At 32.3% G+C, this 107108-nt stretch overlaps 8 protein-coding genes and 1 long non-coding RNA gene across 14 annotated transcripts; 4 read left to right on the top strand and 5 right to left on the bottom strand.

The window, feature by feature from the left end:
• Positions 1 to 2505: 2505 nt before the first annotated feature.
• On the top strand, positions 2506 to 3605 carry LOC120213025 (transcription factor MYB108-like). 2 transcript variants are annotated; one of them, XM_039211174.1, is made up of 3 exons: positions 2507 to 2881; positions 2975 to 3175; positions 3221 to 3601. In XM_039211174.1, the coding sequence occupies exons 1-3, from the start codon at positions 2595 to 2597 to the stop codon at positions 3450 to 3452; spliced, it is 720 nt and encodes a 239-aa protein (XP_039067105.1). In that variant the 5' UTR covers positions 2507 to 2594; the 3' UTR covers positions 3453 to 3601. The 2 variants fall into 2 exon arrangements, with proteins under 2 accessions (XP_039067103.1, XP_039067105.1); XM_039211172.1 differs by having other exon boundaries at positions 2506 to 2881; positions 2975 to 3605.
• A 28137-nt stretch (positions 3606 to 31742) lies between these two features.
• Positions 31743 to 34260, top strand: LOC120213096 (acidic leucine-rich nuclear phosphoprotein 32 family member A-like). The gene is made up of 5 exons (XM_039211240.1): positions 31743 to 32029; positions 32254 to 32308; positions 32526 to 32582; positions 33331 to 33408; positions 33601 to 34260. Exons 1-5 carry the CDS (start codon positions 31769 to 31771, stop codon positions 34110 to 34112), a joined length of 963 nt encoding a protein of 320 aa, XP_039067171.1. The 5' UTR covers positions 31743 to 31768; the 3' UTR covers positions 34113 to 34260.
• A 1553-nt stretch (positions 34261 to 35813) lies between these two features.
• On the bottom strand, positions 35814 to 39802 carry LOC120213093 (protein REDUCED WALL ACETYLATION 2-like). 3 transcript variants are annotated; one of them, XM_039211237.1, is made up of 16 exons: positions 39623 to 39801; positions 39425 to 39516; positions 39183 to 39326; positions 39033 to 39089; positions 38873 to 38945; positions 38541 to 38699; positions 38195 to 38344; positions 37843 to 38098; positions 37642 to 37757; positions 37441 to 37527; positions 37269 to 37357; positions 37117 to 37179; positions 36983 to 37039; positions 36766 to 36862; positions 36530 to 36688; positions 35814 to 36087 (listed from the first exon to the last, which is right to left on the bottom strand). In XM_039211237.1, exons 1-16 carry the CDS (start codon positions 39653 to 39655, stop codon positions 36082 to 36084), a joined length of 1638 nt encoding a protein of 545 aa, XP_039067168.1. In that variant the 5' UTR covers positions 39656 to 39801; the 3' UTR covers positions 35814 to 36081. The 3 variants fall into 3 exon arrangements, with proteins under 3 accessions (XP_039067168.1, XP_039067169.1, XP_039067167.1); XM_039211238.1 differs by having other exon boundaries at positions 39183 to 39323; XM_039211236.1 differs by having other exon boundaries at positions 37843 to 38344; positions 39183 to 39323; positions 39623 to 39802.
• Positions 39803 to 42129: 2327 nt separating this feature from the next.
• On the bottom strand, positions 42130 to 44294 carry LOC120213098 (acidic leucine-rich nuclear phosphoprotein 32 family member B-like). Its single transcript, XM_039211245.1, has 3 exons — positions 43711 to 44294; positions 42421 to 42649; positions 42130 to 42353 (listed from the first exon to the last, which is right to left on the bottom strand). Exons 1-2 carry the CDS (start codon positions 44014 to 44016, stop codon positions 42425 to 42427), a joined length of 531 nt encoding a protein of 176 aa, XP_039067176.1. The 5' UTR covers positions 44017 to 44294; the 3' UTR covers positions 42130 to 42353; positions 42421 to 42424.
• Positions 44295 to 48390: 4096 nt separating this feature from the next.
• On the bottom strand, positions 48391 to 48966 carry LOC120213099 (cell wall / vacuolar inhibitor of fructosidase 1-like). The gene has a single exon (XM_039211246.1). It carries the CDS (start codon positions 48963 to 48965, stop codon positions 48441 to 48443), a length of 525 nt encoding a protein of 174 aa, XP_039067177.1. The 5' UTR covers position 48966; the 3' UTR covers positions 48391 to 48440.
• A 3773-nt stretch (positions 48967 to 52739) lies between these two features.
• Positions 52740 to 59474, top strand: LOC120213097 (flowering time control protein FCA-like). Of its 3 annotated transcripts, XM_039211244.1 has the most exons (8): positions 52981 to 53112; positions 53144 to 53337; positions 53721 to 53806; positions 53926 to 54004; positions 57739 to 57821; positions 57930 to 57981; positions 58719 to 58786; positions 59032 to 59474. In XM_039211244.1, the coding sequence occupies exons 2-8, from the start codon at positions 53220 to 53222 to the stop codon at positions 59203 to 59205; spliced, it is 660 nt and encodes a 219-aa protein (XP_039067175.1). In that variant the 5' UTR covers positions 52981 to 53112; positions 53144 to 53219; the 3' UTR covers positions 59206 to 59474. The 3 variants fall into 3 exon arrangements, with proteins under 3 accessions (XP_039067174.1, XP_039067173.1, XP_039067175.1); XM_039211243.1 differs by having other exon boundaries at positions 52740 to 53340; positions 53724 to 53806; XM_039211242.1 differs by having other exon boundaries at positions 52741 to 53337; positions 59032 to 59473.
• Positions 59475 to 59866: 392 nt separating this feature from the next.
• On the top strand, positions 59867 to 60444 carry LOC120213100. Its single transcript, XR_005524764.1, has 2 exons — positions 59867 to 60090; positions 60166 to 60444. It is a non-coding gene; the product is annotated as an uncharacterized LOC120213100 (long non-coding RNA).
• Positions 60445 to 64056: 3612 nt separating this feature from the next.
• On the bottom strand, positions 64057 to 65537 carry LOC120213095 (probable WRKY transcription factor 48). Its single transcript, XM_039211239.1, has 3 exons — positions 64987 to 65537; positions 64730 to 64870; positions 64057 to 64538 (listed from the first exon to the last, which is right to left on the bottom strand). Exons 1-3 carry the CDS (start codon positions 65445 to 65447, stop codon positions 64085 to 64087), a joined length of 1056 nt encoding a protein of 351 aa, XP_039067170.1. The 5' UTR covers positions 65448 to 65537; the 3' UTR covers positions 64057 to 64084.
• A 21911-nt stretch (positions 65538 to 87448) lies between these two features.
• Positions 87449 to 88468, bottom strand: LOC120213092 (transcription factor bHLH147-like). The gene is made up of 2 exons (XM_039211235.1): positions 88399 to 88468; positions 87449 to 88314 (listed from the first exon to the last, which is right to left on the bottom strand). Exon 2 carries the CDS (start codon positions 88231 to 88233, stop codon positions 87610 to 87612), a length of 624 nt encoding a protein of 207 aa, XP_039067166.1. The 5' UTR covers positions 88234 to 88314; positions 88399 to 88468; the 3' UTR covers positions 87449 to 87609.
• Between the last annotated feature and the right edge of the window lie 18640 nt (positions 88469 to 107108).

The following is a 107108-nucleotide window of genomic DNA, read 5'->3' as shown; positions in this document are numbered from 1 at the left end:
AGAGAGAGAAACGTACGCAAGTAGTTGGAATTATTGATTTTGTTTCCAATTCAAAATTTTGGTTCAATTATCGATATGAATAAAATTTTGTATAATCTGAACTGGAAGGATTTCAACTCGAAAAATTGACTGTTAAACATGATTTCCTTTGAATCAGAGTAATTCAAACTCAAAATGACTTAATCTCGAGGTAATTCAAACACAAAATAATTCAAAATGAATGGAAAGTTTTAAATTCCATATCAATTAGTTTAAGTAGACTCGACTCAAAACCAATCTAATGATCCGATTAACACATCTAGAGGTATAAGATAGAAAGAGTGAACCTAAGTATTAATCCTAATTATGGATGATCATGGATCGGATTAGTTCAGGACAAGCTTTTAGTCCATTTGAATCTGATCCGAGTATAACATCCCTCCACCAATCACTCGATTTGAGTTTAAGAAAATTTCACCCTACTCCAAATCTGACTCAATTTTTAAGATAAAAAATTGCACATGCACATATATCCTCACCTGCATCCAACTCGACATACACAAGTTATATTATTATTCTTGGGTTAAGTCGGATATTTTCACCTTAAACTTAAACACTATCCAAACATATATTATATATATATATATATATATATATATATATATATATATATATATATATATATATATATATAACCATATAAAATTAAATCGAGCCGAAATCCGTCGACTTCGATTCAAATGCAAATCCTAATCCTAATCTATAAAGATAAGGGTGATTAAGTTTTTGATTAATTTTGTACTAAAATATAAATATACATTAAATATTGCAGCTAATTTATTAATTGTGTATTAAATTAACAGTTGTGAGTTCCTCCCTAATTAGGACCCTCTCCCCTCACGCCGTACTCGGTTCAAGTTCAAATACCACAACCCCATCACATAAAATAGTTAATTTATTTTTTTAAAAAGCATTTTTTTTATAATAATAATAAAATAAAAGAAGAAAACTTATGGGTGGCATTCACATCTTCTGTTAATTGTCCATCATGGGTGTCATTGCTTAATTCCATTAAATTTAATCTTTTTAATTGAATATTCATTTTTATTTTGAAAATAATAATTTTAATCGATATTTTTTTGTTAGTTTAATTTGTGGTGAAGCTACATAATTTCCTCAATCTCACATTAATTAACTATGCATTAATCCATAAAATTAAATGATATTTCAAGCTCGTGCTCGTTTCACCGATTCAAGTGCCTTTGAATATAGGGCAAATTAATCAATAAATTAACAATTAAGTGGGAAAACAATATCTTGAAATTTAAATATTGCTAAAGCCGACCTAATCCTACTGTTTTAATATTTTTTAATATTTTAGATATATTTTTATGAATAATTTATTTTTATACTTTAAAGTTTCATAAATTTATCCTTTTTAAAATATTATAAATTAGTCTTATAGTATAAAATTATGTATCTGTCCCTGAACGAGACCCACAACTAAATAAAATTAAATGAAATTTATGTATCTATATAATTTTTTTACGATTAATATTTCAGTAATTTAAGCATTGAATTTATCAGTATTATTAAATTTATTTTACATACAAAATTTTAAGTTAATATGATATCTCTATTATGTTGATATAAATAAATATATTTATTAATATATATTTAACAGTTGAGAAAATTTTACATGAAATAATTATTTAATTATTTTGATTTTATTTAAAATTTGATGTGCATAATATATGTAAATATAATATAAAATTTAACGATTAAGTTGTTAAGAATTTAAATTATTAATAGATAAAATTTTTATACATATTATATTATACTTCCGATGAAAAAAAATCTAGTTTCAAATTTTAGAAACACTTTCGAAAGAGATGGTCATAAACAAGGATGAATCAAGGGAGTGAGATTATATTCTTAGGAAATTTAAATTTTTCCTTATATTTTGTATTAATGATCTAATTTTATATTATAAAATTTTGTAATTTCATATTTCTTAAATTTCTAATATAATCAAGAGCAGGCACAATATTTTATGTTAGAATGAACAAATTTTATAAAATTTTAAGAATGACAAACCTATAAAATTTTATAAAACGAAAAATAAATTTGTAATAAAAAATATAATTGAAAATATAAAAAAATTCAAAGAGAGTAACTGCTCCCTACAACTCTCCTTTTAGTCCATCATTAAATATAGTTTTTAAATTTACATTTCTTAATATAAAATTTATATATGCCCTTGATCATAAACCCGAACACGAACCGATCAGGAAACAAACATAGAAAATAAGAAAACTAAAAAAAGTTCGAAGAGTCAAAGTTTAAAACGGTGATGGGTGTTGCTAAGTATAATTAGAGTGTAAGAGGAGGCTTAGGTGTTATAATTAATTAATAAAATAATAAAAACCAAAGTGCCTATAGCGGCTTTGCTCCCCCTCCATTTTCAACCCAATCTCCTTCTATAAATTCTCCACTTCTCTATCTTTCCACATCGAAAACAAATCACCTTCTCTCTCTCTTTATTCATCTTCCTCCTCTATACCTGCAAAAGATATCCACCTCCTAATCAAAAGCTTTTCAATCCAGAAAAATAAATGGATGTTAAGCCAAGGGATTGTGTTCATCAAAGTAATGAAGATGATCATATGGAATTGAGAAGAGGTCCTTGGACGGTGGAAGAAGACTTTAAGCTCATAGAATACATTGCCACTCATGGTGAAGGTCGATGGAACTCTCTTGCTCGTTGTGCTGGTCTCAAAAGGACCGGAAAAAGTTGCCGATTGAGATGGTTGAATTATCTCCGGCCCGACGTTCGACGAGGGAACATCACTCTTGAAGAGCAGCTCTTGATTCTTGAGCTTCACTCTCGTTGGGGAAACAGGTTTTTTGACCTAAAATTTGTCCATTGATTTATGATTTTTTGGTTTACCGAGATTGATTTTCATGGTGTACCCTTTTTGTTTGTTTGTTGCAGATGGTCCAAAATCGCCCAGCATTTACCTGGAAGAACCGACAATGAGATCAAGAACTACTGGAGAACTCGTGTCCAGAAACATGCTAAGCAACTCAAGTGTGACGTGAACAGCAAGCAATTCAAAGACGCCATGCGTTACCTTTGGATGCCTAGGTTAGTCGAAAGAATTCAAGCTGCTGCAGCCACCGCTTCCTACACCACCGCCGAGGTTACCGCCACATCCACCACCACCTCGACTTCCTTATTCAGCGATGACCAGCTTGGGGGAGCTCAAGTGACCTCCTCAAGTTACGCCCTAGAGAATTCGAGCACCACCGTAGCCTCATCGGACTCTTTCGGGACTCGAGAGTTGTCTGGTAATTACTACAACCATAACATGGATTTTCAATCCTTGGAGCAAAACAACCCTTGGCTAGACAATCTCTTCAACGCCGAGGATTTTTACTTCTTACAACAGCAATTCAATTTCAACATGTGAGAAAAGATCTTCAAATACACTAATAAACATGGAGAGAAAAAAACCAAAATAATAATAATAATATTTTAGAACACATAGAATTAGAGTCTAACTGTGGATGAACACTTGATTAGTTTGTATTTTCTTGCTTTGGTTTTTTTATTTGGGAGGGGGTGAGGACTTAATTGTAATGCTTTTTTTTTTAAATCATATTCATTGATATTGACATAATTGATTTTCTCTTTCTTATTTTTGAATTTATGGAATAACATTTTAGAAAATTGGTTAAATAATGGGTTGCTGTGAATAATTGGTTCCACCATATGTTTTCTTTATATTATGTGTTATAATTATCAAAAGACTTTGCTTTATGTTTATAATAGCTTTTTGAGAGCTTCTAGTTGTCCATGGGGCATGAACCTTAAACTACTTTTAGAATTAGATTATTCCAAAAGGTCTAATTTAGTTTTGATCCCTATATTATACTCAAGTTTAAAACTTAACCCATATACTTTAATTTGATTTTTTTTATAATTTCATTAGTTATTTTGAATAATTAACATGTAAAAACATTGACTTCAACTTTTTTCTAAATAATACCTTTTCAACACTATAAGAGAACATATGTATGTAAAATAAGTTGAGTCATTTTTTTATAAAATATCTGAACACTTAAATCAGAATAATTGAATTCATTAAGTACTGATCTCATTAGTAAAAAAGAATAGTATTCTCCTTAAATGTCCTAAGTTCGAGCAATTACGTTTGCAAAGTGTGTGGATGTTACCAATGATTAAGAAAGATTTTAAACAAATATTACCTTGTGATCACCCGAGTCTATTAAAAAATCAAAATAGTTAACATTTTAACTATTTGAGTTATCTAATGATATTATAAAATATATGGGTTAAAGTAGGCTGAATTTAAGTATAATGATTGAAAAATATAAATTTAAGTATAATAGAGGGACCAAAATTGAAATTTGACCTTAAAAACAAAGCTTAAGGCTACATTACTTGTTAATAAATAAAATGTAGGAGAGGCGTGGTGGAATGTGATTCAAGTGAAAAGAAAGTAAAGTACAATGGCGAAGTCCATTAACTCAGGTTTTTAATAGTTTGCCGTCGCACGGAAACGGTGTTTTGTTCCCTTCATCCCATTAAGCGCTTGAAAGTAAATATTCCATTCACACATTAAATATTTTCACGAATATAAGAAAAAGAAAGGGTTAAATGTTCAAATAAGGACATAAATTTTTAGAGTCTATTCATATGATGATCTAATTTTAAAATAATTGAATAAATGTTTAACGTTTTTGAATTTACTCAAATAAGATGTTAGACAACATATGATCCGAGAAATAATATATATATATATATATATATATTGAATAGAACAAAACAGAAGAAAAAAAAAGGTAATCGTTCAATCATTGACTGTGAAATGACCATCCAGCTCAGTTGGTAGAGCACAAGGTTCTTAACCTTGAGGTTGTGAGATCGAGTCCCACGGAGGACGAATTTTTATAATTCGGAGGTCTCTTACGGAAGCTGCTCTCAACCTGGTGTTGGGGGTAACCTACTATCTTACCTTCCCCTTACCCCATATATATATATGGGAAAAAGGGCCAGCCAGCCATTTGTTCAATCATCGACTGTGCATCCCCTCAAAAACGACTAAGAAAACCCATGTCTCGAGCAAACTCACGACATTGGGTTTTAACAAAGGAACCAGTTCATCCTTTGTTGTACGCTGACCCTCATGATATAGCTTATTTCTAGAGAACCAAAGTACCCAAATATTGACCATAATTTCTCCATGTTTAAAGGCAGGACAAGAATCAAAGAGCCTCTCTAACCATACTTAAAAACCCCACTGATTTCCTTGCGGTAGCCATGTAACATCTAATGAAACCCATACATCTTCAGCAATTCCACAGTTCTAGCCACTTGCACTACTGTTTCCTGTAAATCGCAACACCACAGACAAAGAGGCGAAGAGGAAATCCATCTGCAATAGAGGCTATGCATCGTTGGGACATAGTTTTGGATGAATTTCCATGAATTTTAATCTTACGTTCACATGCACCTGCCCAAACTTTCCGAAGCAAAGCAGACGATTGGAAAGGCCCTGCATCACCCCCAAATAAAAGCTTATATCCACTTCTAACACTGTAGAGCCCCAATCTTTCTCCACACCACACGTGACAGTCATCTAACACAAAGCGTGAAAGGGGAATAAATAGAATAAGCTAAGCCTCCTCCACCGAGAAACTATAACTCACAAGATCCACATTCCACATCATAGTTTCAGTAAAGATAAAATCTGATACTCATTGAATGGACGCAATTTTTGGAGATTGGATCCGAGAAGGAACATCCGTTGGCAACCAAAAATCATTCCAGATTGAGAGTGAAGTTCAATCTCCTATCTTCCATCTAAGACCTTTTCCAGTAATCCCTGGCACTCCAGATACTACTCCAAATATACGAAGGGTGCGATCCAAGGCGGGAATTAAAAAAAAATCAATAGATGGGAAGTACTTCCGCCTGAGTAGACGACTCACCAAGGTTCCACAATTGGCGAACAACCGCAAACCCTGTTTTGCAAGAAGAGCAACATTAAATTTTCCAAGCTCTCGAAAGCCCAAGCCTCCTTCATCCTAAGTTTACAAAGAGCCGCCCAAGTACACCAGTGAATCATCTTTTTATGAGCTGATTTCTGACACCAAAACCTTGCCATGATCGCCTCAAGCTCAGCACATAAAACACGTGGTAAAAGAAAGTCGTTCATTGCAAAAAGAGGTATTGCTTGTAGAACGACTTCACAAAAACCTCCTTTCCCCCTTGTGATAACAACTGAGTGCTCCAAGAATGAACACAAGACAAAAGACTTTGAAATTAAAAAAAGCTTGCTTCTTATTCGACCAACTAAAGCAAGAAGACCTAAATACTTCTTCTCGGGGTTAGAAGTATTTGCAACTTCAAGAATTCTACACACATCTCACCGGTTACCTTCATCAACATTGGTACTAAGAAAATCCTAGATTTTTCAAAATTGATTCCCTGTCCCGAGCTACGTCCACAAAATATTTATTAAATCAGCAGCCACTCTGTAATCAGCAAACAACAAATGGGTGATGGAAGGGGCATACCTATTAATTCGAACTCCTCAGATTGTACCTATAGCTTCCGCCTGACGAAATGGTGAAGAATGACCCTCACTGCAAATTAAAAACAAATAAGGGCTAAGTGGATGCCCTTGACCTAAACCCATTGCGCCAAAAAGACACACCCACAAAACCATTAAGAATGACGGACTATGAAATCGAGCAGACGCACCTTTGCCAAAAAAAAAAATCCATTCGTGCGCAAAACCCATTTTCTCCATAATTGTCCACAAAAACGACCACTCAACTCTATAATACGCTTTACTCATGTTGAGTTTAAGCATAAATTGACCCAATCGTTCCGTTCTCTTATTAACAAAAGAATGGAGCAACTCATATACCGTAATAATATTATTAATGAGTCTACCCGACCCAAAAGCACTATGAACCTCATCAATACACAAGTGTAGCAACCCTTGCATTCAGATCACTAACATCTTCGAAACAATCTTATAAATGACACTACATAAATTAATAGGCTGAAACTGCAGTAAACGGGTAGGTGAACACACCTTAAGAATCAAAACAACATGGTTACGATTTATGGTCTTCATTTCAATTCATCCATAAAGTAAATCAAAGCACAATTCTGCTACATCCTTACCCACGATATGCCAAAACCTTTGATAGAATAAAGCACCTAGACCATCCTCACCCGATGCTATTAATGGGCTCACTGACTTCACTGCAGCATGCACCTCTTCTATTGTGAACTCCTTCAAAAGGTTATTATTCATTTCCTCAAAAATGGAAGTGTTAATCCCAGCAAGAATACCCTCATCAACAGGCGCCAAATTTGACTTGAATAAAGTATGGAAATAGACTCTCACCATCTCTTCCAAACGCATTACACTCTCAACATGGTCACCATTGTCCGCCTCCAAACTGAGAATTTTATTTCATCGTTTCCTTTGCGAAGCAAAACGATGAAAAAAAATAGTGGTATTATCATCAAACTGTTGGGAAATAAACAGAGTAACAAGTAATTTTCCTATAACCAGATTAGTGAGAATGTGAAATAAAAACGGAAAAATAATATCCGAAAAATTGATAACGGAGTTCAGCCAATTGTGCCTACGTCTCCGGAATGTTGCAGATCTTTTACTAAGAGAGAAAATTTACAGGTGTTTACAAAACATTCACTACTCACAAGAAAACTCTATAGTATTGGGAGTAAGAAATGATTTTTGGGATGATTTTAAAGCTTAATGAGCTAGGGTATTTATAGTTGAATCTTAGGGACTAATCTTGTAATTATCTTAAAATATAATGGCTAAATGTATGATTTAACCATTACCATTTTCAACACAAAATTTCCAACCTTTGAAATAAGCACCATTCGGTGCCTACCCTTTGTTTGAAAACGTGCATCTAGACGGTGCCCTAATTCCCACCCTTTTTTACTTTTCCTCCAACAATCTCCCACTTGAAGACTGATTTTAATCTGTCTTCATACCTCGATCAATGCAACAACATTTCTGGTCTTGTTACTCTAGCATGCCAACTGAAGCTGAACACAACTTCAATTTGTCCGTTGTCACCGTATTTGTTAACATGTCTGCCGGATTTTGAGCTCCACTGATCTTTTCAAGTTTCAAAATCCCATCTTCCAGAAGAGACCGGATAAAATGATATCGCAGTTGTATGTGCTTCGTTCTGGAATGAACATACGGATTCTTTGCTAGATTGATATCACTTTGACTGTCGCAATACAAGACATTATTTTCTTGTTTCTTGCCTAACTCTTCCAAGAAACTTTGGAGCCAAACCATCTCCTTGCTGGCTTCCATAACAGCGACATATTCTACTTCAGTTGTGGAGAGAGCAACTATATTTTGTAGTTGAGAAACCTAACTCACTGCGGTTCCTCCTAGAGTATAGACATACCCTGTAGTACTCCTTCTGATGTCAACATTTCTGGCTAAGTCAGTATCGTATCTCCACCTTTGAAACAAAGTGCTTTGTTTGTGGTACCCCGTAGATATCTGAGGATCCATTTGACTACTTCCCAGTGTACCTTGTCTGGATTATTCATGTACCTGCTAACAGCTCCCACTGCTTGAGCAATATCTGGTCTGGTACAAACCATGACATACATTAGACTTCCAATTGCTGAGGCATACAACACCTTCACCATGTGTGCACGTTCTTCCTCAGTCTTTGGTTACTGTTCTTTGGAGAGTCTAAAATGAACACCTAAAGGTGTACTTACTGGTTTAACATTTTGCATGTTGAACCTGGAGAGTACTTTGTTGATGTACCTCAACCCGTGATAACATCAAAGTCCCCGACTTTGTGTCTCCCTTGATCCTCATCCCAAGAATCTGCTTTGCAGCGCCCAGATATTTCATAGCAAACTACTTCGACAATTTTTGCTTCAAGTGTATAATCTCTTGCATGTTTGAGCCTGCAACGAGCATGTCATCAACGTACAACAATAAAATAACGAAGTTGTTGTCGAACCTCTTGATATAGCAACAATGATCTGCTTGGCATCTGGTAAAACCACTACTACTCATGAAACTATTGAACTTCTTGTACCATTGTCTAGGAGCTTGTTTTAAACCATATAAGTTCTTCTTCAACCTGCATACCAGGTTTTTCTTACCTGCCTCTATGAAGCCTTCTGGCTGTCTCATATAGATTTCTTCCTCCAAATCACCATGAAGGAAAGCTGTCTTTACATCTAACTGCTCAAGATGTAAATTCTCTGCAGCTACAATTTTCAACACCAGTCTGATTGTAGACAGTTTTACGACTGGAGAGAAAATTTCATTGTAGTCAATACTTTCTTTTTGCTGAAAACCTTTGACAACCAATCTTGCTTTATAGCGTTTGCTCCCGTCGTGCTATTCTTTGATCCTGTAAATCCACTTGTTATGGAGCGCTTTCTTGACTGGTGGTAATTCAGCTAATTCTCACGTCTGATTTGACATAAGCGAGTCCATATCATCTTTCATGGAAGACTCCCACTTGACTAAATCATCTACCTGTATTGTTTCATCATAGCACTCTGGTTCACCATTGTCAGTGAGCAACAAGTAGTGCGAAGAAAGCGAATAACGCTGGGTTGGTTTAGGAATTATGGAGGAGCGTCTTAGTTTCGGTGTGCCTGGTTCTTCTTGAACTGCTTCAGGATTGATCTGAACATCATTTCCAGAAATCTCCTTGAACTCAACAAATTCCTTTGTTTCAGCTTCGGTATTGGAGCTACTTGATTCTACAGTTGACCTGTCTTTGTACATCACATTCTCATTGAAAATGACATATCTGCTTCTGATGATCTTTCGATTTTCCTAATCCCAAAACCGGTAACCGAACTCATCACCACCATAACCAACAAAGACACATTTATTGGACTTGGCATCAAGTTTACTTCTTTCAGCAGAATTTATGTGTACATAAGAAATACAACCAAACACTCTTAAGTGTGAAAGGTTTATTTCTTTCTTGCTCCAAACTTCCTCTGGTATTCCGCCATCCAAAGGAACTGATGACCCACGGTTGATCAGGTAAACTGCAGTGTTGATAGCTTCAGCCCATAGAAATTTGGGCAAGCCGGCATGTATCCTCATGCTTCTGGCACGTTCATTCAGAGTTCTGTTCATGCGCTCTGCTATGCCATTCTGCTGCGGTGTCACGGGAACTGTTATCTCCATCTTGATCCCATTGTTTACGCAGAAATCTTTGAATCTCCTATTTCCGTACTCTCCTCCATTGTCAGACCTCGGCCGCTTGACTTTTAGACCAGTCTCATTTTCCACCATGGCCTTCCATTTTCTGAAGGTATCAAAGACTTCTTATTTCTTCTTCAGAAAATAAACCCACACCTTCCTTGTAGAATCATCGATGAAGGTGACATAATATAATGAGCCTGCAAGAGATAGAACTGGAGATGGTCCCCATACATCAGTATGAACCAACTCTAACTTTTCAGCCTTGGGTGTCTTTCCAATCTTTGTAAAACTGACTTTCTTTTGTTTGCCAAAGATGCAATCCTCGCATAGTCCGACATCTACATTCTTTAGATCCGACAGCTTCCCTTTTGACAAAAGTGTCTTCATCCCTTTCTCGCTCATATGACCAAGCCTTTGGTGCCACATGTTTGATTTTCCATCAGCATCTCTTGCAATAATGATATTCTCTAAGTTTGAGGTTACATAGAGAGTATTAGTCTTCTTACCATGGGCAATGAGGAGTGCTCCTTTGGTAATCTTCCATTCACAGCCTGAAAAAGTTGTGCTATATCCTTCTCCATCAGGCTGTCTTATAGAAATCAAATTTCTTTTAAGGCCAGGAATATGTCTCACTCCCTTCAATGTCCAGGTGGTCTGGTTTGGCAACTTTAATCGGATGTCTCATTTTCCGACGATCTTCAAGGTTTCATCATCAGCTAGATGAACCCTCCCAAAATCACCACTGACATAGTTCTCCATGATTTTTTGGCATGGGGTGGAGTGGAAAGATGCCCCTGAATCCAAGATTCATGATTCAATCGGACTATTGACGCTTAAAATCATGGCATCACCTGTCTCCTCTGTCATGTTGGCAGATTCATGTGCGCCGGTATTTTTCTTCGGTGCTCGGCAATCTCTTTTAAGGTGACCCTTATTGCTGCAGTTATAAAAAATAAAATCTTTCTTTCCAGTTCTTGATTTTTCCCTTCTAGATTTGGATCTGCTACGATTTGAATTCCTTTTTGAAGTTCTCCCTCTAGACTCCGTGTGCAAAGCTGAGGAGTTTGATGCTTCACCCGATTCTCTTCGTCGAATTTCTTCGCTCAATACCAGATCCCGAACATCGTCAAATTTTAATTTGTTGATTTCCGACAAGCTGCTGAGTGCCGTAACAGTAGCATTCCAACTATCTGGTAGAGATGATAAGAGAATTAAAGCTCGAACTTCATCATCGAATTCAATTTCCACTGAACTCAACTGAGTTGTGATTGTGTTGAGTTCATTTAGGTGTTGAGTCAGTGATGTCCCTTCCGCCATCCGCAAATTGAATAATCGCCTCATCAAGTGCACTTTGTTTGAGTCCGATGGCTTCTTATACATACTGGAGAGAGCCGCCATAAAACCCGTCGTGGTCTTTTTTTTGCTATGTTGAAAGCAACATTGCGGGATAACGTCAGTCGAATAACTCCGAGGGCTTGTCTGTCGAGAAGAGCTCAGTCTTCATTCTTCATGCCCTCTGGTTGCTTTCCTGAGAGAGGTTAATATAGATTTTTCTGGTACAAAAAATCTTCAATCTGTATCTTCCAAAAGCCAAAGTCCGCACCATCGAACTTTTCAATTTTCACTTTCCCTTCGTCTGCAGCCATCGCTCCCACTTGAATCTGACTTCTTTGGATCGTTCTGACAATTTTCGCGAACCGTCGTGTATTAGAACACCTCCGTCGATAAATTCGTATCGCCGACAAAATTTCACTATTCATGAAATTCACGTGAATAGTAATAAATAGTAACCTCGCAAAAAATTGACAAAATTCACAACCAAAAACTCTGATTACCAGTTGTTGAGAAATAAACAGAATAACGACTAATTTTCCTATAACCAGATTAGTGAGAATGCGAAATAAAAGTAGAAAAATAATACCCGAAAAATTGATAACGGAGTTCAGATAATTGTGCCTACATCTCCGGACTGCTACATATTTTTTACTAAAAGAAAAAATTTACAGGTTTTTACAAAAATTCACTACTCACAAGAAAACTCTCTAGTATTAGAAAGAATAAATGATTTTTGAGATATTTTGAAGCTTAATGAGCTAGAATATTTATAGTTGAATCTTAAGGATTAATCTTATAATTATCCTAAAATATAATAACTAAATGTATAATTTAATCATTATCATTTTTAACCCAAAATTTTTAACCTTTGAAATAAACTTTTGAAATAAGTATCATAAGGATGATTATCCTTATTTAAAAACGTGCATCTAGGCGGTGCCCCAATTCCCACCCTTTTTAACTTTTTCCCCAAAATCAGTTTGCCCGAACACTTTTCCCAATATAATTTAGATTTGTCCGCTTCCATATTCAAATGGAATCGCGTCTCCAACAATTCAGCTAGACGCTTTTTAAGATCAAATTCTTGAAATCGATGCTTTTGACATACCTGGCGAAACCACAAATCTAATCCTGTCCAAACATGATCCAACTTTCCAAGAATAGAATCTGCAGGACTATTCCAGAGTCGGTGAACCTCAGACTCACAAGAGTCCTCAAGAAGCCATGAAGCTTCAAACTTGAAGTGTCTTTGCTCGAAGACCTCGCTCCCAAGGCCCACTGTATCCTATGTCCGTGAGGTGATAATCATCAAGAACCCTCCGAAACTCACTCATTTGTCTCTCAGGTCTGATCAATCCACCTTGCTTCTCATATAAAGAAAGAATTCATTGAAATTTCCTATAATTAACCAGGGGACATTCGGGGAATCATCCAAAAGGCGAAGTAAATCCCACGAATCACATCGACGATGTTCCACTGGGACACCATAGAAATCAGTACACCGCCAACTAAACCCATCCAAATCTCTAGTAACCATTACATCAATATGAGATAAAGAAAAAGAGGGCAAAGAAACAATAACACCAGCTTTCCAAGCTAGACATAGGCCCCCACTACTACCTCTAGCGTCAACTTCAATACAATAATCACACTACCGACGAACTATTATTTAAATAATTTAAGAGAAAATAACCTATCATAAAAAATTTCAGATAATATATAATTTTGATATTTTTTTTTATTTACGAAATTGATCAATAAAATCGCAACGCGAATTTACGATAGTGAAAATCGCAATGCGAATTAGAGATCGCATTACGATTTTGTTGATCATTTTCGCAAATCCAAAAAAAATTAATCAAAATCGTATATTATCTAAGATTTTTGATATTTTATTTTCTCATAATTAAATATCTAACTTATTTATAAATATCCTGGAGAAAAATGTTGATTTTTTTCCTTTTTAAAAACGTTTATAATGCATGAAAGATTCTTCTCTTATCCTAAAAATTTCCCCATTTTTTTTCACGTTAATGAATTAAACAAAAAAGAAAATTCAAACATCACGAATTGAAAATAATACTCATAAAATATTAACATATCTCATCCTTTCAAGGGTTCTCTAGTAAACTCACACTACCAATAACTCGAATTTCTTTCACGTGCAGGGACGAAACAGTAATTTCATCTACCACCCATTTTTCTTCTATAAATACCATGGAATGCCTTCGATTTCAAAATCTCCAAATCTATGAATCTTTAAAGCATTCAACTGTAGTATTCATTTCCAGATTCAATTTTTAAAGCATTTTTTAGTCTATTATTGTATTTTATTTATATTTATTTATAGCCATCTTTGTTTCTCTGTTTAATTTTTAAGATTAACAGAGCTATGTGTGTGTATATATATATATATAGAAATTTATTATTGAATTTAGAGAAAAAAGATTAATTATGAAGTCTATCACTTGTATTAGACTATCCAGCATGAAACCTTGTTGTAGGTTACAGGGTTTTAAATAATATTTTCGATCGTGTCGCGATTATCACGGTTGCGAATATAACGAATGCTATTGAGTTCTTTGTAGATATCACGATCGTAAATTTTTTTCGAATAAGCTGATTTTATTTTAATAAAAAACCTGTTTTTTTATTAAAAAAAATTAAAATAACGGAATAATAGCATAGCGGAATAGCGGTCCGCTATTTCCACGATTGACCGCGATCCGTTAAATTGCGGCCTCTATCAGCCACTATTGATGTGATTCCGTTTCACAACGTTATTTTCCGCAATAACAGTTTTAGACATCGTCGCGACCGCAATATAATTGCCGCTATTTGAAACCCTGGTAGGTTCGTAATAAGTTACAAAAGTTATTCGGTTTTTGGTTTTTCTTCCACGAAAATGAACCGTGTAGGTATCCGTAATTTGTCTAAATCACTTTCTATGGTGGCTGATCGCCGTAGGTTCCATTCTTGTAAGCGTAGCAAGTCTCAGATTGTAGGTTATAAGTGCATTGCTGATCCGAATCGGAGGCTTTTAGTGTGTCCGATACGAGCTGGGGTCGGTGTAGGGTATTTAGCGGTAGTTTGCTTGTCAATAAAGGTAGATCGAGGGGTGTTTTATTAATTCCCAAAGTAGCGTCGGATTTTAGGAACCATTCAACATCTGTTGAACCTCACGTTAATGACAAGAATTTCGAGAGGATTTACATTCAAGGTGGGTTGAATGTGAAGCCTTTGGTGATTGAGAAGACTGAGAAGGGTAATGGATTAGTTAAAGAGGATGATACTGGAATAAATGTTGATGAGTCGGATGTAAATACAAATAATATAGATGGCTCGAATTTGACCGAGCCTAAGATTGAGAGAGATTGAGGAAGAGGCATGGAACATACTACGTGGTGCAGTGGTGAGCTATTGCGGAAATCCGGTGGGGACCATTGCTGCTAATGATCCAGCGGACAAGCAGCCATTGAACTATGATCAGATATTTATCCGCGACTTTGTACCTTCAGCGCTTGCCTTTCTGCTAAACGGAGAAGGGGAGATTGTGAAGAATTTTCTTCTTCATACATTGTAGTTACAGGTACTTATGCTCTTTATACCTAATCGTCTCTTTTGCATTGTAATTAGAGAATTAGTGCTCTTTTTAATCGTCGCTGGAAAACTTAAATGCCTTACGTAAATGATTGGTATTTGGATGTCGCAATAATGCCATAGAAGCGTAAATTAAGAAGTGACAATCATAACTTAATTGAACTCATCTTGCATATCTTAGAGCACCAGGGAATTCCATCTTCAGATAACATCGAAGGAGCCTCGTTACTTTAACTGGTCTATTAAGTTCTGGCTATTAGGGTGATATATGAATGGGCTTTTGTGTGTGTTTTGGGCATTGGCTGTTCGGTGATGACTTTTTTATTTTGGTTTTAGAGTTGGGAGAAGACTGACTGCCATAGTCCCGGGCAAGGATTGATGCCAGCAAGTTTTAAAGTTAGAACTGTCCCTGTTGATGGTATATTCTAATTTATTATTATCACCATCAATCAAGATTCGATTGCTGGTTGGTTTAAATGGATCGATTTAAATAGTAAGTTTACATATTTCTATATAAATTAAGTTATATAATACTATTATAAATTAAAATCTCATCAATTACAAAAACATTTTAAATAATAAAAAAATTAAATTTTTTAACAATATTATTATTTTACGTTTTAAAGTTTTTACAAAGGGATATACTAGAGCTCATCTGAGATTAAAATCAAAATCTATTATCAATTAAAACGAAAATACTATTTTTTTTCTTAGTACAACATAAACTTAATCGATTACGATTTAAGTTTTAATAATTTGTTTTTAATTTTTTAATTAAATATAATCTTTTTTTATTTTTTTATTAGAAGCAATTATTCGTATTAAAAAGTGGAAATATTCAAAATTACAATAAGAGTTTGCAACTCTCATAGTAAACTAAATACATAATTTGAAAATTTTCCAATAACCGTAACACAAGAAACTAGTCACTTAAGATCATACAATGATCATAGATGAAAATGATTTAAAACTCAATCAAAATACTCGAACGAAAAATAGATACAAACAAATCTACCTTCATCGGAAAACGTATCACAAAAGGGATTAAGCTATTGAAAAACCATTGAGAACTACAAATCAGAATCGAGCATAGTGAGAGACTATCCACGAACGCAAAATCATGTATTCAAATTCAATCTGATGGTTCAGACCAGAGAAGATCAACATGATTACAAATAAATGTCATCTTGTTAAATCTTAATGTCATCTTGCTAAATCTTGATGTCATCAAATTCAACCTTGAGAAAACATAAAATAAAAAGACGATCAAACAATCAAAAAAGAAGACGAAAAACGCGTCACAAAATAGAGAAAATGCACCACAAAAATAAAGTTGTTTTTATTAAAAAAACTAAAAAAAAACATAAAGAAAAATGAGAACCAACTGTCGACGACCAACATCAAAGTCGATATTATGGACTAAACAAATTTAAAGGAGAAAAAAAAAGTTGATCTAAGTCTATTTTTTAACTGGTGAAACTGATTATAGTTTGAATTTATTTATAATTTCTAGTTAGTTTGTTGTCAAAAATCAAAACCCCGTGTGGTGTTGTAGGTAAAATGAAAAAAAATAAGTATAGAAACGATGATAAAAAATGATGTCTCCTATGAGATAATGATTGGGACAGAGAAACATACCCTATTTCCATTTACTTGTCAAAATCAAAGCATTGGGGTATATAATTTGGGTTTCTCTCTTGTTTTTCTCTTTTCAATTTGGGCAATTATGGAGAGGTCTTGTATCAACTATGAATCCTATCCTTTTCAAGTATCATGGTTTGAAAAAAAATGAATTATTATTTTTAAAATAATCACCAGAAATGACTGAAAATTTATATTAATAGTATATGATAAAGAAAATTAATGGTGACTAAACCTAAAAGTGGTTAAATAGAACAGAAAATGTGATTTTTTTAAAAAAATTGAATTTTATTTTAAAGTTTAGATTTTTTTATATATATGTTATGAAGAATTTGTTCATACATCCTATTTAGAGTTTAGAGATTTAAAGTTCAGGATTTATTTTAAAGTTTAGGACTCTATGACGGAGAAGACCATGTGGAGAACTCCATGCGGAGGAGACCATACGGAGGCATTCATGTGGAAGAGTTCATGACGAAAGTGTCACTGTGGAGGAGTTCACGACAGATGATGCCACAATGGAGGATACCTTAGTGGAGGAGTACAACGATGGAGGACACTATCAGAGTGTCGGGGACCTCATGTGGGCGAACATGATAGAGATTTAGGAGTATTACTCGATGATTGTTGATTTGGCCACATTGGTCTTGTTTGATACTCGACCATGCGTGGTGAGGTAAGAGATGAGATATTCAAACTTAATGCTACTCGATGTTATGTGATCTGAGTTAACATTGTATGGGGGAGTCGTGTGAGAGTTATCTAATGTTGTGTCGTCCAAACATTCATATGTGCTAATGTTTGATGTTGTCGTCCAAGATTGAATTTGATCATTGATATGATGTTGTGTACTTGTGTAGTGCATACTCTATGATCTGATTACTTTTTATTGGTGTGTGTGATGTTGTATGCTAGTAGTTATGCATGATAGGTTGTTATCGTGAGATATATGCTAAGATGATTCATGCTTCCTGTTGTCTATACATTAATGTTTATCCTTGTACTGCATGAATTACCATTGCGTAGTTGTGTGTCACTAAGTTTGTCAAACTCAGCGTTAATGTGACTAGATTTGATAGCATTCGAGGAGCTTCATCAAATAGGGGTCCCAACAGCGAGTCATGTTCATAGTACAATAACTTAGTTCTTATTTGGGCTATGTATTCATATGATCTTATGTGATGTATCAATGGTTTGTAACTCTACTATTTTGATGTACATTATTTAAACTATGGAGATTCGTATTTTGTATAACTTACCAAGTATTTATTATGTTTATATTATGAGAAGATTTTGTTTAGAATATTTGAAGTAAAGAAGTTTTAAGAATTTGACTGGGTCTAGACTTGGGTGTTACATTTCACACCCTCTAAATTTCTAATATGATTTTTTAAAAGTAAGTTTCCACCACCAAACGTAACATCTTGCACTCGTCCATGATTCTGATTTCTGTGGAAGTTAAGTTTCTCAACTTTATTGTATCTAACGTAAGTTGTTTTTTTATATACTTTGACAGTTTGACTTGTTTGTATAATTAACAATATTTAGTTTATTAGTTGATTAATTTATACTAATAATATTTAATTTATTAATCGATTAATTTAATTAATTCATTAATGAACGTTTGATTTATGGCATCAAGTTCGGTCAGAAAGTTTTAAGTTCACGTGTATATATATGTGAATGAGATTAAAGTTATATACAAATAATAAAACGTTAGAACAAGAAAGTCCCCAAAATTTGAAATACCCAACATAAAAGAAATGAAATAGGATATGAGTGAACCCATTAAGTGACTTCCGTGATTAAAATAAGTGTTATTTTTTTTAGGTTCTAGATTTGAGTAGCTACATCTGCAGGATGTGTATACATTATCAATGGTTAAAAAAAAGATTATAAACACATACTACCTAATAATCCCCAAACTATTCAAAATAATTCTACCTTTAGCTTTGATGTTGTCACATTCTTCCCCCTATTTCACTGCCTGAACACACACACACACAATGTAAATAAGTGGCCGAGTCTTACTTAGCCTGAGACAAAGTTAAAGCACCCACTTGTGGACACAATGATTTTGAGCCTCAAGACCCACCCCTTTTCGCTAATATTCTACAAATTAAGTCTAACAACATAATAATTACTATGTACTATCCATTTTGACAATTCTTTCAAAAAAAAGTTACAGTTAAAATCTATGGACTTAATGTTACATAATTATTAGATGTTGTTTAATTTGAATTTTAATATTTACCATTGTTTTTATTCTTTTTGAGATTTAGGGAAAGAATCTCATTGTTCCCCCCTAAAGCTAACAATATGTACGGACTATTGGTGTGATAAAGAATATAATTTACAGGATGGGGCTGTTTTTCAATGGTGCAACCCTTTTACTTCAATCCATTTCATCATGCAAACCTTATGTCCTTTTGTTTTCTACACTATTGTAGGAGCGCAATCACATAGAGCAATTATGGTCTTAAAGTTACCATTAACCATGATTGACCCAACCCTCATACTTCATTTTTAATTTTTTTTGGTAAAATAAATATATTGAGTGATCTTGGCGGTTTAATTTACATATTTTTTTTATTTTATTTACATAACTTGATGTTTTCACATACAAAACGTCTCTTAAATTAACATCATAGTTGGGGACATATAACAATATATTGATGTTGCATCAATATATTCCCATGGGGTAGGCCTCACATTTATTTATTTATTTATATATTTGCAAATACTTGAAATGATAGGTTTGGTAAACCAAGTCATTATTTGAGCCTAACTGCCTCTATAAAGTTATTCCATGATGCTGACATATTTCCGATGCTCGAGAGCTAATTATGTAATGTTGAACTGTGAAACAAAGTTAACATAGACATGAATATATTGTGATAAAATACATTATATTTTTATAAAATAAATTTATATGTAAAACTTTAAAAATGACATCATTAAAAGGTATCGGAAGAATACCTGTAAACTGTAAATCATAATTAAGCAATGTAAGAAACCTATCCAAGAACGTAAATCGGACATCCAAATCCAATCCAATAGTACAAAGCATGGAAGATCAACGTGATAACAAATGAGTGTTATCTTGATCAGTCGTGGTGACGTCAAATTTAATCATGAGAAAAAGGATAAACGCAAATAACAGTCAAACGACCGGAAATGTGCTAAAAGGCAGAAAAAACTTACCATGAATGCATAGAAAAACGTGTAATAAAAGTAGAGTAATTAAAAATTAAAAAAAAACAACTAAGATATGACATAATAAAATAAAATAAAAATAATAATGAATATCAACGGTCGACGACCAACAATAAGACTGATGTTGTCGTCATTTACAAAGATGAAGAATAAAAAAAACTAACAGTAGTACAAGAAAAATATTGATATAATATTTCATATTATTTTAAATAATATACATACTTAGGATACACATTTGTAACAAGAGTTAAAAAGAATTTTATTCTACACATAATAATATTTAGGATACATATTTATAATAAGAGTTAGAAGAGGGAGGGAATGAAAGGCACGTTATCCGAACATAAATGTACGTATATTTGTGAAGTTTACAATCACATGGATGAGTGTCCAATCCAAATCACTTTGGATTCCCTTTTATTTGTCTGTGATAACCCTTATTATATAATTACTCGTATTTAAGATTTAGAGTTTAAGATTATATTATAATTTTTTTAATTATCTAAGTGATTATAAGATAGTATTTGTTTATAATATGTCTTAGTTATTGACGACGTATACATATCCTATAGATGCAACTGCTCGTACTCGAATCTTCTAAGAATAATAACATATAAATAAAGTATGTATATTATTACAAATTTACGTAATTACCCTTATCTTAAGTTTCTTATTCTAGGATTTTCCAATGAAGAAGAGCTTAGTCAAGGGCCAAAATGGGGCTTTTATCGAAACATATGTACTAAACATTTCATTAACTCTATTAGTTATCAGTAATGTAATTTTTTTTATTAGTCTAAAGTAATTATAAGGTAATATATATTAAAAAAAATTCAATTATTTGATAATGAAGCTTAAACACCTATAAACGATGTGCTCAAACACAATACCTCAAGAAATAACAATCATCCCTTTACCACTTTAATCGCTTGATTAGTGCGGTCATCGGCAGTGTTATAAAATGAATTTTGGGATTATATTTGCCAAATTGAGTACTTCAATCCCACTTTTCTTGGATTAAAGAAGAAACTGAATAGAAAGGATATGGAAGTTAACTCTGCTTTCTTTTTCCGTTTTTTGCTTCAAATTTTTTGTTTTATTTTATTTCAATTATTTTATTTTTATAATATTATTAATAGGTCTAAATCTTCGAATAATAGAACACATAAATGTTAGGAATGGGATGTGGTGGTACAAATAAAAAACACAAAAAGAGCAGTCACGAGGAAAAGTGTTGCACAGCAACAGATCTGAGGGAATATTTTGAATGTTATTCTCTCTCACATCTTAGTCTTTGGACCAACAACATATAAAACAACGAAACTGGTTCCTGCTAAAGCATATTTTTCTGCACCCTTCATTACAACATTTGACCTTTTAACACTATAAAAATACAACTAAAAACACCATTCGATTCGACTTCTAATTTGGCAGGCAACGAATGTGATTTTCGGGATGTTGACGAATCTTGCACCGGCCGGAAAAAAAGTTTGAAACAGCTCAGGAGGGATAGACAAGGAAGGAGAAGAAGAGTTAGAAACGTTGGACTGGGTCTTACAAGGTCAAGAAAAGGTCTTACAAGGTCAAGAAGATCAAAATTATAAAAAAATAAATGAACTTAAAAAGACTGAAATAAAAAAGAAAAGAAAAGCTCAGGTAGGATAGCACCCAATTAAGATGAATAAGTGTCGTTTATGAACCTGCCGACACCATATCGCGATTTATCAATGGCATCATTCTTCGATAGTAACCGCTCGACCTTCATTGTAATAATTCCATCTGCATGCACATATATATATAGTAAGAAGATGGAAGGAGACAAAAAAAAAGGAAAAGAAAAGGGTTATGAGAAGTTTCATACCATGTGGGAGCTTGTGTTTTACTTTCTTCTGTGAGAGCTTTTCATTTTCCTCCATGCTTTTTTTTCTAGAGAAAATTACAAGCACATGGAAAGTTGAAAATCCTTTTTGTAGGGGAAAGATTGAAAAGTGTGAGATGTGGAATTAGGCTTATAAAGCCGGCCAGAAGGGTGACGATGGGATTTCATGGGCTGCCCCATGGACCTGAAAGCAACATATTCAGACACCAAAATGAAAATTATTATACTTGAAGAATCATATTATTATCATTAGTAGTAGTATTGATTATCATATGTGCTTATAAGGTAGTATTTTTTCATAATAAATAAATAGTCTACAGATGCAACTGCTCGAATCTGAAACTTCTAGGGAGAACAACATTTTATTCTAACAGTGAAATCACTTAATGAATTTATAAGTTGAGATAAAAGAATTTAAACATTGACCTCTGAAGAACCACATTAGATAATATAAATTCAGGTATTTATCTATATTCAATTTACTTAATATTTTTTAAATTTGGGATCCAAATAACTAAAAGTTTTTGGTCACAGTCTCCTAAGAATGAAATGGTCAAAATAATGCGAAATTGAATGGATCACCTTGGCCTGCGTTGTTCATTAATTAAAGTTATTTTAAAAGTGCATTTCTTCACATTCTGGCGTATACTTCCACAGTCAAACACTAAATCACACAAATGATGTCGTTGGTACAACAAAACAATGCTTATTTGTTGAATTCCAAACCCTTGAAGTTTCCATCACGACCTGCCCTTTGTCACTTGTATAATATAATAATAGTTGATCGTTTTCCTTTTGGGGTTTTGTTTTCACCACCGGCACCGGCAAGAATCTTTCTTTCACATTCACTTCATCACTTATGATGTGTTTAAATGCAAACTTTTTATATCTTCTTCAAATTTTTTAGGAGTGGAATCTCCGACTCTATTCTTCTAATAATTAAAATTTTTGAATAAATTTTTCTGATTGAATTTTTTGAAGACTATCGATAACAATTTTTTGATAAAATTCTTGATAAATTTACGTAATCCGTCGTAATCGAATCTACTATTAAGTGGTCATCTTCATTTCTACTCTTCTCACAAACAAATTTAAAAAAAAAAATAACCTTCCAAAAACTCATATCAACAATAATCTTTGATAAGACCTCTAACAAGTCTATACAGAGATTAAGCTATGTTTCATCTCGATATCACTACTTCCTATTCTTTTATAATTAAAAAGTATATAGATAAATATTAAACTAAACATCTTAATTTTTAGTTTATTTTGATTTTATTATGATTAATTATATTTTATCCTTTATTTTCTATAATTAATTATATTTTATTCCTTTGGAGCTGGTATCCTGACACTGTACCTTTATTTTTCGGTCCATGCGATTGGTCAGTATCTATTACCGTGATTTTTATTAAACGACCAACCTACTACTAATTACTATGGTCCTAGACCTGAATAAAGGACTTCTCTCTTCATACTCTCTGTACCGTCATTGATAAGACATCATTAATCGTTCGTAATTTTACCGAAAATTACTGATTATAACTCTCTATTCAGATTAAAAGAAATAAATTTTCTATAATTGTTATAATTTAAATATTACTTAATAAAAATTGAATCTAAATCCCTGCACGAGTGAGTCCAAAGATGGAGCTGTGGCGTTCTGGTCCTCCCGGAGAAGAAAGGGAACAAAAACACTGCAAAGATTCTTGCAGACAAAAGACTGAATAATTTTTTCAAAATTCTTTACTTTCTGGACCACTTACATTTTTTCCAGATTAAATGGCCGCATCCCCATTTTTCTAAATTCAACCCGAACAATCAAGAGGTGTTGGAGAAACCGTAAATCTGAATGCCGCAAGGCCCACAAAAAACCACTCATTTCATATTTGCAGGGCTGAGAGTGACCATTCGTTGTAATTTAATTGACTGTTTATCTCGTCTTTGAGATGATGACAAAAATGCTTGGTGTGGAAGAAAAAAACGTCACCTTTATGGGGTTGACTCTATGAAAAGAATATGAATTTTTTGTTGATTGATTGTGGACCATTCACCAACTTTGCTGCCTTCGTGACCCTTTGTCCATTGCCTTTGCTTCGAACTTTGAAAAGTTTGTGCAGATCCAATTTCAGAAGAATTGCAGTGTTTTCTGCTGCAAGAGCAGATAAAGTTTTCAACTTTAACACTGAGAATTGGTCCATTTGGAGCCCCTATGGTCTCGTCATGTAAGTGTAATTTCACCACTACATTTTGAGCCCAAACCCATTTAACCTCTAGAGTTGTGGGAAGCGAGTGGATTAACATGCAATTGGGTTGTAGATGTTGATGAATTTGAAAGGGTGATGGTTAAAGCGTAATGTAGAAATGTGAAGAAAAAGATGAAGATTTTGATGGATAAGAGAGAAGTTTTAATATACAATTTGTGAGTGGATTTGCGAGATTGTAAAAATAAAAAATAAAAGTTTTTTACTTTGCTTTACATTTTTTATAAAGATTTTAGTTAATCGTTTCATTTTTTTTTTAGTAGTTTTGGCTTTTATATATATATATATATAAAAGTCATTGACAACGCATACATATCATGTAGACGCAACTGCTCGAACACTCCCCTTAACCATTGAGATCACAGATAGGTTTAATGTTTCATTTTTTAAATGATCATTTTCTTGTATGTAAATTGTTAGTCAATTACCGGTCAATGCTAATGGTTAGTGTGACATTTTCACAAGCACATATACTTAATTATTGACATGGTATATGTCACATTATCATTTTTAATGGCATATAACATTAATAATTAAACATTTATCATGCCAAAATAAGTATTGATTATTAGTCAATTAATAATTAAAAAAATATTTTGATCCAAACTAAAATTTTGAGTGTTAAAACACTCTTAGGGTGCGTTTGGTTCACGGAATGTAAGATTACCAGTGGGAATAAAAGATTAACAGGGAATAGGATTATTGGGAATGTTGTATTTTGTGTTTGGTTGGTTTAGTAGGAATGTAAGATTACCATGTTTGATTAAAGAAATAAAAGATTATTGAAATGTATATTTGACTAAATTGTCCTTATTATATATTTGTTTTTAACAAGTTAGAAAATATTTATATATTTTCTTTAAAAATTTAAATTTATAAAATTTATATAATTTTTTTACAAAATTGAAAACATAAAAAAGTTTAATGAAAGGGTAAAATTTTATTTTAACCCCTGAACTTCATATAAATTTTTAATTATAGATTTTTTTTTTGTAAATCTAAAATAGTTTAAGGATAAATTTGTAATTTAACCTTCGTAGAATTTTTATTATTCAATGACAGAATAAGGATATTTTTTAAAGAAATTTTTTTAAGGACATTTTAGTCTAAAACGCTGGTAATCCAACAATACCTAAGGAAATTGTGGTAATGGCATTTCCGGTAATATATCCCAAAAAATCCACTATTGATAATATAAGATTACCGGGAATAACATTCTCGACCAACCAAACGGGGGAATGTGGATTCCATTCCCATGGGAATCTCACATTCCCCAACCAAACACACCCTTAGTAACATAAAATTGTTCAAGTTGGAGTAGCAGGAAACCACGACACAATTGAACAAATAAGTAATATACGGTCACGGCCTACTAACGGATGGTTAAAAGCTATTTCAGATGGTGTCACAAGGCGACGATCAAGATGCATCAGCAGGAGGAATCATTAGAGATGAACAAGGACGATGGATTTTTGGTTTTACCAAGAGCTTAGGAAGTTGTTCGATTCTATCGACGGAGCTATGGACAATGTATGAAACACTTAAACATGCACGACGATTGGGTATCCGAAAGTTTGAAATAGAGATTGACAATAATGAGGTATCAAAAGTGATTTGTAATATGTCCAATCCTCCTCAAGGACACACGTTGATTAATATGATAACAAAACTTCTCAAAGGAAATTGGGAGATACGAATCCAGTTAATCAAAAGGGAGCAAAATGTTATTGCGGGTGCCTTGGCCAAGATGAGTCGTGGTAAGCCTATTGGCGAAGATGGTTTTTGAGACCCATACCAAACGTTGAAGTATTGATTATTAAAGAGGAGAGCATTAGTGCTTAACTTGTATTCTTGTTCATTGTTAAACAAAACAAAAAATGACTATTCATGGAATTAAAGGATGAATTTTAATATTATGCCTTTTATTTTATTTGATAAACTATCATATAAGTCGTTTTTGTTTAAGCTTTGTTTGATTTTGTTCACCAAATGGTTTTTCCTACATACTTGCACTCGATCTTGATCGAGATGTTTTGAGGAAGATTTCATTGCCTGATGAAGTGAGTTATGGGACTGGGAACTGAGTTTATTTGTTGGATTCGAGTGGATGCTTATCGTTGATTCAGATTTGGGTAATGGAAGACTACGACAAGGAACTTTGGCATATGGTGAATAGGGTGAGTCTTCGATGCATTACCCGGTATTTTCCCTGTTACTCAAAATGGTGAATCTATTTTAATGGCGACTCACAAGCAGGTCCTAGTATACCATCAGAGAGGTAGAGTATGGAAGAAGATGTACTCTGTTAAGAACAGTGCTACCCTACCATTGTGGTTCTCGGCACTCGCATTTCGGAGCACGATTTTCCCTTCTGATTAAGGTGTGGTCGAGTTATAATGAACTTTTGTTGTACATAAATAACTCATTTCAGAGTCAAACATTTCAGATTTGAAGCTCTTTTATCATTTAGAATTTAGTATATTCAATTGTTCATGTGACCTGCTTTTAAGCTGAGTTCTACCCTCCCATTGTGGTTCTCAAATCATGCATTTTGGAGCACAATCTTCGGTTCAATGAGGGTCTGGTCGACTTGTAATGAACTTTTGTTGTACATAAATAACTCATTTCAGACATTGTGGTGTTCATACATTTCTGGTTTTATACTCTTTTCTTTTCTCATTTCAAAATGTCATGTGCAATTATTGGTATGAACCTTGTGGTTTCATCATTGCATTGAAAACCTGCTCCAGAATTGTTTTTTATTAAATGGTAGAAATTTATGCATGATCTTCATCAAGATCTCTTCTTGAGGTGAAGCTACTGATTTGCCTTCCTCCATTTGGGTCGAAAGAAACTTAGGGTGTTCCTCAGATTACGCTGCATCATCTTCCAGTAGATGTTATTGACGGTAAGAGATCTATATCTCTTGCTCATCATCAAAATCCCAATTAACTTTGTAAGTCGACTTAATCAATTTTACTTGAAAGATCAATGGATAAATTGAGGTGTTGGTGCCTAGCTTTTATGACACCATAAAGGTATGGAAGTTCATCGATATTTGATTCCTCCATTAGCTTGTTTTGTCTTATCTCCCTTTTTCTTCAAGCTTTAACAATGGTTTTGGATTGTTTAGCAAAAGTGACAACACCCACTTCATAGTTCCAAATGATGTATCAATGTCAGTTGATAACAATCTGGAACAAGATGTCTATAGTATTGAAATTTGCCGAATGTTTGCTAGGCGATGCTGGTCCACCCTGATAAAAATATGGGCTATGAAAAAGCAGCAGAAGCTTTTAAAAATTTTCAAAATGCATACGAGGTAATCTCTTGGTTTATTATCCCTACACCTACACCCCTCTCGCGTGGATTGACATCTCCTTTCTAAAAACAATATAATTTCTTTTATAGATCTTACTTGATTCGTTGAGACGAAATGAATATGATGCTGAAATTAGGCGAGAGGAGCTGCTAAACTATTTCCGTAGGTTTCAGAATGATTCTCAAAAAGTTTGAGCATATATCTTACAAGTCTTCACTTCAAGTTGCTTGTAAAGTTTAGTTTGTGATATCTTTGATTTTTCCCAGCACCATCATTTCTGCTTCTTCTAGTGATATGCATTCCAAGCCTATGTTGCTCGGACTCTTCATTTTTCATGAAATACCGGTGTCCGAAACTTGTGTCCAACACTTGGATATGGGGATATGATCTCTAAGGGTCCTTCAAATATATGGAAAACCTTAGAAAAATCTAATTATACCCATGTCCGACACTTGCACCCAAATCCGAGTAACATAGTTCCAAGCAGAGAAACCATAAAAAAATATCTGTAGATACTTTAATCTTTGCATCTTGCATGACATTTTATTGCGATTTATTTCCCAGAATGGTAGACATGGTTTCTTTTCCTCAAGATTTGCACGGCCAGAGGCCGTTGGGAAGGAACCATTTGGAGAATCTAGGAGAATCACCTGCAAAAAAATGTGGTAACTTTCATGTCTGGGTACACACTAAGAAATCGAAATCTCAAGCAAGATGGTGCCAGGTATTTCCTTCCCCCCTAAAACACGTATCATTATAACATACCCTTCTGTTTTTTACTTCAACAATTAGCATACAGTCATCAAGCATGAGAGCCCCTAATTTCTATAACATTGTGTTAACTCTAACAAGAAACTAATGTTGTTTTTATTGCGGAAGACGGCTATCGGATAGAGCAAAATCGCAACTGATAATTTGAGAAAATAAAAATGAAGATAAAAGAGACACAAAATTTACGTGGAAAACCCCTAAATAATATAGGGTAAAAACTACGGGCAACGGTAGAAGAATTTCACTATGAGAAAATATGAATTACAACTTCTCTCGATCGACCAAGGAGAAAACAATGATAATTCTCTCTTGATAAAAAGGAGAAAACAACTCTCAAGAAACTCTCTAAATTATCTCTAGTATTGGAAGAAAGCTAGAATGCTTTGGGATGATTTTGAAGCTAAATGAGCTAGGGTATTTATAGTTGAAACCTAAGGACTAATTTGTAAATACCCTAAAGTTTAATGACTAAATTATGATTTAGCCATTGTCCAAAAATCAACAAAAACAACTCATTTTTTTCGATGCATTTATTATAGTTCGGTGCTTAGTCAACAGTTTTCGGAACTCATCCAAGGAATCAAGCAAAAGATGGAGATGGATGAGTTGAACAATCGCCTGAGCCCTTATTTTTCGGGTTTTTGCAACGTATTACATGACTGATACTATTCTGTTTTTCCTATTTCTACCTTCTTTTTACATAAAACTTATTTTTTTTGTGGTGTAGGTGGAAGCTCCCTCTGCCTATGTTTTTGCTGATAGCAAGATATATGATGCAACTGAATGGTATAATTGTCAGGTAAATCTTTGTTTACTTGGTATTTATTATCGTATTAATCCGAGGATAGAACACTTAATACTTCTGGATTTTATTGCAGGGAATGAGATGTCCGCCTTACACGAATAAGCTGGCTTTTCATGTGAACACTAGCGTGACATCCAAGAATAGTACCAGAAAGGGATCGAATTCGGGACACAGAGGTGGCACAATGCCAATGCTCAATCTCGAAGAAACGATGACAGAAGAAGAATTCTTAGTGTGGTTACAGAATGCAGTACAAGAATGCATGTTCGACGCTTCTACTGCTAGCACCTCTGCTGAAAGTCCATTTGCCAAAGCGGGAAGCGGCTCGAAGAGCAGCAGAGCCAGTGGAGACAAGAAAAAGAAAAAGGGTAAGAAACAATGGTGAGTTCCGAGCAGTCTGTTGTCGGGAGAGAAGTAAATTTTTGGCCATAAAAAAAATGAAATAGATTTCAAAGCCTGGAGGGTTAATCTTCCTGGTGACAGTATTACCAAAAATGTTTGCAGCGGTCGACTTGCGCATTCTTTATTTCCATGAAGCTTAGACTGAGTTTTGATTGCATATCGAGTCCATCCACGGTAGAAACAGGATGCGGAGATGACTGAATATCTTGCTCAGTGGTTGATCGACTCCTATCGACAGTCCCCGGGCAAGAAGCATGCTGCACGGACACAGCCAAATCACTTGCAAATTCAACCGAGTAGGCAGCAACGAGATCGAAAGCTCCATCCACCTAATCTTTAGTGACATCAATAGCATACAAACTAGAAACAGGATCAAAGGAAGTATCGTAATTCAATTCAATAATCGAAGGTGGCCTTTGCCAATACTATCATCTATTAATTTTCCGAAAGACCTATCAACTGTAAAATTTCCAGACATACCTATTAATATTTTTTGAAATTACTTCATAACAATTACTGAAATCGAAATTGAAAGGTTATATCAGCCACGAAGCATGTGATAAAAAAATAAAAGGCTAAATTACATCATGTCATTCGATTATTAATAAGATTATAAATAGGTCACTTAATTTCAAAAGGTTATAAACGAGTCAATTAATTGATTGATTGTAACAAACAAGTTAATTTTTAGTATGACTACAAACGTGTCATCCAATTTTGAAAAATCACAAATGAGTCGGTTAATCGGAAAACAAAATAAAAAAAGAATAGTTATTTTAGATTTTGTACTTCTCAAATATCAGGGGTTTGATTCGAGGATTCGAACGACGGAGAATCTATTGTTCGTAAGAGGAAGAACAATTTCAGAGATAAGAAGCCATCAAACAATGGATGGAGTAAATTGGTGATCAAGAACTTCAAAAAGTTTTGGGTTGATTTTATGGTTTTTGAGAGAGATTTTTTAGAAATCTAATCCGATGAATCAAGCAAGGAGATAAAGCTGAATATTATGGTGAAATTTGAGTTCATTTGCTATTATATACAGCAGTTGGTGAAGTGACATTGACGATAATTTCGTGGTCGATTTTTTATTAGTGACTTGATTATTACAATCAATTAATTGAGTGATATGATTTTAACTATTTAAAATTCAAATATTTTTTTCACTTTAAAAATCTGTTTTATTTTTAACGATCCAGCTACTTATTTGTAACAATAGATTAATTGACTCATTTGTAACCATTTGAAATTATTTGTAACAATTGATTATTTGTAACATTAAAAGTGGACTGACTTGTGATGTAACTTACCAAAAATAACCACGTCTCATATTGGGGGTAAATTATAACTTTGGTCCCTCTGTTATACTCAATTTAGTCTTACACTTTAATTTGGCATGATTTAGACCATCCACTTCCATAATATTTTTCAGTTAGTCCAAATAGTTTCTATCATTAATTATTCTGTCTAAAATGGATTTTTATACAAGAACACTCCATCCAACGCAAGGAATCCAAGTCAGCATGATAAGTAGTGTTTTTCTTTTTTTCTTTTTTTAAATAAAAAAACGTTAGTATTTTAAGTGGAGTAGTTAACTTATTAGCTAACTGGACTAACGGAAGGGACCAATTATGTCAAATTAAAAAAGTACTAAATTTCAAATTTAAGCATAATAGAGGACCAAAATTACAATTTAACTTATTTTTTAAAATTAAAGAACTTGAAGAGTGATACATAAATGGGCTTTAAGATAGATATAATGATAAAAAATGTTCTTAACGTTCCAATAAAAAGATTTTTATTTTTTTTAGAGTATTTTATCCTTCAATCTTTCATTTTAAGACAAAAGAATTATGTGTATGGAAATTATTAATCAATAAACGATATGCTCTAAAATAGTGGCTTTTTTCTTAAAATAAAACGTCGGATTAAAATGACCTAAAAAAGAATAAGAATTAAAATAATTATTTAGTGAAATGTTATGAGCTTCTTTACTTTAAAATAAATGTTGGGGATAAAATATTTTAAAAAGTATAGGGACCAAAATTATTATTTGATCAAATGTTAAGAACATTTTTTTAAGAAAAAAAACGATACATAAATGGGCTTTCAGACGTGGGCATGAAGTAGTAAAATCATCAGATTCAACCCATGGGTTAGAATGACCCAATAAATGGCTCGACCCTATACTTTTTTATTCGTAACTCCAGATATTTAAAGAGAATGTTATCATCTCTGCACTTCCAAGTTCCTGCGATGGAGTCCCTCCTACACTCTTCTGCAAAACTTGTTGCTCAGAGGCTACCAAGACTGAAAATAAAAAGTGGGTTCTTTGGAAACCAATGCCCTTTCTTCAAATTTCCTCGGGAAAACTCTCACCTGGTTCGTAGAAAGCTTTTGATTGTGGAGGCAAAGAAGAACAAAAGCAATGATAATGATAAGCAAGATGCTCACAGTTTCATCCCCAAACAAGATGAGACCACTGGGTTTTTCCCTGAAGCTGTTCTCCTTAAAGAGGTCTCTTTTCTCTACAATCCCTTTGTTTTCTTTTATGTTTTCGTTGTTTGTCCGTGTTCTTGTAATTCTGCAGTATCTATAGGGGTTATGTTTCTGACTTTGGTAAAGATTGAATTTTTTTTACTTTTTTGGGTTTTTTTAATAATTTTTTGTTTCATGAGAGAAATGTTAGCTGCTTAATTTCTTTCATGGAATTTGAATATGGTTGTGTCTTTGAATTGCAGAAGAAAGTTCAGGAAGATGGTAGACTTCTCCCGGAGTTTGCTGATGAAGAAGAACGTAAGTCCACTATGAATAAATAAGGGATTTAAATTGCGGTCATTGCTGGTATTGTGCTCCTGCAATAACGGTTTCAGACGCCACAATTACTGCTGTATAACGGCCACTATTTTGATTGCGGACCGCTATTTAAATCCCATTTGTCATTTTTGTATGAACTTTTATATTCCAGATGAATAGATATAGCTGTGTTGTTGAATTGCTTGTAATTTTGCAGAAGAATTGTATGAATCCCTCAACCTTCAGCTGCAAAGCGCGTTGAATGTCGAACGCAGTAAGTTTGCTTCTTATAGTTACTTTGTAGTTTGTGCTAGTTTCGTAGGATTAAACATAAATATTTGGTTGTTTTCTTGAAATCAAGCTTTTGAATTGGTCTTACAATTTTACTTCTTGCCTAAATCTTGAAAAAAGTTTCATCAACTCCTTCTATATGTTAAATGTACCAATGTTTCAGAACTCATTAGGTGTATAATGAACTTATATCGCTGCAAAACAAAGGTCGAAGTGAGTGTTGGATTCTATCATAATCATCAAGGTTTTTATTTGGTTTTCACTATGATAGTCTTTTTCCATGCGACTTGCCGTTTAAAAGAAAGAAAAATCTTTTAAAAAGTTTCATTAGCTCCTCGTATATGTTGAGTGGACCTTATTGTTTCGAAATTTCTTAATTCCTGAGTTGTAGGATGAACTTATGTCACCACAAACAAAGCCTAAAGCAAGTGTTGGATTCAAAGATGGTTTTAAAAAGTATAAATTTGCTTATTATACTCTTGAATATGACTCCAAAAATGCTGAAATCTTACGCCAGAGCTCCACCTGAGGAAATGGAATATGAACATCTTAAATGGCTGCTGAATGATTCAAGGAAACTCATGGTTTTATTAGCCTTTGTAATATCAAAGTTGCATTTGGGGTCTGATTTCAGTCAAATATGGAGAAGCAAACTTTTTATCATTGTATGGACCGCGTGGATTTTCTCTTTTCGATGTTGTCGTGATCAATTATTCTCCTTGTTTACACAGTGCGACACTACGAGGTTGTTTACTTAATTCACGATAAGCATGATGAAGAGGTTGAAAAAGTCAATGAGAAAATTCAAGGTAACCCTTCCCCCATTCCTTATTATTATTTCCCCCCCAAGTAAATTGTATGCTTATTGTTTTCTTTTCGGGCTATTAGTATCCTTTCATCGAGTTTCTGGCATATTCCTTTGGAGTGAGTATATTGCCGGTTCTGAAGAAACGCAGGCGGACTTTATTTCTTAATTTATATCCATGAAACGCTTGCTGCAGATTTCTTGAGGGAGAAGAAAGGCAGGGTATGGAGATTGAATGATTGGGGTCTTCGGAGACTAGCGTACAAGATAAAGAAGGCTAAGAATGCCCACTACATCTTGATGAACTTTGAGTTGGAAGCTAGATGGATCAATGACTTTAAGTCCATGTTAGACCAAGATGAAAGAGTCATTCGACATCTGGTGATAAAAAGAGACGTGGCAATCACCGAGGATTGTCCACCTCCACCCGAGTGGCACACTCTTCGTGCAGGTGGAGATGATGAAGATGAAGTTGAAGATGGAGATGAAGATGAAGATTATGATGATGAGTATGAAGTTGAAGATGAAGATGATGAAGACCTTGAGGAGGATTGGGATGGAGAGGATGACAACGATGCCATTATTGCCGAGGAAGATGATTTATTTGCTGAAGAAGATGATTACATAGAAGATTCGAATCGCAGAAAATCAGCGAGTGTCGGTAATACTGGTAGAACAAATCTTAAAGCTAAGCAAGTTGCTAAATAGGTAACCTCCTTCTGAATGTATTCAGGTTTGTATTGTATGGTTATCAGATTTCATGACTGTTAGGTATTAAACGAAGATATTATAATTTTGTTAATTGTTATGAACAATGGAATCATCTACAAAACCTCAAGAGCAACACTTTTAATGGTAGTCCCTTTCTACTTGTAAACCATGGATAATGAGTTGTGAAAACTGTCGAAAACTTGTATAAATCGCGGAGTTGGTCCCCGAATTCGATGTGATTTTGTTTGGAGTTTACATTGAATCTAGAATATTAAGAGGCTGAGTGTTTCTTTTATGGTGCTTTGGGTCATGACTCGGATAAAGTTGCTCCAAATTTAACCATGGGAAGTCCATTCCCATTGGTGTCAAAAAAGACAAATCTTGATTCATTGACTAAACATGTAATGCTACGATTTTGTTTACAATGATCTTATTATGATTAGGTCGAAAATTTAATTCATGTACTTTAATTTAAAATGATTTTACTATTACCTTATTGTTAATATAGTGTCTTAGTTCAAATAATTAATGCGTTAAAACTTATTCTCATCCAAATAAAGCTTAAGGAGTAAAAAAGTTTATCTATTAAAAACTTAGCTCCTCTTGGAAAACACACTTAGAAATTTGTCTTTGATCTTAACGTGGTCGTTAAGGTTGCCGATGTGATTGTCCTGTTGACTTGATAATTTACTATTATGATATTAATGTGATAGTTAAATTTATTGACATGACAATTAACTTATTATATAACTATCCAACTTATTATAATATTATCGATTATTATAACAATTCTCTCACATACAAACTAGAAATGAGTTGAATGGAGCTTGAATAGTAAGAAATTCAAGCTCGATTTAAAGTATGATTAAATTATTTGATTTTAATTTGATTATGCTTGAGTTTAAATTTGTTGCATATACAATTTTTAAAAGGTTCAATAACATTTTAGGTTTAAGTGTATTAATTAAAAGTAAATTATTATTTTTAATATTACAAATATTGTGCATATAATATCAAATTCGGCTTGGCTCGACCTGATCAAATCAAATTTGAGGGTCTCTTTCTTTGGCGGTCTTAAACTTTAGTAGCTGGTTAGCACAATCAAACCGTCTGTTTTTGTTTATCGATGCACAAACGAGACATCTATGCTCACTATTTACATGAATTAGGGTTTGACACTGTTGAGCTGAATTCTAACTCGAGCATCTGGAAGCGCTCGACTAAATTAACTCATATAACTAATCAATTTTAATCCAAGCATGATCACAAATAATCGAGTTTTGAGGTCATTCATCCTACTTTCCTTAACATGATGATTATATTGGCCTGCGATATTGTGTATAATTTGGGAGCAACAATCTGCCTCATTCATGACTAGGGATGAACGTAAGATTATATATTAAGAGTACGAATTTTAAAAATTATATTAGAAATTTAAAAGTAAAAAGAAAATAAGAAATACTAAACTATAAGAGAATTTGAAATTTACACAGCATCCGCTCATTGAACCCTTTTCACGACCTTGCTCCTGCAATCGGGTTCTAGAGTTTTGTTTTTTACCTTTCACTTTCAATTCCATGTTTTATTTTTCATTTCCTTGATTCCTAGATTAATAAAAAAAAATGCAGAGTAAACGTTTGTGACGCATATTAATTAAAGGCAAACTTTATTTAATAAGATGAATTTTGGACATGGTAATGAATCATTTAGTTAATATATTGCACTGCTCTAAGAAAAACAATCAGAAAGAACAAAACTAACAAACCTCAAACTGGAGGTTCTAGACTGAATTTAGATCCTTCCCTTACATATTCCAAGGTTCCCCATGATCTGTTCCACAAAATGAGGACTCCTCCGATTGAGTTCAGCAATTTTACGTTTCTATTGCGAAGGTATACACTACCAATGGCACAGTGATGAACAATGTTGTCGTGGCAGCCTTCTAGTGTTTCGATATTTATAATTCTCACACCTGCAAATTACAATATAATGAAGGCTGTCGGATCAGATATTTGAACTTCTAAGTATTATGTTTTCTCTCAGGTAGACCCATTGGCGGGTCAGATTGGTTTTGGTAGGATCAATTGGAGTTATAAATTTTTTGAGTCACTTTGTGATTGGCTCAATTTCAGGTTTGAATCAGTTTCAAGTTGTTTCGGGTTTAGGCAATTTTGGGTTTGAATCATTTGGTGGGCTATTCAAGTCATTTTGAGTTATCATTTCATGTTGTCATTTGAGTTTGCAACTCGAGCTCAAGTCATTTCAGGTAGCATTCATCTTCGAGTTCAGCTGACACATTGTTAAACTCTTATGCTCAAATCGGTCGGGTAGGGTTAAGTTTTCATGTACCAATAAAAATTTGACAGGTCTACTCTCAGTGATAGAATTGATTGATTTGAAGAAGAAAATCTTACCATCATCTGAGGGATTCTGAGGAACACGAAAGATAACGAGTATAATATGCTGGAGATTACAACACCAGTAATCAAATTGTGGACGAGGCGCCTGTTGTCTTTGGTTGGCACAAAAGCTGATTTCAGTATATTTGTTAAATCAAAGAGTCTGTAAGATATCTGCAGGCAAGAGAACAATGTCAGTGGATGACTAAAGAGATAACTGAAGTTCCCAAAGATGACACCAGTTTACTTACTGCAAGGTATATGGAAGTAGTAAGCATGAAATTCAACATCGGGTAGTCTGGGATCAGAGAAAGCAGCAGCTTAGGCTGACCATCTGGATTCCCGGATCTGCACATTGATCGGTTATTAAGATATTGTATTCTATGATATAAGAGTTTGAATTACAGGATAGGCTCATTGCAAACAGTCGAAACGCCAAGAATTCTGGTGATGTCAACTTCAACTTACCTTAGCCAGATGTGGATCTGTGAGATATACGTCTCCAGTGTAATCTTTCCAAGCCAACTGGAAAACAAAAGACCTCGTTGATCATCGGCAAGTAAAAATAAAATAAAAGAAGAGATGAATTAAAGGCTACTTACGCAAAAAGGGTTAAACTGTAGCTTCTGAAGGACTGGGTAACATTTCTTAAACATATATAAACACTGATAGAAATAAGGAAACAAGAGTTGATCAGTAAATGCCAAAACATTCAGATATGTCAAATATCAACACAGTCTATATGAGGACCTACGTTATTGGGATCCATGAGGTATAAGGATGGTACTTATTGTAAGTGATCTTGTCAAGCTTGTAAATGTGCTCAAACCAGAGAAATCCAACCTACAAGTTTTATTAGAACTTCATGAATAATAGATGGAAATTCTAAGAAAATGAATGCAAATTAAAAGGCATATATATGATACCGTAATGGCAATTATTGACACAGCTATTTTGATTGATACTCTCCTCTTCACCTCTGTTTCCTCGAGTTTTTCCATCCACCATTCAACCTGCAATAGTAAATTCAAATATAGCTACTAAGTACATTATTCCTAAACAAATTGCATTAATTCATAGCAAGAAGATACAACGAAAAGATGGAAAATTATTGCGTCAGAACTTACAGTTGGATGGTAATATGCATATATCATTCCAATAATCCAAATGTAACGATCAAGGCCTGAGCGGAAATGCCACTCATGCATGCGAGGAAGGTTGGGCTTTGCGGGATCAGTATATCCTGGAACAGTTTTTATTTATATATTTCTCATCAATATGACGGAAAATTGCTAAAATAATATATTACACTTTGGAAAGTTACCCACCAAGGAAAAAGGAAAATGGGCTCCAGAGGAATTCAAATACTCCAGGCACTTCCCAGACTAGGATAACTACCAAGAAGCAGGCAATGATTTTTATAGCAATGACTGATCCTTTCTCATTGTACTTGTTCAGAATACCAAGTGCCCCATAAACCATAAGAGTGAATAGAGTATGCATGGGGCATATATAGTACAACATATAACTATTATTGAGGACAACACAGCAAAAGAATACCAAGAAATTGAGCCGCCACATCATCTGTTCAGCCAAAATAGTCAATAATGGAACTTGGAACATGGAAAAATTATAATGAGTAAATATATTTTTCAATTTAGGGGAACTCATAAGCCATACCTGTGCAAACCTAGCAAGACTGAAATCTTTGCGCACATAATAAAATGAGAAATTTCCAAATCCGGTCATCCACACATAAGCAGCAATGAAAATTCGGATAGCATTATAAATCTCTGTAGCTGCAAAGTAATGGTACATCAAAAATAGTACCTGTAAAATAAAAGGAGGGGAAATGTAAGCATAAGTATACCGATCCTTGTGTAGCGATGCTAGAACATTTGAAGCATAAGCAGCATCAGCCAAAAGAGTTTGCAGTTTATAGACAATCATATTCTATCATAACTAGACAGATTTCTCAAGAAGAAGAATTTACAGATTTAACACATCATTTCAAAGAATTACAAACCTGCATCCAACCTTTCCATTCCTCAGTTTGATGTCTGTTCAAATAAAGTATAGATTTCCCTGAAAACGGTGGCTTATCATGGTGTATCTTGAATGAAGTTATTGCCGAAACTATGATGAGAAGAAAGTAGAGGAACCAGAAAAGATCCCGATTGTAATTCTGCAGAGACATATAATGAATGAGGGACTTAATTAGCAAGCAATAACATCATTTTAAACAATGGTTATTGCAACAAAACTAAATTTGAAATGTAGTTAATATGTTTTCACATTTTCATCATTTCCTACTCCTACAACTTGAAATAATATAACCATGAAAGTAATCATCTTCACCTTTTGCGAAGAGGCAAACACATCAGTTCGGTCACATAGGTAATAGTATACCAAAGGAACACCGAATTCAGATCTATAAGATGATAAACACAAAAACACTTATAAATGGAGATCAAGTTAAATTACATGCTATTAATCAACAAATTGAAAGTTCACTTACATAGCTCGAAGTGTCAACCGATTCTCAACCAAGAATGTCCCATCCATCATAAGAAACCTTAACAAAATCGAAGCATATAAGTTCAGTAACCGATCTAAATAGAAAATAAATGAAAAGGAAAAGAACAAAAAAAATGCCCCGATGACAAACTTGAGAATTGGCGAAAAGGAAGATGTTGAAGACCGCGCTTTAGGAGAACCAGATTGAAGACCACCGCCTTCCAATAAAACCGCTCTATCTTCCTCCTTCACGGCACCATTTCCGATTTCGACTAAATTCACATCGGAGTGTCTACTAACAGAAATACAAAGAAAAACAAATGGAATTTTCACCAATAAATTACATTAATTAATTGTAAAAAAAATTACAAAATATAGAAATTCAGAGCTTACGCTTTGGACGCGGATGTATTTTTCTTGTATTGTAAATATTCCGCGTAGATCCAAGCTGAAATAACCGGAAATATGCCGAGAAAAAACGAAACCTATAAAACAATTCAAATAACAACATTTCATAATTATTTAAGAAAAAAAGGTTTAAAATGCAAGATCCGATAGCTTCGGAGAATGCTGAGGAGAATGGAAACGTACCTGACCGGGAGTGATCGGGCCGACGATCGCCATTATTTGGAAGTGTCAGTAAAAGAGGAAACAAAATGAAAAGTGAAGTTACGCCGCCAAAAGAAGGCGCATTTGAGCGTAATGAGTCGATTTAATAAAAGAAAAAGTACAGATCTGATAGAAATCTGGGAAGAGAAAGAAGAAGAGGAAGCGAATAACACGGGGAAATGGATTTGATTTTGGAAACTAGTAGTGTCTGGAGAACCAAGAATAAATAAATGAAAATGAAATTAATTAATTAATTATTAATTAAAAGTAAATCCAATGTGTATTTGAGAAAATAGAGACCTATGTCTTTCATTTTTTTTAAACTACGCGTTTAATATTTAAATTATAAGTTTTAATCCGTTTTAATATCTAATTTTTTTAAAATCATAGATAATTTTTAATTTTTATTTCATTTTATCACTTCTGTGTTAAAAACTTAACGCGTTTAATACCTAAACTATCAATTTTGATTCGTTTTATTATCAAAACTTTCAATTTTTTCCAAAACTTAACATTAAGTTTTGAACATGTACTAAAATGAAGAAAAAAACAAATGTTAGGTATGGCTTAAAAAATTGTAAGTTTATGTACTGAAACATACAAAGAATGATAGTTTAAGTACTAAACGTGTACTTTATCTTTCTTTTTTTTATATTAAAGTTATTAGAGTAAAGTACATAAATTGTCCTAATTATATGGTGTTGTTTTGTTGAGTCATCTGATTATTAAAAGTTATAGAATAATTCTTCGATTATAAGACATTATTTTTTGAGTCCTTTGACTATTAAAAATTATAAAATGATCACTCGATTACTCATATGTTTTAAACTCATCTTTGCTGTTAAAAATTGATGGACATGTGAGTTGGATGTTAACTTATTGACTGTAATATAATAAAATATGATCTCAAAATCGTTTGAGTTGTATTTTATAGATTGACTCTCTATTTATATTATGTCGTTGAGACAATGCTTGAAACATTATGATATCGAGCCATTGCTTGAAAGCAACAATGATTCCAGTAGACATTTCAGTTAGAAAATTAATGTACAACATAGACAGTTGTTAACTTTTTAACGAAAAATGACGAGTTTGGAATATATTAATAGTTTGGTGATTGTTTTGTAATTTTTAATAATTAGAAGACTGTCTTATAATTTTTAATAGTAGGAAACTAAAAAAACATTGTCCTATAATTAGATATCATTTTATAAATTTTTAATAGTCCGAAGATTCAATAAAGTAATGCCTTATAGTTAGGGACCGTTTGTCTATTTTACCCAACTTGTTAAATAATTGATAAAAGTTTAAATCCACGATTGTATTTTAGGGTGTGGGTGGAATTAATATTTAATAGATATCATTAAATAATAATTAACTAAAGGGAAATAAATGATTAAAGAGGACGCGTGACTGAACTGTCGACAGATGAGGTGTTGGGAAAATTGTGAAGAGCGTGATGTGGATACACACACCACCGACATTAATTCGGTGAGAGTGGACAGTGAAGTGATTGATCCCCCACACCATACCCCTATTTCAGTTATATGGCTCTCATGCCACTTGAGCCTTCATCTCAATTCCCGACCCACTTTTCACTACTTGGGCTCTTTAGTTTTTATATATATGAATATGAAAACTGAACATACATTTTAATGAAATATATAGTGTATTGCAAAATTTTAATTTGATTGATTATTCATTTCGTTAAATCATTATTGATGTATTATAATTTTATGGTTACATATTTGGGGATGGATATTTGATTAAATGTAACGGATTCTAATTTTATTAGATATGATCGAGTCAATTTTTAATTTAAATTCATATTGGGTTAGATTTTTTTTTCTGAAGAATAAAATCATATCATGTTTGGACTTAGAGTAAAAAATTCAACTCAACCTAATATAATATTATAAAATTTTCTCATATATTTAAGAAAATTGCAATAATGTCCCTTTCCATACTATTTTCTCAATTAGATTCTTATTTTATTTAATAAAAATAAATTATATATTTGGGTCGAATATAGATTTTTACCTCAAAAATCAAATCTAATAAAATTCTCCTAAACTCAAAACGAATATAGATTATAGATTTTAATTGTCAGGTCGAACTTAAGTGCGTCAAAACTTCAATATGACCCCACCCATAACCCTCTCTATCCATATTAAATACCCAAATAATTATATCTTTTCAAATGTATACAATTAAATAATAAAAAAACAGAATTTCATGCATATATAATTGTATTAAATTAAATTTTATGTATCAGAATTTATATTTGATTACAATTTTTATGTGTTTTCAATATTTATCCTTTTTTAAATATATATTTTTAAGTTATGCATAAATGTTCAAATCTTAAGATAAAATATTGGGTTGGTAGATGGACTAGAACCAGTTCAGCCCATTTTCATAAAAATATAGGCCCTTCCAGTCCAGTCCAATCCAAAATAGCAGTAAGACAAGTTCATCCAACACAAGAATTTTAAAGGAAGAACCAAACTAGTAAAACCATGCTAAGTTTACAGTTTAATCTAACATCCTAAAATTACATAAATCCTAAAGCAATTCCACCCCCACCCCACCCCCAATAATGCTCCTTTTATCTCAAAGAAGCATATTACCAGATTAAAAGTACAATGTAACAGATAATAGTACCGAACCATGATGATACAATACAACCAAAAATAGAATGCACAGCATTACGCATCCTACCGTTCTTTTCTGAAGCAAAAAACAGAGTTTCAAGAGATCAACACCTATGTGAAGGGGCCGGCCCTATCGCTTGGAGGGTCGCTCATCATCTTCTCCACTATCATCATCCTCATCATCTTTGTTCGATCTCTTCCTCTTGGATGGAGCTTCAATTTTTTCACCACTCCAGTCGTCATCGTCATCATCGTTATCATCTTCATCCTCCTCGCCGTTTTCGTCTGGTTCAAAATCACTAGCATCTTCAGCACGAGCCACGGGCCGAACAAGGTATTCTGTTCCCATATCCTCCTACAAGACGGTAAAAAGAAATGCCAAAACCAATATTTAACAAAACAATTTGCCACTGATGGACAGTAGTAAATTTTTTAATAAAGAAATTCTTTGATTTTGAGCAATTTTATACAATATTTTTTTAGCTTGGTAGAAAGTACAGGGGGGAAATGTTCATAAAAGGGTGCCACAATTTACTAAAATATTGAACCTACAAGCTTTAAAAGAAAAGGAATCACTATTTCTCTTGCTTTATGGGATGAGGGTACATAAAAGAATTCCACCCAATCAACACAGAGAACAAAATCCAGATGAACTCGCATACTATAGAAACGTTCTCGAAAACCTTCGCTTTCATTGAGAATCAGATAACTGGAATTTAAAGCCCTGCCTTTGGATATAAGGAGACCCATAGGTGATTGAGCACAACTGAGAAACAAGAGAATAATAAGCCTTGGATCTAAAGCTTCAAAGATTTTTCATACAAAATTTTGGAAAATATGGTGTACTTTATATCAAGCAAACAAGAGAACCCGTTGATTTTGGTAAAGTTTCAAGAAGGTATTGTGTTTTGTTCGAAATGATAAACTTAGTCCAAGATTCATCGGACCTTTCGAGGTGATAGAGATAGTTGTATCCGTTGTGAAAATGAGTAATCAGTTTAGTACCTACGCTAAATCAATACCAAGTGTTTACAGATCTGTGACTAAATAGCTCTAATTTTTGTTCAGTCTAAAGATACAGTTAATGGACTAAAAGCCGCCAGTTATATTCTTATTTCCTCGACATAGAACTATAAAGATAGATCTGAGGAGGAGAACATGAAGAAACTCCAAAAGTCCTCCCAGAAATCGATGAAAATTTAATCTGGATTTTAATAATCGTAAAAAGGATCCCCGACATTTGAGGCTTTAACCTCAGTCACTGGCGAGAGAATCAAATGATTAATAGACATATGATATAAGGGAAACCACCAGATGGATCTGAACAGTTTCAGCTTCAAAAAAGACTTCAGAACACAGAATTTTGAACTAACCACAATTATTAACTGGAATTATATTATAGTAAAAAGAATTTACCTCCTCTTCACCTTCCCCATCATCATCATCACTGTCGTTGTCGTCGTCGTCGGCATCGTCATCACCGCCGTCATCTTCGTCCTCGGCGTCCTCGTCCTCGTCCTCGTCATCAACTGACTGAACTGAAGGACCACCGGAAGAATGAATAGCCTGCACTTCATCATCATCGTCTTCGTCGTCCTCTTCCTCTTCCTCTTCTTCTTCGCCGTCTATTTCACTTCCATCTTCACCGTCCGCCTCTTCCTCTTTCATGACCCTAATTTCCTTCTTTTCCTCTTCAAAATCCATCTCTTCCAGCAACCTCATCTTCAAAAAGAGATTTGTTTCTTTTTCGCATAATAAAAACCAGAAACTTGGAAGAGATAGCTGGGAGAAGAGAGGGAGAGGGGAAGCTTGTTTGCTCTCTCTACCAGTAGCCTCTGCAACTGCAATCTCAGCCGTCAAAAACAACGATTTACGAGGATTGATGACGTGGAAATAGATCGAACCGTCTTTACGGCGAGCTATTTTGTTTAGTAGTTTCGTGGGAGAAACGAGCCGGAAAATCTAGGGTTAGGGGTTCTTTTTCCCTTCCTTCTTGAAAATACTCCAATTACGGCTCTAAATCCAACACAGTGAGGCTGAGCCCACACTTTGGAAATGGTCACTTAAGGCTCAAAAGGCTCTTTTTAACTAAAAAGTTCGGAATACAAGTTAAAAGACCAAAACAGTTTTCCTAGTATGCACTTTCATAACATTAGGGGTGAGATTGGAATTTAGGGTTTAAGGTTTAGGGTAAGATTTGATTTTAGCAACAGGATTAGGCATTTTATGTTTGATCGTAGAACTTGATGGTAGAACTTGATGTTAAATGAGTGGTCGATGGGCTCGAGTTTGGGGGTGCTAATTTGGATCTCAGGTTATGTTTTGGGCCTTAAACTCGGGCCTATACAGATTGGAGTGATGACATGATGATTGTCACTAAAATTAAAGCCAAGCATGGATTAAATAAGTAGGGATTCTTTTTGTTATTGCCAAATTTTTAGGTATTAAGATGGATAAGGTTTGTTGGTGATGTTGTTTGAGTCAGAGATAGTTTATTGGGTGAGTGTGTAACATCCTAAAATCTTAAATTAACGTTTTTCCGGACTCAATTATCGGAAATTTTGATTTGGTTTATTTGATTAAATAATAATTTAATCCGGGGTCAATCTGGAAACCAAAAATAAGTAATTGATAGTTGAGGGACTAAAGTGAAAGGAAGATGAAAGTTGGACTTTCCTGAGTTATTGTACCAATTAAAGATAGATAGTATATTATTATGTAGCTATAAGCTTAGGTATCGTGAACTTATATTTTATAAGTTTGATTTCATTAGTAAAATAGTTTATATTTTTGTTAAATGAATTAAAAGATTAAAACAAGCATACTCCTAAACTTTCCTCAGCAATTCGGTTAGAAAAAGAGATCATCAGAAGATATCTTCTCCAAGCTCTTTTTTCTACTATCAATTATATAAAGTTTTAAGTTGGGTAAGATTAATTCCTAACAGTAAATTTTAGTTTATAAGTTTATGTATATGATTCATAGTTTTGATCTTGTTTTTTTGATAGATTTCAATTGTTTTAAATGTGTTTTGTGTTTAAAGATAAAGAGGATTTGGTGGTAAAGGGAATTTGAATAATCTAGAGTTAATTGTGTTATATGTCCTCGAAATGTAACAGTAATTTTAAATTAGTCCCTAAATTTTAAAATATTTTAATTTCATTCATAAACTACGAATATCATTCTAAATTAGTCCTTGAAAATTTGAACATTTCAATTGCATCCCTAAACTATGGAAATCATTCTAAATTGGTCCCCACACTTTTTAAACATTCCAATTTAATCTCAAATTATACGTATATACTAATCACATCCATTGTTAATAAATCGTTAGGCCACATTATATTATTATATGTTTGGAAAAAATAAAATTTGGGTTAAACTATGGTTGAAACTAATTGAATATTTGGATGAATTTGAGGATGAAATTAGAATATTCAAAAGTTCGGGGATTAATTTAAAAAGAGGATCATAGTTTGGGGATGAAATTGGAAGATTTCAATTCCACGTTTATTTACGTGCGGGTCATCTTCGTTGCTGTGTCTTTATCACCACTATTCCTCAATAAATATAATAAACTTGGTCTAGTTCTACCTTCGATCCCTCTACTCTTCAAAATTTTGAATTTAACCCCTTCACTTTTAATTCCTATACTCGTTGATTTGAAAATCCACTTCTAATTCTTGAGAAGTGGGAGTGGTTTTTGGGATTTATGGAACATCTGGGAATTTTCACTCCATGCTATTAGAATAAAGTGTAGTGGTTGCATGAGATTATGGATCTAGTCATTGAGTGTGAGTTGGATGCTAGAGTGGCTTAATAACTTATAAAAGCTAACGATGTTAATATACACCCTATGAGGGCAATTATCGCGGACATACGAAATTTAAAATCTTATAATTGGGAGATAAACTTCAAGCATACTTTTCGCGAAATAAATTTTTAAACCGACATTCTCTTGAATATGGGTTGTAGCATCCATGCAAAACTTGTGTCACCACCTGAAGAGATTCTTCATTGCCTGGGCGCTAATGCGAGGGAAATTACATTCCCTAGAGGATTTAGAATGCTTTTTCAAGTTTTTTTTATCTCTTTTGTAACAAAAAAAAGTCTTCTTCCAATAATAAACAAATTAGAAGGACTAGAACCCTAATTAACCTTAATTCAAGGGCACTAAGATCTTATCCTTGCAGTATCACGTGGACCTTGACAAAAATCTAGCGTATAACATTTAAATAAGCCCTTTAAATCCAAAAAAATTAAAAAGAAAAAAATATCCACTTTAAAGATGTATTAAATACAACTTAAATATTAAGCTAGAAGACTCCCTTGTAAGTAATAAGTAGAAAAGGAAGATCATGTGGCGGATATGGCGGCTGGCTTCCGAGCTCACCCCTCCCACGTGGGTTTTCCGGTGGCCGGAGTTCAACTTGTCGTATTTGAGCGGTGGCTGGAGCTTGAGGTGGCGGGATTTTTCCATCGTGGATGACGTGTTGTGGACTTTCGTCACGGTTTTGGAATCCTTAGCTCTTCTATCTATGCTCTGTTTCTTCTTTGTTTTCTGTGGTTGTACGGTTTGATTCATTCACAACCCAGAAATGTTTAATTAGCAATTCCAATCTCAATCTTACATGCTTATGATTACTTGCCCCTGTCTTTAGTTTCTCTCGTTTCTTGCTGTTGTATACTTGTTTTGCTTTCACAGCTCCATTTCTTGTTGGAAAAAATTAGGACATAATTAAGTGTTCACTAGATTTTTTTTTCTTTCTTTTTGCTCTTTATGAATTTTAGAGTAACACCTTTTTCTCTTATTTCTTATTTTTCTTCTTTTTTTATCATCAACTTATGAATGATCAAAGATCTAATAAACTCATCAAGAGATAAATATACTCTTTATTTCAATAACTACGATTTTCTTAGTTTGCCAAAATTTTTGTAAGTTATGGAGCATCTTCTTTATAGTTTTTTAATAGAGATTGATTTCTCATATCCTTTGAGAGCGTTGATAATGATAGAGAATTTATGACATGATACATATCTTAATCTAGCTTCATCTTTAAAATTGTATAGTTGAGAGTTAGAACTTAGAAGATCAATCTTTGTTTCCTTTACACTCTTATAAGTGACCTCTAATTTATCATATATCTTTTCTGCACTGAAACAAAAGAATATTGAAATCAAGTGTACAAAATAAAGAGAGCAGGATCTTAATATTAAGTTAAATTTCCGTCTTCGTTACAATCTTCCATCTCTTTTGTTAAAGTTATGTATTCTTTCACGATGATTTCACAAGCTCCAAAATCACTTGCCTGAACAAATAACTTCATTTAATTCTTCTTATAATCACAATTGGTCTTTTTGAAGTGTGGAGATTGGTTGATTGGTTGTGCGTCTTCAATATAATAAAAACTAGAAGTGTAAGTCTTTCTTTAAGGTTGATGTATGTATTAATAAATCCCTTCAAAGACCTTCTCAAGATTGTCGAACTCTTAATAGAAGCGTGCTTAAATATTAATTTTAGCTCTATCAGTCAACCAAATAATATTAAGAGTGGGTAAAACAATTTTTAAAAAAAAAAAATTAGGAGTAATAAAAAAATAATTTACATAATGATTTAGACGGTTTAACTTCTAAAATAAGTCTACATCTAATATTTTAGCTATTCACACTAAAAACTTTCTCAAATATACTATATTTACTTGTTGAAAAGTTGTGATAAATTGGAAACTTTGAGCCATATTTTAAATGGATAAATGTGAAAATTCGAATGATGAATTTGTTGATTCATATTCTATTTCGAGAGGCTTTGCTCAAAAGGTAGAGTCTTCCGGAGATTTTATTGATGAAGATTTAGTGTTCTCGGGAGAGTTTTCTCCAAAGGTATAATAATATCTATATATTTTTATAATTAAATTTAAATAAAATTATTTAATTGAAATTTAACTCAAACTAACTAATCCAAAATCAAAACTATTTAATTCAAACTTAATCCGATTGAAGAAAATCAAACTGATCGAATAATCTAACTCATGTAAATGATTGGAGCACCGGAAAAAAAAGATGAGTTAGGGAAAGGTGGGACTTTGGCTGCTTATGAATATTATTGTTGCAAATTTTGTAAGCATCGGTCTTTCAGTACATGAGGCTCAGAGTAATAAAGAGGCAATAGATTCAACAATAACACTAAGATCATGCACGGCCTTATTTCCACCGGAGATGGGCGAATTGGTCGAGCTTTTTCCAAAGCGATCTTCACAATCCTGAGCATTATTCCCTGCATCAGTTGCATACTCAACAGCAAATTTTGGGTCGCCTTTTTCGAGTGCGTCAATGGCCACTGGGATGTCATGTTTGATGATCATGTTATATAACTCAACGCACCCGTTCAAGGCTTTTTTCAATTTGGGATCTGTTGCACTTTTAAGCAACGTTGAAATCTGATTCAACGTGGCACTGGCTTTAGCATTGGCAGTATCGGCCACGATGCAACCGAGTACCGGGACATCAGCACTCGAACTCCGGGGATCGGATTCCAAAGTCGAGATGCATAGATCCAAATATGGAGTCTGTTTGCATGTGGTTTCAATAAGGGAGTTGGCTGAGTAGCTTAGAGGGAAGAGAGTGAAGCAAAATAGAGCTTGAAGTACAAGTAAAGAGATGATTTTGGTCATTTTTGGGTGTTGATGAATTTGAAAATTGGATTGGTTTATTTGAAATTGCTTTGGTAAAAACGAATTTATAGGCCCCTAGTTGGTTTTCTCATTGGTCATATATTGGCCTAAATAAGGCAATAAGTTTAATGTTGCAAATCTGCAATTTAATATGGTCAAAAAGGTATCTGATTTGAAAAACAAACAAAGCTAAAGATGTCCCGTTTATTTCAATGCAAAACAAATCTCAATAATAAATTAAATGAAATTCATTAAATGATATATAAAGTGAATATAAAGTAACATTTGTATACGATTAAAGACTCTTAACCATTTGACAATAAACACTAATATTTTTGTATATATGGTACTCAAATCTATGATCTCAAAAAGATAACAACAAATATCTAATCTCTTAATTACCAAATTCGTGTGGTTAATGCAATTGTTTTACATATTAAAACAAACGAAAATGCATTTAACTTAATTAAATAAATGGTAAATCTTTATGTATAACAACCTTTTTTTCTTCTCGTCCTAGTTAATAATTTTTAGATATGAAAATATTTTATTTCCTTTCTTTGTGACCAAAACTTATTTTTAGAAGGTGCTAAATTTATTAAAAATATAAAATATCTTAAATTATAATGAAGATTTATAATCGTAATCATAAATTAAACATATGATTAGAAAAATTTCCTATAATTATGGTAAAAAATTAAGATTTTAAACTTACTTAATGTAATTTTTTAAATTATTTAAATATCTAACTAATTATATAAATTATATTGGGTTTAAAAATATAGATTAAGATTTTAAAGTGAATTTATGATTAAATTTTTATATAATTGCAAATGTAACATATTGTCATTCATATTTTAGATAAAATAAAATTTTTAATGTTTTTTTGGTAAAGTATATAAAGGTTCTCGATATAAGATTTTGTTTTGTTTAGTCTTTTGACTATTAAAAGTTGTAAAATGATCCATCAATTATCATGTATTATTTTGTTGGGTCCACTAAATATTAAAAGTTACAAAATGATCACCAGACTATTCATACGTTTCATAATCTTCTTTTGCTATTAAAAAATTGATGGTAATTTAAGTTGGACGTTAACATGCTTACTGAGATATGATAAAATTATATTTTAATTATGTCTATTAACACGATCGTTGTTTTCAAGCACCGACTCGATGACATGATGTAAACGGTTTTATAATCATATTTTATCATACCAAGTCAGAAAATTAACGTAAAACTCAGACGATCATCAATTTTTAACAAAAAATGATAAATTTGAAACATATGAACAATAAATTACTATTTTATATTTTTAAATAATCAGGGACTCAACAAAATAATATTTTATAATTGAAGACTATTTCTACACTTTATTTTATCACAAAATAACGTCTTAATATAATTAGTATAATTGATCTAACTTTTTTTATATATAGAGAGAGAGACTAATATAAGGCTAAAAATGGTGTAACCGGAAATTTAATATGATAATTAACAAATACGGTAAAGCTCTACCGGAAATGTTGACAGATTCATAATGTTGTAAGTAGAAAACATGAAGAACTATTAAAAAAATTAGTAACCGATAAACTTTGGTTATCGGTAGATATCGATACATATATATAAGTATTTATACTTTACTGTGGAAAACATTAATTTATTGTTACATTTTGAGTGAATTTTAAAATATTAATTTAATAATTATAAATGTATAATGATTTATTTGTATGCTATGTTATATATTATTATTAAATTAAAAATAATAAACACAAATATTACATATTTATTATTATCTTTAGTTAAAATTGTTAAATTTAAATTCTAAATAATATTTTATAAAAAAATCTAAATAATCAAATAATTTTTGTGTGTAAATAAAATTATTAAATTAATGTTGTAGGCGGAAAATATGAAGAATTATTACAAAAATTTGAAACATAAATTGCATAGCTTCAATATTTATATATATCTATTCTAAAAGTATGAGTATTGTTTCAACAGTAAGTTATGTCTAACTATTATCCTGCAAAAGTATTCATACCTATATTGTATATATCAATACTTATATTTAAAAACTTAACCGGTTAAAATAAAACAGACGCTACCTATTACGTTAAACTACATACTGATTTTTTTTAAGGTTACTAATAATGTAACCGTAAAATAAAATAGACGCTACCTATTACGTTGAAATACCTATATATGTTTGTTTAAAAGTTTCTAATAATGTAAACGGTAAAATAAAATAGGCATTACTTATTATATTAAACTACATACCGGTTTGTTTAAAGGTTACTAATAATGTAAACGATAAAATAAATTAGGTGCTACCAATTACGTTAAACTAGCTACCAGTTTGTTTAAATGTTAATAATAATGTAAACGGTAAAATAAAATAGATGCTATATATTATGATAAATAGGCGATATCTATTACGTTAAATAAGCGTTATCTATTACGTTAAACTAGTTACCAGATTGTTTAAAAGTTAATAATAATGTAAACGATAAAATAAAATAGACGCTACTTATTATGTTAAATAAGCTCTACCTATTACGTTAAATAAGCGGTACCTATTACATTAAACTAGCTACCGGTTTGTTTAAAGGTTAATAATAATGTAAACGGTAAAATATATACAACTTAACCGTTTGATTTTTTTTAAAATTCGAAAGTATTGATACTTGTAGGTTGATGTGAGGGGTGGAGTTTATCAAATTTTTTTCAAAAATATCGATACATCATATATCAATTATTGATATTTTAACATTAATCAATTTCTTCAAATGTTAAAGTCACGATAACAGTCATCAAAACTAAAAAATCCAAAGTATTGATATCGGATATTAATAATTTTCCTGAATACGTACGGATACATATACACTAAATTTTTACAAAGATATTTTAATGAAATATTGTAAATAAGTCACTTTCAATCTTAACATTTCAAATTTTCTCCCTAAATTAGCAAGTTTCTAAAATGATAAAATATCGAACATCATAGATGATATTGATATTTGCTAAGTATTAACCATCAGATCATAGTAATATCGATATTTATTTTAAAAATAATTGTCATCCAAATATATATATGATATTAAATCCTACCGATATCATTAAATACAACTTTAATATTTCATATTGCAACATACTTCTTTATTCAAAATAACATTATTGGGCGCAACCTCGTATGTTAATATTTATTTATAACAAAATAAGAAATTAACCTATTTTGTTGTCGTCGAATTTCGAAGGTCCATCAGCTTAAACTTTGGTAACATTTTAGGCGCTACCTAATATATTGATAATATTAATAACAAAATAAGTAATTAATCTATTTTGTTATCGTCGGATTTCTAAGACCCATCAACTTAATCTTTGATAATATTTTATGCTCTACCTAATATATTGATAATATTAATAACAAATTAAATAATTAACCTATTTTGTTATCGTCAAATTTCTAAGGTCCCATCAACTTTAAATAGACGCTATCTATTATATACGACGATAATTATCAATAATTAATCGGTTATATTAAAATAAATATTTTTTAGTATATTTTACATACGACAATAATATTCTCAATTATTACCATTATTATTACTAACACAAATAATATTTCTAATAAAAACATATAACATTTTTAGTAATACTTTTAATTAATCACTTATTTAATCTATCACATTATTTTTTAACCGTATTTTAAGACTCACATAAATTACATAATACCCTCCCGAAATGGTGAGTTGCCGTGCCCCCTTCAAAATTCCATTCACTCGCGCTTTTTTGGCTTTGGTCTGTATTTAGTAGTTACTTTTCTTCTTCCAACTTGTTTACTGTTTGGTTTTTATTTTCTCTGCAAAATTCGATTAGGGCTTCAAACTTTCAGCTAACCACTCAGCAAAGCTGGATAGGCACAGAGGCGACCGCTACGGCGATAGCAACAACCATGACTCTTACTTCAATAACATCAATCCCTATCGAGTCGCCTCGCGTTTCTCCGACGCCTCTCCTATGAGCCGCTACAGCACCAATAACGACGCCAACAGGGATTCCAACGACAAGTTTGATACCCAAGGTCTCTATGTCCACCATCGACGTAGCCCTAGCAATTTCCGAGGAGGACATCATCCGTTCGATAGTCCTCCTCTTCAACCTCTCAACAGCGGTAGTGTAGGTGGAGGAGGAGGAGGTTTTCGCCCAATTGGTGGTGCCTCAGGTGGCGGAGGAGGGGGAGGGTTTCGGCCTATGGCTGGTGGTTTCGAGAGTAATTATCAACAACCTCCACCGCTTCCTGTGCAACAAACTTACACGGGACAGAAACGCCCTTTTCCCTTCTCTGGCCGTGGAGGTGAACCTCCCAACAGAGGTTCGTTTTACTTCTTACAATTGGAAGTTATTATATATATATATATATATTTCAATTGTATTTTTCTCAATCATATACTGCTTTCACTAATTGGATTTGTCGTCAATTCAAAGGATTTTAGAATATTTCCTTATCTTTTTCTTCTCTTTGGTGAACTTCCATTTTGAAGTATAAATTTACCAAGTGCTCGACATTTACTTATAGTTTTTGTTCTTTGGCTGCTTGGATGATTTAGCTACAGATTATTTTGTCTTGAATTTTCCTTTTAATATTCATATCTGCCTTTCTTTTATTGACTTTTGACCATTATAATTGCATATCCTGACCATTACTTGCATATATTATTGACTTAACCTTTACTTTCATTTTTTTTCTTTGTCAATATCGATTTGGTGGTGCTGGCAGTGGTGGAAACTTTGCCAAACTTTTTGTGGGATCTGTACCAAAGACAGCCAGAGAAGAGGATGTATGTCGGTTCATGTGACGGATATGGATTGAATAAATACCACTTTACCATCTAATATTTATATATTTTACGTTTTGATATTATTTCTTGCACAAATGATTTTATTCATCTTTTTACAGATTCGACATGTATTTCAACAACATGGAGATGTGACGGAGGTTGCTTTAATAAAAGATAAGAAAACAGGCCAACCTCAAGGTATGTGTGAATGTTTTTTCATTGTTAGATATTTTTTATTATGCGTATCTCTTTTCAGGTCTGCTGAGAGGCTGATAGGAGCGAACATAAGCTCATCTTCATCTCAGTTTGTTTTTGGTACACGTTTCGCGCATGTTGGTTTTGGTTGCTTCCACCTTTTTCTTTTGTTGCTCCTGCCAAAAAAGGAGAGAAATGTAAACCCATTAAAACCTGGTTTATGTATAGAAAAAAAGTAGGGAACTTGTACTGCAAACAGAACCTGTTCTTTAAGTAATGGATTCTGTTGCGAGGGCAATAGCCAATAATTAATTGTCCTGGAAATGTCTATTTCTGTTACTGTAGTATATATAAATATATACCTTAAAGGATGTGCCACTTTTGTATTATGTATAAACAGAAATTCTATGATTGTTGTGTTGAATGGTTTATATCATATTATTTGTTGCAAGATTTCTGTTCTTGACTGTTATCTTGGAGAATCTGGTAATTCTTACTTCTATATGGGGATAATTTTTATGAGGACTGGTTTTATGTTTACGTGATGGATTTGAAGTTGGTATTTTATTAAATATGGATGGTAGTTCAGTTCTATGTGTTGAAAGTTCCTTGGTTCTATGCATTGTGGTACTTGGAGCTTTACAAGCATCTTTCTTTTGTAGGATTAATATATGCTAATGGAAATTGATTGGTTGCTGACCGTGTGTACTTGGGCATGTTGGTTGAATTATTTTCTATAATCGGTTGGATGGCTAGTCTGTACTGGTGGTCAGCTCATTTTCTGCATTGACTTGAATGCTTATAATAATGCCAAAAATTCTTTGGGAATTTTCTTATTTACAATAGGAAATTGGTTGGTAACTGTGTATTGGGGCATGTTGGTTGAATAATTTTCTATAATCGGTTGGATGGCTAGTCTATATTGATGGCCAGCTCATTTTCTGTATTGATATGCTTATAATAATGCCAAAAATTGTTTTGGAATTTTCTTGTCTACAATAGGAAATTAGTTTCTCTCGCTGCTGTATGTTGTGACTACAACCTGATGCAGCAGTTCATTTCATTGGTTGTTTACTTATCAAATTTGCGTTTATGCTCTAGGCTGGCTTTGTTGTTAGTTTTCTCTTTTTTTCTTTTAATTTTCCACGAATCTATGCGATATTAATATGTTAGGGTAGTTCATCTTGTTGATGTTTATTTTATTCCACCTATCATGTCCCATTGGAAAAACAAAGGCTGCTTGCTGCAGATTTTGGATGCTCCTAGGTGGTCCCTTTTTTGTACTTCTCATTGTTGATTGCATCAGTTGTGCCAGTGTGGGGGCCGACAGATTTCTCATTTTGAGGAAGCTCATTTTCCTTTTAGCTTGGATGCTGTTGTGGAATGTGAATGTTGTAATGTGTATGGAGGAATGAGTGTATTTGAATTTAAATCAACATGGAGGAATTGGTGTATTTGAATTTAAATCAATATGGAGGATCAGATTATAGAAATTGTATTGCATAGTTACCTGAATATGTTGTTCCCTTCTATCAGATGGCTTTGTGAAACATTTTTTTTTCCTGTTTGTGTCTACCTATTGCAATATATGATAACTTTTCTATGAAAATTCCTTGTTAGGTTCTCCACTTTATTGTATTTTCAACCATGTTTCTATCCAATTCTCAATCCAATTATTATTATTGTACCTTCTCCTTATGTATTCTTCATTGTTGTGAGTTGTAAAGGCCGATGTGGTTGTACATTATTCAGAGAGAACTGTAGCCTTATTTGTAGGTTTGTCAAAGCTTCATTTTATGGGATACTGGTGAGGAGTTGATGATTTCTCTGAGTGATTGAGTCTATGTACTCATTGATGCTTGGTGAAGTGAGTGCTCTGATGATTCTGTCTTGGAACGATTAGATGGAGCTTTAATAGGTCTGGTCTACGTACAATAATTTGATTTATTTCAACCCCGAAACAGCAATACAACTATGAATTTTCGGTAGATTTGGCACTTCGTTTCTTTTAGTGCTTGTCAATTGAGGATTTATGTTTTCTGTACCGATTTGGTTCTTGAGAGATGTGATGTGATTCAAATGTTTGTACAAATTTGGTTCTTGAGAAATGTGTGGAGACGGTGGAATCCCAGATTCCTTTTGTTAGTGTGAATATGTCTACTGTAAGTATGCAACATATGGTGCCTAGGTTAGATTTGTTATCTCCATACTTAATGAGTTAGTAGTTTAAATGATATGGATGTCTTATCTGCACAGCAAGCTTTTTTGCTGTTGATTGTCTCTTATATATTGATGCCCTTAGCCTTTGTATGTTATTTGCTTAATTAGAATTCTAGAAAATGTATGGTGAGGGATTTGTTTTGAATTGGATGAAAATGACGATGGGAGGCCTAAAATGCTTGCTCTTTGGTTCTAAGGTCATCGGACCCTAGATTTCTGTTCTGCTTGGTGCTTGTGTTATGAACATTGATTATCTTATTTGGGGCCCATTGTGAGAGAATTCATGCCACTTGGCATATTGTTACGTGCTATGCACATTGATCATATTATTTGGGGCCCATTGGGAAAGAATTAATGCTGCTTGACATTTACTCAAAAGAAAAACTATAATGTTGCTTGACATATTGTTATGTGCTATGCACATTGATTATCTTATTTGGGATCAATTGGGGAAGAAATAATGCCGCTTGACTTATTGTAACGTTCTATGCACATTGATTATCATATTTGGGGCCCATTGGGGGAGAAATGATGCCCCCCTTTGACATATTGTCATGTGTTTTAACGTGAATGACAAATAGTTGTTTTTGTAGAGTTCTGATTTCTCTGTGCGTTAGAGCCTGTCGCTGACACCTCTAAGTTGCTTGTTTGGGACTGGTTGGGAGAGAGGTAGAGTTAAGGTTTGAATGTTCTTATGTGTTTTCTGTGTAGCTCCCTCTGGGGGGTATCTGGATGCTTGCCTTGCTTTTTTCTTTATGGTTTTGTTATATCCTCTCTACACGTGCCCCTAGAAGTTCTGTTTGTAAGCTTGGTGGTGATTATTTTCATGGCAAATTGAGTCTGTTCAGCTTCCAGCTTATTAGAAATTATTGTTTTTTTCCCATTTCTCTCTCTTTCTGCCTCCTACTTTTCTGACTGTATTTCTTTAAATTCTTTTGGTTTTATCTGGTTTGGTAGTTGGTACATGGATTTAAATGCGATGATCAGCAAGATTTTTCTTGTGGGTCGTTTTCTTGAACGTAGCAAACCGTTGGTTGATTAGTTGCATGTTTTAAGCAAATTATGATTTAGTAATATATTTATTTTAAATAACTAAAGCAGATGGACTTGCCACTTTTATACTACATACTCTCTAGTTCTACCATCTTCTGTTAAGTAGTTATCTGGAAGGGGTGTATTCTGTAAATTGAGTTATTTGTGTCACGTTACACTGCCTAGACAGAGATATGATTAGTTGAAAGTGTTTGCTCTTCTGACAATTCTGATATAGTGGTTGACATATGTTTTATTTTTGTGTGGGATGTGCTAAATGAAAATAAATTTTATTGTAAAATGGTTTTTTGGATTCCTCCCCAACCCTTTCTTTTTCTCGCTACATTTATATGCAACTGTAACAGCCTTATTTTACGACACATGGATCTTTTGGTTGCGTGTTTTTGTATGTACCTGCTTATCTGCACCATTTCTGTGGGTGCAAGTGATCCAACAAAATTAGAATTAAAACCCTGGTTGAGCAGGATGTTGTTTTATAAAATATGCAACCTTAGAAGAAGCCGATAGGGCTATTAGAGCCTTACACAATCAACATGCTCTGCCTGGGGTGAGGTCTTTTGCCCCTTGTGATTTTTTTTGTTTACTTATATATTCTGAAATGGTTTTACATTCTCTTACAACTGAAATTGTTGTTCATTCTCATGCACATTCACAGGGAGTGGATCCTATCCAAGTCAGATATGCTGATGGGGAGCGAGAACGCCTTGGTAATAATTTTACATATTTGTATGCTCTTGAGGCTTGATCTGTAATTTGTGGGAATGTGTCAATAGAGTATCTTTGTGGTTACATGCACTATTCTCATTGAATTCTCAGTTTTAAGCATGTAATATCCATGGCACTCACTTCTACTTGCATGTGGTTTTTGAATTTAGGTGCTGCATGCCCTTGTTTAAGTAATCCGTTATTTACCCTGATTTTTTTCTAAAGCCTTTTAATTTCAGAATGTAGGGAGCGTCTATCCCTCTGTTCGTACTAGCATTTTCTCCAAAATCATGGGCACGTGTTTATGCAAATTGTCTAGTGTGCTACGCAATCCAAGCATATTTGTGTCTATAGTTGAATCCCTGTCTCATAGTTGAAACTTGAAAGTCCAAAAGGTTGAAGAAAATGAACTTTAAGTAGTAAATAATGCAAGTAGGTGCATGATTTATCAGATTGATTGGAAACATTATGGTTCCCTTTGTAAGCATTAGTGGGAGATAGATTTACATGCTTAGTTTAGGTTGGCTTTCCGTTGACATTTGACAGAAATCTCTAGTTTTATCTGTGCCTTCTACTTTTGAGTGTGTTGGTGGATTGGGATCTTTTTGTTTTATTTTGTTTTTTGGGGGAGGGGTTTGTGGAGATTTTGTTCATTATGCATGATGTTTCGTGCTTAAGTTTTTTTTTATCCTTATACTGTCTTATTTCTCCATAATAGATTTCCCCCCTTAAATGACAGGTGCAGTTGAGTACAGATTGTTTGTGGGATCGCTGAACAAACAAGCTACTGAAATGGATGTCCAGGAAGTAAGTCATACAAATATTTTATTTGTACAATTATGCTGTCTATTTCTGAGGCTTCTATTATTCTGGTGTGAAAGTAATTTTTGCTAATAACCTTTTGTAGGATCACCTCAATTGTTAAATGCCTTTTCCCCCTTTTTCTTATGCATAACTCATAAACATTGACATTATTTAACTAATTTTAGCTTTCTCTTTTTTCTTCTTTTTTATTCATTTTACCAAAATAGTAATTTCTGTTCCATTGGCAGGTTTTTTCTCAATTTGGTCGAGTTGAAGATGTTTACCTCATGCGTGATGAATTAAAGCAGAGTCGTGGTGTGTTCTTGAGTTCTATACTTAGTGACCTTGGATTTGATGAATGGTTTCCGTTCTTGTTTCTTTTGTTACAGTACCTTAGGTGTTGTCATCGTGGCCTCACCTGAGCTGGAAGAGCCCATCATCGTTGTAGTAGGCATTGATTCTCTCGAGTTGAAGATCTTGGTATCCTTGGTAACGACCGGTTGGATCTATACTGTGCTCGGCACAAACAACCTCTCAAAACCTGGCTCCGATTTGGTTGTCGCACTGGCCACCTTGAGTGTGAAGGATCTCACGCATCTTCGATTATGGAGAGAAGAAACCAGAAAGGATAAATGAAGGGATTTAGAGAAAGAGAGAGACGGCAAAATAAGAGATGCAAAATTGAAAATGGAAGTGGGAAGAGCCTCGTTTTTATATAAATATATTTCATTTAGTTTTGGTCTAATTTTGATTTTAGATCCTCTATTCTACTCAAATTTAGAGATTAATCCTTTTACTTTTCGAGATAAGAATGCTCAGTCCAGTTCCTAACTACAAACAAAATTGAGTAGTTCAGTTGATAAACCTCAAATCTAAATTAAATAAAATAAGGCAAATAAACATGCATTTCTAAATGTGTTATATAATTGATCTCTATCTAAGAAACTGGTACATCGTATTAGAGCGATCCGAAATACGTCTACACCCCTCATACCGAATTTTAGGGACCTAGCGAATTGCGATCCCGTTCCACGTTCCTATACCGGAGCGTACCGCGATACATGTGACTATAGTTCGAACATCTTGTCAAATCATTTTATAATAAATTGCTGTTTTATTTCTTTTCTTTTGGCAACCCCTTCTTTACAGTTACTATTGTTGTAAAGGCATTCTTGTTTTCACTCTTTAGGAATTCATTGTCCCATAAGATCTCATTATTGTTTTGGATCTTTCGATGCTACTAGGAACTTGGTTATGGACAATTACCGGTGGCGCCATCACCAAATGATCCATCACGCTTCCAACAGGTATCATGTGTCGTAATTTCCGTTATTCCGTCTCATTAGACAACACTATTCATTTCTTTGGTGTATTTGCTGCAGGGGCTTCAGATGGTGCAGGATTTAGCATGGAAGAATAAACCATAAGGTTTTAATTTTAATTGTTTTTTGGTTAACATTTTCCCTTTCTTCTGTCAGTTCATCTAGAATAGAGTAAAATTAGAGAAATGGAAATTTAAACTGTTAGACACTACACAAATATTTAGGCTGGGATGGAACTATGTACATTGTGGGAGGGTCCCCAAAATTTTCTGGTTCAGTTACAATTTAGGTCCGTACTAGTTTTAAAATTAGTCAAATTAAGCCCTAGCCTTTTTTTTTCTGTTTAATTACTACTTAGATCTCTGTCTGTCTCAAAGTTAAGCAATATGGGCCCCAATGTTTCATCCTTGTTCTGTCCATGTGTTTGGGCAATTGTCGATCACCAGTTCAAGCTATTTTATTGTATGCTTCATGCATCATTTATTTTATGAAGATGAAGGTTCTTATACCATGTATTTTTGGCGGATTCAGTCCTCCTACTTTATGAAGTGTTTTTTTTCCAATCCTGAGGTCAATCTTTCATTTGTTAATTCCATCATGCAATTAGATGTGGTTTATTTTAACCATATGGTGACAGACACACATCTCCAGTTTTTGGTACAATTTGACAAATGATATATTTTCGTCTTTTATTTGTAGTCGTTTTGTTAAATGGGTAAAAACTTGTGTTACTAAAAACACCACCAAGATGTATGTGCAAAATTGTTTAATGGAATTTGTAAGTTATGTGATAAGAGGGTAAGGGTTATTATGTACATATGTTAGTAGTTTAGTTCAAAACTAATACCTAACAGATTATGTAGATAGAGATAACAACAGGAAGTAGTTTAGTTTAGGTGAAACACTTATTCCTAATTACTGTATAGTGTATAAAGCTTTGTATCGTTACTTGTGTAAAGTAAGAAAATAGTTTTGTGAATAAAATCACTTTACCGGAAACCTACTTTCAGCAGAATTAATAGATCAAAAAAAGTTGATCATAGGATTGAAAATATACATTTTGAAATGTAGAGATAGATGATCAAATTATAACAGATGGACTAAATCTTCCAAAAACAAAACCTTATCAGAGTTTAGAGTGGTAGGCATTGCCTGCTTCCTGCTGTTACCGTCATTTTGAGCCTGTGCCCTTGAGAAGTTATTCAGGGCAATGGAAGCCATCTGTATGTCTGTAACATAGTGATGTTATTTGCAATAGTAACCAGGTACACACAAGGAGCTTTCGTTTATGCTCTGAAATGGTAACGATTGTGATGAATTGGATTGTCTATTCTGATCATAATCAAGCATCAAGCAAGGAAAGCACTTAAGACCTAAACAATCACAAGCTTGGCTTCTCTTTACAAGTGCAGTGTGTTTTATCATTCAAAATGTGATGTCTGGGAACCCTTGCTCAAAGCATAGGTCACCGATGAACAGGTCTTATCGCTGCAGCATTGGTCGTCTCTCTAGGGAGAGACGATGGTCTTCATATACCAAAAAAAGGCTTCGGGCCCCGTCTTGTGGGCTTTGAAACCGTTAACTGAAAAGCTAAAAGGAATTTATTGTTATTTCTTCCTAAATCAGCACTGACGTGGGTCGCAAGTAGTACACAACCAAAACAGCCCATGGCCACCTTTTCTTATACAGAACTCTCCTAGTGCTCAAAGCTCAAAGGACATTTTTAACCTCATCCCTATAATACATATTATCATTCTACAGCCGCCTTAGATGCCTTTGCTATGTATTTATATATCTCCAAGTTGTCTCTCGGAAGGAAAAAAGTATGGTGCATGGCATTGATAGAAAATAGTGGTCGGAAACCACGAGGCAAATTATCATTAAAATCATGATTGCTCAAATACACTTCTTTTATTGAGAATAACATTCTCTTGCTGCCAAGACCACTTAATAAGTTTTTGATGTTATTTTTAAACTATGCATATAAATATATATACGGATCAATGCTAAAATTATCTTTTTGGTCTTTATTCTTTGTGACATTAAGTAAACCAATGACTAACCTATGTTCATAATGTATCTAATTGTAATTATGAAACAAGATTAGTTTCCATATCGTATGATGCTTTGGAGGGCCAACTTCTGCTGTCATCGGCATATATCCATTCTTTTCATGCACGTGGTTCAGAATTCTAACCCTAAAAGAGCTGTCCTTTGTGGATCAGTGCTGTGTGTATATATGTATGCATTCACACACTAGAATTACCATTAAGAAGAAGATAAAAGAGATACCTGTAAGACAATCTTAGGATTTTATTTATTTATTTATTTGTTAACTACCAATATCTAGTCTATTGATCGTCTATTCCAGATTGGATATTGTATAGTTCCTTTTATTAAGGAGACCATCTCAATTCATTGTTTTGAACACCTAATATTATTTAAGGATCTAATGCTTCATCGCTGGTTATTTTTATTTTTACATCTTCACATGAACAAGAGATAGTGCATGTACGAAGATCCTAACAATATTGTTCTGATTTTTTTTCGTTTTATATGAAATTACAAATAATAAAAAGATAGGTTATGAATTATGATAATTAATAGAATAATTTACTGTGCTATATATTTAGTGAACTCAAAAAAATTCCCTTTTGTTATATTTCCATTTATGAAATTCTAGTGTGCAACTGTGTATACATTACGACTTTGAATGAGAAGAATATATACATACGCCGGTCAATACATCATAAGAAATATTCTTTCTTAGGGAGATAAAATACAAATACAATTCTAAAGTATAATTAGTACATTCAAGAACTATTATTAGATGTACTTAAATTTACACATAACAAGGCATAGTCGGATGGAAATCCGACTTTATAGATAATCAGGAGTAAACATTGTAGTATAGATCTTTAACCTAAATCACTCCGTGATCTAAACAATAATCATCCAGAAAGAAATTCACACCAGATGAGACAAGAACTCAAGGCCTCGTTGCCAATATGAAATATTATTTTTAAGTGATTGCCAACGGATAGGATATATGTTATTATGATCCATTGCCATCTCTCCTTGGAGTTAATCTTCTTGATAACACAAATATCCAACACAAATTTCGTATCTCAGTCAACAAGTTAACGTTCATTTCAATAGTCATTAATCTTTTTACGAAAAATGACGAGTTTACAACATATGAATAGTCAGACGATCATTTTGTAACTTTTAATAGTCGGATGAATCAACAAAACAATATCCTATAATTGAAAATCATTTTATAACTTTTAATAGTCAATTAATTCAACAAAATAACGCCCTATAGTCGAAGAATTATTTGTATACTTTACCTTTATATTATTTACCGATATTATTGATTACAAACGAATAATTCTATTTATTTATCAATGATCCATCTCCAATCTCCATAGCTTAAAAGGGAAGGAAAAAGGCTAATGGGAACACGTTTAGAGGTTAATATTCTTTTTCTTAGCACCTCCCAGCAATGTACTTCAAGATATCGCATGCAAACAGTGATTTAACTTTTAACACATTGTTTTCACTGCCTACCCTCTCCCCCCTTTGTAGGGTACATTTTCCAGAAGTTCAAGTATTTTGACCCATACAAATAGCCACTATTGTTAATAATAAATGGTCTTCATGCGACTTTTCCTCGTGAAGAAAACCCTAACCCTAAACACTCCTTCTCGGCTACGTTATCTCTCTTGAAAATATGCAAACAAATGAAAAGGAAAGAAAGGAAGAAGATGACTGAGATGTGTAGTAAAATGGAAGAATTAGCAAAAAATAAATAAAACCCAATATTTCCATTACTGAATTCTCTCTAAATACAAAGAATAACCACAAGAAACAACCTGCAAAAGACTAGTGATTTTACACACATATATATATATGGTGAAACGGGCTCTTCATCTAATGATAAAATCCCACATGGATCAGTTAGTGAAGGATTAAGAAACTACATACCATTAAAATTATAATTAAAAACAATATCGTACTGTTCTTCCTTTGACTCTTTCATCATTTGTGTTGGAACAATATCTTGAAGAAGCCCACGATCACTAAGCAATGAAGCTGAAGAACTAGGAGTATTAAAACGTCTCTCTTGAAGGAAATTAGGGAACGAGGTATTAAAGCTAGTAGTAGTAGTAGCAGTGGTAGTACTAATGTTCAAAGAAGGTGATGAGTTATATATATCGGGTTGTAATTGTTGCTGCTGTTGTAAATACTGAGGTTGAGGCACATTGAAACCAGAGGGATCCAGGCCGATTCCGATCGTTCTTCGGGGTGTTACCGGATACTTATGCGTATGCTGCCCTTCGTAAGTCGTGACAACGATCGTCGGATCATCGGATGATCTCTCTACTCTCTTCTTCACCCCACACCCTGCACTGGTGCAACGATAATAGCTCCTGTTTTGGGGGGGCGGGGGTGAGAAATTGAAAGAAAGTTACAAAGAGAATGCCTTGCCTACTAGTATGAACATGAAAGTTCAATTCTTGGGAAGCAAGGAAGCATTAGTGGACTATATCAAAAAAGGGAGTTTACATTAGATTTGAATATATATATATATATATATATATATATATATATATATACATACCTGGGAAAAGGGCTATTTTTCACAGCTTTTTGTCCATACTTTCTCCAACGGTAGCCATCATCTAAGTGATCAACTTCACTCTTTGTCATGAAAGCAAATCTCGGCTCCCTTTGCCTTTTTTGGTTCTTTTTGGGTTTCAACCTAAAACCCCATAAAAGTAAAACTCAAAAGCTTTTTACTTAAAGAATCAGCAAACACAAGCAAAATATACACACACATGGCTTTGGAAACATAAATGAGAATCAAAGAAAGCTTACTGTTTCTTGGTCTCGTCTTGATCCTCCTCTTTTCCTTCGTTATCTTCAACTTTGGTTGGCTCATGAATATTATTTGCAGCTTCATTAGATGAAGAAGAGGAGGAAGAGTTTGGGGTTGTCGGGTTGGTTAAAACCTCTGAAGATTCCGGCACGGTGGAAGCCGGTGATGGAAGACCTTGTAGTTGTTGTCGGTGAAGTTCAGATGATGTTGTCGGCGGCGGTTGTGGTGGAAGAATCGGTGGTGGAGGATGAAAGGAATCGAATAAAGAAGGAGCAATGAAATCTTGACTGATGCCGAGCAAGTCCATGAAACCTAAAGACCCCCACTTGTTATCTCCGCCACTAATACCTTCACATGCCGCCATGTCAAATATGCCTCCACCGAAACTAGTTGCTGTCACCGCCGGATTCTCATCGGAAAAGCACAAATTCGCCATGGGATTCTCTCTCTTCTTCTCCATATACTTCACATATTCTCCATTTTCTTAAAAAAAACAAAAGAAACCCATAGTTTTTTATCTTTGCATTACCAAGACGCGGGGTTGGGAATTTGGAGAACAGCTGAGCTTGGATTTTAGGAGAGGTCAGGTGACCGGCTATTACAGGTTAATTGAGAGTACAGTACGTGGCGTTTAAGGGGGAGGACGGTGATGGACGCATTTATTGCTTATAGACCGCCCCCTCATGAAATGGCTTTTATGCCCTTTGAATTGAATTATTTGGGGGTAAAATAAAATACATATTTCACATGAGAGTTTGAGAAATTATAAATTTCGTGTACATAATATTCTATTTAAATGAATATAGTTTTGGAGTGATAACAAAGGATTTGTATATGAATTTTGAGTACAAATTCTTAGATAATGCTTTAGAAAAAATACTGATTTTTTTAAAACGTTAAAAAATACGTATTGAGATTATGTCATTGTCATAGTGTTGGTAAAATTAATTTGTGATTATTATTAGCTTAAGAATGAGGTTTTATTTTTTAAAAGTGTTTCTAAAGATGTTAGTAATTTAACGTTTTTTTACTGACGCAATAACAAACATTTTATATTAACAAATAATTTTACTAACCCTCTAAGTAAATTAATATTTTTTTCTTATTACATTATCTAAAAAACTCTGTCATGAATATATATTTATTATAAATAATGATTTTCTATTTCAAATATGTCTATAAATATTAGAAAACATGTCAATCACTTTTAACTAATACTATGTATTATTTTAGTTTTTTATTTTAATCATCTATATTTGATTTATTGATTAACTAAATATAATAAAAATTATTTGTAGAAATGGCCCTATAATTTACTTCAGTTTTAATTGATAATATACATTATTTTAATTTTAATGAACATAAGATTAGACAAATTTTCCTTCTTTTTCTTATAAAAATAATAGATTTTATATAGTTAATGACTGTAAGAATATAATGAGAAAATTACAAAGGGAAGGCTGCCACGTCAACGTATCCAACTTTTATCGTACGAGTCAAGTTGGAAAAGGAAATAACCGCGTTACGAAATGCGGACATAATGTATGCGTCAGTAGAGTCCTCTTCATCTTTCCCGTCAAGCCAACATCATCGCAACTTTATTATTATTATTTTCTCATTCATATTTATTTTGCAATTTATATTTAAAGTTAGTCAATTTTCTTTTTAATATCGCGATCTTTATGTTTCGGAACAAATATTTTTATTTAAAAATATAATATATTTTAATATTACATCTAACATATAATAATAGAAATTATTATTTTTATTTATATATATTTTTAAAATACTGATATCTCAGACTTTTTTACTGAAATATCATCATGACAAACACCATTTCTCTAAATTTTACCGATCCAACACTATTTCTGACAAGGTGATGATCGTCATTTGCACCTTTGTTGGGTTTCTCCAAATTTAGTGTTTTTTTTTGTTTTTTTTGTTGTATCGTTTTCTTGTTTAATTAATCGGTGATGCTCAAATTACATTAACCGAAAGTAAATGAAAATTAAATTACAGAAACTTAGATTTCATAAACAATAACTACATCAAGCACAACATCAACGATTACTTGACGACAAAAGATATGGACATTTTTTCCTAGTGTGTCCTAGGTTTCTACAATGCCCACATCTTTTGTTTTCTCAGGACGTTTCCCGAATATTCATATCACAATGAATTCGAGAGGATTTTGGATGACCGGGCTCCCATAGTAAGGACATATCTGGTACAATCGGAAGCCAATTCTGAACCTCATTAGGGTTTTTCTCATTACCTATGGGGAACTCAAATTCATATACCTTACACACTTCTGAAAGTCAGTATACGGGATCCACAAAACGGTTATAATCTTGACAGGTATGCGAGCAAGCTGCTATGACAAGAGAACATGGATGCTTCAAAGCTTGAAAAACCCACAATCGCATCATCTGTCTCGTAGATTAACTCTGAACGAGTTAGCTTGAATCCCTTGAAAAGATCGCGAGATCTATTTCACACGAAATAATTAATGGGTTCTAGATAAGCTTGTTACAAACATTTCATTTGATGCATCAATTCTTTTTTGTAGATCTGTAACTAATATAGGATGATAGACATGATTGTTTTGCATCTATATTTGAGCTTATCCCCCGAGCATGGCAAAAAACACTCACAAACAAAAATATGTCATTTTTACCAAAGTCGTTACTGGTAAATGACGTGCCCCTTTAAGGTCGAATTGATAGCCTCAGTCAAGTTGGTCATCATGTGTCCATATCGATATCCCCCATCATATGTATTTGCCCCATTTCTTTATTGATGAGGTTAATGTAATCCTATCCTTCATCGTTCTTTCCTCGCACTCTTGAAGCATTGACTCAAATGTTTCAGGTAATAGTTTGTAACATGAGCATCAAATGTATAACTTACTAACTTTGTTTCCATAAAAACTGAAAATGATTGAGAAATAAAAAATATCATTTTAACATACTCATGCGCACAAGTACTTGGCACTCATCGTTTTTCTTGAACATTCCATGATAGTTAGCAGCAATGTATCGGATAATATATTGATGTTGGACATAGGGTGGTTTCCACAATGGACCCAAAGAATACATTGATGCTTTGATCTCAGCTCCGCGATATGAAATGACAGATATTTTTCCCTCGTGATAACATGTAAGCGTAAGTTTTTAAGGAAAAAAGCCCACGAATCTGTATCTTCTCCTTCAACAAGGGCAAAAGCAATAGGAAGTATATTGTGATTACCATCTTAGACAACTCTCAATAGTAAAATTTGCTTGTATTTTCCATACAAGAATGTTTTGTCGATTTGGACCATGGGCTTGTACTATTTCACATCATTAATGCACTGTGGGTAAGTCCAAAAAAGTCGGTATAATTGGCACCGATCGCGTAACACTTGATCATTGTGGTATGCGTGGCAAATTTCAAAGTCGATAATTGTCCCATGATTCAATCTGCGCACTACCCTAAACTAACTTGATAGTTCGTATTAAAATGCATCCCATTCGCCGTGAAGTTTTTTAATGGCATTCTATTTTGCCTTCCATGTTTTCCTGTATGAGACGGTATATCCACACTGCGATTGTATAGCTGAAATCAGCACAACAATGGCTATATAGGAGATTTCTTTTACTATGGGCATGATGGCTTGACAGATAATGTCGAAGTCCAAGTTGGGATGATCCTGGTTGATATTTCCAGCACAACATGTGTGAGGACTGTTGTATATCGTTAGTTCTCATATATAGTTTTTCCTCTTCCTCTTCGATACACGAACCATCCAATTACATACATTATTACGTTGGACACAGTAGCATACATACTTTTCGGTGGTAGAGTGACTCTGGACTGAACAGAATTATGAATGTTGTAATTCTTAATTGCCATCATCGTTTCTTTTTTGCATGAAAACTCAATTCCTTTATATAACTCACCGTCATTTACTGATGAGTTAAATTCGTAGTCATCGAAATTAGGCATATCCGTAAATTCTTGCTCATACATTGCATCATAGTCAGCTTCATACATGTGTGTTGTAGGTTCAGTGTGTACCGTATTTGTGGGAACTTCATCTACATCATCATCATCGGAGTCTATGTTGAACTGCGGTGGTTCTAGCTGAACGAATAGTCCAGTCTCAGCACCATATGAACCTAGCTCACGAAGAGGTTCTTCTGGTGGAGATTAGTGTTCCTCCACGATGTCGACATTTAGGTCGAACAAATTGGTAGTTGCATGTCTTCCCCTTGAACTTGAAGGTATCTCGACATTGAGGTCGAAGAAGCTCGCAGTTGAATGCCTCCCCCTGTAGCTTGAAGGCATCGTGTCAAATGGGTATTGCACAGATTGCTACATCGAGGGCATCTCCATATTCAGGTCAAATAAATTGGCAGATGAATGTCTTCCCCTTAACCTATACACGATGTTTCCATACTAATTGTTTGTGGAGCCACCTCGATACAGATCGTAAGATGTTGCTGATGAATGTCTCCTCATTGAACTTGATGGGATGACACCATGATGTGAATTTCCCATTAACAAGTTAAAATCATTACATATTACTTGAGTTGGGCTGTCAACTTGATCAACTTGTCCAGCCAGCCCATAGTGAGAGCATAATGACATACCACGAACAACACACACTTCAACAAAATTCGCATACATCTCTATATCGGCGTTTGAATAATGATTTTGAGAATCAACCATCATAGCAACATTGTCATCGTTGGATAGTTTGAACGCTATATAAGTTAACAGAAATACTGTGATTGGAAATTTGTATTGAAGTGAGGACAATCTTCTAGTACTTCCAACATGATTCTTCCTTGAAATTTTCGTTATCAACTTCTCAAGAGTTATTTCTCTTAAAGGATATTTTGATAGAATGATTTGATGCGAAGAAGATGTCAATTTCATTTTCCCTAATTTTTCCATCGTAGTAAACAATAGTTGAAATATGTGTCATTCTGAGAGTTTGAAAGATTGAGATTCTTATATTTGAAAAAATAATAGTTGGAATATGTCTAATTAAATAAATAGTATATGAATTAAAATGTAAACTAATAAAAAAATAAAAATTTTACAGTAATTTAAATAATATAATTTTATATTGTTACAGTATTGACAAAAATGTCTCGAGGTATGATCCCACTTTCCAAATGCAAAAAAAATACAAAATAATTAGTACAATAATTTTTTTTTCAAATAATCATATATAAAATAAAAAATAATTTTACCTTACAACAAAAATCAAGGGAATTGGTGAAGCAAAAATAGAAGGAATTAATAAGTTGATGTTTGCATAGAATGAGTGTTATTTAAGGGGATGGGAGAGTTTAAAGGATGAGTTGTTCGGGTGGAAGTAATAATGGAAGGCCCGGATGGTAATCCGTGCCTGACTGACACGTGTTAGAAACTCCAGAAAGGCACGGATGGCGATCTACGCCTGTTATTACGTGGCGTCAGCTCAAATAATGCAAGGATGGTCATTACGTGACGCCAGCTCGGACGAAACCCGCAAAGTAAATATCTCATTATCCTAATAATTAAGTGTTATTAACAATTTTCGTGTAGAATTCAAACCTTGTTCTTTTTCGTGATCATTCATTTTTTTCAAAAAATAAGAATAGAACTATATGTAATTGTTTATTTTAAATTCAAATCAAATCGATCTTACTTAAAATAAAATGCCATAAATAGATTTGATTCATATAATTCAGATCTATGTAATCAGATGGATTATCCAATCCGATAATAAATTTGGTCTAACTCTTAATTAAGTTTCCATATTAATATTTCCAATTTTGTATAGCTATAATTGGCAAAAATTTTATAATAATGCTTTTGAAAAAAAAAATAGTAAGATAATCCATATCACAAATTATTTGCTCAAATGAGATATTCGTTACAGCATATTTTGAAGACGTACAATAATCCATGCGACCAATCTTTTTGACGCATTGAAGAGAATGTGTCTTCATCTAGCCTCTGGGAGACGTACTGTGGTCCTTGCGACCACCACGTTGCATTTTCAAATGGAATTTCATTCAAATCCCAGCATGAAGCAGCACTTTCAAATGGAATTGCAATTTCAAGTTGCAAATGGAATTGCATGAATTATAAATCGAGATATATGTAAGTCAAATGGGGAGGTTCGTTACAATCCATGCGTCTCTCCCAAGACACATCGTCTTTTTGATGTCTCTGGGTCGAACAATAACAAACACTCTATTTCAATAAATAATTTATGTTTCCCGTTATTTGAGCTTTTTTTTCAACAACAATATCCTAAAAGTTTTCCCGTATGCTAATGTTATTACTATTTTATCTGAATTTTCATTTACAAATTGATGATTTTTTATATTATTATAATATATATAATACATATACGGCTTAACGTGTACGAAATCCTCAATTTTTGAAAAATAATTAAATTTTTAAACACTTCACATTTAATTAAAGACTCAAATCGATAAAATTAAATCAATTAGACTTTTGAAACAAAATAAATAAATTGATCAGTTTTAACAGCTAATTTTTTTTTGAAATGTTATTACTACATGACATATTGTGATTCAATAATTTGAAATTTATAATTTTTCAAAGAAGATTTTAAAAATAATAAATTTATAAAAGTATCACTTGACAATACTATATTATTACATTCGGCACCAACTAATCTAAACAATTGTTACATTTAATGATCAATATTAATCAAATCGATAAAAAAATTAAACGTAAAGACTTAATTAAATGCAAAATAATTTAAAATTTTAACTAAATCTAAAAAAATTAATTTTTTTGACACCTGATCACATATACATACATAATTAGTGATTGTATATGGTTTTTTTTAAATGAAGGAAGAAGGTTGTTTTTGTTCCATGTGGTTTACCTCTTCAAGTTATCCTTGCCGACAATATATATTGTCATTTCATACGTATTATTAAATCGGTATGTATAGACTGGATTATTGATTTGATTTAATAAATTTAATTTCAATTTTTAATTAAATAAAACTAACTTTTTATTATAAATATATAAATAATAAAAATGGATTAAACTGAAATCGGTATATAAAAATGCATGAAAAGGGGCAAAGAAGTTTCAGCTGCCTACATAAAATAGTTGGTTTTGTGTTTTGTAATAAAATTCCCATTGGCCACGATACAAACAAACCACGTCCCCCTGCTTTTGGTCCCCGAATCACGGCCGGTGTCGGGACAGACCAGTCTATCATTGAATTACACGTGTCTTTTGTCTATTTTCAAATTCCACGTGTCAAATCCAGCGGCTATCTTTTACTCATCAGTTTTCCAAACCACATGCACTTTTACGCGGTTTTAGTATGTTCTCCCTATCCCAATGGTTGCTTCCGATACACGCTTTCATTTTTAATATATAATATTTTTGGGAATAGTTTCGGCTATTTTTCTTAGAAAATAATAACATTCTTAAAATATATGACAGAACGACACTAAAAAAATATTTATGAAAATAATATAATGCATATTTTTATATTTTTTATAATTATTATTCTATTTTATTAAGTCTTTAATAATTAGTGATTTTTTTTTCTGGTGTTTAGATGAATTCTTTTACTTTAACAATAAAGGTGTTGATAGGATGGATTCATTCGCTGATTTGTTCCATTGTTGTGGAGATGTTTGATCAATAATTACATTGTTCGAAAATCCAAAGGATGATATAAAAAAATATGACATCAATGATTGAATTAAATATAACGACACAATTAACTTAGACATCGTGATCGAATTTAAGATATCACATTATTATAAATGTAACCTTTCAGAACTCATTAACCAATCATCATGTCTATACACTAAAAAAATGTCTAAAAAGGTTTTCATAATCATATCGAGTAGCGACAGGAAATTTGTATAATTTAATAATAAAATTAAGTATTCATGGTACAATACATGCCAAAATCATAGTCCAAAGTCCCATAAAAATATAACATAAATACATAAAATTGTTTAAATGTGATAATAAAGTTTATAAATAAAATAAAGTTTGATAATAAAGTTATTATTATTAAAGCAGTGACATAAATTTTTAATATTATTTAATTACATAATTAAAGTAGTGTAAAATTTCAATTACATATTTTCAATCAACAACGAATTTATATATTATTATAAAAATAGAAAGATTGAACTACACCGAAGTTAAAAATAAAGAGACATTAAATTGATTGTATCAAATATAAAATTATAAAAAAAAGTTACAATAAAATCTTTAATTAAAATTAGTTCCGAGTTCAAATCTTGGATAACCTTTATTACCTTCCCCTATAAAAAAATAAATATCAAATTTCAGTATTGTAAAGGATTAAAATCACAATTAAAGCTTCATTTAAAAAAAAATAGGCAGGAAGAATATTTGAGAGTTTATGCAGTGGTTTTAAAAAGATAAGCACGAGGATCATGAAATTGTGGAAAATATTAAGGTCTGGGTGACTTAGTGGGTAATTATCCCAATTAGACCTTCGGTTTCAAATTACTCATAAAATAAAGGGTAAAGTACACAAATGGTCCCATTACTATAGGATATTATTTTTGAGTCCCCTCAACTATTAAAAGTTACAAAGTGATCCTCCGATTATAGGGAATTGCTTTGTTGAGTCATTCGACTACCAAAAGTTATAAAATGATATCTCGACTATTCATTATGTTTCAAAGTCATCATTTTCTGTTAAAAAAGTAACGGTCGTCTGAGTTGGACGTTAACATGATGATTGAGATATAATAGTCGTTTGATATTATGATATCATATTTTATTATATCTTCATCAGCAAGTTAACGTCAAAGTCAGACTAACGTTACTTTTTTAACGGAAAAAGACGAGTTTGAAACATATAAATAGTCGATTGACCATTTTTTGTAACTTTTAATAATTGAGGGACTCAACAAAGTAACTCTATATAATCAATGGACCATTTTATAATAGTTAAGGGACTCAATAGAATATTATACTATAGTTAGGGGGCCATTTATACACTTTACCCTTAAATAAATGAACGTATTTATAATGTTGAGGTTGTTGACCAGCAATGGCAGAACTGGTCAAAGGTGAAACCTTAATTGTTGCGGTCATTTATTTCATTTATGATCTCTCCCGACCCCGAATACAACTAGAAGGGGCATGTGACTCGAAATTGACGAGATTTAATTTAATTCAATCTAATTGGGTCAGAGTTTTTTTTTAAATTTTGGATTCGGGTAGAGTTCGAGTTTAGGGTGAAAAAACTCCGACTCGAAAAATAATAATTTTACCTTATATATTTATGAATAATTACAATAATACCCCTCTATGTATTATTTTTTCCCAATTAAATCACTATTTTATTGAATGAAAATAAATTTTTATTATTTCGGGTCGGGTGAAATCTTCTTTCGGTCGGATCGGGTTGGGTCTCGAGTGGATGATTCCTTGTTCTCGGGTCGGGTCGGGTTCTCGGGTCAGGTCGGGTAGATTAAAACCCCGACCATGCCCATCCCCAAAATACAACTGTCCATGATTTTTATTGAACCGTAAAATTACTATACAATAAAGGATATAGGATTTGTGTTCGTAATAAATAATTTTCTTAAATTATGTTTGGGATTTAAATTTAATATATAATTTAAATAGATTAAATGATTAAATTATTTTTAGAATATTTTTTATAGGACTCGTTTCAAATCAATCGATTAATGTATATATATTATATAAAAAAATTATCAACATAGTATGATTAATTATAAAAGGTTGGTTTAAAACTTACAAAACTTGAAGGCAATATAAACATATTTAGATAAAAGGGTATACATATTTTACATTTTATGTCTGTTTTACCACCTATGTTTTAGAATTTTAGTTATCTATTTTAATAATATGTTTCTAATGCTCAAATTAGGATTTCGTGTTGGAGTGTAATGCATTCTATCTTAGAAGATTTTTTTAATAATATAAAGTGAACACAGGATAATATTTATTCAAAATCCAATCATCAACAATAAAAGTTATATCTCTATTTATACGATATTCAAATCTAAAATTTTAAAAAATAATAAAAATCTTCTGATCATTAAATTCGCTAAATTTATACTATATAAGAAGTTAATATTGTATTGATGGGGAGTACTATTTCTTCATTGAAATTGGTGCATACTAGTAATGGTGTTTTGATGTAACATTTATAATTTATTTATTTTTAATATACTACATAATATAATATATTTATAAAGAAATACACATTTTAAATTTATTAATTAAGTTCATTAATTTAATTAAATGATTAATGTTGTTTTTAAAATATAATTATGAGAAAAGTAAAGTGATTAAAATGAATTGAAACAAATCAAAATTTTATATGCGATAATTAATTTTTTTTTTGTTAATCATCGATATCTCATCTATTAATCAATTATTTTGGTTTGAGTTTTGCAGAGGCTTTTATGGAGGCGACTTTTCCAACTAATTTGCTTTATTCGTAAATGTTACGATTTAAACTCTCAACCTTACTTAAGAAATTTAATATCTCAACCCACAAGATTAACTTAATTGAACTTTTTAATACCGGTGTTCATACTAATACCAATATAGTATGATCTTAGTATTGCTTACAACACATGTTAGGGTGTCTATATATAAGTAGGCATAGAAATAGGATAAAAGATGGAGCATGACCGGCAGGTCTCTCATTATGAATTTCTTTATATTACACCAACTTTTTGGATGTTATCTCTAATTTTATTTAAAAGTTTTAATATTTTATTTTATTAAACCAACAAATAATTAATTTTAATTAATCTTTTTTAAAATCACATTCAATTCTTAAGATCAATATTAATTAGTAACTCATTTGCAGATTATTGTCTAACTTTATTTAAGGAATTAATCTTCTTAATTAATCTTCATTTGAATAAATTCAATTATTAAGACCAATACTCATTTGCAGGTATATCTAAAGATGTTGTACAGATCAATGTCCCAAACTTTCCATGTAAGTTCCATTCTTACATAACCAACTCTAATTTTTTATGATTACTGAACATATAAGTTGTTACTACTTTTTTTTTAAAAATAGTTTAGGGTGATTATAAAGTATTATATGTTTAGAATTTTCTCGACTTGTTGACAATGCACAACTGCTTGAATCCAGAACCTAAATAACATTCTCTTGACCACTTGATGATTACTACTTTTTTTCGAATATATACACCTTATTAAACATATAACCTCATACTTATCCATATATATACAATATCAATTGGCTCAAAAAAATACAATATCAAAGCGTTACTCCTTGTTATTAATCATTAGTCCCATGTAACTGATTGAGGAAACAAACCTCAAATACATGGATATGCGAGAAAGTTGTTTGAATTTTTTATACAAATAGAAGTAGATAGTTTTATTAAGAAGAAAAATATCTAAAATTATAATAAAAGCTTACAATCATATACATGAACTAAATATATAATTAGGACATTTCATATAACCATTTACACAAGAAACTAGCAAATTGAGATCATACAATGATCATACAAGAAAACTGTTAAAATTCATCCAAAAACTTAAACAAATATATTTTTTCAATATCATTTTTTTGGATTTTAACGAGTAATCAAACTCTTAAATAACTCTATTCAAAACCCTTTTTTTATATAACTTATACTTCATTATTGTTCATGAGAAAATTATGGTTACGAGGACTTTCGAAAGTTCACCCCTTTTGGTTTGTCAAAGAGTTACAGTCGATGATTTAAGTGAGTTGAAGAAGACGATACGCAATGTAGAGAGATTAGAAGAGAGAACTAAGGATCCCTTCTCCAATCATGTATTGTGGCTTATACATTGGCCCTTATTGGTGATATCAAGTTTAAAATCATGATGGCTATCTATAGACTAACAAGACAAATAGATATGATTGTCAGATAGAAGATTTGGTCTCTAACAAATCACGTGAGTCTGTCAGTGATCATATCAAGAGATTGTAATTTACTGGAGGATATGAAACTCCAAAGATTTTAATTAATAAAGGAGTTTTTTATTGAAGACTTTGATAGGTGAAGAAGTAATTATCGAGGTGGAAGTTACGAAAAAGATCTGAAGGAGATAAATCGTTATGTATTGCATGTGGCAATGCTTTGAGTTGGTGTTAAGATTCCTTTATATTTTGTCCTTAATTAACTAATTTTAGCTATATATATTAGTGGGCTTGTTGTTGTTGGAAAGTTGCTGTCGATTCATGGCTTTATAACTATATAAACTGTCTATCTCAAGCTGTTTACTATGGAATTAGACAATCGTTCCTAAGACTATTTTAAGACCATATTTATGCGTAATCTGTAACCGACCTTTTGTTTGAAGAAAACAACAATGCTTCTCATCGACTTTAATGGACTGATTTGAAAATGAATGATTCTCCTAGGCATCAACCTACGCTTTTTCCCATTGCTTTACAATTTGAAACAACAATTAAACTATTCATTCATATTCTTTTGGTCTCATTTGTTTATATCACAGCTTTAAGATTCTCTTAGGTATAATAATTAAAAAAAATATTTCTAGGCTAAATAATTATTTTAGTTTCTTCTTAGCATTTTAATTATAACATTTTATTTTGAGATAAAAGTTCCTTAAACTGTTAAGACAAAATGATTAAAAAAGATTAAGGGTTAAAATGACTATTTTATTAAATATTAGAAGTATTTTTATCCTAAAATTAAATGTTGAACTTAAACATATTTATAAATTTGAATAAAAACATGGTTTCCAAAATAAATTCTGAAAATTCGAAATTAATTTTCTCCCATATTTATATTTTTTTTCAATTTTCCTCCATTCTTTATAATTTTTAATTGTTTTTCATTAGGTCACATCATTTTAAAAAAAAAGATAATAGCAAGGGATTAGAGTGATTGACACTTTGTATTTAGGACTGTTAAATAATTAATATATAATTTCCCCTTCTTTAATAAGTACTTGTTTTTCTTAAAAATGCAAGCGGTGCATGGACCAACTTACTTAAGTAGTTAAAAAAACTAGTGTTGTTCCTAGAAGTCACGGGTTCTAGCACCAGTGATTGCAAGGGTGATTGAACGTTCATTATCAAATGGTTGAGAGTACTTAGAACATATACTACTTTTGTAATTAGCTTTATCTTAATAAAAAATAAAAATGCAAATGGTCATTCACATTTAATAATTTTACAAAGTCACCTAATAGCTTTGAAAATCAATCACTAAAACCACTTGTTTGCATTTCATTAAATAGCTTTGATTTTGTTCTACAAAGTTTAATATTGATGAGATCACTTATTATTATAACATAAAAACTATTTTTTCAATGTCAAAAATATATAATTTTTCGAATAGTATGAGGTGATTATAATGTGGTATCTATTTAAAAAATAAATAAATTATTGACATCGTAGAAAAATTGTTCGACCTCAAGACCTCTAAAGAGAATAATCTTTCTTTTCATCACAAAGATCACTGATGAATCCACATAAAAAACTATTTAAATTGCTTTAAGATACTTATATTTGTATTAAATGTAGTGGTTGATAAAATGAATTAGCATTTAGATGCCTAAATATTATTACAAATATTCTTGGCAAAAAACCAAAATAAAAAGACTTTGTTGAAGTAAAACCAAATTGTCGTGGCTTAAATTGGAAAGTGAAATATATTTATCATATAGATAAGGATGCAAGTTGACTCAAATAATTTTCTACGAATTATCTTTATGAATTGTTTGAATATATATTTAATAAATATAAATTTATTCGACATGCCTAAAAAAACTTAAATATATAGTTAATATCTCAATTAACTTTAATTCAAATTGGTACCTAAAAATTTGTTATTAGCAAATTAGTATTTGAATTAGACATCTTCTCTTAAGTTAGTAATTAAAGAATTTTTATTCTCAAGTTGGTATCTAAATTTTAGTTTCATTCACTGATTTGATAGTTTATTACTGGTACTAACCTTTGATAACGTGATAACATAAGATTATACCACATGCCAATAATAATGTCATCATGTGGTTTTTTACTTTAAAATTGTAAAATTTAATTAAAAGCATCAACATAATGATTGAATTAAAGTGTCTGTGTACCAGCCTAAAGCAAAAATTCTTTAGATATAAACTTGAGTGAAAATCCCTAATTCAGGTACCAATTTGATAGTACAAATTTTTCAAGTACTAACTTGAGAGAATATGTTTAGTTAAAATACTAAGTATGTATTTAAACCTTTAAAACTTTTATTTAAATTCTAAAAATTATAATTTCCCAACATATAAGGCATTATCATTGTATAAATTATAAAATAATATTACATCAAGTTTAAACTTTTATTATATTCATGATATATTTTTGGATAAACTACATAAATAATCACTGAACTTTAAGAATGCTTGCATTTTGGTCACTAAACTTTTAAAATTTGCAATACATTCACTAAACTTTTAATTTGCTTTCATTACTTTCATTATCGCCAACTCCCATTAAGAAAAGCTGATTTAGCATGTTAAAGTATTCACCTCCGAAAGAAAATCTCAAGTTGTTCTTTTAAACATACCGTTGTTTCCTTTCATCATTGTTTATGTCGATGTTAGTAGATTTCTCCCGTCGAAAAGATCACCAAAATAACTTCTTTTTTTTCTTTTTCTTTCATTTGGTTCAAATTCTTTCTTTCTTTTTCCAAATTTGAAAAGAGTCTAGAGATTCCAGGTTCTTGAACCATAAAGATACATATGATTGTTGAAAGCATTGTATAGTCTTTGATGCTGCTTCCGCATACATGTATGTGCTACTTTCTTTTCTTGGCACCCCTGACCCAACACTAAAAAATGGATATCATTGCAAACAAACTACTCATCAAAACTTGGTTTAATGGAATGAGACATTAGGTCCCTTAAGTAAGGTCAGGGGTTCGAATCATGATATTGTGAATGAAAAAAATCACTCTCATAATAAACCTCTACAATACCTGATATGGATTAATTAATCAATTCAAACGAACATCATCAAACAACTCATACAATCAACTTTTACGCTATAGTGGACCACAATCACATAGGATTGTGATATAAGACAAGATAATGGGAATTTGCAAATGGAATTAACTTGTTTCAAGGTTGTAATAGTTTCGGTAAATGCAACAACAACAATACACGCTTGCAAAATCTAGACTTTTTTCAAAATCGAAAGATTTTTCGATCAAAAAATCTTTGAATGATGATTAAAAAAACGTGATGAAAGGAGGAGTTGGTCAGTTTAGAAGAACTTAAAGTTTTCTTTTAAAAAAGAAGATTTAATGTATTACACTAATTTTCTTAACGGTGATAATTGTAATAAAAATTAATTAAAAGTTTACCCTATATTTTTTAGTGTCATATACTATAATTCATGTAGTACCGTAAGGTATGGTGTGAAAGAAGTGGAATGGGAAACGACCAGCGGAGATTGCGGCAATGGGAAGTCGGCGGTGTCAATCACTCTGGATTTGTTTGCATTTAAAATATATTTTTATAATCAATTAATTTAAAAATATTTTTCTAAAAAAGTCAGAGTCAAAACAATTATCCTTCCTTGCTAATTAATTAATAACAAAAAACGCGTCAATCTGTCCCTAAAACACAAGCAGACAAAACCTCTTTTATTACATCAAAAATGAGTCGAGACAAATCGCCCTTGCTTCGAGTGCACGTCTCTCTCTTCTTCTTTTTTCCCATACAAAATTCAAATTTATTTTCTCTTTCGATCCTATTAAATTGAATGGAGTGAAAATTTGTCAATTTTGGAATCCGGAAGAGATTTCAAATCTTCGTTGTTTTATGCAAATTGTAACTATGAAGCTATTAGCAAAAGTGATGCAGCCAATGTGAAACTCATGGTCCGAATTATGTAATGTTTTAAAATGGGAGCATGAAGAGGGAAAAAGGTTAGAAAAAGGAAAATTGAATAAGTGCTTAATGAGCAAGAAAAAGTGAGAGAGAAAGAAAATATGCAAATCCATCACTATACTTTAGCTGAACATCAAGATTTGTCACTAAGCTTTACTTTAATTGATATTCATCATCTTACTTTTGAACTAAAATAAATATGACACTATACTTCATCTCCCTGATTAATTTTACCGTAAAAATATGGTTTTTGATTGGATTTTTCCTATTTAATTTGAATAATTTGAAAAAAGACCTAATAAAGTAACTTTTTTATTCTATTGTAATAAAACTTCGGGTTTGAACAAGATCTAAATGGGTTAAGTTTTGTACGTTGCTTCTCTTTGTTAATTTTAGGCCCGTTACAAGGTTGTTTTCTTAAAATCAATGCAAACAACTATAATATGGCCTGTTTGTTTATATTATATGTAATGGCCCAAAACACTGATTTGAAAAGACTTGATTAAAAAAAAGTAATCAAACTATTGCAAATATTTACTTTTGGTGTCTAATTTTTTTTATTATCTTGGTAGGTACTTAAGTTTTTAACATTATTACTTTAAGTGTTTGGTTCATTACGGTTGTTAAAAAATCCTGTCAACCACTCAACACGTGTTACGTTTATATTTTTTTTTAAATTTTATTTTAAAAAAACTTAAAATTGTGATTTTTTAAAAAAAATAAACTTTAAATCTCTCAACCACTTGATACGTGTAGAGTTTATATTATATGGTATTGAAGATTTTAGAGATTCGGGGAATATAGGTTAGAGTGATGGTCGATTATTGGGCGGACGGAAATAAGTGAGTGACTATTCGACGAAAGTGATAAACGATGATTTGGAATCATATATTTAAGGGGTTTGAAATTTCTTATAAATATTTTAAAAATGATTTTTTTAATAATAACATTTTAAAGTTTTTTAAAATAAAAATTCAAAAAATATATAAAAACACGACACGTGTCACATTTTGAATGGTTGATAGATTTTTTAACATTAATAACGAACCAGACACCTAAAATAATAACGTTGAAAACGATAAACACCTACCTTGATTAAAAAAATTAGAGTGTCTAAAAGGAATAAGTTTGTAAACTTATTTTTTGTAATTAAACCATTTGATAAAGATTATTCTAATTCATCTATATTTATAAATGGTTAATCCAAACACATTTTCGACTTGTCCATATTTTTTATTTTTAAAAATATTTATTTTATTTTTAAAAATATTTATTTTATTTTTTTATTAATTTTATTTTTATAAATTAATAATGTAATATAATTTTTAATGTTTTTATTACAATATTATATATTATTATAAATTTAATTTGGATGATATATATATATATATATACATGTATATAACACGATGAATATAAATTTAAAATAATACATAATTTTCTTTTTTATTTCTCATACCTCTTATTATCATTCTTCTTTTATTTTTTTAATTTGTAGTAATTATAAATTATAAAATAATATATTATTCTGAAAGGTTTTCTTATAAAAGATTAGCGTGAAAATATTATTGTAAGTATTAACAGATTCATAAATATTTTTTAAAATGGCACATATATATAAACGACATAATTTTTTCGTATGTAATAGATACAAACAAAACTTCAAGATAAACACATCAACAAAATAAATAACTAACTGAAAAAAAAAATTCCGATATCCGTACTAAAATACATTTGCATCCGCCGCTAAGCTTAGAGACAATCGCTTCATATAAATTGCAAGTTTTTTTCTTCAATCCTCCATTGGATGGTGGGCCAATTGGGCTGCCAAAAAGGTTTACTCTATCTTCTATTTGTCTAGGGACCCCTCCCTCCACCTTAAATGGTCCCTTTCCATATTACCCTCCTACATCCAAAATATTTTAAATTTTAAATTATTTAAAATAAAATACTAACATAGTTTTTCGATTCAGTTTATCTGACCCAAACAACTCAATTTGAACTTAACAAAGAAACCTACTATGTGGTCTACATGGAACCTCCATTTGGATTTAAAGTACTTCAGCTTTAAGCCATTCAAACCATTTTAATGCATGTCCTTTTATTATTATTATTTTGAATAATATGAGTAATTATAAGGTATAATCTATTTAGAATCTTTCTTTAGCCATTGATGATGTACATACACTGTGTAGACGAAATAACTGTTGCTAGAACCTATAATCTCTATGAAGAACAACACTTCTTTAATTACTAGGTCACTGGGTGAATTCTTCCCTTTTCTATTTCTTGCTTTTAATCGTTTTGGATGGTATAATCACATGGTGCGTGCCATGCCCATAGTTTAAAAAAGGTAAGCAAAAGGGAGGGATAATTAGTTTGCTTTTAACATGGCGCATAAAGGTATGCTGAAATACCAAAGGTGTTGGGCTAAACCTTGACATCTCCACATGTGATTCGTGATAATTTTTCACATGATTCTTTGTATCTTTATCACCACTTTTTTCGACAATCCTTTATCTACTTTCTTTTAACATTGATGATTCTCAAACTTTTCTAGTGGTCTAAATTGTAGTACCTAATGTATTAATGAAAAAAATAAGTGTCTAAGTTATATTATTTGTTCATTTTTAATACCTAAAGTATTTTTCGTTTAAAGTATGTCCATAATGTTTCCGACGTTATTGTTTTAAGTGTTTGGTCCATCACGACTGTTAAAAAAATTTATTTGACACGTGTTACATTTATATTTTTTAGAATTTTTATTTTAAAAAACTTAAAAATATTTTCAAACACCCTTTCTAAAACCAATCTTCGATGCCATATAAACTCACCAAATACTCCCACAAACACACTCCCTTAATTCTAATTGATGGTCAATGGATGACGCGCGTTAGATAACGGTCTTCTTTAATGGCTTTTACGGTATGGTAACTTAAAATAATAATGTTGGAAACATTAGACACATACTTTAAGCAAAAAATACTTTATGCACTAGTGTATAGTTTAGGTATTTTTTATATTATGCCTTAATTTTCTAAAACCCTCGCTAAAATTCTTAAATTACAAAAAATCTAAATTTTAACCTCAAATCTATAAATCACATATGTCATTGTTGAAATAGCCACCACTGGTCACCCCTTCTATCATCAGGCTCCCACCGGTTGGTCGGCCCTTTGTCGTCGCATACAGTCACCTAAAAATCAATCGTCATTGTACGTTGTCCCTAAATCCTATCACAAAAGTATTTTTTCACCCAATTATAACATGTTCTTCGTCATCGATGAGATTGTACCTACGCTTGAGCTTCTGACTGTCATTCATCATCTAATCTCTTGTTTATAAGGGGGTTTTGAGGTTAAGAAATTAGAAAATGAAGAGTTTTTTTTTAGGAATTTTGAAATTTAGTTTTTTTTTTTTACTTTTAGAACATTAATATTAATAATAAATTAATGCTACGTGTCAAATAATTATTGGTTGACGAATATTTTTTAAAGGTCGTTAACAGAATAACCTTAAAATAATAACATGATAAAATGTTAGACACCTTAAATAGTAACTACAAAAACGTTAGTATCTACTTTGACCAAATAAGAATGAGAAATAACGAAAAATTTATTAATCAAATTCAAAGGAGAAAAATATTATAAATCTTAATAATGTGATTAACAAATTTTCCATCATTCTTAGTTTCTAGGGTAAACTACATGTTTAGTACCCCAATTATCATCATTGTTTCGTTTTGATCATCTAACTATTTTCTTTTTAAACTTATTCTTAACATTTAGTTTTTTTTTTATTTTGGCCACTTATCGTAAAAAAACTAACAATTATATTGACATTTTATTAGAAGATAATGTCACGTCAGAGGTTCAGTTAATTTTTAATGGTATGTGACCAAAGTGAAACCCAGATGAAACATTGAGTGTGATTTTAAACAAATATAATAGTTGAGATACTAGACGTGTAGTTATCCTGGTTTTTGTTCTTTATTCCAATAAAAGCTTTAAAATCAAGGCATATTCTTGATGGTCATTAAACTATTGGAATAATGGTAAACATCTCATTAAACGACTGGAACAAAAATAAAAGTTTTTATTCTGTACCCGTTAAAACAACAAAACATCTCATTAAAAAAACCACGTGTCTTAATGGTAAACATTAATGATGATGTTCCATATAATTAAGACAACAGCAGCTGCATGCTCTAAAACAGTTGTTCTTTAAAGTTAAGTTTTCATAAAAGAAAAAAAATATTCGTTTAATTATAAAACAAAGTTACAAATGAGGTGCCGCCGGATGATTTATAAGCAGCGCCGCACCGCAACGCTTGTGAAGCTCGACGTTCACCTTTGCTGCCCACGTGCTCACCACTAGGAGTGAATATTTCATCAATTCAAGTCGATCTATTTTTTTTTTGAATTTTTAAATTAACGTATCTTATTATAATTTAAACTTTATTTGAAATCTTTTCGAGTCGAGTCAAATTGATTTGTTTGAGTTTCTGTATAAATTTTATTGTGAATATTTATAATGTCATGATACTATTTGAATCAAATTTAAACGGTTTTTAAAATATATATATATATTATATATATATATATATATATATATATATATATATATATTCATATGTAATAAACATATATCATACAAAGTTGAAGAACTCGACTCAAACTCAAAAAACTAATCCATTGATTATTAAAATTTTTGAATTTTTGGAGTTCTATTTTATAACTTCTTCTTTTGTGATTCGTTTATTGATACAGACAAATATTTTCGTATCTACTTCTTTTCCAAATTTAATTGGTTAAGATTTTTAATATTTTCTTTATATGGATTTTAAATTTCTAGTTTTTTGTGTTTAGTAAAATATCCTTATTATGTGTTTAGTTTACGCTTTTGATTGGTTTAATAAAATTAGCAATTTCTATAAAAAAAATGTGTTACTGAATTTTAAGAAATTTAAATAAATAATTCAATTAATATTACACACAATTCACTTTACTATTAAAAATGAAATAGACACTAATTTTATAGTTTAAAGCAGACGATTCTATTTATCGATTATAATAATAAATCATTTCATTTATAATTTTACAATCATATTATTCAATCGTAATCGAAAAGTGATAGATCATCGACAGATGAGAGTTAACTATCATTTTTTTTCTTTATAAACCCCTTACTAACTCTTAAATCATCCTCCCCCCACATTCATCAAACTCATTAGGTTAACAACTTAATTATTAGTGGTCCTTATCGGGAAAGTAGAGATTAAAATTTAGTAAAAGTAAAGAAATTATACATCGACTATTTAGATAATAATATTTTTCTTGAATAATTTGGAGGGATTATAATGTAGTATATGTTCAAAATCATTTTTAGATATTAACAACGCGTATAAATATCCTATAAATACAATTATTTAAATCCCAAAATTTGAAGAAGAATATTTCTTTTTTATCATTGATATTAAAAAAGAATTAAATATGTAAACAAAAATGATGATGGTGGCAAAAGTGAGATGAGATGAGCATCATTTAAAATCTTAAAAGGGCATTTGGATTAGGTAATTTCATGTCAGAGTTGCAAAATTTTCACTGATAAAACTTGGGAATGATATCGCCCATCATTTACATAAATATTTTATATCATCACATGAAATCTATAGAACTGACTTGAATTTTGGGGCAATGCTTACAAAATGTGGGGACATATACCCACATGATAGCTGCCATGCCGGGAGACTTCTCATTACTACAGGTTTGGCGCTCCTATCACCACCTTTTGGACTATGCACATGTAGTTGCAGATCTACAGTTCCGAGGATAGATTTGTGTCATTCTGAAATTTAATTTTTTTTATTAATTATTTATTTTATTAATAATATTTATGTTAAAATTTTATCTCATTCAATTTTTCCATTGATGTTTACCATCCCCCAATTCACAAACTGTTCCTCTCCTTGTGTTTCCTATACACTCTTAACATCTTCCCAAATGAAGGAAAAAAAAGAAGGATCTATTATATTTCTGGTTCAATGTCACTGAAATCTAGCAACTAAAATGACAGATCAAAGATTGAAATGCATACAGATGTCATCCAATAGCTAAAAAGAAAGAATTTTAAAAATTACTCGTATGATCATATTGCTTATATTATATTTGACACTTGCACAAAAATTCGAGCAGTATATCTCAGGAACACAATGGTATAGTAGCTATTTAGATCATAGCTTTAGCCCCTGTTAGAAAGGCAAGGAAGCTTTTTTTTTTATTTTATATATATATTTATTATTGATATAATTTATTTCTTAATTTTTTTATAATTCATTTTCTTCACATAAAATCATATATCCAAAATTATCAAAATCAACTGCAATTTTTTTCCCAAAAATCATACCCACTATAATAAATAAAAACCAAGTCAAGCATGTAACAAATTTCGAAACTGAAATCAATGAGTAAATAACTCTACAGTTTGTCGATTGCAAATATACATCCAGAGGAACAGTAGTCTAACAGTGAGATAAAATGAAAATATGAGATAAAGAAGACATGTATTTAACAGGAGGATTGATTACTAGAGAGGCAATGGGAAAGAAAAAAAAATTAAAAATAAGTAGGGAACAAGAAAAGAGAGATGAAGATGACTTGGCAACTAAGCAAAAAAAAAAAAAGTGTTACTGACTATTCGGATGCGGCGGCAGGGGCGGAGGTGGTCGCACCGGAACCAGATAGCAGCTCGGCCAGAGTGGTCATGGCTCGAACCTGCATTTCAAGCGCAGCTATATAATCAGTCGCTTCTTCAAGAATAACAGGTAACGGTTGCTTCCGGCAACCGGGAACCAACCGGCCTAGAACCTTGACATTTCTTTGAACAGCCGGTAAGCTTTTGGCTTTCAATTTCGAAACGCTAAATCTCGGTTTCTTCGACCGGCTACACCCGGTGACGGAAGCCACGGCTGATCTCTCTGTCTTCTGCTTCCTAAATTTCAGCTTAAGCCGGCTCGTCAAAATGGCCCGGCTCCACCTTGTTCTCCCTTTAGCAGCTACGGCCAAGGCTCTATCGGCAGCTTCACGGACGGCTCGGCCACCGCGCGGAGCCGAAGAAGAAGGAGCGTCGAGACTGACCTGGCTCAAGGCTTGAAGAAGCTTGGAGGAATAGATTTGCTGTTGCGCCTCTGATTTCCATCTGGTTAAGTGGGACTGGTTACAGTTCGTCTGATTGTCTTTAATCATTGATTTCTTCTTTTTCCTCCTGCTCCGATCAGAATTCAGGTTCGTCACTGGATTCGTTACCATGGACGCCATTACACTGTATCAACTCCGCCCCCTGAGTCTATCAATCTCTATCTTTTCACCATACGATTCGGTGAATTGTAACGGTACAGTCTGCAAACAAAAGAAGGGATTTTTGAGATAAAACAGAGAGATTCAAATTACAATTCCAGAAAAAGAAACAACGAAATTCATTACCGATTTTGACGAAGTCACAGAACGGAACGGAGAGGGAAATGAAAGGATGGAGGAGAGGGTTATAAAGAACGGAGGAAGCAATTTTTTCACTTGCTCTACTCTTTATTTATTGGGTAAAGTACCCAAATGGTCACTGGCCTACATGTTATTATTTTGTCGAGTATTCAACTATTAGAAGTTATAAAATAATATTCTGATTATAAAATATTATTTTGTTGAGTCTCACTAATATTAAAAGTTATAAAATGACAACCTAGTTATTCATATGTTACAAATTCATCATTTTTTCATTAAAAAAATGATAGATTTCTAAGTTATACATTAACATGACTATGATATAATAATCGTTTGAGATTTCAAAATCAAATTTTATCATATCACAATCAATAGGTTGACGTCCAACTCAGATTACTAATAATTTCTTTAACAGAAAATGACAAGTATGAAATATATGAATAGTTAGGTGACCATTTTGTAACTTTTAATAGTCAAATGACTAAACAAAGTAACGCCATATAATTAAGGGATCACTTTATAATTTTTAATAATCAAGAGACTCAACAAAATATCATCCTATAGTTGAGGAGCATTTTTGTACTTTCCCCTTATGTATTTGAGATTTCTTTTTATTATTTTTGTGGTGCCAAGGTGATGGTCGGTCCAATTGAGTTATTAGGGTTATGACGTATTAGAACTGATTTTGAGATATAAATATTCACATAAACTAACATTGAGCCGTTTTTAAAATAAAAACAAAATTTTTATAAATAATACGTTAATTTGGGATAAAAATTAATTTCAAATTTTGTAAAAATATATAATTATAAAATAATATAACTTTATAATTATTTCCTTATAATGTTTATGAATATATTTTTACAATGTTATAAAAATACATTTACATTATAAATAGGTTATTATAATATGTTATGACTTTTTGTTATAATTATAATTTAACTTAAATATTATTTATTTATTTTATAGCATATCAAATTTAAATATTAATATATTTATAACTACAATTAATGTTATAAATATATTTTTTTCTTAGTCTGTTAGTTAGGTGCTACACTCTGTTCCTATAGATAGTAGGTTTAATTGTTTTTAATGTCATATATTTTCTGTAATTTTTCACCACTAAGATGATTACACATTATTTTATAAGAGTGTATTAGTTTATTAAAAATGACACGTGAGCATACAACGTCAACGATGATTAATAATTGACAAGAAATATAATGAAAACAAATCAAAAGTTTTACTTCTTCAAAATAATTTTTAAAATTTTGATAATTAAAATATAAATGCTTTAGAAATTCAAGAACTACTAGTACCATTTACCTTAAAATCACACCAAAATCAAATGTTTTTATCTTTTCATATTACATGGTTAATGCGGGGAAATGAAATATTATTTAGATCTGAATTTTAGGGTGTACCGTAGATATAAAGTTATAATTATTTGTCTATTATATTATTGGTAATACTTTTTATCGTGCCAATTAGTTCTAGATTAGTTATGTTGATTTTAAAATAATTTAAATTTGAGTAAACTATGTGAATAGTTTATTTTGTTTAGGGTTTGAAAGACTTTGATCATCAATTTAAAAATTAAAAGTAAATATTCCTTTGCATTATTGGTTTGTTCGGTTTGAGTCCCTCTACTATTAATTTCCTTTAACCTCTTTTTGTTTAAGTTCGTTTTATTCAAGTTCCTAACTGTCAACACACTTTTTCGTCCTACTAGGATTCAAACTCCTAAAAATAGGATAGAATTTTAGGATTCAAACTCCTAAAAATAGGATAACATTTTGCTAGGATTCAAACTCCTAAAAATATGATAGAGTTCTACTAAGATTTAAATTCCTAAAGATAGGATCCACAAGCACTATAAATAGCCATTGTAACTCACCATTGTAACACACGATTTACACACAAAACACAGAGAAAAGCACGGAAAATACAAAGGCAAAGTTGTTGTAAACGATTCGAAAAGGAAATAAAAGGTAGCATCTTTTTTTTACATGGGTTCGTTCATTTCTCGCATGTGCACGTTATTTTTCTTGAGATTTGGTTCGAATAACCAAAACGTGGGTTGCGCCGATGACTAAAAAGGGATGGGATTTCGAAGTTTCGAACCTAGATCCACCCCGAGGCGTGTTCATTTTTTTAAAATATTTAATTCTCCCCCCTAAAATCATTTTTCCTACTTTATTATTCTTGTATATATGCATATTACTTTCTATTAATTTTATTATATATGTATATATGTTTTTTTAGTGTATATATATATATATATATTTATATTTCCTATTTTACTGTATATATACTTATATTATTTTTGATTTTTTTAATTTATTTTAGTTATATATATATATATGCTTTTACTTTTTTATATATTTTACTCATTATTTATCTATTTTATATTTATCCTATATTTTATGTTTTTATATTCTTTTACTTGTTTATTTATTTTTGCATTATCATTTTATTTTTATTAGTTGTTTGCTATGCATATATTAGTGTTATTGTTTTTTTTTTTATATTCTATTCATTTATATTACTTTATTTCTTTCTTAATCTCCTTATTTTATTTGTTTTACTTTATTTATCATTTATTCATCTCTTCTAACCCATATTTTGACTTTTAAAGGGTATATTTGTAAATCCGTCAAAGGTAAGTAATTTTGGATCATTATTTTATCTTTTAATTTAACTTGTTATTTTTCTTAATTAAGACAACTGGAAATTACGTAGTACCGAAAGGGCGGTTCAAGGGTGCTAATCCTTCCTTGACCGTAACCGACTCCCTAGCCCGACATATTTCTGGTAAGACGCAGATCAGGTAAGAAATAGGGTATCCGATCAACGCATTTATCTTTAAATAAATGATCGGTGGCGACTCCAATCCACATTTTTCAAGTCGAAGCCCAATTCCGGGGCCCAACCGAAAGACGGTTGCGACAGGTAGCATCTTTTTTTTACATTGGTTCGTTCATTTCTCGCATGTGCACGTTATTTTTCTTGAGATTTGGTTCGAATAACCCAAAACGTGGGTTGCACCGATGACTAAAAAGGGATGGGATTTCGAAGTTTCGAACCTAGATCCACCCCCGAGGCGTGTTCATTTTTTTAAAATATTTAATTCTCCCCCCTAAATCATTTTTTTCCTACTTTATTATTCTTGTTATATATGCATATTACTTTCTATTAATTTTATTATATATGTATATATGTTTTTATTAGTGTTATTATATATATATATATATTTATATATTTCCTATTTACATGTATATATACTTTATTATTTTTGATTTTTTTTATTATTATTTTATATATATATATATGCTTTTACTTTTTATATTTTACTCATTTATTTATCTATTTTTATATTTATCCTAATTTTATGTTTTATATTCTTTTACTTGTTTATTTATTTATTTGCATTATCATTTTATTTTTATTTAGTTGTTTGCTATGCATATATTAGTGTTGTTTTTTATTTTATATTCTATTCATTTTATATTTACTTATTTCTTTCTTAATCTCCTTATTTATTTGTTTACTTTATTTATCATTTATTCATCTCTTCTAACCATATTTTGACTTTTAAAGGGTATATTTGTAAATCCGTCAAAGGTAAGTAATTTTGGATCATTATTTTATCTTTTAATTTAACTTGTTATTTTTCTTAATTAAGACAACTGGAAATTACGTAGTACCGAAAGGGCGGTTCAAGGGTGCTAATCCTTCCTTGACCGTAACCGACTCCCGAGCCCGACATATTTTGGTAAGACGCAGATCAGGTAAGAAATAGGGTATCCGATCAACCCATTTATCTTTAAATAAATGATCGGTGGCGACTCCAATCCACATTTTTCAAGTCGAAGCCCAATTCCGGGGCCCAACCGAAAGACGGTTGCGACAGCTTGGCGACTCCGCTGGGGACACAGGTAAGTGAGTCAAGCTAAGGTAATTTCCAGTTGTCTTTTTAATGAAAATGGTAAGTTTAAATTTTAAGGTAACATTTCGATCCTTATTACTTACTTTTGATTATTTTCGAGTAATTAGTTGTACTAACCGTTTTCTCAATGATTTCAGCCCTTAAAGTCTTTTTTCATCTAAGGATCTAAACCCGAGCTCCGAACCCGTTTTAAGTGGGGGTGAAAGCGACGCATTCGTGTGAATTTATTCACCGCATATGCCTAGCAAGTAGCCTTCGGGATTCATATACCTTATGTCTTCGTGTGAATTTATTCTCCGCATAGACATAAGGGAATGTGTCCTCTCGAGTTTAACTTAGTCCACACAAACCTGTGATGGGTTTAGGACTAAGGGTCTGGCAAGCCCAAAGGGGCACCAACAAGGAGAACTCGGGTACCGTTTTTTTAGAACCTAAACCGGGAGACTATGGAAAATTAGAGCCCCCCAAAACCTCACTTCAAACCTAGGCTGCTTTATTTATGCTTACTTTCTGTTCAAAGCATGCGAACTAGACAAATATGCGGTTAGGATTTGTTTGAAATTAGCATGCGGGATAGAGATCATGTCCGGGTAGGAATAATAAGCATGTGGGGTAGGTATCATGTGGGGTAGGACTTTCATTTTTATGATCGTTTTTGATTATTTTTCACCTCACTAACTCTTTTCATCTTTATTTTTTTTATTTCATCACTTGCATCATTAAAAAGAGGTCATTGATCCACTAAAACGTGTTTGTTAAAACTCGAATAATCTGAATCCATGGACAAAGGTGTTGTAATACAAGAGATGAAAATACAAAGGATAGTCTACAAGGCGACTATGTGTCACATTCAATCCAGAAGACGTGGTGCCCACAATTGAAGAGTATATCACTGCTGCATTATAAAAGACTCAAAATGAACCGGGTCTACATCAAGCACAATGAAAGCTTATCTTTGAAGAACTGACTGGCAGGTTGCAGGGGCAAGATGAAGGTTATGTATCTCGGAAGTCCCTTTGAACACAACAATGGCAAAATGATAGCTGAAATTGGAGACCATTGCCGGCGAATTCAAGAAACAGATTAATGAACTTCACATAGTTCCTATCAATTAAGGGCTCCAATGACGAATTCGTTGGGAACAGGCTCAACAAAAGTAAATGCTCGAGATGCGATCAGTCGAGACTTCTTGGACCAGTACAAAAAATAACTCAATATTTTCACGGTTCATCCAGAGAGACCGGAGCGGTTCGACAGGTTATTCAACCGGTGAAAGACGAAAGCAGAAGACTAGTCAACATGTCAGAAGCTGTCAGGATATTTTTTTCTCTTAAAAGATAAAACATTTTTGTCCCCAATAAGGATTATTCATAATAACAGTCACATTTCTTGGATCAATGCCTCGAACATTTCATGCATTCTTGCATTTTTGCATCTTCATCTACATTTTTAAGCATTTTCATAAACATGAAATTAAATCACGGAGGATTCGATGAAGTGGTCTTAACCACATTACACCACATGGAAGCCAATTTTAACAATTAAAGAAAAACTGAAATCAGTACAGGGGGAGCTGGATCAGCTGATTGTAGGACTAAGCCTGCCAGGATGATCTGAGAAAAGAGTACCCATATCCTAAGGGCTACGATGTTGAAGTTGTTGCCACATAAGGATTCCCAAACATTCTTCTGAAAACTGTAAGGCGCTTGCCGAAGAAGGGGGCATGGCATATACCATTTGCACTTAGAGGATTATTTTGTTTGAACACATCTTTTAAACGATGAATTCATGTTACTTTTTAAGGTGGAGCAATTGAACAATTTTAATCTTTAGTTCTTTGAATATTAAATGAATTAAGGATTCTTTTAATTCTTCAAGAATTATAGATTTTTGACATATGACAAGATTAGACCTTTCTACCCTGTCTCAAACCCTAGAATAAAACACCTTGATTCTTTACCCAAAATAACTCATGGTCATTATCAAAAAACCAAATTTTGACATTACCTCCATTTGAAATTCTTGAACATTACCTTTATCTTTTTTGATACACCCACACCTTTCTTTGAGTCAATAAGATCACACAACTGTCCTTTTAGACTCAAAATTAACCTTTTTTACCATTAAAACCCAAGGCATTGAGTTGTTCATTTGAACATGAGCATTCTTCCAAGATACAGTTTGGGGCATCTCGCCAGGAGCCTGAACATTGAGACATGTTGGGAGCAAGGAGCAGAAAAATAATTCATTCGAAATAATTCTATCATGCATTAACTACACTGTTTTCATGTGAATAGAATTAATCCTGAAAAATCTATCCCCCTGGGGATACCTCTTCTGTGAAGACTTACATGTATGAAATGATGAACGGCTTTCTTTCTTTATCCCTTCACAACAGAAAATATATATCCCTTGCGTCCCCTTTTGAGCCTATAGTATTTTTTTCCTTCTGATTCAACCCTAACCAAGGATCACCCTCCATACTGGGGGGCAAGGTGGAGAAAATCTGCTCACATGAGTGAAGACATTGATTCAGATGAGATACCGAAAGGTGAACCAAATGCCAAGTGCGATGATTCAAACAAAAAGGGCAAAAAAAAAAAGAAAAGAAGCAAAAAAAGGAAAAAAAAGAACAAAAAAGAAAGAACAAAATAAAAAAGGGAACAAAAAACACATGCAAAAATTCCCTAAAGACAAATGGTGCATCAAGCTTCAATGAGATTGATCAAGCACATCATTCCCGAATCACTGAATCCCTTCACTCAAAGATCATAGAGCATCAAAGAAAGAGACATTTTGAGCAAGACAAGATCGATGGCATCAGAATGAATTGATCCTTGGTTCAATACCCTGAAACACTTATTTGGGCCTATTTATCCTTTTCTTTCATAACCACGAACCCTGGCCTACATTACGTGCCTTAAAAGCCCCTTCTAATCATACATGGATTTCTAAACAGAAGAGACTATCTTCAGATTTCATCCCGCCCATCAGGATTAATCTTTGTTTGCAAAAAAAACAATGTAATTAATGTATGGTAGAGAAAAATAACAAAGGGGGAGTTCAAGACGTAAATCCTGAATACGTCTTGAAACCCAAAGGCGGATTCAAGTTGAAAACCTGAAAAGGCGGCTCGAATATAAAAATTGTGCACTGAGGCGATCACACAAATTCCTTGATACGGCATCACACAACCCGAGTATGACCACGAAGGTTGGGAGTCAGAGAACACTTCTAGCAGAGGAGCATGCAAGCTACCCCATCAAACCGTTGAGCATCAAATGCCAAACCTATGAGCATCAAATGCCAAACCTTTGAGCATCAAATGCCAAACCTTTAACCAAACATAATAACCTGAGATTTTTTTTATCATTTCCTTACTTAACCACTTCCCAAAAATAGCTTTGATCTTGGCACTTGTCAAATAGCTATAATTCATTAAAGGATTAACATTGTAATTAATTCTTTGATATCCAATGAACTAGCTTTATGATTCGTCTCAATTGTAAAACCGTGAAAGGGGCAATATTTTTAAAACTTGGGATTAAACATTTTTTGAAACTCTTTTATTGATATTAAAGAGAAAGAAAAACATTTTTTTCAAACAAGTCTCTCTAGAGTGGATCTTGGTAAATGACATGTGACTCTTAGACACAAAACTCATGCTCAGAATCAATGCTGAAGCAAGAAATGAGGAACATTTGGGGCATCTTTGAAGATTCAACATGAAATATTGGGGCATTTTTTGGGCATCTTTGGGGATTCAACATCCTAATGCGAATTATCAGCCTTTTTCAAGAGATAAAATATAACCAATTCATGTTATATGCATCTTATGCATACATTTTAGAGCATCATTTTTTCCCACATACATAATTTTTGCAGCTTTTAGAGTCAAGTTTCGACTTCAAGACGAAGGATACTCGATTCAAAAGCACCTTTAAAGATTGATGTTGGTTGCTTAACTCAGCAGCAAGAAGCTACACTTCAACCATTTGACATATTGAAAGATCGACAGATCTTAGAATCAACTTCAGACGAGTTCGAGAGATAATTCAGAACCGATCCAGTTCGCATTTTCAAGTTGGATTTCAACTTCACGACGAAGGATATCCAATTCCTGGCTCAACTTCACAACGAAGGGGCCACCCACGATTTCAACTTCACGACGAAGGGAATCGTGCTCACCATTGTCTCTCTTGAGACAGTTTCCCTTGAAACAAACTTTGTCTCTGTTGAGACAGTTTCCCTTGAAACAAAATTTTGTCTCCCTTGAGATAGTTTCTCCTGAAACATAAACATTGAAAACATTTCCCTAGAAATGAATTTCGTCTCTCTTGAGATAATTTCCCTTGAAACAAATTTTGTCTCCCTTAAGACAGCTTCTCTTGAAACACAAAACCTTTGAGATTGTTTCCCTCGAAACAAATTTTGTCTCCCATGAGACAGTTTCTCTTGAAACACAAAATCTTTGAATTTATCTCCCTTAAAACAAAATTTCGTTTCTCATGAAACAACAGATATCTTTGAAATCGTTTCCCTTGAAACGATTATGTCGCTTTTGAGGCAATTTCTCTTGAAGCGTCATCTTTGAATATGTTTTCCTTGGAACTAATTTCATCTCCCCGTGAGACAATTTCTTTTGGAACTAAGTTTTATCTCTCTTGAGATAGTTTTTCTTAAAACAAAATTTTGTCTCCCTTAAGACCGTTTCCCTTGAAACAACATATATCTTTGAGATCGTTTCCCTTGAAACGAATTCTATCTCTTTCAAGACAACTTATTTTGAAGCATCATCTGAACTGTTACACTCAGCTCAGGCACATACTTGAGATAGTCGAGAAGCATTTCTCAAATCAAAAATAGAATGTGCACATCAGATTTGAACATTTGAAGAATTCAAGATCAGGATCAATTTGAAGATTCAAGAATCAAGATTCCAGACAGGCAACTGGAGATCGAGATTTCTCTCCAGAGCCCCAAGATAACATATGTTGCTATGCATTTTAGGCACACCTAAGAGCATTGTATCCATAGCATCACATATATGCATAACTTTTTCAGGTTTTAGCTAGAGTCATTTCACTTCGCGGCGAAGGATATTGCACTCAAAGCGACACAATTTGCTCGAGAGTGGATTTCAACTTCACGACGAAGGATATGTAGCTCGAAGCTAAACTTCACAATAAAGGGGTCTCCACGATTTCAACTTCACGGCGAAGGGAATTGTTTCCACCCGCAACATACAATACTTGGATTTCAACTTCACGGCGAAGGATATTCAAGTCAAGGCTCAACTTCACAACGAAGGGGCCATCCGCGATTTCAACTCCACGACGGAGGATATCGTGGCACTCGAGACAACTCAAGTTCAACTTCACAACGAAGGGACGGCTGGTTGTCAACAAACAACTTCTCAATTTCAGAGCCAATTTCAACTTCACAACGAAGGATATTGGACTCCAGACAACGCAAGTTCACTTCACGACGAAGGGACTGCTGTTGTCAATAAATAATTTTCCCAATTTCAGAGCCAATTTCAACTTCACAACGAAGGATATTGGACTCCAGACAACGCAAGTTCAACTTCACGACGAAGGGACCGCTGGTTGTCAACAACAACTTCCCAATCTCAGAGCCAATTTCAACTTCACAACGAAGGATATTGGACTCCAGACAATGCAAGTCAACTTCACGACGAAGGGACCGCTGCTTGTCAACAACAACTTTCCAATCTCAGAGCCAATTTCAACTTCACAACGAAGGATATTGGACTCCAGACAACGCAAGTTCAACTTCACGACGAAGGGACCGCTGCTTGTCAACAAAATTTCATTCAGAGCCAATTTCAACTTCACAGCGAAGGATATTGGACTCCAGACAATGCAAGTTCAACTTCACGACGAAGGGACCGCTGCTTGTCAACAACAACTTTCCAATCTCAGAGCCAATTTTAACTTCACAACGAAGGATATTGGACTTCAGACAACGCAAGTTCAACTTCACGACGAAGGGACCGCTGCTTGTCAACAAAATTTCATTCAGAGCCAATTTCAACTTCACAGCGAAGGATATTGGACTCCAGACAATGCAAGTTCAACTTCACGACGAAGGGACCGTTGTTTGTCGACAACAACTTCCCAATCCCAGAGCCAATTTCAACTTCACAACGAAAGATATTGGACTCCAGACAACGCAAGTTCAACTTCACGACGAAGGGACCGCTGCTTGTCAACAAAATTTCATTCAGATTCAATTTCAACTTCACAACGAAGGATATTGGAATCGAGACAACACAAGTTCAACTTCACAACGAAGGGACGGCTGGTTGTCAACAAATAATTTCCCGGTTCCAGAGCCAATTTCAACTTCACGACGGAGGATATTAGACTTGGAACAATGTTACTTACTTGGATTTCAACTTCACGACGAAGGATATCCAACTCAAAGAAAGATTATCTGCCATCAAAATTGTCGAGTTCGACTCCATTCAGCTCGATGACACATCAATCACACTACTTTCCGGTTGCAGTCGAGGTTTTCAAGTCGAGAAGAGGACCTGGGTTAGCCGTGCCTTAGTGACAAGCACCATTTTCAAACAGCATAGCTTAAGTCAAGAAAAAGCTATCTGTCAATGAAGATTCTGAGTTCGATTCCGATCCAAGGTCTTTAAACCGAGAAAAGACCGAAGGGTAACGGGAAGCCACGTGCTGATTCAAATTCTGAACTACGGCTTTAATTTCATATCATTTCAAGATGAACTCGACTTCACGATGGAGGAGTCATCCGTAACTCAATTCGACAGGGAGTTATTGAAACATCAGAGTCAATTTCAACTCCACCGAACGAAAAGTGTGTCTTTTAATCTTTGCCCTATCCCCGTTACACTATGGGCAAAGAGGGGCAGCTGTCAACACACTTTTTCGTCCTACTAGGATTCAAACTCCTAAAAATAGGATAGAATTTTAGGATTCAAACTCCTAAAAATAGGATAACATTTTGCTAGGATTCAAACTCCTAAAAATAGGATAGAGTTCTACTAAGATTAAATTCCTAAAGATAGGATCCACAAGCACTATAAATAGCCATTGTAACTCACCATTGTAACACCGATTTACACACAAACACAGAGAAAAGCACGGAAAATACAAGGCAAAGTTGTTGTAAACGATTCGAAAAGGAAATAAAGGTAGCATCTTTTTTTTACATTGGTTCGTTCATTTCTCGCATGTGCACTTATTTTCTTGAGATTTGGTTCGAATAACCCAAAACGTGGGTTGCGCCGATGACTAAAAAGGGATGGGATTTCGAAGTTTCGAACCTAGATCCACCCCCGAGGCGTGTTCATTTTTTTAAAATATTTAATTCTCCCCCCTAAATCATTTTTTTCCTACTTTATTATTCTTGTTATATATGCATATTACTTTCTATTAATTTTATTATATATGTATATATGTTTTTTTATTAGTGTTATTATATATATATATATTATATATTTCCTATTTTACATGTATATATACTTATATTATTTTTGATTTTTTTTTATTATTATTTTAGTTATATATATATATATATATGCTTTTACTTTTTTATATATTTTACTCATTTATTTATCTATTTTTATATTTATCCTATATTTTATGTTTTTATATTCTTTTACTTGTTTTATTTATTATTTGCATTATCATTTTATTTTTATTTAGTTGTTTGCTATGCATATATAGTGTTATTGTTTTTTTATTTTATATATTCTATTCATTTTATATTTACTTTATTTCTTTCTTAATCTCCTTATTTTATTTGTTTTACTTTATTTATCATTTATTCATCTCTTCTAACCCATATTTTGACTTTTAAAGGGTATATTTGTAAATCCGTCAAAGGTAAGTAATTTTGGATCATTATTTTATCTTTTAATTTAACTTGTTATTTTTCTTAATTAAGACAACTGGAAATTACGTAGTACCGAAAGGGCGGTTCAAGGGTGCTAATCCTTCCTTGACCGTAACCGACTCCCTAGCCCGACATATTTCTGGTAAGACGCAGATCAGGTAAGAAATAGGGTATCCGATCAACGCATTTATCTTTAAATAAATGATCGGTGGCGACTCCAATCCACATTTTTCAAGTCGAAGCCCAATTCCGGGGCCCAACCGAAAGACGGTTGCGACAGGTAGCATCTTTTTTTTACATTGGTTCGTTCATTTCTCGCATGTGCACGTTATTTTTCTTGAGATTTGGTTCGAATAACCCAAAACGTGGGTTGCGCCGATGACTAAAAGGGATGGATTTCGAAGTTTCGAACCTAGATCCACCCCCGAGGCGTGTTCATTTTTTTAAAATATTTAATTCTCCCCCCTAAATCATTTTTTCCTACTTTATTATTCTTGTTATATATGCATATTACTTTCTATTAATTTTATTATATATGTATATATTTTTTTTATTAGTTATTATATATATATATATATATTTATATATTTCCTATTTTACATGTATATATACTTATATTTTTTGATTTTTTTTTTATTATTATTACTTATATATATATATATGCTTTTACTTTTTTATATATTTTACTCATTATTTATCTATTTTTTATATTTATCATATATTTATGTTTTTTATATTCTTTTACTTGTTTTATTTATTTATTTGCATTATCATTTTATTTTTATTTAGTTGTTTGCTATGCATATATTAGTGTTATTGTTTTTTTATTTTATATATTCTATTCATTTTATATTTACTTTATTTCTTTCTTAATCTCCTTATTTTATTTGTTTTACTTTATTTATCATTTATTCATCTCTTCTAACCCATATTTTGACTTTTAAAGGGTATATTTGTAAATCCGTCAAAGGTAAGTAATTTTGGATCATATTTTATCTTTTAATTTAACTTGTTATTTTTCTTAATTAAGACAACTGGAAATTACGTAGTACCGAAGGGCGTTCAAGGGTGCTATCCTTCCTTGACCGTAACCGACTCCCGAGCCCGACATATTTCTGGTAAGACGCAGATCAGGTAAGAAATAGGGTATCCGATCAACCCATTTATCTTTAAATAAATGATCGGTGGCGACTCCAATCCACATTTTTCAAGTCGAAGCCCAATTCCGGGGCCCAACCGAAAGACGGTTGCGACACTAACATGACTGAGGGACTGAAATCGAACAGATCGATAACGTTAAGGACTATTTTTCCTTAACTTTAAATTAGTGACCAAAGTCAGATAGATTGAAAATATTAGAAACTATTAGCATAGTTTACCTTTAAATTTTATTCGAATAAAATTATAATTTTTTTCAGATTAATGTGAATAGAAACTTGCTCATATCAATTGATAAAGAAATATCAATAATCCTATTAAATAGAATCAACAAATGCCTTTTCAAAATTACCCAATCAAATTGGTTGCCTTACGCCAAGCAAATGCAGTGCACACTGCACAAAGCAGCAAATGCCTGCCAGACCTTATTCCGAATATTTAAAGGAAATTACAGAAAATATGCAATTTGCTTAAAATGAAAAGGTTACTTTAAAACTCGACTCAATACTTTGCAGGGAAAAATTAGATGAGTCGTGAGATGTGTATATAATATCAACCTATAAAGCCATAAACCATAACTACATAAACAGAAATTTGCAGCATGGATCTTTCGTTAAGCTAAATACTTTCTACAATTAAACACTTTCAAATGCTCAAGTACCTATACCAATTTCCTTCAACTCTGTAAGCCATTCTATTTCGTCTATTTTATTAATTAACACTAATATTTTTTATTTTTATTATATTATTATTATTTTCTGATAATTAAGATCTCATGTCAAGCCGTAATTGGAGGATTTAGTGGTGTGGGGTTCTACTAAATGGCTGGGAAACCTGGTCCTATTTAAAAGTTTGTTTTTTTCGTATGCAAATGATTATTGGAGGTGATGATCCGCACAAAAAAATAATAAAAATGATGGGAGTAAAGAAAGGCAAAATGCATGTGCAATTGTGGGTTGTTTCCTGACATTTTTTTACCTTCCGCTTTGTTTTATAAATTTATTGGGAGTTCCCCCCTCCTTCTCTGAGGTGTGGACAGTTCTGCTCTCCCACATTTCCTGCCATGGGGTCCCATTTTCTCTCTTGCCAAACATATCAATTTATTCACAAAAAAACTACTCACTAATTCCATCAACCTTAACACGAAAGTTTCCACAACTCAAATGTTTTCCTAATAGTTAAATTATAGTTTTGGTCCTTTTACTATATTCAAGTTTAAGATTTAGTATTTATACTTTAATTTAGCATAACCGTTGACCTATATTTTGACATAATAATTAAGAGAAAATGTTTTTGGACTTAATTCAATTTTTTTCAAATCTTTTAAATATAATTTAAAGTCCAAATCAACTTGAAAATTATGTTTTAAATGTGATCCAATTTTGTCAAATCTTGTCAAACAAACTCTCACTTATTTTTGCACTTTAAAACAATAATTTGAACACAAATATTTTTATGGGTAAGTAATCCTGATACTGTTTATGAAATATCTATACTGCATGAACAATGCTAATATTGTTCTTATAGTACCGATATCACATATAAGAGTAGTATCAATACTACACTTTGATTTCAAAGATGTTCAAATTTTATAATGTAAAAATGATACCGATACTCCTAAGAGCATCGATACTACTTAAATAGTAGTACTGATATTACTAGGTAGAGTACCAATACTCCAACTTCCCCCAACGACTAGCTTTTTTGAATTTAACACAGGTAGTGTCGATACTGCTTTGCCTTGGTAGATTGCAATGCTGAAATTAACTACTCAAATGGTTAGAATTAAACCTCAACGACTCCAAACGGCTATAAACTCATTCCAACGTATAAAAACACTCCAAGAACACTTGAAGTAGGCTACTACACCTATCCAAGCTTAGAGATTAAGAGAAAAGAGTTTTCATTCATTTTCTCTTGTACATAAGTGTATTGAGCTTTATTGAATATCTTTTGTATTCAATATTTGTGAGCTAAACCCTTGTAAATACCGACCTAGGGAGGTATTATTGTTACACAAAATAGACCTTTGTAAAAGGGGAGAGGTTCTAGTGTATCCTTTGAGAAAAACTAGAGAGTTACACCTTCAAGTATCTCCAAACATAGGGCTTCTATAGCCTTAAACCTCCCGAGAAATCACAACTCTTTGACATGACTTTTCGAAAGATCCATGTGATATGGCAGAGTCAAAATTAATAGACAATCGATCATATCAATCATGTCTATATATTCTGTCAACATATGAGTAAAATCATAAGGACCATATGCCTATCACTAGCTCCAATAGTTATTATAAATTCTCTTGGTCGTAACTGAGAGAAGGGTCTGGACCCTTCATCACCACTTCACTTGCTTCTACCTCCTTATGCTGATATAATATTTCGACACCAATCAACGATCATTCCTCCATTGATTGTGTTTTTCGTCCAAATTAAAAAGTAAATTGCTTATAGTCCGTCATAACCCATTTGTTTTCATCAACAAGTGATTAATGATATTAACTATTTCACTAACTAATGATATTAAAATAAAAGGACACCAATCAAAAAAGTTAAAATGAACAAGGTAATCAAATTTATTTATTTATTTGAGCTATATCCCAAATTTGATCAAAGTAGAAGGACTAAAACCATAATTCGACTTTTCTAATCACTAATCAAAAGGAAGCTTCCGTGTTTTGTAACTCTTCTCATCTACTACATGAGTATCACAACCTATTCCCCATCACAAAACTGCCTGCTGGGATAATTACCAAACTAGTCCCTTTCACAAAGTTCAACATGATTCGTTGTAATAGAAAGATTTCAAATATGCGTATTAATTTTAAATTCATATTAGATCCCTATATTCTCCTTACATTCAAATATGCGTAAAAAAGTACAGAACCAAATTGATTTGTTTAACTGGTTGGGTTGAAAATTGATACATTTAAGAATGAACCGAAAGGGTTGACAGGGTGATATATATTTTTTTAATTTTAAATTATTATATAATTTAAATATTTTTATTGATAATATATATTTATCTTTTAAAATTTTATAAATTTATTCCGTAATATAAAATTATACATATGTATTTGAATATATCTAATAATTGAATCATATAAATCAAATCAAACAATTAAAGAATCAATAAAAAAATGGAGCTGATATTTAAAATAATTTAAATATAATAAAAAAGATTTTGTAAAAAAAAAAGTTACATTGCGATGTGCGTGCTATAGAAACTGCCTCCCTCGTGTGAAGCATAATAAAGCAATGTGCACAGAAACGGGGGGAAAGCATTAAAAGGTGGCAGCAAAAAAGTGTGGTACTTGCTGTATATCTTCAGATGGAATGAAGAGTGATTCAGTATTATTTAAAGCGTAAACTACACATTTAATATTCCAACTCTAACATAGTATTATTTTTTAAATCATATCTAATGTTATATTTTGATTTTATTTAAATTATTTATCATTAAAAAATTAACAAAACTATTGATATGACATTTAAAAAAAATTCAATGATGATGTGACATTATGATTACACGTTAGCATTACCATTAATTTTTAACAGTGAATGATTAAAATGAAATCAAAAAAATATAATATTATGTATATTTTTGAAACAAAATATAATTAGATAATTAAAACGGAATAGTTACGGTACTAACTATGTAGTTTATCCTTATTTAAAGCTACCTCTGTATCCAACCATAACTGGGAATGAACCCTAATTATTGCTGGAACTGTGCAGAGTGGTTCAAGTTTTTTTTATAATAATAATTGCATTGAGATCAACACTGATTATTGTTGAGATTATTAGTGGTGAAAATTCAAAAGTTACCCGAACTTTAAAAAAATGTGAAACGGTAAAATTTCAGTTCAAGAATGTTTACCGAGCGAAAGAGGAGAGTCCAGCAAATACCTGGTAGCGGTGACTGGTGAGAATGAATACCAGTTGCAGTTTAGGTGAAACCTGCATGAATAGGAAGAAATTGTTTTAGCTCATGAATTCTCGTAATACTGTGTCATTTGGCTGGTCTAATCATGTATATAGTCCTTTACTATGTTGAAATTTGAGATTTTATCCTCTACTTTGATATAATCTGATCCCCGTCCAAATTGATTACACGTTTAATTATAATTAGTGATGGACCAAGGGGGCTGACAGCCGGTCTTCCCCCGAAAATTTCAAATGATTTAGATATATTTTTTTTGTTGATATTATATTTTCCTTTCTAACATAAAATTTTACTTTCGTCAATGGTTACACAATTAAAATGAAAACAATGTTGTACTACTATTTTGAGGTCACACAACATTAACCATGAAAATCCCAATCAATCATATTTAGCTAGTTATAAGTTTTCATGTCAATCAAATGCTTAACGTTTATTTTTAAGAAAAAAATTCATGTCGTCACAACAACAAATACTATTATCGATATAAATCAACTAGGGAGACCGAATTATGTGAAATTAACATAAAGAGACCAAATCCCAAATTTCACCATATAGTAGAGTTACTAAAACAATAATTAGATCTTAAATGAATAGGAGGATCTGAACTGAATTTGCTGAAACCAGAATCAGTATAAACTTATGGCCGAACAACAAAGAAGAGGCAAAAACAAAAATGTCACTTGGGTGAAATTCATCACCTTGTTTGAAAATTTTGAAAAAGCTGGGTAACAAGCTGTGTCTACCAAGAGTCCACTGAAAGAAAGGAAACGAAGGGAGTAAACATGGCCCCATTACGAAGCGGCTGCTTCTACAATGTGCTTCACAGACATAAACTTGCTGGCAACACACACGTGTGTATATATATATTTATTTAGGGACGGACACAAAATTTTATACTAGATAGATAAACCTCTAAAATTTTAGGAATATATGGATTTATAAAATTCCAGGAATGACGAAAATAAATTTTTGATAGAAAATTTAAAAAAAATCTAAAATATATAATAATTTCAAAATTTAAGTGACAACTACCTCCACCCACCCTTCTCGATCCACCCATATATATATATATATATATATATATATATATATATATATATATATATATGGCATAGTCGCAGCAAGCTCTCCACTTATCCATCATAAGATGATGTTTTATATTATTTAATTTCTATAAACCATATTGCTTTGGTTATTTGCAAAAGGTCAACATCAAGGACATGGACTTGGCTATGATTAAGCACAACCCTAAATCCAATTATGTAAATACATATTTTCATCAACCTAATTTGTCTAATAACTGCACGGTAACAACGTTAGGATTTAAGATAATTTCTGATTTTAAAGAGAAAATTCAAATTCAAACTTTAAAGATAATACTGTTAAGAGAACAATCAATTCGAATATAAACCGTATATTGAATACGAACAATAAAGAAGTTAACATCGACAAAAGTGACTGCAAGGTAATCAATCCACCTACAGGTTGTTAGCCTATATTTGTGCTGATAATCTGTCTAACGATTCCAATAAAGATCAATATACCATGCATACTTAGGATTACAAATGAGATTAGATAGATCGCGAGTTATTCAAGTTCATTTAGATTAATGCTAGGTCAATACTCAAATCTAATGAAGCGATACGCGTTTTTAACGAGCCGAAACAAGCCACTTGATACACAATTCAAAAAGTTCACAAGCAACTAAAAAATAATATTATTTTTTGATTTTTTAGATTAAATTTTAATA

Source organism: Hibiscus syriacus, unplaced genomic scaffold (genome assembly GCF_006381635.1).
Source record: "Hibiscus syriacus cultivar Baekdansim isolate YM2019G1 unplaced genomic scaffold, ASM638163v2 tig00110020_pilon, whole genome shotgun sequence".
NCBI classification, from domain to species: Eukaryota; Viridiplantae; Streptophyta; class Magnoliopsida; order Malvales; family Malvaceae; genus Hibiscus; species Hibiscus syriacus.
This window is presented reverse-complemented; position numbering and strand designations above follow the sequence as displayed.

Bases quoted from the DNA above. Each gene is read 5' to 3' on its own strand.
- LOC120213025 (XM_039211172.1), top strand. From the start codon at position 2,595: ATGGATGTTAAGCCAAGGGATTGTGTTCATCAAAGTAATGAAGATGAT. The intron at 2,882-2,974 runs GTTTTTTGACCT...TGTTTGTTGCAG, and splicing joins CACTCTCGTTGGGGAAACAG to ATGGTCCAAAATCGCCCAGC.
- LOC120213096 (XM_039211240.1), top strand. From the start codon at position 31,769: ATGGAGTCCCTCCTACACTCTTCTGCAAAACTTGTTGCTCAGAGGCTA. The intron at 32,030-32,253 runs GTCTCTTTTCTC...TTTGAATTGCAG, and splicing joins AAGCTGTTCTCCTTAAAGAG to AAGAAAGTTCAGGAAGATGG. The intron at 32,309-32,525 runs GTAAGTCCACTA...GTAATTTTGCAG, and splicing joins GTTTGCTGATGAAGAAGAAC to AAGAATTGTATGAATCCCTC.
- LOC120213093 (XM_039211236.1), bottom strand. From the start codon at position 39,655: ATGGCGATCGTCGGCCCGATCACTCCCGGTCAG. The intron at 37,358-37,440 runs GTATCATATATA...TAAAACTTGTAG, and splicing joins TGTCAATAATTGCCATTACG to GTTGGATTTCTCTGGTTTGA. The intron at 36,863-36,982 runs GTAAGTTGAAGT...ATCAATGTGCAG, and splicing joins CAGATCCACATCTGGCTAAG to ATCCGGGAATCCAGATGGTC.
- LOC120213098 (XM_039211245.1), bottom strand. From the start codon at position 44,016: ATGAGGTTGCTGGAAGAGATGGATTTTGAAGAGGAAAAGAAGGAAATT. The intron at 42,650-43,710 runs GTAAATTCTTTT...ACCGTCTTGTAG, and splicing joins ATGGGGAAGGTGAAGAGGAG to GAGGATATGGGAACAGAATA.
- LOC120213099 (XM_039211246.1), bottom strand. From the start codon at position 48,965: ATGACCAAAATCATCTCTTTACTTGTACTTCAAGCTCTATTTTGCTTC.
- LOC120213097 (XM_039211243.1), top strand. From the start codon at position 52,986: ATGAGCCGCTACAGCACCAATAACGACGCCAACAGGGATTCCAACGAC. The intron at 54,005-57,738 runs GTATGTGTGAAT...CTGGTTGAGCAG, and splicing joins GAAAACAGGCCAACCTCAAG to GATGTTGTTTTATAAAATAT. The intron at 58,787-59,031 runs GTAAGTCATACA...TTCCATTGGCAG, and splicing joins CTGAAATGGATGTCCAGGAA to GTTTTTTCTCAATTTGGTCG.
- LOC120213095 (XM_039211239.1), bottom strand. From the start codon at position 65,447: ATGGAGAAGAAGAGAGAGAATCCCATGGCGAATTTGTGCTTTTCCGAT. The intron at 64,871-64,986 runs GTAAGCTTTCTT...ATGGGGTTTTAG, and splicing joins CAAGACGAGACCAAGAAACA to GTTGAAACCCAAAAAGAACC. The intron at 64,539-64,729 runs GTATGTATATAT...CCCCCAAAACAG, and splicing joins AAAAATAGCCCTTTTCCCAG to GAGCTATTATCGTTGCACCA.
- LOC120213092 (XM_039211235.1), bottom strand. From the start codon at position 88,233: ATGGCGTCCATGGTAACGAATCCAGTGACGAACCTGAATTCTGATCGG.